The 121,896-nt window shown below is 39.7% G+C and overlaps 1 protein-coding gene across 4 annotated transcripts; it reads left to right on the top strand.

Moving 5' to 3' along the window:
- The first annotated feature begins 22,640 nt into the window (after positions 1-22,640).
- tafa5l (TAFA chemokine like family member 5, like) lies at positions 22,641-103,429 on the top strand. Of its 4 annotated transcripts, none has more exons than XM_088640183.1 (7): positions 22,641-22,766; positions 23,512-23,819; positions 24,990-25,824; positions 55,819-55,968; positions 62,484-62,611; positions 83,049-83,096; positions 100,280-103,429. In XM_088640183.1, the coding sequence occupies exons 3-6, from the start codon at positions 25,728-25,730 to the stop codon at positions 83,070-83,072; spliced, it is 399 nt and encodes a 132-aa protein (XP_088496309.1). In that variant the 5' UTR covers positions 22,641-22,766; positions 23,512-23,819; positions 24,990-25,727; the 3' UTR covers positions 83,073-83,096; positions 100,280-103,429. The 4 variants fall into 4 exon arrangements, with proteins under 4 accessions (XP_088496309.1, XP_088496310.1, XP_088496308.1 ...); XM_088640184.1 differs by having other exon boundaries at positions 22,728-22,746; XM_088640182.1 differs by lacking the exon at positions 22,641-22,766 and having other exon boundaries at positions 23,013-23,819.
- Positions 103,430-121,896: the final 18,467 nt, after the last annotated feature.

Here is a 121,896-nt window from a genome sequence, read left to right as displayed (position 1 = left end):
GTTGAATTCAAAGCCATTTAATAGAGAATAATCCCTATTCGTTTCTCAAAGCGTCAGTGTCAGTGACTGTGCAGAAACAGTTGAGGCGTAGCTCAGTGAGCCGTAAGTAAAACTGACAGTCCCTAATGGAGTAAGTCTGATGTTAAGAACACATTTTCTCTCTTTTTCTTCTTTTTCTCCCCCCAACATTGGTGCTATTTAGCTATGCTTTTTGTGTGGAGCATGTGTGTCAGAGAGTATGACAAGCTGTTGTGGAAGACGTGTGGAGAGTCATAGTCTTCACAGTGAGAAGAGGAGGACAGAGCAAAGGCAGAGAGGGAGTCTTGGGAACAGGGTGACAGGATTCCCACTGCGGAGGTCCTGACTTTGGTACCAGCACATCAAACATTCTGCGTCCCCCCACCCCAGGTAGTATAGTTCCAAGCGACAGAGAGTTTCACGTACAATAAATAAACCCCCGACATGGACCTACTGTATGAAGATCTTGAGATGTTCCCAGTCAGTTCACTCTTATTTGGGGTTTTATTTTTAATTTTAAATTGTAGAATCTCTTTGGATACATGCATTTACAGCCCCATATTTCAAATCCCTAATTCTGTATCACGTCAACTCACAGATTAAAATTTAATCCCATTGTAGGAGAGATGAAGACAACAAACAGCAAACATATCCCCATGAAACATACTCTGAGCAAGCTAGACCATCCATTTCTCTCTCACAGTGTGAGCCTCATAGGGTAATCACTAGAGGGAGGGTGTTATGGAGATGTTGCCCAATATGATATCTTGACTCCAACCCTGGTAATACTTGGTCAATAGTGAGCAACTTCTTAAGAAATCCAGGACACACCTCAGATTCAACCCAGAGAGATTGAGGTCACAGGGCTCAAACCGAACAACAAAAAAAGAGATAATACTGGTTGAAAAACACACCACACTTAAAGGAATAGATATAATCAACAGTCATGCAAATACTTTTTAATTGCTGTCATTGTGTAATTCAGTTTGGCAGCTTTTACAAAAACTTGATAAACTAGTCTTGGGCAAAATACTGTTTAAAACTGTTTCAGTGTTTGTGTTCCACACTTTTTACAGGATTACTTGGAATGACTGTAAAAGATAAACCTTGAAGACACATTATTTGGTAACACTTGAGTGTTGGGACTGCAAATGACAGCTTTAAGTGCATCACAAACTACATACTGTAACTAGCACTGAGTTGTCATTTAAGAGTTTTATGACAAGATCCATCCATTTTCTATCCAATAAAGGGTTACAGAGGAGTCGGATCTATCCCAGCAAGCAAGATGGGATACACCCTGGATGGGTCACCTGTCCATCTCAGGACAGACACACACACAGACACACACACACTCACAACAGGGTCAGTTTTCCTAAAAGTCAATGAATTTACCAGTCCATCTTTGAACTGTGGGAAAAAATAGGGCATCCAGAAGAAACCCACACAAACATAGGGAATCCAGGGCCCCAGTTCTCTGAGACAGCAATATTGACTGCTGCAGTACTGTGCCACCCTTTTAGGCAAATAGTCTGAGTAACGTGTTATTAATCATAAATTAAGATCAGTTACTACAAAGTTATTAACATTATATCAATACTACTGTATGTTACATTAATATGGGATTTAAAAAAATGATTTTTTTCTGTGAACATAGGACCTGACAACATCTCTACATTTAGTGTCAGGCGGTCTTCTTGTTTTCTTCCAGCTAAGGTTTTGATTTGCTGATCAGACTAATTATTCACTTAATTAAGGCTATTGAACTCTTCTACTAGGCCTTAAGCATGCAATCATTGAGCTGGATTTTGATCCCAGAAGTCCAGGCTGGAGGAGTGGTGCCTGAGAGAAAAAAAGATAATTCTGTTTCCTACGGTGGTGTTATTCTCAGATGAAGACCTTTCTGTCATACCAGAGAATCTTTGCTGTATTCAGTCACAATCAGCTTCACGATAAATTAATACTGACTGTAAATGCTTCTAAGAATAGCAGGCCCTCCTATTCATTTACCAATGAACTTGAATTCTGTGCTTAAACTCAATTATGAACACTCCCTCTGTTTACCATAAGGTAAATGTCTGCTAGTGAGTGCTAAGAATTCAATTTTCAGTGCACCGCCTGCTTATTTTGGGATAGTATAGGGCACTTTCCCCTACTTGGCCTAGTTCCTAAATTAAGGGCACCAATACACTCAAGTTCTGTACTGAAGAAGAGACAATTTAAAAACATAAGTAGGCCGACCAATAAGAGTTCATTTGACCCATCTTATTTATTTGCATGGCAGGAGTTTAGTCTGTCTATGAAAGATTCCATGGAATCTGCTTCAAGACCATGGCCAGGCAGTTTGTTTCAGACTCCAAAAAGCACCGCCTTTTGGCTTCCACTTGCTGTCTTTGGGATAAAAAAAACAACTTTTCAACAAGGCCTGGGTGTCTTCTGACACGGAGAGGTTTTTAAAAATCTTTCAGAGGCAGGCACGTTTCCCAAAGGTCAGACATTATAATTTCATTATTATGCTAAAAATGTTTTTTGTCCATTTGCACGGCACAGGGAGGGATCAGAACCAGTGAGGAAACGAGACAGGAGCTGTGTCAGTGTGTGAGACCTGGAAAGACACGAGTAGAGGTTAATTCTAAGGTATTTCACAACTTGGTGGCTGTGGTGTCTCCTTTGGGTGTGAGATTACTGAAGAATGCTACATAAAACCAAAACATTGAGTGAAAACTTGTCAGCCTGGTGTGACTCTCTACTTCTTCCTTAATAGAGAGTAAAACTTTTTACAATAGCAATCATTGCTGGAGTCTCAGTGGTGTGAATTCGGTCACACTCACTATATGATGTGAAAGTTTTTACAGCTCAGGATGCAATGTTCTGCTTTTAATCTTTCTATTGCCCCTAACATTCAGGCTGGTGTAGAAGCTATTAAATGATTAATTTTCCATGAATATTTAATTATTTGCATTTGTTCTGTAGCACCTACTTATATTCTGGATTTTCAGACTCCGGATGACTGGATGTTGTGTTGGAGTTTTTAATGGCAGGCTGAAACCCCACTCCCACCGCTTCCAAAAATGATATTTTTTCTTCAGAATTCTAATGAAAAAGCTGGTGTGAAAACGTGCATTTATCGGATAATAAGTGGAATCCTTGATTTACATTTTTATTCCCTTTTTTATGAAGTAGAGTACTGCATGCGGCGTGGGAAGAGATCTTTCGCTTTGTTTACGTGAAACAGTTTAGTCGCTTGTAAGGTGAAACATTTCTCTCTTCTCAAGTGTTTTATGAAACAATTGTGTTTGAAGCGGAGAGCAAAATTATTATACATTTATATGAACAGCATTCATGAATATCTAATAAGAGGATTAAAAAACAGTCTACATTAACTTTAATTTATTTGGAACAATTATGCATACAACTGCAAAGATGATTCCTGATGCTGGTGGGTTGTCAGTGAAAAAAGCAAAAAGAAATAATTATTATGATAAATATTTGCAGTCTTATTATTAAAATTACCTAATTGTTTGCAAGCATCCACTGAAAATTAAAGAGGACTGGACAAATGCTTGCCTACAAGCCTCTGAGCAACCTCGATGTGATGTTATAGAAAATTTGGAGTAAAAGGTATGGAGAAAGCGAGGGGTTTCTAACTTTTTGACTCGGCCTCAGTTTTAATATTTTTCATCTGTTAAAATTGCAATTTTTGTTGGCAATGCACATCTTGATAAATGTCCTCAAAGAACATCAGCTACAAGTACAATAGGCTGACATAGCATATAAAAAATGCAATGTTTCAAACCTGAGCTCAGCTTCAACTCATCTGTTGTCATGTGTTTCTGAGTCCTGGTCACCAAATTGTACAGTCCAGCTGACATATGACAAAGATTAGTTATCTTTAAAACCTTGACACCTGAAGACTCGTGAGTAGCAGGTTGTGTGTTTAACTTCACAGTGCAGACACTGCTGTTGTATCTTGAGTGAGGTACTTTAGCTCAGTTGCTCCAGTCCACCCAGCTGTTTAATGGGGTCCAGCATTGCTGGAGGAAATTCCTATGGTAGACCAGTACCTCATCCAGGGGAGTAGTCATGACTCAGTCCAAACTGCTCAGTGCTACAGAAAGCAGGATGAGCTCTGGCCTGATGAGCTGCTGTGGATCTGGCCTGAATTTCACCTTTTTTTATACAACTGTTGTCTTGTGGCACTACAAGGACAGGACAGCTGTTGGAGGCCCTTTTCGGTTAAGGTGAGTTTAATTAACAAAATTATTATTGTTTGTCTTTAGTTGTCGCCCATCTTGCTAAAGGACTAGGAATTGACCAAATGCCCTTGTCATTTAAATTAGATTCCCTTGTGAATGAAGCCAGCTGGCATAACTTAGTTTAAAGTAAGCAGCACTGTGCAATGTTATTAGCCCTCTGTTATTTTGAACAGTATTTCTAAGGCATTGCTGGTCCCATTCCTAGGGCTTATTTGTAAGAAATGTGGTTTTCCAACTTAGTAGTGCATCCAATTAGAAAGGACAAGCAAACAAACACTTACTTCATAGCATACTATAAAATATAAATATTAGACACATGGCATAGCATTGGTTATACAGTGCATTCAATTAGCCTTAGACGGAAAACGACATTTGCATCAACACATTTTTGGAACTTTGAAAGAATGATAAAAATGATTCAGGGGAGAGCAGCATCAGTGTGGATTTAGATTGAGGGCTATACTACATTTGGAAAGTTTCCCACTAGTGGTTCTGACGAAGGCATGGTTCTGCTTTCATGGGCTTTCTTGTGTTATTTTTCCACTGCTTCAGTGAGACCTTCACCACACTGGTGCTGAGCTCTGTGCATTAGAGCCACGCAGAATGTGGACATTGGCTGAGGATGGCTTGCAGTCCGAGGCTCTGAAACAGCCCCCTCGCTTTGCAAGGTGTCTGTCCTCTGGTGTGTGGTGCTGTCACTGTGTCACAGGCAGAGACGTGATTTCTGGATTTCTGCTGCAGCTTAAGGGTGATGGCTAATTAGAGGCTCCTATGCTTGTCACCATTTGAGTCTCTTATTCTTTTAATAGCGGAGAGAACAAAGGCAAAAAAAACTAAAGTGACAGTTGGAATAAAAAGAATAACAGCACAACATTAAAGAAAACAGTGACAACAGCTGAAAAACGTGGTAATTGACACAGTTGACAGAGTAAAGAGAAAAGAAGGCAGTGAAGGGCAGCGAGAGATAGGCCATACTAGGTTCATAAAATGCTTCCTTAAATCTGGATTAAGGCATGACTGCATGGATAATTAAATTTCTTGTTGACTCTTGAGTGGAAAACAAACCTTGCCTTCAAAACAGGCATTTCTTTCATCAAAAGCCTCATTATCCCCCTCCAGATTAGGCGCTGGCTTTAGGTAAACATATTTAGAACTTGCTCCCTCGAGCTGTTCCATCTTGTGCAAAGCTGGAGGAGCTGCGATTAGGAGGTTGATTAGTTAAGGCTGCAGTCGTCCTGATAACCAAGGAGCTTGAAAGGGCAAGGGAGCAGACATAATTTCTAAGCATTTGTTTTGAATGAGGAGATATACTTTTTTCTTACCATTTAAATCACTGATTATTCACACAAAGCAATTGAAAAAAAATGCTGAATTTCCATAACTTTCGCTTTTTAAAATCTGTGGACAGGTGACAAGCAAAAAAGCTGTATTAACTATTGTATTAGCAGCAATGTTATTCCATTGTAGGTTGTATTGTTAAGTCTCAGAAGCTAAGCAAGACTGGGCATGGTCAGTACTGAGATGGACAACCTCCAGAGAAAAAGAGCCCACTGAAGTAAGTGTTATTGGTGGACATGCAGGTGGTGCTCTTTCCTCTATACCAGAATTTCAACACCAGTGTCCAGATTGTGTTCACCAGGAACCCTGTGCTATAGAATGTGCCATTCTCTGAATGATATATAAAATTGAGCTTCTGACTTCTTGGTAAATAAAGATGTCATGAGATTTTCTCCAACGATTGTGGGTGTTAACTAAATTCCACTCTGGCTTTGTACAATCTGCCTTAATTTAATTAGTAAAGCAATTTCTCTGTTTTTTTTTTTACTGTACCTGCTGTGCAGCGGGGCTCTGTGTTTTCATAGATGCTAGGACCGGACACCTGGGTTCAGTAAAGAGCTTAAAAGGTGCTTCACAGGCAGAAAATGTTTCCAGGAAACTGTGTTCACTCTTCACTAACCTTCCTGTAACATTAAAGCTGGCGCTTCAAGCAGCAGACTGCATTAAAACAAAAAAAAAACATAAGAAAAGGCAAACAGATTGGAAGGAGGCACTTCACCCAGGCTTTGTTCACAGTGATTATTGGAGACGTATCTCAGAAGTATCCTGCTGGAGAACTCTCAACCCACACAGGTGCGGAAATGGAAATGAAGCCATTTATATACCTAGAGGATTATTTTCTCTTTTTATGTTTCTCTTTTTTATGTTTTCATCATATTATTTACACCAGCGGTAAAAGCAGCAGCAGCAACAGTAGCAGAGTCACTAGTGGTTTATGAAAGGTCTTGGGTTCATTGAAAATTCTAGCAATTCCTGTATCATAAAGTAAATTTCTTAGTAACAAATTCAGTAATTATGACATTTTAACTGCAGAGGTAAATTAGCCTTTTCCATTTATTTGATAGAGACTTCTGTACCACCACCAGGGAGTGTTAAGAGTGAACAAACACTGCTGCTGGTAGCCAGTTTGCAGCAGACTCCCTGGAAATGCAGGCAAACAGAAAAGAAGGGAAACAACAAGGTCTGAGCCCAAGGGCTCCTGTGTGCAAACGGCAGACCTTTTGGCTGACATTTGAAGACATTCTCACTGTATAAACAAGACAACATTCTAGCAGACTTGTTCGGTTCACATGGAGATGTTTATCTGAAGCTCAGGATACATCATCTCGGCTATATCCACTGAAGTCATCTCCAAATGTCAGCTGAAAGATGCAGCTCTTCCCAGCGCTCAGAGAGCACAGCTTTGTGACTATATCTGCAGAAAGCAATTCCAATTTTTTTTGTACCCCCCACAAACGCATATACTTTGCCTGCTAATATCTGAGAGATAAAAGAGAGATCCAGATGTCCCACCACAGGTCCATAATATTAATGTCAGATTACTGTACAAACGTGTGCGTCTGGCCCTGCATGATGCACAAGGCCAAGTGACTGATACTACTCTGTTTTGTTTCTGCTTGATTTTGTGTGTGTTTCTTTTACATCCACTTACTCAAGTATGTTCACTTTTTTCACTTACATACTGTGGTCCTATGTTCCGAACGCTTAGGCACTTACTGTAAATCCCCAAAGAACGCAATAAGGATTTCAGAGTTTTGAATAGAGGGTCCCGTGTATTTGAGGGTTCTGAACTTTATTTTCTAAATTAATTGTGTGTAATTTAAAATATAAGAATAACTTGTTTTAAGCATTTGAAACATAAAATATATACATTTTTAAAGCATACAATGCATATAATTGTGTGTAACACATACAGTACATACTGTACAGTCACTGACATACTGTAGGTATTTGCGTGCTGTACCTGGAACAAGGCTATTCAATTAACTCCTTGTAAGAAATATAGATTTTTTATATCTGCATTCCCTAATGATATATTGCCTATCCAAAGTGATATATTCTATAGTGAATAAGTTTATAGATTCTGAATAACAGCAACACATTCATGTGTTCATTAAAGGGTGGGTGCTCAGGGTTTCATGTGCAGTGCCCTCCTAATGTATTCATAGCCCCCATTAACTAGGAACAAAAAACATTATGTACCAGAAATATTTAAGATTGGAAAATGTACTGCTTATAAAAATACTAAAACTCTTGTACTGTAAACTTAAACATAATTCTACTGTAATTGTAGAAAGTTTTGCTCAAAACACAGTTATATTTGTTGTAATTACAATTTAGAAAACTCGAAGGTCATATTTATTCCCTGTAGATAGTATTTTGTAAATCCTCCCCTGGCAGGGATTACACCAGTATACCATGTGTTGCGTGCTATGAGGATATGGCACTACTTTTTTATACCATTCCTCTGGACAGAATTGTTCAATGTTTTTTTTTTATTTCCAACCACACACGTTCCATGGCCAATGAATGGTAGTTTTTTTTACACTTTGTATCCTGAAAATCCAGCTTGTGTTGGAGATCTCCAACTCTTGTCTTTCGATTTACATTTGGCTCCCAAACCATTTGTCTCACCGTCCATGGTGGTGATATACACTTGCGTTATCTTCCTTGGCTGTCTCTAGATCAGTAACTTCAGATTTCTTTGTAATGGACTTGGGGAGTAGTGTCTTTAGTGTGTATGTTACCATAGATTTGTTTTTGTTGCTTTTAATTTAGAGGTTTGAATAAATACGACCATCATTTTTTCTGGAATTAATTATTTCAGACAAAAATGACTGGTGTGTGCAGTTCTTTAATGATTACAGTATGATATTTTTAGAGTTTTTACGCAAGATACATTATCCAATCCATAATCCAATCTGTTATATTCTGTTTTTTGTTCTTATTTCATTTAGGGATGATTAAATCTGGAGGGCACTGTATAAGCGAGTCCTTGTGTGTGTACTCATTTATTCTTTGAAGATTATATTTTAGTAGATCATGTAAAATTTGTACTTTAAATTCCAGAGTTTTGTTAACACGATAGCAATGCTACAACACATATTTTTCTCACTTTCCTAAATAAAGTAAAGGAGACGATTGATTGCCTGAGGCTTCTAAAGCATCTAACAAGGTTAAACAAAAATTGTTCTATGAACCAGTAGTGTGATTAAAACAAGAAGAAGGAGAAAAACTAATCATGTAATTTATGGTGGCAACCCTACACAACAATTACTCAGGAGAGAAGAAGACCCCTACGCACACAAAATAGGTGCAGATTGCCGAAATTTTGATTACGCTTGGGGGGACTACAAAATTCTACAACCTCAATTGAAGCAATTAATCAGGGAAACATCTGTGAGGAAGCAATTATCACTTTTAACTTGATATTCCTTACTAGGGAATGAAATTACAAAATAAGCAAATGTTAGAAAAAAGGGAATTTTGCACAGAATGTAATTGACAAAATGAATCTGTTTCTGGTTTACACATCCGATTAAGCAAAACTAATTGCTTCCGAGCTTACTCAACAGGTAATGTGCATTACATGACAGCAAACAAAGCTACTCTTAAAGGTAGTTTCCACTTTATAGAGAAAGAGGAGCCCTACAATCTCCGTTATCATCAGCTGTTTGCAAATCTTAAGACAGAGAATGTTGAAACATTGTCAGTGATCCAGTTTGTGATGACATCACGGCTGTCTGAGCAACAAGGTTGCTATGGTAATTGTGGGTCACGGCGCACCCTCTTAAACTGACAATATGAAATGGTTTCCTACTTCCTGTCTCTACTTTTTTTGGTTGAATCAGTGACCAGGCCTGAGTGTCTTTGTTTTTGATTGGCCCAACTCTCCTCCAACCCTGTCCCCCACAAAATGAAAGGAGATGATTGTTCAGCAACCCAGAGATTAATAATAATAATAATTACTTACACTTATATAGCGCTTTTCTGGACACTCCACTCAAAGCACTTTACAGGTAATGGGGACTCCCCTGCACCACCACCAATGTGCAGCATCCACCTGGATGATGCGACGGCAGCCATAGTGCGCCAGAACGCTCACCACACATCAGCTATTAGTGGGGAGGAGAGCAGAGTAATGAAGCCAATTTATAGATGGGGATTATTAGGAGGCCATGATTGGTAAGGGCCAATGGGAAATTTGGCCAGGACACCGGGGTTTCACCCCTACACTTTTAGAGAAACACCCTGGGATTTTTTATGACCACAGAGAGTCAGGACCTCGGTTTTATGTCTCATTCGAAGGACAGTACCTGTTTACAGTATAGTGTCCCCGTCACTATACTGGAGCATTAGAACCCACATGGACCGCAGGGTGAGCGCCCCCTGCTGGCCCCACTAACACCTCTTCCAGCAGCAACCTTCCAGATTGTGAAGAGAAGTAATTTAATCAATACAGGAGTGAAGCATTGCATATCTTAACACAGGGGCAAGAGAAGACATCCTATTTATGACACTGCACAACAGCTACAGTACTAATTCACTGTTCCAGGGCCAGGGGTCCATTACGGCAGGTGCTCCATTTTCCTCCCAACTCCTAAAGACAATTCCAAGCAATGGAATGATGTTCCCTCCAGGGGGAGTGCTATTTCAGTCTCGCCTTGTATCTGGTGTGTCTATTATAGGCTCTGATTCTCTGTAAACCTTTCCAGGATAAACAGCTTCCTAATCCTGATTATGAATTCAGACTATACTGTTAATCCCATGTATAATACACATCTTCTTTCCAGACTGATGATGTCTTGTCAGAAGTCTTTCGTCTATGGCTGAAGATTGATGCTCTATTGATGTGTTTTGTTCCTATTAAAAGATATGGTATTTGTGAAATCATTTCTAGTCTGGCATTGATCACTTCCTACAGTTATCATGCAAACTAGAGGAGATGATTGCAGTGCAGTACAGTATGTGTCTTTTTAAATGGGACCGTCTCTGAGTTTCTATGTTGTCTTTAAAGATCTAGATTGAGATCACCCTCCATAGCTCAGAGACACCACACTCAAAATCTGTTTATTTGTTTACTGATACTAAGTTCACTGTCTGCCAAATGTTTTATTGATATACGGTAAATGCAAGAAGGTACTTTGCAGATCTCAGTTGCAGAAAGGTATTCAAATCACTGGTGTGTTGGAGGGGAGGCAGTACTGTGGTAGCTGTTTTTTTCAGCTTCATGCCAAATGTGTAATTACAATACATCCCAGCAGTTCATTTGCAGATCACCACCAGGGAGAGCTTAATTGCCAGAATTAGAAGACTGGTTCAGCACATAGAGGAAAAAGAGTTTCAGAAACACTGCACTGATTAGAGATTTAGTCCCACTTTGCCAAATCGTCATGTGTAATTCTCCTTGATGATCACAAACAAGACAGACAACTGACTAAAATAAAAAATAAGAAAATGGAACAGATTTTAAGCAGGCTGTGTTGACTTGTCTGACAATAGCACAGAATGCAGTTAATATTCTAAACTCCAAAAGATCATAGTGGTCAATTAAGTTAACCAAAATTGGATCATGTCAATCTACTATCCAGAGGTGGCTAGTTAAAATCCCATCAGTCAAATTATCCAGGAAGTCAGGTCTGATCATTTCGGCTGTCAGACAAAAATGTTTCTGTGGCCACACCATGACTGGGAAATCCAACCAGGAGATGATTCAATACTGGATTCTAAAACAAAAAAGGAGAGAAACATTATATGGAGGAGGGATGATGAATATGGAACAATTAACTTGAATTGATTCATTTTAAGGATGACAATGAAACAACAGTACAAAATAAGAAAAAGACTGGCATTACATTCTCCATGATGGTTGATCAACTTCAATGACACTTCCCAATTTTTTTTCTCAACATTACTTTCTCCAAGTAAGTTTCAGCAACCTCTTTTAATTAGCTTTCACCGGCAGTTCAACTCTTAACTGTAGAGGAAAGAAGGGAGAATTCTTTGATGATTATTTGGTTGTCAGCTCACCTTGACCCTGCTGAGGACGGGGAGTTGGAAAGCACTGGGGAAACCTGAAGATCTTTTCCTCTTCCGTGTGCTGCAGCGCCCCACTTGCTCAGGTAGACAGATGTTTGATTGGGATTCCGATCACACTGTCGTGCCATCCAGACTCCTGTTCCCATATCCAATTTGTTTTTCTCTTCTAAACAGATGATCAGACACATCCATGGCATCTTGTACTTCTTTCCTCCTGTTCTTGCCAGTGAGTACTGGAGAATTGCCACTTTTTTAATTGTGTTTTAAAATCATTCTGAGCTTTTGTCCTCACCTGAGCCCTCTCAGAGAGGGAGTTGTGTTTTAATGCCAGCAGCTATATCACCCTGCAACTCACAGCTGGGAACCAACTGAAACTAAGCAGGTGTGAACCTAGCCAGTACCTGGATGGGAGACCTCCGGGGAAAGCTAAGGTTGCAGCTGGAAGTGGTTTTAGTGGGACTAGTAGGGTGTGCTCACCCTGCAGGCTGTGAGGGTCCAAATGCTCCAGTGTACTGACGGGAACACTATATTGTAAAAAATGTGCTGTCCTTCAGATGAGACATATAACCAAGGTCCTGACTCTCCGTGGCCATTAAAAATCCCAGGTCATTTTTTTAAAAGAGTAAGGGTGTTACCCCCAGTCACGGCCTCCTAATAATCTCCATCTTTGACTTGGCTTCATTACTCTGTTCTGCTCCCCACCAATAGCTGAAGTGTGGTGAGTGTACTGGGGCACTTTGGCTGCTGTCATCCAGGTGGGGCTACATATTGGTGATGATGGAGGGGAGTCCCCATTACCTGTAAAGCAATTTGAGTGGAGTTTCCAGAAAAGCAAAGTAAGGGCAGTTATGATGTAATTATTATTATGGCCAGCAGCCATATCACCCTGCAACTCACAACTGGCAACCCACTGAAGCTAAGCAGGTGTGAGCCTGGTCAGTACCTGGATGGGAGACCTCCTGGGAAAAACTAGGTTGCTGCTGGAAGAGGTGTTAGTGGGGCCAGCAGGGGGTGCTCACCCTGCAGTCCATGTGGGTCCTAATGCCCCAGTATAGTGACGGGGACACTATACTGTAAACAGGCGCCGTCCTTCGGATGAGACGTAAAACCGAGGTCCTGACTCTCTGTGGTCATTAAAAATCCCAGGGCGCTTCTCGAAAAGAGTAGGGGTGTAACCCCGGTGTCCTGGCCAAATTTCCAATTGGCCCTTACTAATCATGGCCTCCTAATAATCCCCCTCTATGAATTGGCTACATTACTCTGTTCTCCTCCCCACTGATAGCTGATGTGTGGTGAGCGTTCTGGCGCACTATGGCTGCCGTCGCATCATCCAGGTGGATGCTGCACATTGGTGGTGGTGGAGGGGAGTCCCCATTACCTGTAAAGCGCTTTGAGTGGAGTGTCCAGAAAAGCGCTATATAAGTGTAAGCAATTATTATTATTATTATTAAAAGTAAGGATATTATTATGATGATGATGGAGCCAGTCATGTTGCAAGTCATCTCATTGAAAATGCTGTATGTCTTGAAAGGAGGCACTGTTTGAAGGACTGCAGATTCAGATTTATTGCCAGTTTCAGAGTTGTGTCAATCCTTCCCATTGATCTAGTCTTGTAAGCTTTTTTGGGCTTCAAGCTCTTCTTGTTCATCCTACCTCCAGTTGAAAAGACATGAGACAATACAAAAAGTGATGTATCCCTCACTTCACAGTTACCACCCTCGATCTTGGCATGCAATGCTTTTCATTCATGATTTCAATCAACCACGTACAGTATTCTCCTGTCATCTAACTGGAAGGGCTAGTGTTTCACTTGCCTTAAATGTCTGTTTCTTTTGAGGTTTCAACCATTAAATTAAGGAGGTCACTCGCAACGACAATAGTTACTGCATTCCACAATCTGTTGAGCCTAAGAGGCAAGCAGGCCTCAGGTTATTTATTACAGTATGTGCTTTACATAATGATCCTTTACATTGAACCAGGAAAAGCAGTTTTGCACTTTATTTCTGACCTCTACGGTTTTAAATCAGTGGACTGGATCTATAAGGGTTATAGAAGAACATTTCCCGAAAAGACTTTGTTTTTTACTCCCTTCCTGAATGCTTCTAAAGACTTAGGATATTTTGTATGCATAATGCTTTTGGTGTCCCAGATTGCATCTTTGTGTATCCCTGCTCTGATCTACTTATTCTTTTACACTTCAAACGAAAAAGAAAAAGGATTCCCAATGGTTAAATTCCAGTTGTTTTCATCTCCAGAGGTTTCCCTGATTCTCGGACTTTGCCACTAGAGTCCATATGTAGGTCTTCATCTGGAACCTGCAATACAATAAAAAGTTGTTCCCCTTCGTAAACAGGGGAAGTGAGCACTGTCCGTAGCTACAACTGGTCATCAAAGATTCAATAAAGTTTTGTAAATCAGTGTAATTTGGCTTCGATTTGCAGTCTCCTTGATGTAGAATGGTAAATTATATTTTTCACTGTCCCCTTTTTTAAAACAATCAGATAGCAATTCCCCTGAACTGTCAGCTATGGATTTTCATATTTAAAAGAATTAAATTACATTTTCTGTGCGCTTTCTCTTAATATTCACTTAAAAAGACCAATACGTTGACACATATTGACAACCAAAATATTTCAGTGTAATTTGTGTGCAAATAGGTGTGAATCCTTGTTAATTAAAACCTTCTCTTGCTTTGACTCCATTCCTTCACATCACAAGCAGAAATCAAAATTAAAGATAACAAAATTATATAGCAAATTGAAAATAAGAGGGCTGCTTTGTATGCTGTGTACTTGCTTTTTTTAGGCTGAGTGCCCAGATTAAGAACTAATTCCCGATGAAAGTCCTTGACAAAAGCAATTTTAAGTGTTTTGACAAACTCCACAGGCATAAAATTATGAGGAGATTTTTGTTTTGGAGCTGGTCTGTGCATTATGTGACAGATACAGTAAATGTATTGTATTCTAACTGCTAAATTCATGTGCATTTTGTAAAGATTACAAAACAACCTAAGAAAAAGTCAAGGAAATCAACATAAAGCAACCTTTTTTTGGTTGTGAGAGGGAACAGCTAGAAAAAGAGTTTGCTCAGGGACTATTTCACGATGTTGATGAACAACTCGACATACAAATGAAGACGAGGATTAAAACATTTGCTGTCTCTTGCAGCTAAAAGTGGTTTTTGCAATCTGTGCAGATAGATGTCTTTTTTAAAGCAGTATGCTTCATTAATTTAAAACCACCATTAATAAATGTTTTGTATGTAAAAACAGAGGCAGTAAACTTGCTGTCTGTGTGGGTCCTAATGCCCTGGTATAGTGGCGGGACACAATACTGTAGTGGGCGCCATCTTTTGGATGAGACGTTAAACCGAGCTCCTGACTCTCAGTGGTCATTAAAGATTGAGAAGAGTTGGGAGTTATCCCGGTGTCTGGGCCAAATTTCCCCCCTTGGGTTTTACTGTGGCCTCCAAATTGCCCCTATGTATTATTGGTTTGCACTTGCCTTGCGATGGACTGGCGCCCCGTCCAGAGTGTACCCTGCCATGCGCTTGTCGCTTGCTGGGTAGGCTCCGGCTTCCTGTGACACTGTATGTTATAAAGCAGTTTGGCAAATGACATGACATGACAACAGGGGCAGTATTGTGATTAGCACCTTCTTGACAAATGCAGGGCCTCATGGGTCCTGGGTTCAATTCCTGCCTGTTTGAAAACATCACTTTTTAAGTTCACATAAAAAAGTGAACATGTTTTTTAAGGAAACATAAGAAACACAGGTTTGCATCTTTTCCCTGAGTTCAGTCAGGTTTTCTCTAGAGTGTTCTGATTTCCAGCAGAAACTTTTCTCTCTCCCAGGATTAAATCCCTGGTTCACATGAGAAAGGTTACTCGGCATCACACCTCATTACTCTGCTCTGGTAAGTAAGCTCAGAACTTAGATACACCGTACACGTAGTCTAGATATTCAATAAAACCACACAAGAATTAGTTTTAGCTCTGCATGTTAAAGATAATGTACTGTGTAAAACAGGAAATGAATTAAACAGATGAATAAGATACATGCAGATGGCCAAGCATAATGAATCCTACTAAAAGAAATGTCCCTTCACTGACGACATTGGCCATGATCCACTGTGTTGGTCTGAGACATCTGGGAATCAAATGCTTTTTATCACAAGTGTCTGTATATAAAGAACAAATTACAGCCATTCGCTTAGTACATTGTATTGAGCACCGAGTAGATCTGGAAGTGTGGAGTAGTGTCTGGGTTGAAGCTTTCTGATGAGAAGGTGGAGATTTCAATCCTGCAGGGGACTTCTGTTGCTGGACCCCAATGGCTCCAGCAAATCTAACTGTATTAATGGGGACCATATTCTGTAAGAAAAAAGGGGGCATTGTTTATTTCACATTTTGCTTTTAAAACTTAATAACAGATTTAAGTAAACACATGTGCTGTAGATGTATATCAGAATCACTTTATTTGCCAAGTCCATTTGATGTGCAAGGAATTTATTTGACATATACTGTACCATACACAAAAAGACAACATATATTATTAAGCAAAAAGAGAGCCTTTGGAAAGAAGCTATTCAAATACTGGGTGGTTCTCATTTCAATAGAACAGCAGTGTCTTCCTGACACATGTTTATGAAACAGGTGGTTACCTGGGTGGGAGGGGTCATCAGCAATTTCTCCTGTGCCTTTCCTTGTTCTTGAACAATATCACACTGCAGTTTTTCTGCCAAACCAAACAATTATATAAACAGTCAGAATGCTCTCAATAATGGCTCTGTAAAACTGAATAGAATTGGTTGAGAGACACCAATGTTTTTGAGTTGGGGCAAAAAGTACATTGTCTGCTGTGCTTTCTTTGTGATACTGGCCATATTAATTTCCCATTTAAAGATATTAGAGATCATAATTCCCAAACACTTAAAGGACTTCTCCACACTCACAGCCTCATGATTGATTGCCAGGGAGAGTGGCAATCAATTTCCATTTCCACCATTTCCACTATTTTAAGGGTATGAAGCTCCGTGTGGATGTTAGCACACCATGACAGCAACCAACTCATCTACCTCCTGCACACGGTCTCATCATTATTAGTGATGACACTTACAAGGGTGATGTAATCTGCCAATTTAATTAATTTGATGGAAGAGTCACTGGAGGTGCGGTCGTTGGTGTACAAGGAATAGAGTAAATCGAGTGGGGAAAGCACAATTCCTTGAAACACACCAGGGCCTAGATGTCCTCATTGTTTTTCATCTCTGGGAGAGTTAAAAATCCACTTGGAGATGGGAAGTGGAACATTCAGCTGTAAAAAAAAAATATTGTGAAAGAGTTTTGAAATGATAATATTAAATGCTGAACTAAAATCCACAAAAATAATTCTTGCATACTCGCCTGAGGATTCTAGATGTTGCAAAATGTAGAGAAGGCTCATTTTAACAGCATCATCCACTGACCTGTTGGCCCTAAATGCAAGCCGTTGAAGATCGAGATGTGAATCTGTAATAGATTTGAGATAATGACGAATCAGACGTTCAAAACTCTTCATTATGAAAGAAGTAAGAGCAACTGGTAGAGGAAGAATAATGGAAGATTGAAAGCGGGTGGGGACCTTACACCAATCCAGAGACTGATTAAAATATATCAGTGAACACCAGGGCTAACTGCTCTGCACAACACTTCAATGCAGCAGGGGAGACCAGGGCGGGCCATGCAGCTTTCCTGCGGTTCTGCCTTGCAAAGAGCTTTTGAACTTCCCCTTCTGTGATAATTAGAGGAGGCTGAATAGGAGAGGCGCAAGCTGAGAACTCAATCTGTGCTAGTTGTGTCTGAAGGGAAGAGCAAAGTGATGAGGACGATGAGGTACGGGCGAAGAACTTGAAGAGGTCATCAGAATGCATGAGCTATGATCATTAAGGAGCTGTGTGTGCTTTGTATTTTGCCCCGTTGGCTTAGGCATTTTTTATTATTTTTTGTGTATGTTATATCTCTCAGTTTTTTTATTTAATGGACCTAGTGGGTTTTTTTTCCTGCCAAGAATTGTTTTAGCACTTTCTGAGTGCTGCAAAACAACAGCCAGCTTTTGCAAAGCCTGTTTCATTACTGTAGGGCTGCACGATGTCTCCCCTTGCCTCTCACTGCACCGCTGCCTGTACCCCAGCAGCTAGATGACTTCAGGAACATTTCTCAGGGGAGAGGGAAGCTTAGACTTGGTCCCACCAAGAGACCACAGCTGGAGAAGGCAGTGGGTTGGTAATTGCCACACTAGATCCACATTACCTGGCTGCTCTGAGACGCTGTGGGGTCTTCAAGTTGCATTGAAACCGAAATAAATTAACATGCAAATTGAGCATTGATTTTTTGCCAAATTAGAATCGTCCCTTCATAACCATGAGGCAGTTATCTAGAATATTTGTGTTTTTGTTATTTTTATTCTTTGTCTTTTTTTTTTGGAGCTTCCACCCGTTTAATAAGCTTGTCGTCGCCTTTTGTAAAGTAATGGATTACACTGATTTGCACTTTCTTTCACAGACGTAGGCAGCTTTAATGAGCTGTTCACATGGTCTGATTGGTAGAAGTGTTTGTCAAGATGAAGTAAAAAAAATAAATAGGCATGCACAATTTACATGTTAATTTATTTACACCTCAAGGCATTTTGTGAAATCGTTCATGTCTGAAAGTTTTAGGTCATTTTGCTGCTGGTTGACAGAGTCTGGAAGTCTGGAGCAAGTGTAAGACGAGTAAATCAATTGCAATACACAAACTTAGCTTTGGGAGTCACTGTCCCATAAGGTTCTCCATCTAGTCTTCCCCCATCTTTAAGCATTAATGATAGTTTGTTTAGGATTTGAGAGAGGAGATAACCAGTCTTCACTTAAATCTTTCTCTTTAAGAAATAGAGAAAAAAAACTCCTGCGGAAGGTTTCATTGTATTCAGTTCTTAAATAACCTTCAAGAAATGCAGGCTCACAATACCATTATTTTTTGGTTATTTCTTTACTAGTAACCTAAAGAGTTTAAGTAACCAACATTAGGTTAAAAGTAACACTCAGTGTAAGAGATGATACAATGCAATAGTTTGTATGCATGTTTAGTAGACCTACAGGATAACCTAGAGAAAGACGTAACACAATTGTTTTTAATGGATGATTTCTTTTTTTTAATAGAACATGAAAAGTTTCCAATTCAGTTGTCTCATATACCAGGCCTGACTCTGTTGCTCTTTGTAATTGGATTCCATTTGGTTTATTCTCCCTCCACAAAGACAGCCATTAACTCCTGTAAATCATGGGCACATTGGTACACATCTAAATAATATGGGAAAGATGGGATTATCAGATTCAAAATGCACACAGACAGCTCTCACGGATGCCTTCCCCTCCCCTTCAAATTGCCCATTCTGTCTGATTGGATATGTCAGAAAATAAAATGTGTCAGTGTTGCCCACAGAACCTGAAAATGAGACTCAACAGCTCATCATTCTGTGCTGTGGATTAGAAAAACAAAACAAATAATTGTGGGACCTCAGATATACTGTATAGTGCTCCTTTAGTGCTAAAGTATGAAAATACAACTGAACAGATTCACTGGATTCTATTGTGCTGTAAACACTAAGTCTGTTAAAAGTTCAGTCTTAAAATAGCATTATAAAAGTATATAATCGTGACATACATGTATATCACTGACTTGAGTATAAAGTTAATAATTAACTATAATAATTTCTTGAATTAACATAGCACTTTTCATCCCAAAGAACCCCGAAACACTTTATATACAGAAATACTCCACTATAGTGCAGTACTCACCTAGTTGATGCACACCAGGAGACCCACCACACAGCAGATTAAGGGGAGAAATGAGAAATGATGGTAGTTCATTGACTGAATTGATTGAATTGAGGGGGATAGTTTTTGGTAGGCATGATTTTGCAGCCCAGAGTGGAATTTAGTCACAAAACCAAGGTCGATATCCCTAGTCTGATGAGTGGTACCATATAATTTTAATGACTACATTCTTAAGACCTCATTGTAACGTTTCATTTGAAGAATGGAGTCTCCAGTGCCTCCTGTTTGCATACTAAGGCCCTGGATTTGGAATTCTGCTCCAGAAGAAAGAGGGCCACCTACTGGTCCCCCAACAGTACTTACATCTTCAAAGGTCTCAGATCACATTTCTGAACACACCCAAACATACACTATATACTGTATATCGCTGGCTTGGACCATGCAAACAGTACGTCATGATCAAGCCATCACTTTAAGCTGTGTCCAATGCTGTGTATTGCTAATATACAATACATTGGGAAGTATTCCATTTGAACCCATTTGTATGGAATCCAAATTTTATTGTGCAGTTTTAATTTTTTTTTGACTGACATTTTTTCCAACAGGCTAGCTAGCTTCGTGAGCACATTGCCATGCCAGCAACTTTCTACAGTAATCGAGAAATGCTACTATGGTACTGTATTTCTTGCTCTTAGTACGACAGAGGGCCAGGAACTAATCCATTTAAAATGACATGGACACAATGAGCTGTGGCTCACGTTGGCCAGAGCATTATACAGGTAAATAGAAAAGAGTGTGGATAAATTACTAATAAGAAATTCATTGAACAGCGAGTTGTTTATGTGCACCACTTAAGAGATTGAGGGGCTCCACTTGCCCTCTAAAGACACTTGTGACTGACACGCAGTGGCTTTACAGACCAGCTAGCTGAGACATACCAGTTTTTGAAGAGCATTTGTATCATTAATCACAGTGACATTGTGCACTATGTTTCTTGTGTGCGGTGTGATATACTGTAGTCGCACCAGGAACAGACTTGAAGATCAGATCCATTACTGTAACCCTTATTGATTACTTGACAGAGAACTGCAATGGCTTTGAACTCAAAGGCTATCTGCTATGTCATTGCACAGCTGTATTTCACGATGGATTGTCATCTCCATATCCAAATAGAATCTCCCATCAGTGGAACACGCAGGTTGGGTTTGGCTCTGTATATGCTGACGCACTGAATAGTACAGCAGAGGTTTTTCCTTATCAGCAGCTGCTGGCCAGTCAGCTGCTGTAGTCAAGGTTTTGATCATTTCTTTAGGGTAGAACACAGTAAGTCAATGACTGAGCTGGGGCTTGAACCCTGAACCTTTTGGTAACAACCCACTTTCAATCACCACCTGTTGCCCCTATATTTTGAAGCTGTGTCATAAATGCTTGGCTTCCTCAAAATGCTAGGGTGCCTCTTATACAATATACTGTGGAAGTGCATATTACTGCAAGACCGTATCACTCATATTCTTGAAACTGCAGTAGTTGCTCCAGTTTTCTGTGAAACCTAAAAATAATCAGGTGATGTAGCCCTGTTGAATTGCATTACACAGGGAAACAATTGAACAGTACCCTTCTCTGATAGCTGTTGCCTGCTTTGTTTACAACCTGAAAGGAACAAAAAGCTCTTATAATTGTTCGATTGTTTTCTTTGGACTCGTCGAGATTTAAAGATGTTGTTTTATCTCCTTTTGTTTTGTGCGTGCTGGTTTCTAAAGGGCTTGGGAAGAACATAAATTGCAATTAAATTATTCATTCAAATTAGTGTTTGGTATTTGGTATAGAAAGATTTATATCTGTATCACAGTTATTGATGAATATTTATGTTTAGGACAAGCTCAATGTGTGTAACAAAACAGGGAATGCCAATTACTGCTAATGAACAATGGACACAATTCTGTGGGTTTGTATGAAGTCTTACAGAACTCAGCACTCCGCATGCAGCACCAAAATGAGAATAAGACAGATGATGCCAGAAAATCTGAGAATGCACAGTAGGAGCAGATGGATTCTGTGGATGGAATATTATGTGTGGGGCAAACCTATGGATGTACCAGAGCATCATAGCAACACCACTCTGTCAGAAACAAAGAACAGAGACAAGTGGACTCAGAAATCCTGAAGGTCCTGTTTAAAAATACATACATGTTTATATATAAACAGCCACATATAGTACATCAAGTCGGGAGCTGCGTCAGCTGCAAAGGAGCAAGTAAAGGTTTATTCCATGCCTGAAAGAGAAGAAAGGAAACACAACGTTTCGGCTGTGGAGCCTTCCTCGGGTGTGTACATGTAAAAGCCTAGATTTAATTACAACCTGTGAGAATGAAATCATGCTCAGCAAACAAGGAGGTGGGTATCAATGACTGATATTTTGCAAACAATGCTCATTCCACTTTAGAAATTCGTGAATAACCTTGTGTAACACGCTACAAAGTAAGGTACTGTATTCTGAGGCAAATGTATACATGCTGTACCATAGACAGTAGCTCATCGAACATTTAATAAGACTGTAACAATATTCTATTTAAAATCCGTGTTTAGGTGGAAATGTGTCTTTATCTAGCGCCACGGGGTCTGCACAGCGTGCACACGGCTGTACAGTAGTTATGGCAGGCACAAAAAGGACATGTGCGTTTCCCATTTCATCTGCTAAACCGAGGTGCTGTAGCCCACCATGCAAAATACTATTTTAAAATACAGTAAGACTCTTGGGACATTCCTGACGCGGTACAATTGCGATGTTAACTCTCGTCCTTAAACACTTTGCTTTCGTAAAGAGTCCTCATCACACTTTTATGTAGTACAAAAATGTTATACCAATGACCGTTTCCGTACACTCTAGAGGTAAAATGTTGCACGGAGACTATAGGACTGGCACCTATTGAATTAAGCAGGCAGGCCTTCGGCAAAGGTTCCAGAGCATGTGCCGTGCGTGGTGTGCGATGGTGTATGTGTTGGTGTGTGTGTGTGAGAGAGAGAGAGAAATTGAGAGAGTCGTTTGATTAGATGCTCAGAAAGCAACATACACGGGCCTTTGGGTTTTGGCAGCAAGACGCGCTCGTGTGGGTGGCTTCGAGGAAATGGCTCGTGCTCGCCATCTAGTTTTCTTATTTGTTTCTGTTGATTCCCGATGTCGGAGCTTGTGATATTTTGGGAATTGCAGCAGCAGCACGAGTTAGCTCTACCGAGTACGCATCAGCGAGCACAGCGCCTCCTGTCACTTCAGCTGTTACCCTGAGGAGTCTTTATTGGATTGGTAACAAAAAAGCCCGGCCGGTAACACTAACTTCAAAAACATTGAATTTCTTCAAAAGGACAACAACATCATTATTTACATCATGAATATTCTATGCCAAATCTGTACCACCGTTATGTGTGGGATGAAATCAAACTAAGAATACAGTTGAACGACATGCCGCAAATTCGCCTTTCACTCTGTAAAGATGTTGTCAACGTCTTCTTGTTTTATAACTTGGGCGAACAAATCCGTGTTAATGGACTGGCATTTATGTGTGCCGTCAACAGCGGAGTACTGTCTGAATGCTTGCACGGCCCGCCTTTCTAGGAAATTATTATAATTATCTCGATGTTGTCCCTAAAATTATTTTGCAGCCCGTGTTTATTTGATTCAGGTTATCAGAAATAACCTGTTTGTAGACGCGAAAAGACTGGTAGCTAGGCAATTTGATTTTCTTTTCGGTTTACATACATGTAGCATCTGCAATGCCAGACATTTAAGCCACCGTCAGTAAAATGCGTAAACGGGATAATGTCATATATTGAAAGAGAAGGGGTTAACTTATTGCTAACTTATTAATATTTCGACATTTCCCCTTTAAAAAGTGGCTCATTCGTGTCATTGTTCCCTGCTTTATTTGGTTCCATAAGGTGTGTGTGTGAGGGGTGTGTGTGTGCTTGTGTGTGCGGTATTAACATGCGATTATTACACAGCGTTCTTCCTACTTGTTTGGTTAGAGACTGTCGGTTTTGCGCTTATGTCAGGACGTCTCTCCCCTTACAGCTTAACTGAACGGCGGCGCCGTCCGTCGCAGAAACAGCCTTGACACGGTTAATCGGACGCTTTCTTCAGGAGTGGATAATTACAGAAAGGGATCGATACAACTGGCTCCTACAAGGGACTATTCCTGACGCAGAAGAACTGGGGCACAATTCACTCCTCGCTTGTCTGTGTTGAGAGGCGAGGGGAGAGGAGCGTGAGAGAAGGTGCAACTTGGACAATAGCGAGGATACAGACGGGGAGTAGCTGGGAGAGTAGCCCTCCTCTCTGGAAGACTACTACCGGAGACCCAGTCGTATTATGGAATCGAGGTATAATATTTTTGCAGGCTTTGCAACCCTCCACACAGTACTAAATCATGAGAAATCATACTGTACTGCTTAGGCTACTGTTAAAGGTTAAATTGGAGTAGTGGCTGAAACGCACACGGCATATTATTTTAAGTGGGTGATGGAACATTTTTTTTAAAGGTTGAAGAGAGACACCCCTTTTTAAAGAAAATAACTTTGTATATAATACAGCACTATTTAATACCATGATATTTAAGCTACAGTAAATAATGTTAGTAGCGGTTCTATTCTGATTAATATATATGTGTATGTCTTTAATATATCTTACCTTGTACACAATTGTTCCCTGTACTTATACAAGGAACAAGGTCTCCCTGTATAAGGGCATTATTATTATTATTATTATTATTATTATTATTATTATTATTATTATTAATAATAATAATAATAACACTAACAATAATGATAGTAATAGTAATAATAATAACCCTGTTATTGAGATTTTTAGCATATTGAAATTCTCGTAAGCGAAACCATCTGAAGTTGGTCCCTGTTGCATTGCTCAGAGCTGTTCTTGAGCGACAAAGTTATCCAGAGGTTTTATTGCACCAGTGTGTATTTAAACGACCGGATACCTTAATCACAATTTTCCCCTAAAAATACACGCCTACCACAATATTGTATATGTCATGTATGAACTAAACCATGCAGAGAATGCACAGGCAAACACACACTGGGTATATGCTATAAACAACCGTTTGTTATAAAGAAGTATTTGATGTACAATACAATGTAGGCGTAGGTAGTCTGTGATCCTTGCTTGGAAAATTTCTGTGTCTATCATAAATTTTGTTTCACGTTTAGCCTAGAGAGAGAGAAAACCGTAAAATGTTCCCTTCTCCCTATCGGATTGTGTAGTTAACAGACAGACCCCAGTATGAAGTAGGATATGATTGCGGTGGTAACTAGTGCCCATTTTTGGAATACAGATAGACATGCATGCTATACACCGATAATGGAAACTGGCTTTCTGACTCACTGCAGATGAGGATGGAGCCGAGAAAAGCGCACACATTTTAATAGCCAGCGTCTGTGATGCTTCATGCGCGCATATACATTGACATCTTTAAGCAGCCTACAGTACTTAGAAATGTTCTAACACGCGCCTGTACGTGTTTTTCTTTTTTATAGGGAGTGGAAAGGGATGGGAAGAGGTGTCCGGAGCTGCCACCAGAAATCGTGATCTCCCTTTTCTCTTTTCTTTTTCTTTCTTTTTTTTTTTTCGCCGTGGGAAGGAATTGTGATATGAAATGTGCGGAGTCGGTATACCGCTGGAGCGCTGGAAAAGCCTGAGTCCAGGAGATGTATGCGGAGTGAACAGTGAAGACGCGCCTTTCCAGAGCCTCGCGGCGAGGGCGCTCGGACATGCTGCAGACTGTGTCAGAGGCTTCAATATCTGTACCCAGCGTCTCCCTGCAACAATGCCGGGGTTCAAGCAACCTGTTATCTGCATCTAGACTGGGATGTTACTGCACTTCTGACGAGGACGAATAATACAAACGATGGCGTTATTCTTTCAGTGAGACGAACACCTTTGACGGCTGCTGCTGATTTGCCGTTAAACTCGGTTCAAATAACATTAAAGAATACGCTATCTAGATAAAGCAAATTAACCCAAAAACTTGGACCGACGTCCACGTTTGGATTTTTACGTTTCTCCTACTTGTGTTTCTTATGCTTTTGACCAGGAGATGCAAATGAACGAAAGCTCTCCTTCATTTCAGCTGACCGGATTGCCTTCCTCCTTAGATAACTTTTTAGTTTCTGGTTGATTTTTCATTATTTCTGTTCTCGCTAGTCATTGTTCTCGGAGGGATTTTCCGGAGGATTAGGCGACCTTTGGAATTGCCCACCGGGGGACTCGGGAGAATGCAGGCCGGTGTGAGAGCGCTGTGTGCCGGCAGCGGAGCGTCTCTCTGCTGCCTTCTCCTTCTCTGGGTCATCTACTCGCATTTACTGAAAGAAGGCAAGTGTCCCTTGTCTTAACTTGCTCTTATTGATGGTGAACAAGGACGCTATTCTCTCCCTTTCCCCGTCTCGCCCTTTAAAGTATCGTATCGTACTTTAATATCGGGCACTTTTTATTATTTGCTGTCAGTAGCTTAAAAAGAATGAGCTGCTTTAGTTTCAAAGTTACAGTAAATGTAGTAAGAGACAGTGCCAACAGAAAATGTCCGGACTAGCTAAACCGCACTGGAGCACCAGAAGTGCCCAGCGTCTTTATGCGCCGACTTCGGATTCCAGCACCGCATTCTTTAAGAGGTACCCTGTACCAACAAACAACAGATGCTTGAGTTTACTTTAAAATGTAATTTGTGAGCGAAACAATGATAACAATTAGTAGTGAAGTCTGTAGCTGAATGTGCAGTTCCAAGAAAGAGAATGAAACGCTACACCCTTCTCATTGTAATGCCATATTAAAAACGAAACATAGCAGTCACTCCCTGTAGCAGACGGTAATAAGAAATGCGAGATTATATATATGGTGCGTGTACTAATTAAATCTAACATACAGATCTGTTTGTTTTAATTTTTTAAAATGCATTTTACTGGTTGAACGACATAGCCCTTGCAGTTAATTAAGATCAGTCATATCAGTCATATCTCCGGCAGTCATTAAAACAGTGCGTGAGCTTTAGTAATAAAGCTTATTACTAAACATTAGTTTACATTTTTACAATAGGCATTCTTTTCTTTTTGGCACGTCACGGTAGTAATTCATTAGCATCTCATAAGGTATATAGAATGTAAACAACGTGTATGCATATGTGTTTCTGTGTAGCGCAGAGCATGCTTTTATGAGTGTTTCTAAATCCAGGGTTTTGAGCAGTAGTCTGGGATGCGGGAATGTTCCTGCGGTGTAGCCTTCTGGCTGTCAAAACGCCACAGAATGAGGGCGCTAGTGATCCAGGGAGTCTCTGATTGCAGCGTGGTTGTACTCGTCCATTTAAAGGCGTCCTGTTGCAGAGAGCCGAGGAGGTATTTTCTGCTTGTTTGGAAAGCACAGTAAGACGTTTTGCAAGAGGCTGATTTCAGTTCAACAGAGAAACTACTCAGGCTTCATTAGGCTCAGGTGTGTACGCCTACCCGTCTGTATCTACTCCATTGTGTACTCCATCATCATTAGTATGTTTGTAGTGCAATTTGTTAAAAGCTTTAATTTTTTTACTAACCTACTTGCAATTATTTCAAGAGCATGAAACAATCCGAGCCTCTTTTACCTTTTTCTTCACTTTTGTTTTGTGTAGTATTTTATACAGAACGGTGCCAGTCTCAGCCTAGATCTTTCATCTTGGCGTTTTAACTTTGTACTGTATTTTACTTACCATGTTGAACACAAAAAGGAGGTGACTTACAGTACAGTATTTCTAATTCTGAAAAGTAGCGGCGTGGCGGAAACTTCTCATGTAAACACGGAGGTGTTGGGGCGGGACAAAAAACGAGTCACACTGACATTTTTGTGATATCAACCCTTGTTTCTCAATTTCGGCTGAAACTCACTCACCCCTGAAAAAGAAAGAACGAAAGTCAATATTTTAATATGGCAGGAGGGTGTGATGAGACTACAATAATAAAGTGCAGAAAGATTGTGAAAGGTTGTATCCAATGTTCTTCCATGTCTCCTCTGCGTGTAACAAGTAAACTGCCTGAATATCTGCCCTGTGCGATGCATGCGATCTATGCTCCTTTTACTATGGCAGTATACTGTAATAGAAGGGGTCTGAGCAGCAGTTGGTAGTGTGAACCTGTTAAAAGTTGGAGTGCCTTCTAACATGAGCATAGCAGCTGGAGTCTTGGCGCTTAGGAGCCTTTGCATTGGTGTAGAATCTGGGGGAAAAAAAAGTAACCAGGTTCCTTCTTGGAAAGACTGCAGAAGCCGAAGCTCTATATGGAGCCTGCAATCTCTCCCTTCAGGCAGTTCTTGGAACATGTTTGCGAGCCATTAACGATATATCATCACCTAAAGCATCTTTTATCTTGTCAATATGATGGAATTGCTCGTTCGTTTTCATGCTTGGTACAGTGTTTCAGACTCTACTTGATCCCTTCACATCACTTTCTGTCATCCCGGTTTATCTCCTGTGTTTTATGGTCATGCAGTGTTCAGAGAAGATGCGCAGCACCGGAGCAGCAAGAAACAGAAATAGTTTTATGAGAGATGTTGTGAACAGTGGTCACTTATGCCATGCAGCTCTCACAACACAACTGACAGCCTGTCAGATTTACCTTTGCCAGCTGGTGGCTTAGTTGCAAGACAGATTCTTACGGTTGCAGAGATAGAAACCTTTAAGGAACATGCTATAAAATTAGTTTCCAGCATTTGAAAAATGTATTTAAATGAGTAACAGTTGAACAGTAATGGTCGCGATAATGTAGAAGTCATTGCTATAATGAGGCAGTAGCAGGAACCATCCTTTGTTTTAAAACAAGGGCTTTACAAAGCAAATAGATGGGAAAAAAAGAAAATCCCTATTGATTGTAGTTTCCATGTGTGCTCAGTAGAAAGACTTGATTAGAAAGTTTAATATGTGAACCATCAAAGAGTTTTGCAAGGCAATAGGCTGGCTCGTTGATAGAATTCAGAAAGCTTTGCAGCTTGTCATTTTTTTTATTCTTGTTGCATATTTTTTTTTCCAAGGCTGTGTCTTTAGCATTTCAATTTGCATAGTGATTTTTCCTCCTCTTTGGTATTACGGCGAACACAAACGGAAAGCAAATCAGAGTACTGGGGTTCGCTCTTTTTTTCCCCAACTTAAAAATGCAATAAAACTGAAAACAAAAAAGCCACTCTTTGAAGAATTCATCCTGTCTTCTGCTCTTTGAAAAGCACAAGGTATCAGATTAGATTTGAACATTGGTAGTCTTTCACGGTTTGGCATATTAAAGGATTGTGGTCAATCAGGAGAATGAATACTCATTGGGTTTATGCATGTTAAAAAGCAGGGGAAGTTTGATTGAAGTGAATTTGCCAAGCACGATGGTTATTAGTGCTCACCTTGTAGACGAATATGATTACATTTAGGATCCTTATCCAATGATAAACTCCAGTGGTGATAAAGGAACAAAGCAAAGATCAAAAGTGAAGCAAAAAGTATTATGATGTTCAATAAAGCCCCTTGATAATAAAATGAACTTAAAATGATCAATTTTAAACAGTACTTCAAACTACTGTTTCCAACCTTAGGCATCCTGAAGAGAGCTAAAGTGATGCAAACAGAACGTCTACACTTAATGTTGATAAACATATGTACTGTATGAAAGCAGCAGTGTAGCACAGTGGATACAGCTCTGGACTGGGGGGTCATGGGTTCAAATCCCAAGTGGTGAGGCTGCTGCTGTGCCCTTGTTTTAAAGTACTTCACTCACAATTGCTTTAGTAAGTGACCTGCTGTACAGATGGGGTCCTCACAAGGTCGTCATTGTAAATGAGAATCTGTTATAAATTGCATTAACAGACTTGACAAAGAGCTCAATGTTTCATGATTTTGTACCAACAATTCCTAGTACTTACATACAATTCAAGCCATAGGAGAGAGAGAGGACAGGTGAGGTTGTACAGCTCTTTTCTTCAGAGGTACCAGGATTTAAATCCTGGTGGCAACCATTTAAAGTAGCCAATCAATCCTGTCTGTGGGAGGTGAAAGAAAACTGGAATACCCAGAGAAAACCCATGTAGAGAGGATTCCAAGACCAGAACTGAACACAAGAGCTGGTAGTGAAATTGCAGCATCACTACCAACCATTCTAACATGTACTGTCTGCATATAATGCTCAAAAGATGAGTCAGTCGTTCAGTATTTCATTTCATTGTTCATTTTGTTTGAATCTTTTGATGCATATTTTCTGTGCTTCTAATTGCTCCTTTGGGAGATGACACTGTGCTTTGCTGCTGTTGTCAGTTAGGTGGCTTTTCAGAGTGCGATGAATGGATGAATTGTGTGGAATCGCAGCGGAATTGAATTCCACTCCTACTAAAAATTTGGTCATGGCACGGAGAGAGGTCAAGTGTGTGCTTTGGCTCATTCTCTTCTTCAGACTCATTCGATACAAGATTTTATTTCTCACAATGCCAAGGCCACTCATGTTCGATCCCATTCCCCAAGACAGAATTTAGAATTGAAAGTATAGTTAAGGTAAACACAGATCTGGCTGGTTAGCACTTAAAGGCAACAAAACTGGCTGAAGGTGTTTACATAACTCAAGTGTGATTTTTGATTAGGAGCACTGTCATTGTCCAAGCACTTTTCCTGAAAACAAACTTGTTTCATTACATTACCCTGTGTTTCATTACATAATTGAAAAACCTGAGAGACATCGCTTAAAAGGTATTTTAATTTAAAAGGGAGATCTAAGTTTTTTATTTTGACATAGCAATGTAGCGTAAGAAACCCCATAGGTCTGACATGGAAAGTCTATGGCTGGGTTATTTCTGGGCAAGCTTAACCCAATTATCCTCAACTGGCCATCCAGGAGACAAGTACTGTATTGTGGGCTGATCAGTTAATTGGTTTGATCTTTTAAAACACCATTTAATGCTCTCTGCCATTTTCAAGGGTTACCCCCTCAGGGTGGAACTGACATTCTCTTAAAATGCAAATGGGCTGGTCACTATTGTTGCAAAGTCTTTAACTTAACAAGATGCAGAACTGACTTCTCAGGTGATATCGCTGTGCCGCTTTCTGACTGCAGACAGACCTGAACTGTGTTGGCCCAGATCAGAACATTGTCCCTGGTGTTTTGTGCAACAGGATAGAGAATCTAAAAGTATCTGTGTGTTTAGGAATGTACAGTATGTCACCTGCTGATTTAATTAAGAATCAATTCTGAAGTTCTGCAGAAGGCCCCTTGCACACTTTGTCGAGTTTTGATTTTGATTTCTGGACAGGTGGCACTGCACATCTGAACTTCAGATAAGCTTGAAACGCCAGGATGAAGGTAACCACAGTGCAGTCAAAGTGTCAGCTAAAAAGACAATGAATTCCTGCTGATGAGGGAATTGCATTTGTGAAAATAGATTGGGTTAAAAAGGTAATGTTGACATGAGCGCTGGGACCTCACTGTTGCTCAATGATGAATTCCCTCATCCTTGGCTAATGAAACAGTGCCAATGGCATCGTGATACATCTGGCTGGACTCTTTCTCAGCTGACTAACCCATCTGTGTGCTCAGTGCAAGTGTGTGTCCCGGTGTGTGTGCGTAAAATGTATGCTTTGCATTCTTACACTCTATCACAATATTGGCCAGGGCATCTTTTCTCTTTCAGCAGAATGTGGGCCACGAAACGCCCTTACTTATTGGGTGTATATTTGTCTGCATGCCCTTCCTGAAGGGCAGCTTCTGACAGGGGCATAGGTTCAGTGTATATTGTATGTTTAGATTAGAAGGTGCTTATTCAGCTCTTATGATAGCTGCAGGAATTGCATCTCTGCCTGTTGCTACTAGTTTTGCTATTATTTGTAAATTGACAGTCCATATAAAGCTCTTTATGTGTCTCCCAGCCTTGGGCAATTGGATAGCAATAATTAATGTGTGCTTAAGATAAGATGCTCAAGCCAGTTGTGGGAAATGCTAAGGTATTGCCTTTCATTAAGTGTCAGAAACAACAAATGCTGATCCTTTGATTTCTCTATTTAGAAACAAATTTTTTAATTTAAGATAAAATGTCAGAATTTCTGATTATTGCTTATTCTTAATTAAAAACTGTCCTTCTTTTATTATGGCAAAGCCCAGCATGACAGAGCATGCTGGTCTCGCAGAGTTGATGTCCTGAATTAATTACTGTATCTCTTCAGGGCTAGAAACTTCAGCTAAAGTCATTAGAACATCATTGCTATTGTAAACGTAGCCCTGATAAGATAAAGCGGCAGAATTGGGGGTTTTAATAAATCACAATAAAGACCAGCTAAAGCCGAAAATTACTAGATGAGATTCCTTTGCCAAAAATAACAAAGCACGTAAAGCCACTGTAATAATAAGTACACATTAAAGGTTAAGAAAACTGTCACTACTGATGAGACGGTTATCAGTGTTTCGGGTATTTGACAGATGTGATTAATTCTCATAGCAAAAGTATGACGTTCTGACATACTTTTCGCAGTGACGTCTTTTTCAGCAGCGCGGTAGTCATTAATTCACTGGAAAAGAGTAATCTCAATAAATTTAACTGCAAACATAGATAAATAATCAATTCTGCGCGGATTAAACGGAAAATCTTCCAATTGTAAGGATTAAGGGTGTCTGCTACAATCTTAGACATGTGTTTACCTGTTCGAAGCGGGTCGCAAATTTCGAGGTACCTGCAAAATCAATACAACTCCCGTGTTATAAGAAACATCATTCGAAAACGTTAGCACAACCTTTAGCTCCATTTAACCTAATTCGCTTTCAGGTTGTAACGAAAAAGCGATTAAATGGATGTTTAAAGAAATTTTAAATGTCATTTGAGCGCTGCACCATCTACGTGAAATCTGTTCATCTCATTTTACCATTAATTTCTGCAGTTCATTCCCACACTTGTAAAAAAAAAACGTTTTAGGTGTTTGTTATTTTTAAACACTTTGTTTAAGAAATGCAGTATGGAAGCCCGTTTCCGCCAGGGAGTAAAAAAACGCGCTATGGTATCTCAGAATTCCGACTTAGTAACTCAGAATTGCGACTTAGCAACTCAGAATTCCGACTTTATATCTCACATTTACGACTTCGAAATAGCCATATTTCATTGTCTGTCCTTTTGTTATTGTAACGGATTCGGGTTCTAGGGCATGTGCCCTCGCCGCTCCCACCCTAGTTCGTGCCTCACTGCATTGGCTCGAACCCAGGTCTTGCCAGCTGAGCTAAAGAACACTTTCTTTAACCCCGGCGGCCAGCATCCCTGTTATGCGCAGGGGAGGGCGGTGCCGTCACCACACTGCAACGAGATCATACAACCTGTATGTCGGCCGTTCCGTTACACTATTTTCATGAATTGTACAGGATCACAGGATCTATAAGCCTGAAGACTTGTCTTGTACAGTGCCCTGATAAAAATCAAATTAATTACAATAATTTTTATAGAATCCCATTTCCGCCAGTGAGGCTTCCATAGTACCCGGATGGAATAGTGCACGGTAGGCTTTTTAAAAATAGTTTTTATTTACGGAGATAGAATATGAAATAAGATACAGAAATAGGCACTTCACATCCAGAGGAATTCACAATTATAAAAGCTGAAACATACTTTTTACGTATTTCCATTGTATGTCCTTTTTTACTTAAAAAAGAAGGTCTTCTTTAGCTCAGCTGGCAAGACTCAGGTTCGAGCCAGTGCAGCGAGGCACGAACTAGGGTGGGAGCGGCGAGGGAACAAGCCCTAGAACCCGAATCCGTTACAATAACAAAATGACAGACGATGAAATATGGCTATTTCGAAGTCACAAATGTGAGATATAAAGTCGCAATTCTGAGATACTAGCGCGGTTGTTTTTTACTCCCTGGCGGAAACGGGCTTCCATAAATGCGGGTATTGACAAAAGGTAGATATTTTTCGGGATTCCCATGGAAGAACGGATGGTTTCTAGTAGCATTAGTTTTTAGCTGAACGTCTTTTTAATAGAATCAACAGAGCGCATATTATTACTACTCCAAAACGAGTCCTTTAAGTGTCGACACAGTGAGCAACGCAACTATTTTTAGCGATTTTTTACTGGACAACACCTCTACAGTCTTTGTGTGCGCCTTCTTACTTTATTTTTTTCTACTTTATTTTGAGCTCCTAAAACAACAAAGACAGAAGGTAAGAGGTTAGAACGAACGAGAAGGTTCGTTCGAATCTGTATGTGCGGGTATCCGTAATGAAGCTTATAGATGTGTAAATGTAGTGAAGTTAAGGCCCCGGCATTTTGGTGTTTGTGAAGAAATGTGATTGGTGAGCTTTCACGAGAGTCAGAAACAGGAAGGACGTCCCTGCCTTTCTGCCGTGCGACCTTACCTGGAGTTTGCAGTGTGTGTGTTACAATTACATTAATTAATTTATAATTGGAGGTTATAACCTGTTATAGCAGGTTTACTCTCCGCCTGTCTCTGAGCTGTCCATCTTCTCAGCCATCAAGACGGCAGTGAAAGCTGGATGGACTGCTTTTTCTTACCCCCCACCCTTTTTCTAATCACACAGATGACACAGATTCAATATCACAGTTGCATATTGCTTGGTTGTTGTAATTTCCATTTTAATGAAGATAGATATCTACAGTATTCCTGATGTACTGTATACATGATGTACATACGGTATAGGGCAGCATGGTGGCACAGAAGCATTGCTGCCTCACAGCACTGGAGCCCTGGGTTCAATTCTGGGCCTGGGGTGCTATCTGCTTGAAGTTTGTTTGTTCTCCCTGTTAATCTCTGTTTGTTGTCCAGTTTCCTCCTATAGTCTGAAGACACACTGTTTTCTGGGAAAATTAGCCCTAGGTGTGAGTGTACTGTATGCACATCTGTGTTTGTGTCTGTACAGTACAGTTTGTGCCCTGTGATAGACTGGTGTCCCATTCAGGGTACACCCTGCCTTGCAGCCATTGCTTGCTGGTGTAGGCACTGGCTCCCTCTTGACACTGTATTGGATAAAACAGAAAATGAATGGATGTATACGTGTTTAAGAAATCTCTTGTTACTGCCCATTTCAGAAAGGTGACTCTATATCTGCATGTGTGCACACACTAGGTGCCATTTTAACACTGAGCTGGAGTTATTCTCACTATTATCCAAATTGCTAGCAGTGTCCTTATGGTCTTAATGAAAAATTGAGGAAATATATTTGGCTAATTACTAGGGTGTCTTGATAGGCAACTGCGGTAAGGTTGTCTGAAAATCACATTTTTAAAATGTTTAAAATCACTTTAGAACTATAACATTTTAGAATATATTATGGTGCCTATGAAATTTCAGTATGCTATCAACTGTGCGTTGCACAGGTACTGATCAGTTCTGAGGAGTTCGATACAGTTTTAAATTGCGTTATACAAAGTGCTTTTTCATGCCAAGGCAATCCCAGGGTGCTTTTGAAATATATGTACCTTACCTAAGCAAGCGTTTACAAAGCCTTGTGGCAGTGCTAACCAGAATGTGTGAATTTCATTGATTGCTGTTTTGTCCTGTTGTTTGTAAATTCAGCCGGTGTTACTTTCAGTACTGTACAGTATGTGAGGGATGCACAGTGTGTAGGTCGGTGTGCATTATATCCACTTTCCAGCTCTCTTTTATTTTTTACAGTCCCTAACTAGGAAGCGTCCCTTCTCGCACACTGCTGTGAATTGTGCTCTGACAGGTCCCTAACAAAACGTTCAATTTGTCATCTGAACGACAGAAAATCAAAGCCCAGCCGCTTGTCCACAGCTTCGACTGGGCGCCTGCTATGGCAGATGGATGGGCTGTCAGGACAGAGAGGTGCTTGTTTATTTAACAATAAATTTAGAAATGGCTGTGGTTGCAGTATGGCCTCCCCCTCACTTCCCTTTGACATATCTGGGTTCAGAAAATGAGAAATACATTAAGGTCAAGCAGGTTAAGAGGTGTGCGAGACCCTGGAGTTTCAGCTTTCTCTGCTAGGCCTTGCTCAGGCAGGGGAATCTAAGAATATTTGCAATTGTGTCCCCTTGTGATAAATTTAAGTCTAAATCTGCAGCACTGCAGCAATAGGTAATAAAGCTGTAAAATAAAAAGGACATTTATATAAAAAGAAAAGGTTTAAAAAAATCAATTTCCTTGGATTTGAGAGCCCATATTTCAGAGCTCCCCAAAGAAGACATTCTCTTGCTCATGTCAGTGCCTCCTGTACTGTCTTCTACCATGCAAAGCTCTGTGATATTTCTGGGCTGTTTGCTTTTACTTTTCCAGGGATGGAGACCCTGAGAGTTGAAAGGCAGGCTATGATCTTTAGCTAAATGGATGCAGGAATAACTTCCAAATTCAAAAAAAAAAGAACAGAAGGGTGGTGAACATTTCTTTAAAAAGTGCAATAGTTGCAAAATTTCCTTCAAGAGACTGCTTTGCGATTTTCTAAGCAGTCTGGGCTTCAGCAACATTGTAACTTAAAAAATCAAATTATGCTAATTTGAAAAAGAATAGAGAGTTCTTGTATTTATGAAGGTTACATTAGAGGATAGGTTTTTGAAAAATTAACTTTTTGCTTGGTGTGCTTGCCAAGTTTTTCTGCCGGAGCTCACACTTTTATGATTGTTCTGTTACCAAAGTACCGTAGAGTGAAATATAAGTATTCGATCAAAGGTAAGTAAAATATAACATAAGGGAATATTTTTTATTCCAGATATTTTTATATTGTTTGGCATTAGTAAGAGGCCTCATTTGCTAAATTAATCACATATGTTACATATTGCATTTAAGGTGAATTATGTTAATTTTTATTTCTTAACAGAAATACACTGAGCAAAAATAAATCACTAGTTTTTAGAACCTCATCACTTTATGAGCAGGTAAAGCATTTTTCTGCATGTATTTATTCCCAGGAAAATTTTTTGAGAGAATGTATTAATTTAAGAATTTATTCTTTTTATCTCTTGAGAAGATCTGAGAGAGATGGACTGCAGTAAATTGCTTTGTGCTGATTATCATTCAAACATCAGACTGATGCACTTAATAAATATGTTTAGCCAGCCATCAAGGCAAGTATTGATTCCAGGAGTGGGAGATGAATTAATGAAGTGTGTCAGCACTTTGGATGTTTAAGTTTTCACTTCAGGGGGTCAGAGCTGTCCCGCTGAGAAATGCTTTGTGATAGTTTTCGGTGAGCTCTGTTCTGGCACCCCCGACCTTTGCCAGAGAGGCTAAGCAGGCAGCCGCAGTGTCCATGGGCCACAAACTCACGAGGAAGAGCCTCATGTCAATATTCTGTAATATTCTGTGCAGGAAAATGAGCTTAATTTCCTTAAGTAGGAAGTTAAAAGAAGTGGTTGCCCTAGCTGTCACCAGGAAAGACAGAGAACAGCAGCAGGGCAGAACAAATCAATCAATGGCTGATTTTCAGTGGTTAAGCCACTGAATAACAGGCTGGCATTTCTAATGATTATACACTCCCGTAGGGCGCAATGTTGGTGTGGCGGTTAGTGCTGCTTCCTTGGCGCTCTTGTATCCTGGGCTTGAATATAGTCCGGTTCTAGGGTGGGGTGTCTTCTGTGAGGCACCTGCGCATTCTTGTGGGTTTTCAGCAGGTGGTACGGTATCCTCCTGTGTTTCATAAACATGCTGGTCAGGTTCATTCGTGTTTTTAAATGGTCCCTTCCAGGGTGCAGCACCATCTTATTTCCTGTTCTTTCATGTTGGGCTTGCTAAGCTCTGGGCTGCCAGGACCCTTACAAAGGATTTTTATCTGGACTCCTACCTTTCTGATACTGCGTGATTACACTCCTGTAGACATGAGTCCAGTAAAAGATCTGACTGGTAGTAATAAAGAAATGGGAGCAAGTGCATGAAACACATACATTTGTTTTACTCCCATCAATCAAAGGCTATCCATAATATGCCTGTTTAGGCAGCAAGTCATCCATTCTCTACCTTCGGTTCAGTTCTGCAAATGACTTTAGGGTACTATATTGCAGTATGACAGGAGTTAGAGTAATCTGATCTTTATCGCTGGCATTTCTAAGCAAGTAGAATGACCAGAGAACCTGGCCTGAGATGTGTCTGAACAAGAGTTATGGGGATGAGACTAGTATCGGCCAGGGACTCCTGCTTGGACTGGGATCCCTCAGGAATTCATACTGAACCTCCTCAGACAATGTGAGTTGGCCAGAGTTGGATTTATTTTTCAAGCTGAGATAAAGACAAACATCCCACAAAACAAATAGCTGTCTCAAGTACATGTTTAGTGTTCCCACCCGGATTCCAACTAAAGAAGTATGTAATTTTCCCCTCTTTGTTGACAATGTGATTAACCTACAGAAAAAAAAGTACCCACCCTTCACAGCTGCATAGCTAAAAACAAGTCAATATCTCTCACCTCTCAGTGAGAGCTTGTTTAGCTGTTTATAAAGCAGTCAGGTTTCTGAAGTTCTCGGTGAAGTTAAGTCAGTGGCTGTCTGTAGGAGGCTGAGAGCGACAAGGAGTTCAGCGGGGGTCAGCTGTCTGACCTGCTGGATGAGGTGCTGACTCGTGCTCTGTCACAGTGCTCTGCTGTCAGTGTGAGTGTTTGAGCTGGAGAAGAACTCATTTCATCCCCACAGACAGCTCCCTCTCCTGCCCTAGTGTATGCATGGCTTCCCTTCATGTGAGTGAGAGGAGAGTAAGTGACCTGATCTTAAAAACAAAACTAGTAATATACACTTTAGCATTAGGATTTAATTACTGTGGAGGCTGTGTTATGATGTGGGCTGAGATGACCAATTTCTCTTGACCAATGACCTATAACCTTTCAATACAGGCTGCAGGCAACAAATATTACTACAACTACCTTTACTGCTTCTACTAATACTGCAACTACTGCTAATATTATTGCTACTACAGTAATACTAAATACTAGTAATACAGTGGCTACTGCTGCTATTAATACTCCTGCTATGACTACCAATACCAATAAGTGCTGTCGCTATTAATAGTTATGATACTAATATTGCTATATATGCTGCTAATAAAAATGTGCTTTTTAACAGGTCTCCTGTTTTTTACATCTGGATTGCTGTTTAATATATTTTAGATATTTTTTATTCTTTTCGCTTTTCTCCATAACTTTTTGAATTTGAATGCCACTGATTAATATTTCTTAAAAAGAGGAAAAATGAATGCATATTTTTACAAAATATGGCTGGATTCCAGTTGTCCTTATTTGAACTAGGACTGCATAGGCACTAAGGCTGCTGATCTGTCCAAACAGTGCCAGGTTCTGTGGTATTAAGATTTCTTCACCTGTGAAGATGGCTCTAAGCAATAACAGTCAATTCCATCCTGCCTGCTCCTTCTCTTACAGTGGTGCAGATGAGCATGTAAAAACTGTCATCATGTTTTGCTTTTATGACTTTTTTATTCTCGTTTTGTTCTAGTTTTTGATTTTTTTTTTATTTCTCACTGCGCAGTAATGAAGCTTACTAACCCAGGCAATTCGGTCATAATCTAGATTTCAGGTCAAAGAATAGTAAAAAAAAACTGTCAAGCAAATGAATGTCTCTGTTAAAGCGATCTATGAAACCTGTTACCTGTTACCTGTTACATGTAGAGTAACTCCAGCCTTTGTGTTTTGTGTCTGTGGTCAGTCAGCTTATACTGGAGGAGTAAGTGTTATTTTATACACTTAACAACAGTGTAATGTTGTTAAGAACAGTTACCAACAAGAGTAGGCCATTACTTCATTAATTAGTAGCTAGTAGCGATAGAATAGGTTATCAGCTTCAACAAACTATATGTTTGGTTAAAGAACTACCTCCTGCTCTTGTTTAAAAGCACTTCCATGCAGTTTGTCCTTGTTGCCAACCGTCTGTCGGGTCAGGCTAAACAAGCCTGAGCCTTTTCGGTACTGGAATGGGAGACCTGTTAGGAAATCCGGGTTGCTGGTGTAAGTGGTGTTGAGGAAGTAGTCCTCCCACTGGACTAAAATTTCCAAAACAATGCCCTGGTATGGCGACCAGGGAAACGGCACTATAGAAGATGACTTTGGCATTAAAGGTCCCATGCCGCTATTCGTAAGTGTAGGTATGCTATTCATGTTTCCCAGGCTAAATCCCACTCTGTGCTTGCACAATCTGACCTGCCTAAAGTTCCCCCTTAATGTGCTGTAATAGTTGATGCAATAACTGGTTTCTCTACCTTATCTGTTGTGTAATGGGAATGCTGGTGCACTACTTCAGTGGCGTGTTCCCTGTATTTGTATGACATTTTGGGATTCTTTAGGATTAACAGCTCTATACAAATGTGATTTAGTTAATTATAATTATTATTTCAATAAATGGCCCCTGTACTTTCATTTTAGGACAAGGAACTAGTCTGAATCCAGAGCCTATTGAAGCCCATGTTATATGGGCTTCAGTACACTCTTTCTATACTAACCCAAAACAGCTGTGTAAAACTATAGACAGCATTAAACCCATGGATCCCAAATAGGTTAAATGCATTATTTAGATTTATTGTGTTTTTCTGGCATTTGGAAAAAAAAACAAAATTTCCATTAGCCATCATCACAACCATTATCACTTTCAATAACCACACAGTGGCCCTGATCCTATCCTGGGAAGCACTGGATGCAAGGTGGGATACAACCTGAATGGGATGTCAGTCCATTGCAGGGCACACATAGACGCAACCACACACACACACAGCATGGTCAATTTTTAATAGAAACTAGCTAAACTGCCCCATGTCTATGGACTGTGGAAGAAACCGGAGCACCCGGAGGAAACCCACGTGAACATAGGGAGAACATACAAACTCCACACAGATAGGGCCCTGGGAATTGAACCCAAGGCCCCAGCACTAAGAGGCAGCAAAGCTAACCACTGTGCCACCAGCCGACCCCATATTCCCATCATTACCAAATACAAAATCTGTATAGTAACTGCTCTTAAAATTGCATCCTGAAAGATCTACGTTACACTGCACAGCACTGCTGCTTTGTTTATAGCAAAGGAATAGGTATAAACATCTGCCATTGCAACAAATACACGTTACATGAGGATACAGAAATTATTGGATGGGCGCAAGCTGTAACCATTATGCCAGTCGGTCGCGAGAGAAAAGCGCGCAGTCTTCATTAAACATAACAAACGTTTAGAAGGAAGTCAGCAAGCGTCGCCCATGGCTCTGAGCAGCGACCACGGTGTGGACAGATGATGGATGGTGATGGGACAGGTTTATGACCCAAACACGCAAGCACTGGGCGAAGTGAGTCAACTCCCTACGTGCTAAAAATAAATGGCATTCTGTAGGAAAGCAGGAATCAATGCTGATGGCGTAATGGAAAAGGAATTGCTGAAACAATAGAGCGGGGCTGTAAAGAACAATTTCCCTGCTAGGGCTGTATTCATGACGCATTTTTTGTCATGTTATTTTTACTGCATTGGTTTTGAAAATTATTGTCGAAAATAAAAAAAAAGAATTGTGTCAGCTGTCTGAAAGAATAGTGTGGTGGATAGTTTAAGAAAGGGCAAGCTGGTGAGGACTGGGAAAATGACCAGCGATGGTTTAGCACAGCACTCATTCAAGCTCCTTAGGATGAGAGGCTGAACATAAAACCTTGTCCTTCTAGTCACAGCCATACAGAAATGTAATTTCCTACCTGGGTGCCAGAGCTATGCAGTGTTACAAATATGGTGAGACTGGGAGGTTGTGGGCAGTGCCTTGATGGGATACTTCAAGTCGGATACATTTCCACATTTTCCAAAAATAATTTATGAATTGGTTTGGAATTATCTTAATATCAAGATGATAGTGAAGTGATATAAAACGAAAGAAAAGTTGGGGGAATATTGTAAATGTTTGTTTCTACTTTTTGGCAATTCACACATTCATTCCTATACAGTATGTGTATACAGCACTAAACAGTTGTAGACCTGCTCTACAGAAGGTCCGTCACCCTGCTGTTGTAACTCCCTCTTTAAAAAATAAAATGAAAGAGGTAACATTTTTGTGTTTTATCAAAATGTATATTTATTTTCACTGTTTTCATTTATGTTGGAATAGGTGGCTAGCTCATAAAATATATACTGTAGCACACACAAATTCATTAACACAGTCATATCAGATTCTATTGGTCACTAAAATGAAAAATTTCCTCTGTGTGTTTTGGTTTCCTCTCATAGTCCAAAGACATACTGTACTAGTAGGTTAATTTCCCTCTGGGATTGGCCCTACATGTCTGTGTTTGTGTCAGTGTGTCTGTCATGCAATACACGTGTGTCCCATCTAAGGTGTACCCTGCCTTGTGTCCATTGCTTATTGGGATAGGCTCCGACTCCCCCGCGACCCTATATTGGAAGAAACCTTTAGGAAATGGATGGATTGATATATCCTTGTTGTCAAATTCTTCTTTAGTTTGTACTTTCTTTCCATATCCCATTTTAATCCTTTCGACATGAGATCCCACTTCAATTCCAAAGTATTTGGATGCAGTTCTGGTTTACTTTTTTCGAAATCTTCTAATCACTAGTTCTGGACTACATTCAAATTAAGGTCTGAATCTTTGTAAACAGTCTTTAAATTTTTACTGTGCAAGTTCTTATTTGGATTCATGTTAAACTCTAGCCAGCTAAGTGAAGCTATGTTTACTTAATACACTATATTAATGCAGATTAAACTGGCTCTCCATCTTGTGTGTGGAGTGAACTACAGAACCACTAAAGAATTGCGTTGGCTTCAGGACTACATTACAAAACTGTCTATCGAAGTAGCAATTCATTAAAAAAACAAATACTTGCCAAAGAATTTTTCAGCGAGTTGAGAAACTGGTGTAAATCAGTAAAAACTTAAAAGCTAGTCATTTATAAATGTTAAACCAAAAATTCAGATCACTGTATGCAGAAGAGGAATTTTCCTTTCAAGAGGCAAGCTGCCCTATAGTAATTAAAACAAAAGAAATGGATTTTTCTGATATTGCCATTTATGTCTGCTGTTAACATACTGCTACCTTCTGAGACGCTTTGTTTTGTATCTTCACAGTATTCCAATTAGACCTATCTAAAGGAACACATGGGTGAAAATACATATATTGATGTTTGTTGTTTGCACCGTAGCATTAAGCATCCAAAGTTTGACAATAATATTGACTATTATAATGCAATATAGCCTGACAGTAATATCCACAGAGATACTCCAGGAGGTTAATCCAATGACCCCAGTTCTAGCTGATGGCATTCCATATCCTTGTGGGACTGCCCCTAGCAACCACACTGCTGTCAGAGCCAAGCCGAATCATCCAAACAGTTGCATGAGATTGAGGCTGTATGTCACAATTAAAGACCATTGTTTATATCTGCTAATTGTAATGAGCTCAATGAGAGTGCCAAGTAATAAAGTTAAAAATAACTCAAATGCTTCTTTGCTGATGTAAGGATATAAGAATGGTTACAAAGGAGAAGAGACCATTTGACCCATCTAGCCCATTTGGTAGCTCGTAGCTAATTGATCCAAGGATCTCATTCAGACAGGTTTTGAAAGAAACGAGAGTATCCACTTTAACAGCATGGCAGGGCAGCTTGTTCCATACTCACACAACCGTTTGGGTAAAAAAGTGTCTTCCTGATCTTGATTTTGCATTTACTTCCAGAAGATTTCCACTCTAGTTCACTTTTCAAGTGTTGATTCTGAAGAAGGCATTTGGGTTGATTTTATCCATACACTTAAATCCTGTATTGAGTCACCCTGTTGTTTTCTCTGTTAAAGACTAAAAAGGCTCTGTTCCTTCAGCCTTGCAGTCTTTAACTGTGTGTAGTACAGTGCATATAGGGTCTGTTACCTTTAATCAGTATGTTGACCACTATTTGTTGTATTACAATGGGCACCTCTGACATACAGATGGCACTAGAACTATGACAGAACACCAACAATTTATTAATATATTAATAAAAGGACGGTCTCTGAAAAAGTGTGCGAAATGGGTAGTTTTTAAGTTTACAGGGTTAGTGGGAACTCATATATTACAAACCTACAGTATATGTCAAAAACCTAGTGCTTTGAGATTCAATTTTATTCTTCTTTTGAACTCACAGAATGCAGTATAAAAGTTGGACCTTGTATTTGTTTAATAGAACGGCCCTGTTAATTCTTTTGCAGAATATCCTTTGTTGAGCACTTCCTTCTTGGATTTTTGAAATGAAGTGAATCATGCCAGTTAGAAGGGCTTTCTGTTTTTTTTCTGAGGTTCAAAATAAATTCTTTATGAAAACTTTGAATGTTAGGGGAAACACAACTATGCAGCATATCATCTACAGGTTGATACTGTTCTTCAAGAAGGCAAGAGGTAAAGAAGGTGATAAAGGCCTTACATCTTAGTGCTTGGAGCTGTAAGTCCACACTGCTCTGCAAGCACAGTGTTTTTGCAGACTGCAGCAACATTTGCCTTTGTGGCTGGCTGACCCCCAAAACAAGGACAAATCCGGAACACACTCCACCGTCCTCCAGGTTAGCCCTGAACAAAATTACATTGGGATATTCAAATGGAATTCACGGTCGGGTGGTCATGCCGATTCTGCTGCAGAATGCTGAGTAGCTAAGTGTATCCGAACATGATGGTTAGTGTGCCATTAAAGAAATTTATTACCTGCTCCTAAAAGCCACTGATCAGTGCCACTAACTACAAATGGACATTATTTGATATTTATTTATTTTTTGCTGGCTTTCATGGAAGGAGCCAGTGTTATCAGCAGGGTGTTTAAATTGATTTGCGAACTTGGTCATGCTGCCCACAGAGCTGCTTACTGTGGCACATGAACCTGCTGTATCCTGGCAGTCACAGGCTTAACAGAGCATGTCCAGCAGTATACTGTATCTATCCTTCTCTGCCATGGCATTGCTTTTAGATAATAATTAAAGATCTGGTGTACTTCCATTTGGATCTCTTTTAAATCTGCACTTCTATTCTGCCTTCTTTGACGGAACAGAAACATTTGCATTTGGTATCTTTGCTGTGCTTACAAAATGAAAGCACTTTCAAGCTATGTCTCCCTTGAATCTGAACCACGTTGTCACCTTTAACTCAGCCTGGGTTCAATTAAATCTTCATTATGTCTGCCAGTCACCAATCCCGGATGTGCCTCTTGAGACTTGACATGGATATGGCAAAGCCAGGTTAAGCATGTCAGGGTGTTCCAGGGCAGGATAATGAAATATTTATTTATGAGGTTTTTTTGGAGCCTGGAATGGGAATACTCCCGTTCTGTCCGTCCTGATATTTTTCCCGAAGATTGACGATTTGGATCATTGGAGAGGAAGAACTGGAGTGACTGTACAAGTGGAACCTCTGAGGAATGGACTGGCTGTGGGACTGTGCAAGGCTGCCCTGCAAGGGGACCACCTTTACATCACAGGCACCCAGAAGGGTCTGTGAATAACGAACCTACAGCGGTGAAGTGCTGTCTCTGGGTTACCTGTTGTGGCCCAGGGGTCACCTTCACCACAAGATGCGCTTACTAAAGGGGACAGCCACAGCATCTGGGGTAGAAATGTCTGACTTTCCGATGGGTGAATGCTTTGTTTTAATCAGGCCTCAGGGTGTTCCAATAATGAGTGACAACCTTATTAACAACAAAGTTATGAAAACACAAAAGAATGGATGTATTGCAAACTTTGCCATAGCTTCTAATTGTATAAAGACGTTAGCAGATCTGAAAAGGGCAGTGTGTCTGTGTAGCCCCTGAGAAGCAGATTAAAAATACTCTTCTTTCACTTCATGGCTTGCATCAGGCTTGTTGCTGAATTCCATTAGGTGGCACAGAGTCCCAACAGATTCCGCACAGGTGCACATACAGGATGTAGGTTTACGTTGCTGAATTATCCAGACGCATGTTTACGCCAAGCATACCGAATGCACAAAAACGTTCATGATCGCACCTTTGCAAATGCACAACACCCACCCACTCAAGCAGGCACAGTGTTGTGTTGTTTAAGAAATCTTCCCACACACAAAGCAAATGCAGAGAGAGGAGTAACTAAAGTTACTTTGCGTGTAGGTGTACAGGTGGTGGAGAATTTAAAATATGTCCAGTGCTCATAGGCATAGACAGTTTGCTTGAGCAGCCCAGGGCTTACTTCACTGAACAAGAGCACTCTGGCCTTTAGATGTCAGCTGTGATTGAAACCAAATGTCTCCGACCCTTGTCTCAGACGCTCTTCACACACGTATTTAGATTTGTAACTTGAAATGGAGATAAGGGCAATTGCCCTGCTGGAATTAGATGGCAGAGAACTCCTGTCATATCAATTAACTCTACCCTGCGTGATCGAATTGCTGTCTTAGCTAAGGGCACTTTAAAAAGTCTTATTTTCTTTTTCTTCCTCAACCCCTCCTCTCCAGCTTTCCTCAAACCTTATCACAAGAAACAGTTCATCTGTTGTGCTCCTTTAAGCATGTGGATGGGATTTTTATCACAAGGGGCACAACCACCCATGAAGGCTAAAAAATAATCGGGGCATGTACTGAGAGAAAGGCATCAGACGTTTATCTCTCCATTTAAATTACAATTACTCATGCCATTATCAAAAATATTCAGTATTATGAATAACTGATGGCCAGAAATTAGTAGTGACATAAATGCCTAGATCTAAACATAATACAGTCTAAGCAGATGTTAGATTTTGAAGATTAATGATGGGTAGGTGTGTTAATGGGAGTTGGGCAGAATAAAAAAAAATCCTTTCTGGAGGGCTCTGTGTAGGAGGGCTCTGTGTAGTTTTCTGAGTTGCGGTGAAGGGCAGTCTGTACAGTGCGGGGAAGAGGAAGAGAGGTGAGTTCATTTCCTCTGAGTTATGTCCTTTAGTTTAAATTGAAATATGTACTATTCCTGTATACTGTATGTGTACTGGAGCATTACTGGGTTCTGCGCCCATAAATGGGAGCAATGCCACTTTGGATTAAGGCGTTAGGCAAATAAATCTGTAATGTATATTTAACAGTTATTTTTAAATCACCCAATTATTGTTGGATTCAAAACTGAAAGCAGAAGGCACATCTTTATGTAAAGAATTGTTTTGAACAAGCTACCCAGTCGTGTTGTTGTAGCCAATACCCTGGCTTCTTTCAAGAAAGGCTGGATGAGATCCTTGGATCTATTAATTATGAACTACCTATCACTTGTAACTGTTCTTAAAAGAATGTGCTCAGGGCTTTTACTTTTCCCTGGCTCTTTATGATTTTTGTGATGGATGTCATGTCAAGTGAGGAGGTTCTTATGTCATGTCAGCCATGTGCTACCATTTGGTAAATCCTGGTGTTACAGTTATCTAGCAAAGTGACCCAAGTGCAGTTTCATGAAGTACATACCCCAACGCCCTTGCCATTTCTGCCATTTGGAAGCCTGGCAGACAAATTTTAAACTTTGAAATATCATTGCTTCCATAGCCCGATCATGACCCTAAGTCTGTTTTAAGACAGTGAAGATGCAAATGTTTTATACAAAAAAGATTAAACAAGTGCAAAAAGAAAAAAAAAACCCAAACCTCCCAGTTGCCTGCAGGACCCGAATTGCTTGGGATCAGAGCTAATGGCATAATCTGACTCATGCGGGAAGTTCTTTTGCTGACACTCCTGTAAGACACGTGTCTGTCTATATTTATAAATCACCCAGTGTTATGAATATGAGGAAATTCCCAGAAATTCACAACGACTGAGGCAGATAGAAAGAATGTTTCTACAACATGCCACACACATACTATACAGTGCTGTATATTTATTATATACTGTATGATGATACAATGATTAATAATTATATACTGGCACAGGAGACAGCATAAGGACTTAAAGTCACAAAGTATCTTTTCCATTCAATGCTTCCTGGGCCAGCAGTGTTCAGTCTGACATGACCCCATAACTTCTTTCATGTTCCTGCAGAGCTGAACAGCGAGCTGTCCTAGAATCCTCAGCTGTGGTCAGTTGCTGCATAACAAATTACACTGCACCTGAGCCTCCTGTCCTGCCTCCCAAGGAATAGCAGAAGCTCAGGGCTGGGCAGGCATGCTCATCCAGCCTAGTGATGATGGGAGCTCTGTATAGGGGCAAAGGTCATCTCCCACTCCATCTGCCATAATACGCTTGTGATGATGTCATCAGGTTGCAGAGTGGGAGATATACAGTAGTGCAAATGGCACTCCTGCTACACAGTATCTGAAGATTTCTGAGGAATATCTGAAAACTGCTAGTTGTGGCATTTTCTATATTTCTGTCACATGCTTATTGAGTTTATTGCCTGCCTTTAGGCAGCAGGAAATACTGTTGGTAGAAGGTTGCAGACTAGGACAGGTGGCCATGGATGTTGTTTTGTTCCTGTGATGATTCTCATTATATATACGTACAGTGTGATCTGTGTGTCTATCAGTCTGGTGCAAGCAGTTTAACCAAGGCAGACGAGAATTCAGAACATTTGGAAATGTTTCGGTAATACCTCTACTTAACAGCCTGTTATAAAATTATGCAGTGCAATTTCTCCTCCATGAATGTAGTAAGAACATTTCTATAATAAGCAATTAATAATTATTTTCATATGCATACTGTACATACCACTTTCCATCACAAGGGATCCTAGAGTGCTTCACATACAGTACATTATAGGAAGGGACCCACTTCAATCCTTCAGTCATCACTGGGTATAAATACAAAGTGAAAATTTTATTTCATCATTGAATTTGGAGGGTAATTGTTTTGGGATGCCTACAATAAACAAGACCCGGAGCAGTATTTAGTCAGAATACCAGGTTTGTTACCCCTGTTTCAACGGGTTCTGTGGCATTTATTTTAAAGTCTTATATCTGTTTAAGATTCTGATGATTGTAAACTAAAGATTGCTTCTGTACATGACAAGCTTGATTTCTTTGAAACTGTGTTACCAACCAGGTTTTTATAAGAGTAGAAACACCAGATGTGACTCGGAGTAAATTGTTAAAGATTGTAAAATTAATATAATAGCTCCTGATTTAGACTAAGGCTCTCACACAGCATTGAGCAGTATATCCAAAAACTTTTATAGAGGATTGGCTGGGACATTCTACTTCTAATGGGTGTTTCAAAAGGCCTGAGAGGACACTAGACAGGACCACAGCTGATATTACTGACATGGGTTTACACCAGTGAACCTACACTGTGCCCCAGCACAGACCTTTGATTTAGAGTAGTGGAGCGAACCATTGGACACCCATTATAGATTTACCCCATGTCAGGTGTTTCCTGACAGTTTTGACTGAAGGAGAGACCTGCACCTTATCTGGAGGTGACAGAGAGATGAGGCAAAGTGAGGGCTGTTTTGGCAATGGTACCGACGTTCTGAGAAATGTTTCAGAGTGTGGTTATTGGAATGTCAAGAGTAGGACTGATGGGTAGGCCTTTGTGCAATTAGAATTTCAGGAAAGCTGTTCTGAGGCAGCTGTCCTCAGGGATCTATCAGAAGGCACCCGTGAGGGAAGACAGATTATGTGACCAAAGTCCCTTTCCATCTGTCTGAAGTGTATGAGTCTTGAAATGACGGTGATAGAAGAGATTGGAAGGTCTCCCTTATATGAGGGAGGACTGTGCAGCACCTCAGTAAATACCTCCGCTTTATAAGAATGTTTAGCATCTAATAATTGGTTACTGATTTAGTGGATGGCTGTCCCATACATGTGAGAAATCACTGAGAAAGATGCTCTTAGCTGAGACCTCTGGTCTGATGACAAATCCAGTTTGCATGATGTACTGTACAGCATGCGTCTTCAACAATGGTCCTGAAGGGCCCCAATCCAGCTGGTTTTTAAAGATTGGTAGCACCGATAGATTATTGATGAATCAAACGTGATCTGTGCAGTTATGGGTTAATTCTGGTCCTTGAGCACTGAAGAGTACACCAAGTTTAGTCCTAAAAATCTTTACATTACACAATTTAACAAATCAATTGTCTAATTGATCACAGTGGAATTGTTCCATGTCTCTAGAAATTGGTCATTTAATTGTGACCTACAGCAATTGGGCTGTGCAGGACCAGATATCCTTGATGTAGAGAACAGGCAGATAGAATTCTGATTGCCCTGCTTTTCCAACAGTACTGTACCCTTGGTATGCACATCCTCCTTCTGTATGATTGTCTAGAAGAGGTCCTGTGTGAGTCTTGCTTTGTGATGCTGCTGTGTATATACTGCATATGTGCCATTTTTTGCTGTGTTCTGTCACATTGCAATTCCCGGTGCTGTTCACTTTAAAAAAGGCAGGGCTGAGTACATGTAAAATTTGTAATGCATTTTACCGTAGTTTGTGCTTTTAAGGTTCTGATTTTGGCAGGGAATTATTTTAAGGATTTTGTAATCAAGTGCCATTTAAAATATCGGGAAAATATGAATTAATCAAATGCTATTTAAAATATCTATCAGGAAAATATGAATTCACCATGACCAGTAACAATTTATTTGAAAGCCTTTGCATCCGTACAGCTTATATTTTTTCACATATTAATAAACAGAGGCATCAGTGGGGGAACACTAAACCATTTTTAATAATGACAGAAGGTTTTATATTAAAATACACTTCCTTTTGGTCTCAGTATGAGATGCAAAAAAGTGGTCATTTATGTGGAACTGCTGTGGTTGATTAATTGCTGTGTTAGCAGCATTTGACCAAAGCTTGTCAAAGAATGTTCATTAATTCAGTTAGTTCAGCTGAATCAGGACCAGTTGGGGACGCTAATTAAATAAAAATGGCTTTCTCGCTTAATAATAACCAGTGTTTTAAAAGTTCCATTTAATAAAAGCCAACCAATTCAGTGCCCATCTAACTGTGTCAGCTGGAGAGAGGAGTGCCACCTTATCAGCTTTTACAGTCAAATACTTTGTTAAGAAGATCCTTGCTAGGAAGAAGGAAGATTCTGTAGCACCCCTTGATTCAAAGTGTCCCCTTGATGTTTTGTAGAAAAGCAATTGTTGTGCCAGTTTTAATTAAGAACGAATTGTGGTTTGGTGCAGACACTAAAGTTTGCTGTTTCTCCTTCCAACCAGAATGTTGCTAGTTTTATACAAAGCATGGAAGAAATGTAATTTTACAAACAGCTCATTAAATATCCCCAACATTTGGATATATTTATATAACATATTTTGATAATATATTTTGATTTGTCTGGACAATAAAAGCAGAAAGTTGGAGTCATTCCATGTTGCTGAGAGAATTGTTGGTGAGAGTGTCTAATCTTTGTGTATAATTTTTACATTTGTGCCATTGAAGGCAGAGATATAAACTTATGCGAAATCAGAAATCATTTGAAGTTTTTGTACTGTCACTACGCAGGGTAATCCATTTATTTGTAAGTCATCAAAAACAGAAAATTGTATCTTTTCTGTTTTGTTTTGACCTTTTTGGAAGAAGCAATTGTTTTCAACCCCCAACCCCACACACTCAATAATTCATCACCACTTCTCAATCAATCCACATTTCATCTCTTGTCATGGCACAGCAGCGATGAAGTCATCATGCACACATTACCTGGCTATCACAAACCCATGTTTCCCAATGAGACGTTTAGTCGATTGTTTTGCACAACTTGGGGAAACCTATTCAACTAATGATATAACCAGGATTTCAACCAGCACTGTTTGGAAAAGGGAATGTTTTGTAAAACAAATTGTAGATTTCCCTATTTTTCTTCTTCATTTGCTCTGGGTATCAGTCTGAGCCCTCTCATCTTTGTAAGACTTTATCTGTCTCTGCAGTACATAGTATTTAAAGTGTTTGTTGAAGTTGTTGCAGTACTTTTGAGATTTCTTAATAAGTACCTTTGCAAATAAGAAGGATTTTATGCCTACGTTTTAGTTGTTGTAATAAGCTGGACTGACCTATTATGTATTTAGGTAGATTTCATTCTTTATATCTGTGGCGTGAAGTCTAGTTTACAGAGCTACAATTTTCTTTCACCCATCACTCAGGCTCGGCTGCAGTGCTCAATTAGCAGGACTTAGAGAGCTTTTTGAAATGGGTTTATTTAAGCAGCCATTGACACTATGAAAACACCACAATGGAGGGGTGTTGCTGAATTTCAATCAGAACAGATCAAACTGTGCAAAGCTCTTACATGCTCAGATCCCATAAGCATCCTTACAGACAATATAGAATTTTCCATATCTGCCTACAGAACTTTAAAGCCTGTATTCTGTTTTACATAAGCATGTGAATCAGGCTCTGAATGCAACACCTGCTTCATTTGTTCTTCGTCCTATATAACCACATACTGCATACGGTATTTTTGAAGTAACGTTTGTTTTGTTACTTAAAAAAAATGTCTGTGTCCAGGCTGCTCATTTTAAAATGTCAGGACTCAGGACTTTTGAGAAGAATGTTAATGTATTTAGTAGTGTGTATGGTATGTATCCATTTAGAAGTCCCAATAAACGGAATAAAGACATTTTCTGTAAAAATAGATCTTTCAATGACATCAATACTTGCATTTAAATATAAATATAGATAAACAATTTAAAAGCAGGGATTTATGATGGCAATAATTGTGCTTTGTGGGAAATGAGAATTCTTGGTGTCATTTTGGTTGCTCTGTTGCAATTTGAAGCTTGTATTGGAAAAGTTACAATGTTTTATTTTCACTTATGAAATACTGACTGGCAAAGATCCGCTTTGTCTGCATCGGGAGTTCACGTATATATATATATTTCCTCACATCTAAATCATTGCAATGCATTAACCGGCAAGAGTTTCTGGTAAAGTTTTAAATCAGCTCCAGTTTGTGAAGAAACCAGTAGCTTCAATCTTCAAAACATGTCCAGTCCTGAACAGAAGATTGCACCACTTCACAGTGAAATATAAGGATCATTATAAAAATTCTTTTTCTTACTTATCAGGCCATAAAGGCTTAAGGCCTTGATTAGCTGAAGTATTTACTGCATGAACACATTCCTGTTCACCATGTAAGATCCAGTGATGACATGTGTTTTATACTATGTAAAATGAGCCTTCACTGCAAGAGTGGCAGTTTTATAATGCCAACCATACTGTACATCCCAACTACAGTATATGCTTCCCAGAACAATTAAAGACCTTAGGACTGTGTGCATTTGTTAACCTTTTTTCAAAGTTACCCTTTTAAAATATGTAACTAATTAATTTAATCTTCTGAGGCTTTGTATTTTATCCATGTATGTTTTTTTTTGTCTTTGTGTTTTGTGTTTTAGAAATACAACATCTTTTTTATTATTCTCATAGTAAAGGCACATCAAAACCATAGGTAAGCCTTTCTCTAAACTACCTGTAGAAAGATTTAGACTAGGATTGTACAGAAGATGTTAAACATCTGAAGAAACTGTTCTTGCTGTTCATGCAGTGGGGGAGTTTGTGGGCGTCAGCTCAGCTCAGTGGTGTAAAACTGTGCTGAGGTGAGGGGAGGGGAGAGGCACCTCTGTTCACAGGCTGTGAGCTTCAAAACCAAAACACGACGATGCTCCACAGCCCGCCCAGGCCATTGGCGCTAATTAAACCCAACCAGCAGGGATTTCTGTTTCAGAGCATTCACAGTTTTGTTTTGTGGAACCAGTCAAGGCCTCTCACATCCAGCTTCTGCAACCTGCAAGAAAAAAAGAATAATCAATTTGTATCCTTTTAATGTTTTTTTTTTTCGTTGAGAGAGAATGAGTGAGAGAGAATGCACACTTTCCTTCGGTTGCTGCTTGAATATCCTCAGTGATTTAATGAGCTCTGTGCCTAGCACCAGTCCCGTTTATGTGGAGAAGGTGTGATTGCTTCGAAAGCAGTAAATCACAGCTGCAGTGTGTAGGGAGCCAGCACTACCACTCATGGTAGAAGTGGCCCTCGGTTTCTTTCTTGCCAGGGTTGTCAGTCTCTCTCCTTGTTTTACAATAAAATCCATCTGTGACATTTCATGAGGGAGAATAGCTAGACAGGGTAAACTTTTGCCTTTCCCATGACCTTTAGTATTTACAATTAATTAAATGTGCATATTAAAATTTCCACTGGCTCCTAATTGCTTCTAGGCGACTACACTGCTTTTCTGCATTAGAAGTGTTTTCTCCTGACCGACAGGATGGTTTTTCTTTCACTGTGGCTGACAGTATTCTGAGCTGTGCTCTCCGCTGGAGGAGCCTCAGTTTGCCTCAGAGCCGCAGTATGAGCTGACGGAGAGCAGCAGAGGCTGGAAGCTCACTCCGAGCATTTCCTGAGAGCAGGGCCAGCAGTCCTAGAAAGCCATGATGCTACAGGCTTCACGGGGAGATTTAATTGGTAATTAATTGGATGCTACCTTAATGTAGTCAAAGCTCAGCTTGAATAGTCAGAAAAAGAGTTTAGTGCTCCCCATGAGAGAGCATGTACATTGATAATCTCCTGAAGTAGCTTCTCATTCGTACGAGGAAGTATACATTACTGTAAACCCTTGTTTATTAGTATTGTTTTTACCTTTGTATCATTGACATTACTGATATTATTGAGAAAGCTTTGTTTTATTTTTCAGAATGCTCAAACATTAACATTGTTCATGTTCCAGTGCTGTATATGCAGTCCTTGTTGGGGTCAATGACATCCTGTAATCTTTTCAGAACCCATGGGCCCTGCCCTCACTACCCGAGCCTCATTGTAATCATGCGTTTAGTCAGGTTCAAAGAAAAATATTGTCAGCCCAGGTACGTGTGGGCACCGGGGATTTGGCCTCTCCTACACTGCATAATACATTTTTTTATCAAAGACTGAGTACAGCTTTCCAGGAGCTGCCTGCGGTGTCTGGTGTTTTTTTCGGAGAGGAAAGGGGTTTTACAAAGTTGTCACATTAGATTACACAGCTAGGGGAAAAATGATATGGAGAAAAACATTTCTAGCTAGTAAGTATAATGAGAGTCAGCTGAAAATGTGAGGACACTGGAGAATTAGGTCAGCATAAACCTGTAGGAGAGAAATTCCTTTTGGTTCCTGCACTGTACTGCATAGCCAGGCGAATGCTGGTGTGGGGATCACAGAATTTTCCTTCCACAAAACTTTACCTTCCTAGTGTATCTTTCAACACTAGGACTGTACAGTCCTACCCCTTTTACAGCTTTTCATTGAAGCAGAGCTCACTGTGATTTAATTAAACCCCTAATTGAAGTAATAACTAGCTTAATTGTATTGTTTTCAGCTTCTTAAGAAGTTTCTGATTTCTCGCAAAGGTTACTTGCAAGACTTTGTAGCCAAATTAGAACTCTTCAGTGGTGTGAGTGCTGTACACAATTGAAACGGTCTAATTAATTAAGGTAAGAGCTCAATTAAGGGTTCAGTGAAGTCAATGAGAGCTCAGCTGCAATGAAAACAGTGGGATCACAAGGACTGAAAAGGAGAAGAATGTTATAAAAATAATCCTTCGCAACATTTAATTGGCGGAATATATAATGGAACTGCACTGGGATTTGCAAAGTACTCTTCATGTAATTAGCTGTTATGTCAAGAAAGTTTTTTGTGTTTTTCAACTGAAATGAAGCAGTAGCACAAAATAACTCATTATTGCTGTGAAATGTGCTAACTCAACACACCATAATCCAAGGGTCTCCAACCCTAGTCCCAGAGTACTCCCGTTTAGCAGGTTGTACAGGTAGGAAACCCATCAATTTCTAAAGATTTCAAAATATCTGGACGTAATCAATTTAACAAGAGATTTGCTAAGTTAAGTAATTTAGAGGTCATCTGAAACTAAAATCTGAATACTCTTCACTGTAAAGGACCACAGTTTTCAGATTTCTTGCATGATTAATCAGTAACTTACAAGTGCTACCAGTCTTAAGTTGCCCTATAAGACTCCCTGGATGAGGGTGTTTTTTATGATGGAATCAAGTTTCCCCTTATGATGGTATCTCCTGTGCAGGAATGTGTCCCTCTTTATTGACACTGCGAGTGGAAAATAATAAAGAGCTTTTAAACAAGAAACAAGCTAAATGTTCGCATTTGATAAATGATTAAACCTTTCGCCATGCTGTAACACAAACTTCTTCCACATTCATCAGGAATTTCACAACCGGTGTTATTTTAAATCAAAACAATTCCCCCTTTGTGTCATCTCTAATATACCATAACTTGATCATTTCTTGAGTAGGTGAGAGACCAACAGCAGAAGTGATTGTGTGTGCACAGAGAGCAGAAGTGTGGAGCTTGCATTACTGCATCTGCTGATTAATCAGGTGCAACTGAGGATGTCATTGAGGTCTATAAGATGCACGTGCGGCTGACTAGAGGATGCAGAACTTGAGCAAATAGAAGTCCGTTTGACACCGGATTTCAGTTATGGATTACTGACTTTCAATGCTACATGGCTCACTCTGGCCTCTCCTCTCTCCTCCTCCTGTGTAGGCCAGCTGGCAGTGGGGACGTGTGAGATCGTGATGCTGAACCGGGACAGCAGCCAGCCGCGAAGAACCATTGCCCGGCAGACTGCGCGCTGTGCCTGCCGGAGGGGGCAGATTGCGGGCACCACTCGGGCCAGACCGGCGTGTGTAGACGGTACCTATCCCTTATTTTCTTTTACTCAAGAACAAAGCCATGCACACAATTAGGGAATACCTTGCCCTTTTCATATTCGAGTGAGTGGCCACGACAAAATACAACCAAAAATTTGACAAAATGCAAAGCACAAAAATGATAGACAATAAGACCTAGCGGCTCACCCCTGTGCACTTTGAGAATGGCAGCTTCAGTGCTGTGGCTGTTATCCTGCAATCACTGCTTGAATGATGGCAAGTGATTATAATAAGTAATATGGTTTTAGCCAGTGCCTGTATCTGAAGTTAGTGTGTTTACAGAGACTTGGGAAGACTTCTGATCCTTAGGCCCAGAATCCAGCAGATGTTCAGTATGGATTTAAATTGTCGACACGTTGTAAAGGTAATGGGGAGGGGATTTATTGGTCCAGTTAAGCCTCAGTTTAATCAATTTAAACATTTTCTTAGGTATATGGCTGATTAAAATTTAAAAGCATCAAAAGGTGCAGGATTCTGAATCCCTAGTTCTGGTGCTCAGAGTCCTAGGACTAAGATGTACTCTGCTGTATGCACCAACAATTGATGTGACAGCGTTACACAGTGCAGGACATTAGTTCACACCCTCATCAGAAGGATAAAGCATTTCTTCAATACTCTTGGAGTGGCACACTATGAGTCAGTGGCAGAGCTTAGACCTGAACTGGGAACCTCTTGCTAATAATCCATTGACCTTGTCACTGAACCCCTCAGCTTGCTAAAAATAAGCGACCATCTAATTTTTTTTATGTCAGTGTCGAACAAACTGCGTTCTCATGAAGCAACCAAGCATGTGTGTGTCCTGTTACAAAATGACCTGTGCTGATGAGGAGCACATTTTTGTCGCAATAACAAGACCCTTTGTTTAAATGAATAATATAATACACCCTCACTGGTGATTAAATAGTGTTAAGTGTCTGTTGAATGCCTTTCGTTCTTTTTCAGTGTGATCCACTGTAAGAGAGTATGACCTGCACCCTGCACAGCAGAGCCCCAGTACAATAATACATTTTGATTGGCAGACGTAGAAGGTTATGAACCCGGCTCAACAGGCCAGTGGGAATCAGACAGCATTTAAGCCCTGCTGGGCATGAAGCTAAAAAAAAATCTTGCAAGCTAATTAACAGGAGAGTCTGTAATTACATCTGTGGGGAATTATTTTATTGGCTTTCTCCTGCTGCTCTCGGTCCATTAATAGTGGGAGTTCATTAAAACTGAACTTCTGTGCTCAGAGGCAGAGAAAAGTGGGTCTCTTTATAAAAGCTGCTAAAAATACTCCCATCCTGAAATCGTTTTAAAAGTCCTCTGTTTTGTGTGTAGATCTCCAGTTCAAAAAAAGTGTGTAAACCAGCTCCCTGACTGCAGTTCTTTCATTCATCCATCTGTGATCAGAAAGGCCCCTTACTGTAGAGCCTATCCCAGAAGCACAGGGTGCAAGGTAGCACCACCCCGAGCAGGATGCCAGTCCATTGCAAGGCTCACACATACAGGAACTGTGACAATTTAGAGAGACCAATTAACCTGTTCAGTAAGTCTGTGGAAGGTAGGAGGCACCCATTTAAAACCAATAGGTGAATTCCAGGGGGCAGTGATTCCAGACAAGATGGAAATACTTGTCTGGAGTCACTGCATTCTCACACAAAGAGAACATGCAAATTCCATATAGAATGCACACTAGCCCATAATTTAGCCCAGGACTACAGAGGTATGAGGCAGCGGTTCTTACCACTATGTTTCCAAGCCACCTTCTCTCTTACATGCGAGACTGAGCTGTAACATAATTACTACAAGAAAGACCGTAACTGCCCCTAAGTCATACATCAGCTGATGGAGCATATAGCTGCGGTGCGTTTTCTGCTTGCACACTGCTGTGACATTGAACGTCATTAGCATGCATGGGCACCGCAGTACAGCGCAAGATGTAAAAGGAGGAAACTTGCTGGTTATTCTGCCTGTCGTTGGTGTCTCTTCCCAAACTTGTCACTCACTCTGTCAACGCTAATGATTGCACTATAATGAAGCCTAGCAGGCTGAAGAAAGGGAGACGGCCTTAGATCCAGTAGCTTGGAAGTCTGAGTGACATAAAGGAGAGAAGCAAGACAGGCTGCAGTTAAATCTGCGATGCAGATTAAACAATTTACCCAGCTGTGTTAGACTTCGCCATACAGGAGTAGTATATACAGCACAAGCTGTGAGTGTTCCTGTGATTTGTTGTTAATGTTGAATATCCTTTTCCCTGGTTCTCTGCTGCTGTTCCTGCTGTGTTGGTTACTGTATGTGCTGCATTCCATTCTGTCTTCTTCCTGGAGGCCAATACTCACGCAGCCAAAGACAGGGTTCTCTTTCTGAAGGGCTACCGAGTACCACACAGGAGCTGTATGCTTCCCCCTGCACGGTTCCTTGTGATTGAGATGAAATAAACATTTAGAAACTGGAATTGATTCCATATTTGACTTCATCGCTGCCTCAACAATAAATAAAGGAATAATTATTTATAAACAGCGTGCAGCATTAAGTGAGGTTTTAGGACAGCAGCGTTTAACACAGAAATGGTCTATTTTCATTGACGTTCTTTGCTTTGGTTTATCACAATTCATTCAGGAAATCTTTCTTTTTTTAAGTGTTAATGTGTGTGTCTGCTTCTCTCTGCAATGGAAAATCAAATTCTACATCGCTGAAGGGCGTGGACAGTTGGCAGAGGACTCCAAGTGAGGTCAAGCCAATAGTGACCGAGCCGTACCTGTGCTGGTCTCTCAGACTCCAGTGGAGGAGGTCAGTGGGTGGGGTGATTGCCCTGCAGAGTTTGTCCCAGATGTGTAATTCTCAGAATAGGCACCTGGAAGGAGCAGTGAGAGCACATGTAAACAGATCAGGCACCACAGTGCCTTCAGAGGGGTGTGCAGCAGGTGGCTGAACCTTTCTAGCCTGTTCCTAGCACACCTGATCACCTGTGGGACTGTCTGTCTTCCTTCTAAAGGAGTCTGACAGAGATGAAGTGGCACTGGCACTGCTTGGGCAGCGGTTTAATGAATGGCATAAACTGAAAGAAAAGGGCAAGCGTAGTTAACTACCTCAGCCACACATGCAAACTGTGGGCCATGGTGTGATTAAAAATGGTCTTCACACAAAAAATGGGGATCCTGGAGAAGACAATGACCTAGCAAAGGGGACCACCATCATGGGTGTCCATGTAATCCAACATTTACACAAACAGTGGTCACACTGAGTGTACTGTATGTTGCACCCCCTGTTTGTGCTGTCATTGTCCTTGGAAACACTTCTGTTATGGTCTCATGAGTATCTTTACTAAATCTTTTTGCTCCATTGAGCAGTTCTCATTATGCAGCATTATATATTCGAATAGGCCCTTAACTTTATTAAAACTCTGTATAATCTGTACAGAGCCCTGTTACATGAAAATCAACTCCCCCATTATATAATGCAGTTATTTTTTGTTTTCCTATCCCGTCAGTGTGTACCAAGATCTAGCTGACAGGCACCTGTTATGGTTGCAGTCTTCCTGATTTCTGCCTGATGTGACACACTGATTTTTCTCGTTGGCTAAGGCTGCTCATTTCAATATGGCAGGGATCTTTGTATAAACCTGCCAGAAGAAAAAAAACTCCTGACCCCATGGAGACAGTTGAACCTGCAAGCTTTGTATAGGAAAAAACAAATGGTAGAAAAAGTCATTTTCCAGTTTCTAAACCAATATGGAATAGCCGTTGTTATAAGGTGAGCATTTGTCTTCCTTCAGTCAGCCCCTCCTTGCATTATGAGACACCTGTTCTTCCTGGTGACAGACACTGCGTACCTGGAGCCTATCCTGTAAGCACAGGCAGGACTGAGAGTCCAGTCTGTGGGAGAAAACAGCCACTCAGAGAAGCCCCTGTATGAAGCTGGGGAGAACATGCAAACTCCACACGCACGGCACCCTGGCCAAAATCAGGACCCAGGAGCTGTGAGGCAGCAGTGCTAGCCAACACATCACTTCTTCATCTTCCTTCAAAGGGAATATTTAAGTTGAGATTGTGGTGGTGTTCTCTTGCATTTTTGTATGTTCCCAAGACACTTGTAGAAAAATGCAATCTCTTATAATGGACATGAACATTGATTTTTTTCTTGAAAACAAATGTGGTTTCTGGTCTACTGTTAATTGTACACACGGGGATACTGTATTTAAAGGAAATCAAAAAGGAATTTAATTTTATACCGTGGGACACAGACCTCTCCTTGGCTTCAAGAAATAACCCACTGGATATTTAATATATTTTAAGAACACAAGAAAGGTTACAAACGACAGGAGACCAATTCGACCAACCTTCTCATTTGTTAGTTAGAAGTTAATTGATCTGCAGATCTCATCCAACCATTTCTTGAAAGAAAGTATTGGCTTCAGCAACATGACTGTGTAGCTGGTTCCAGACTCCCACAGTTCTTTAGGTAAAAGGTGCCACGTTTTTTTTTTAAACGCACTTACAAATAATCACACCAGTCGTTTACCTGGAACAGCATTTTCTAAACCTTGAAAAACAGGTGGCATGTACTGTTCTTTAAAAGTAAAGGAGGCTATGACTGTGTTTTGTGTCTGAACAGGGTAGCTCTTCTGAATATTATTGCTTTGTAAAATTCCTGAAAGTTTATCACTTGCTGACACTGAGACCTCCCCGTCTTTCCTCAATTTACCAGGAGACCACTACAAAGGAGGTTCTTTCAGTTTTAGCGTGATTGTTCTATATGCTGAAATAAAGAAAAAGGGCAGAAGAAAATTAATTTGAGTTTTCAGATTCACTTTGAAGAGCTGATCAGGTGCGAGATCAAAGCCAGGCGTCAGAATGTCATTTTTAGAAGCAGCCCTGAGGTGGATGAAAAGGGAAAGGTGGAAAGATAGTTTGGACGGACCTGCTTTGCGCGGTTTCTATGAGGGCTTACCTTACATCTCCGAGCTCAGCGAGCATAAATAAAATTTGATTGTTATTATTTATCAAGCATTTGATCTTGGGTTTCAACAGTCTCAGTCATGACGCTTCACTTCGCCTTTACCGTGATATGACTGCAGAAAACGTCGATAAGTATCGACAGCATCTTTTTTTTCCCCCACCCGGTTTTTATAATGGCTCTTCATCTTTTCTGCTGCTCTGTTCTCCTCCCCCTCTCTGTTCGGCCTTGCCTCATACGCACCAGCTGTTGCCGCCACAGCTCTGCATCATTAAGCTGGGAGGCGCAAGGCCCAGGGTAGTGAGAGAAAATACTTCAGTTTATCGGCATGAACTTATTACCGGAGTCGGCCATAATCGCTCGCCGGCTGATGAATTCCGTGTTCCTGTCAGCGGCCCTGATGACTTATATTCAAGAGTTAGGCTAGAGTGAAGCCGAAAATGGAGATGTTAATGAAAAATCTAATTCGCCCGAGCTAAAGTCTAGCGTTCAGCCTATTTAAAGCTGGTGGTTATGTATTTGATTATGTGGTGGTTTGAAGACAATGCATACTGGCACTTTACGGCCTGCAGTTTCTGTTTGATTTTTTTAACAAGGCACATTACAAAAACATTATACATATACAATATCATTCTTATTTCCATCACACATACTGTGATATCTTCTTGCTCTTAAAAACATGTGACTGAAAAGAGTTCTTTGTAAGAATGTTATGCACAGTATGTTGCTGTTTGATCCTTCCATTCTGTAATAATTTTGTCGGTTGATTAAATCCTTCCATGATATTGTGATATTGGAACACAAAAAAGTGGTCCAGTCTGAAAGCGAAAAAATGCAGATGCACCTGATCCGAACCATTAGAGGAACACAGTTAAACACCTTTTACAGTACATTAAATTAGTAAGAAGCGTTAGCCATTATGTTTGTGGATTTAAGAGGTAAAATACAGAGCCTGACAGGCTAGATTAGCAGTTCACAGAGTTGGGAGCACATCTTAAGGCAGATGGTCTTGTGCAAGACATCTGCTTGTATCTGTACACTGCATGTTCTTTACATTCCCCTGCATATTTTACAAATTGTTCATCACCGTAACACTCGTTACTTCAGGTACTGTGTTTACTGAAACAATAACATTTTAGTGTGTTGAGTTTTAATTTGCCATATGGCTGAGCAATGCAATGCAATTAAGTGTATTTCCCCAGTGAAAGTAAGGAAGACGTCTGGGACCACACAGTGCTTGTTCCACTCTGCTAATGTAGACTTTGCTCTATGGTCTATGATGACGGGAGCCTTCCTCTGCACTTAGTGTAACAAGCATGTCTTGGCTACATGGCGAGACACAATCAACGGTCGAGTGGGTTTTCTGTGAACCATTCCATTGCCATGTCACGGTTTTTGGCTAATGTACTGTATGGATTTTGTTTACTGTAAATTATGTTGGCTGTGAAGAAATCAACAGCAGCCAATATTAAGCTGCAGAGGTGCTCAGTGGGTTTATGGCAAGGGATTGTCAGCACAAGGTTCCGGCCTCTAACCGGTGCCCTCTCTGCCCTCTGTCTGCAGCACGGATAGTGAAGAATAAGCAGTGGTGCGAGATGGCGCCATGCTCAGAGGGCGAGATCTGCGGGCTGCTGATAAACCGCTCTGGTTGGACGTGCACCAAGGGGGGTGGAAGGATAAAGACAGTCACGGTAAGGTGGATTCCTGCAGTGGGATCGTCAGGGTGGGAGAGAGCTTCCTGGGTGAACGTCCTTATATCCAACACAACAGTCAGCCCTACAACTATATTCAGTTCTATAGCACAGGAGCCCTCTTAAACTGAGAGGGTTTAGCACATGGTCGTGACAAAACACTAAGCACAAAACCAAGCTCACACAAACACCTCTTTATCTCATATTCATGCACGGGATTGGGGGGGGGGTAACCTGTTCCAGTTTGGCTGAGATAAATCACAGGATTGTACAAAGAACTGTGAGCTCCATGGATTCACAAAGATATACTCTTTTAATCATACACAGAGAGGCTCTTTATACTGCAGAGTAAAACTGTAGAAATGTAAAAAATGAAAACGAGAATTATTTTCTGCCACATTAAATTTACCGCACCTTGTATTTGTAAAAGGAAAAGCAGACTGTCAGTACTACACACACAAAAAGAAACATACTGTATACTGTACTGTGAAATTACTTCTAGGAATCTTAAATGAGTTTTGTGATGCCTGACAAGTTCAAAGTGTTGTTTTCCTCTTAGGATGAAAAAAAACAGGTGTACACTCAAAGCACACATAAATGTTTTATGAGCATGTCGGATAGATGCACAGAATGGGTTTATTTGAAATGAATTAAGATAAATTCTATTAACTTGTTTATATCATGCACTTACATTTTACCTTGACATGACTTGAATCATTCCTAGTGATACTTTATGCAATGTCGTTGTGCTTAAAAAAACTTCCATTGGTATACAACATCAGTTTTTATAAAGGTACTCGGCGTGTGGAAGCTAAGGCTCATGTACTGTATCTAATGTTTGGTCTCCTGGTGACTTGGCTGTATTTTGCCATATTTTAGCTCTAACTGAATGCATGTTATAGCTCTTGTCCGGAGGCTCTCTTGGTAAAGATAAATGACTTGTCTCAAGGGAAATCTTCACCATCTGAGTTGTTTAAAGATTATTTTTCAGAGTCTGTCTTTAGGAAAGCAATACACGATGACCTGCAGTATGCTGCCTTAGACTGGAAATACAGAGGTCTTGAAAGTCCAGAAGGCTTTTTTTTACAAAAAGAGAGGCTGTAAATATCTGGAGTGAAATTACTTTGAGCCAAATTGCTTACAATAAACATAAAAATAGATACCAAAATGTTTCACTGGATTCCTGGAATGGTTTGGGGTTAATGTGGTCAGCTGCTGTACTTACAGTAGGCAAATGTTTCTGAGATTTTGAAAAACCCTTTTTTAAAACTGTGTTTCCCAGTCCTGTTTAATAACATGATTTTGCATAATGGTTTTACAACATTATTTTTCTTCATTTTGGAGTCACTTGCCTTGCTTTCAACATGCTTCCTTGGGGTGTTTCTTACTGTCTTTTTTATTTTGAATTGGAACACTAAACTGCAACAATCCCATGATTTACCACGGGTAAACCCTTACCATAGTTAGTCTGTTGTAGTAACATGCAGTTGAAATGATGGTAAATGACTCACATTTTGAGTGGAGAAAAAGGCATGAGAAATATTGTTCAAACTCAATTGCTTTTCTAAGGAAACCCACCTTTCAGAGCATTTAAGCAACCACCACTCCATGCAATTATTTCATGATTTCAGGCCTAGCTCCAAGCCAGGCTTGCCCTAGCTATCTAATGTAACCTCTACTAAGTGTGCTGCATACCTGTTTATCAAACAAGAACATTTTTCGTATAATTTGTTTTCTTTTTTTTTTGCATTGAGATGCAGGGGAAGAACAACTCCTCTAATACATGAAGTTTTACCATGGACCGAAGAGGGTTTTACATCCTTTTCCTAAGCAAAACAGCAAAACAATATTACTAACGATGCAGTGTGACATGTTCCTGTGTCTTGGTCTCAGTTATTGAGCCTTATGCCGCACACACTGGATCAGAAGCTATGCCATGGTGTACAAAGAAAAAACTATCTTTACTGGAATATGAAAGAACTTTAAAATCCTTCCATTGAAACTCACTCATTTTGTTTCTAATAATAACAAAAATATATCATATCTGGGATAGGTTCCGGCTCCTCCCGATACTGTATTGGATATAGCAGTTAGAAAACGGATGGATGGATAAAAATATATCACTGCATAACTAGACAGGTGTTAGAACATTGTTCCTATTGTCTCATTCTTTTCAGAGCAAGGTTGTTCACTGGCAGGTTGTTCCAGATCTTGCTGCTTCCTCTAGCTCTGGTTGAAATTATTCAGCACCCTTCGAACGACCGGGGTCACAGTCTCCGTCTGCTTAGCTGAAGAGCTGGAAATATAACAGTGCAGGTTTTCAGATCTTCTGTCATGTTCCCTTTCTCCAGTATCTACTCTTGCTAATGAGCTTCCTTCCAAGGGATATCTCTTGGAGTGTGTCGACGTGCTGTATTATTCCTGGTCTGCACTGTTTGGGTGCAAGCACCCCAGGATGAAATGAGCTCTGACTTGCTCATTTCTTTTTTCAGTTTTTGAGCAGATTTTATATTTGTTTGACCTGTAGCTTTACACATCCAAAAAAGAAAAGCAAGAATAACCTCTGTACTTGTTATTTGACTATTTGTAAATGTAAGACTTTTTTTTTGTGGAAGGTTGTTATTATTACATAATTTTTGAACAATTAGAAAAGGAACTGAAGCCGACATCTGTCCTTAACGCTTCTTAATCACAGTCAGTCGACATTGAAATTCATGGGTAATAATTGTAATCATGTTTTATTTTAATTGAATTAATGAATAATGATTTTTCTTTGGGTTGGCGCTGTGATTCCCTGATTCAGAAATTCAAAAGCAGCATTATGGGTGGAAGGCGGGGGGGGGGGGGGGTCTTGAGTGTTATCAGATGTGTGTCTGGGACAGTAAAATACTGCTTTGTGCAGCTGTGGCCAAGTGTATGTGAGTATGAAAGTGAGGATGGGGGACTGTGTACTTGTGTTGTATACTGGCAGGCAGTGGGAGAGACTGGGCCAAGAATTTCAGCAATCCTCAGCTGCACGGTCGTAGCTGGCTCCTGAAAAGCCATGCACAGCAGATCAATAACCAGAAGACTCGTCTTTGTAGCATGCTGTCAGGCCCCTGAGACATGACAATTATAAATCCTGTTGTGCTAAGGCAGAGAGCAGGCAGCACCATACTGTCAGGGATATGGGAACACAGCATCCCTGATCACTGGGATCCTCTCCTCAGGGCCCTCTGCCCTTGTTGACAGGTGAACAGGTGGCTCCTGTACAGCTGTTTCCACACTGACAAATTGGAAGAAGCTGTGTACGGGAGATCATGCAGAAGACATGTGTGTCAAGTCATGCATCTGGCATTATCCATAGGAATTTAGCCCCATGCTCATCTTTAATTTATGTTTTTATATTTCAGCTAATGATAGTCTAACATTGTAAATGGTTTACAAAGTCCACCATGTGTCAAAATCACATAGCTGTCCAGTTAGGTTTTGTTAGTTTAATACTGTAAGTGACTTTTATATGTTTGTGTAAGAATATGGAACCAGGGATTTTGCAAAATCTCTAAATATTTTACTAAATGTCAAAGAGCTGATAAGATATTTCAGCTTTTATGTTTTCACTGATTCATACAGTACATATATTTCTCTAGAATAAAATTTGTTGTCAAGACAATGAGATACTGTATGTACAGGTATCTGGGGAACAACCGAGTAAAATAGAGAACAGACACACTAGTAGCAGTAGCTTGGATTTGAGTGTCATACAGGGCCTGTCACAGATGTTCATAGAAAATGTGGATGTTTATACTAGTTTGTGTAGGATCAATATATACAGAGGTTCAGCAAAGAATCTTGGGTGACTGTCTCTAGCCGGGATTAAACACATGCTGAAGATCATGATAATTATATAAATATACTGTATATAAATAAAATATAATATATATATATAAAATATATAAATAAAAATAGAGTGTATTGGAAAAGAAAGAGAAATTGGTAAGGGATATTATTGGCCTCAGAGGATGAAGGTATTGATTTTCTATATGCAGATATGGAGTTGGTTGTTTGTCTTTTTAAAAAATCAATGTCAGGGATTTAAAAAGGCTTTGGTGAATATTGTCTTAATCATGCAACATTCGTCTACCCCCTCACTCCCCTTTCCTTGCTTTTCTGCATTTATTGGACAGTAAGAGGTCCCAGTCCCAGACCCAGGGCTGAGCAATAGCAAGGGGGAACATCCTGAGTGGTGCGATCGATACTGCATCAGTCCAACACTAGAAAGAGGAGCGCAGCTGAAGTTCAGATTTCACCACTGCATGTTCGTCATCCTTGGCTACGAAAATGCTGGAACATAGCAGTAGTGATACAAAATGGGGGTTCTGGTAGAAAGTATCTGGAGAGTGCTCTGTAAGTATTACCATCCGAACGTAGAGGAGGGTGGGACTGTCCATTCAGTCTCTCTGTTTAAGGCACAAATTGTGTATCCGGCCCAGACATGCGTGGCATGCTCCGGCCTTTCCATGATATTTCAGTGCCTTTTTTATTTTTGAATGGATTTTATAACGAAAGTTGGGGATATATGACAAGAGCCAAGTTCAATCAGACTCAGCTGGCAGTAATTAGCCATCGCTCCTGACAATCCATTCCTCTCCCAAACGCTATAAATACCTACAAGATCCCTATCTCTCCCTCTTGCATGTCTCTTGCATCCCACCTCCACCCCATCTCCACCTCTGCAGCTGCCCCTTGGTCATCCTGCATGGGGGTCCTGGTCTCCTTGTCCTATGGCCGGGAGGCCAGCCCTCAGCCAAGCGGGTTAAGCCACAATTTCACTCCATTACGCTTTTGTCTTGGGTGTTGTCATTCCAAGTGAACTCAGTAAATTTTAACTCAGTGAATGGAAATGAAAGGGTATACAGACGTAGTTGTTTGAAAAAAGGCTCCATCTCATTCTCAGAAAGCAAAATTGCTCCTTTATCATCGAAGACATTGTTGAACACTTGCTGTGCATTTTTTTTCTTTTTTTATGTTTCTGTTTATGTGTTTTAATATTTTTCTTTTAAATTAGGCTTCTATTTTACAAGTTGGACTCACAGAAAATTGGAATCTGGCAGGTTTTACTAAACATGTTTTAAAGAACTAAGGCAATTTCATTTTGATCAGGGATGTTGTGAGCTCAGCTGTGTTATTAAATCCTGATCACCTGCAGCTCTTCTCTTAGATTGCAAGAAAGTAAGAAGGGTTACAGACAAGAACAGATGATCCTGATCATCTTGGTTGCTTGGTTACTGATAGGTAATTGATCATGGGATCTCAGCCATTTCATGAAAGATCTCTTGGTATAAGCTTAAGGAATCTGGCTGGCTTGTTCCAGATACCCATCACCCTTTGTGTAAAGAAGAGCCTCCTATTCTTAACCTTATGTGCTGTTGATCATTTCCATTTGTCACCCCTGAGAACCTGTTTCATTGCTGGTCATCAAAATGTTTTGTTGGTCCTTATAAACAATATTCACAATGGACACATTTAGAGAAGACAGGATTTTAAAATTGCTTTAAACAGAATGACGTAAGCTTTTAAAATATTACACTTTTATGGCGATGTACTGTAAATTGCTGAGCAATGAGCAGTATGTAATTTCTGCTTTAAACTCTTACTGAAATACAGTTGTTCAGTTTTCTTATCAGTAATTAAGAGTGAACAGCTGATCAGTGTTAGTGATTTGTTTAGGGGAGTCATTATGAAATAGGATTAATCTGTAATGTACATGTAATATAATTGTTACATCATTTACTGTACAAAAGCTGCTCACTTTATCGTATTAGCAAATGAAATAGCAACCAGCATCAAAAAGTAAATACAATATATGCTAACATTTACTATACAAAATATTTATTTTTTCTTTTATTGTACCTCTATAGGATAATTGTGTCTCAGATCTTAATTTAGCAAAACTGCGATGTTTTATTCAAAAGTTAGTATCTTTCTGCTGCTTTAAGGTGGCTTTTGTAGTTTCCCTCTACCTACACCTACAGCTCTCCCTTCAGCCTGTGAGGTCCTTCATTTCCATCCTGTAATCTAACTCAGAAGTGGACAACTCAGTTGCAGTTTCTGCAGTTCCTACTGCTTCTTTGCATACAAAGAAGATCTAAACATAATAAGTTCAGGGGAGCAATTAAGATCTGTGGCAGAATGAAAACCATAGACTGCTTCAGCCCTTGAGGATTGGAGTGATTCTGACTTGGGCTCTGTATGAGTCTTACTGTAATGGCCCCCATTTTGTTAGATTCTCAAGGTCAGAATAGATGATCAGATGATTTAAAAAAAGCTTCTTACCTGGAAAGGTTCCTGATTCGAACCCTGGCTCTGCCTCTGACATGTTGCATTGCTCTGCTTCCTGCTTTGCTGCTTGCATGAAACATTAAACTGAAGCCTTCCTCTAAGTGACTTTATAGCAGCTGCAGTTACTGTTCAACTCTGTAGTCCTTGTTAAGTGTGTTTGCATAAAACTATCAGCTAAGTGACTTATTTAATGATTATTATTATGAGCAGGCCAAATATTCCTTTTTTTCTGAGGGTATATGTCTGATGGGAGAGAGAAGAGCTCCAATGTTTATTTCCAGTACAGTGACAATTCAGTACACATTCTTGCACCTGCAACCCTTCTAAATAAAGAACTCCCGAATCTCGGCAGAGCACAGTGCCAGTGGATACATGGGGAGCTGACCTTGTTAATAGAGTTTACATATGCACAGTGTATTGAACATTCGCCAGCTATTAATATAGATCACTCACAGGAGCTGAAACACGGCCGCAATTTGTCTTCACTAGTGCACGGCTGAAAGGTTCAAAGCTTGTATTCTCTAGAGCTGATGCTCTGGCAGCTAATATGAAGTAGATGTAACTACAGACAAGTGCAAAGGTAATGGGATATAATATTAAGTAATGAAAAAGGTTGTTTGGGCTCTCTTGCTCCCCTTCCCTTCTGTGCATAATGACTTAAGATAATCGGCGTGGTGCCTCAGCACCCCTGCTCCTTTTCCTCTTCTGTTCTTGTCTTCTTTTCGTCTTCTTCGTGGCCTTCTTAATAAGAAGAGTGCTGGCCATCACAGAGCAAGCTGGGGGTGTAGGGGGTGTTGTGGGAAATAGAGATGCCTGCCATTTCCAAAATGAGTCCCATTAAGATTGAATCATTTTCATTTGCACTCTGCAACAGCAGCGCCAGGGACGAGCTGCCTTTATGACGAGTGACCTTTTCAAGTCCCTGCGAATCCGAAGCTCTTTGGATTGTGAGCCTCAACCCCCCTTTGAATCAATGGGAATGAATGTATCACTCCATACGTTGGCTGGTTGCTTACCTACTGTATTCTGTACTTGCTTGTTTTGTTCATTTCACAGTAAAGGAATCGCAACGTCTCACAGCCAAATAAATGTATATTTTTTAATCTTTATGTAAAAATCTAGGATGTCTTTTAGCATTATTAAATGCCTTATAGAGGACCCTGGTGGATCTAAAAGGGGTGACAGTTTGGAAATATGTAGAGTCAGTGATGTAGTCTTGTAGTACAGACAGTCTGTGTTTGTGGTCTGACAAATTTTAGTTTTAACTTAAAATGAGCTTATTGTGTCTTGAGTCAGTTGATCATGCATTTTTAAACTTTCAGAACTTGACAAAGGCAAAGTGTTTAAAGAAGGAACTGGAGACTTTAAAATCAGGAGGAATGTTTTATAATCTATTTTATAATCTTTAAATCTGCTGATTTAAATTTAAGGTCACATCCTGTTTGTACACCAGTGTTGGCTTTTCTCAAGGTTTTTTGCCAGTTCTGAATTTGCAAGGGAAGGAGGATTTAACTTGGATCTTGACATTATTTGCCATTTATTATGGATTTATTCATGGAGTTTTGCTTGATTTCAGCATCTTTTGGATACACAGATCTGTGACAGACAAAAGTGACACCTGTTTATCAGGAAAAGAGTGCCTAGCCTCGCACTTCACTCTAACTGTCCAGCCTGCCATTGATCGTTTATTAATTATCATTCCAATGTGCTAGGCAGACACTTAAGATACAATAGCTAAACACATTGAACTGTTGACACATCATCCACACTGTGTTTGTGGCACTTTATGGCAATAAAAACCTGGTTCGATAGGGAACGTTAGTGTCTCTCTGCAGGTCTATGAATCAGCAGAGATCAATACTTGATTACTTGTCACAAAACAACAGGGACTATACATTTTAAAAGCAGCTATTATCTGCACCAGTAATTATAAATATATAAATCTGTGCTCTTTCTTGGTTGCCTATTGTTACTTGCCTGCTATTTAAAATGTTCTGTTTCTAAGTCTTAGTTGCTGTATCTTTAATTTCACACAGTTTGGAAAAGTAAGGATGGAATATTTCTATTTCTGTTGTTGTTTTTTTCAGTTTCTTTCAGTAGCCCCAGCTCTGAGCAAGGTGCTACACCAATTGGTACATAACTGTTCATAGTGGGTGGGGGTCAGAATTAGTCAGAAGATGCTCAGTTTACTAACAGCAAAGTCCATGACATGCTGGGGACATCACTGTCACTGAAAGCTGTCACACTCCTTTGGCGAATTGAAGCTCTACTGAAGGACATCGTGGGCTTGTAGTGTATATCTGTCAACTGGCTCAATGTATTACAAATGAAGTAGATAAGAATGGAAATTACTTTGCATAAGTATATATATGCAAAGTATATGCATTTTTTTCATAAAACATAGAACTGTCGCAAAATAAAGTCAGCCAGTTCTGAATTAAAGCTCATTATTTTCCATTGAGCTTTGCTGGGAATCTTACAAGGTCACATCATCTAGTGTTGTAAAGGAACAAGTAAATGTTTTTTTCCATGCTGAAAACAAAAGAGACACCACATTTCACCTGAAGAAGGCTCCACAGCCACTGTGTCTCTTTTCTTTTCAGCATGTAGTTAACCTTTACTTGTTCCTTTGCAACCTACAGTTCGCATGCATCTGCAGCTACCTACTAGAACGTATTCAGTGTTGTATATTGATACTTAGGTGACAGTAGGAATAAAGAGAGCTGTCATAATTCTGCGAAATGACGACATCACTCCCATCCCACGGACATTGCAAAATTTTCATAGACAACTATTTCTTCTTCCTTTAAGGAAATCTTGACGGGAAGGCTTGCAGAAAACCAATGGGTCGAATACATTGGTTGATAATGTGGCTCCGGACCACAGTCAACTTATAAAGCGTAATTTTTAAAAAGGAGCCAAAACCTTTTTTCTTTGTGCATAACAACCTTTAAAAAAGAAAATAAAATCCAACAATTGGCTTAAAGTATATAATTATTATGTAATTATGTCATTATTAAGCCTCCACAGGCTTAACATTCATTAGTGCTGCTCTTTGTCCATTAGTGGGTCTCTGTGTGGTCTTTGTGCAGCTGCCCCTCGTTGAGAGCCAAAGTACCAGCAGAGACTATATTTGTGTTCCTTGTAACCAGGGACTCCTGGCTGTACTCCTCTCTGCGGTCATTGGTTCTCCAAGTTACCATCCCCATAAGTGGGTGATTTTAAATGTAGAGGGGTCATTTATTTTGCTACAATCGGATCTTTGCATTTATTCATTGTTTGACTGAAGTCATGGCTGTCCTTGATGTTGCCTCTTGTTTTTTTTAATCTTTTTTTTTTCTAGGTTAATTTATTTATGTGACAAGAGAATCCCAGGGCACCTCTCTGTGCTAAAAAATGCTCTCCCTCTTTGCTCTGCTCTTCTCTTCCCCACTTCTTTTCACCTTTTAGCAAATTTTCTGTCATCTTCTTGACAGGTCTGAATCATCAAAGGAGTCCTTGCTTGTCATTTAGGCAGTTTAGTCTGCTCTCACTTGATGTCATAGCATTTTCTCCCTTTGAACTGCCACTTTTTAAAGGTGTGTTTCAAGTTCTTTTAAACAGCCTGTCACCCAGTCTCCTAGGCTGTGCTCCAGCAGATCAGAGGGGTTGTTAACACAGTGTGCGTGTGTTGGGGGAGGCTCTTAGACTCTTCTATAGTCTTTCAGTGTGTTGTGAATTCAATGATCATAAGCAGGACATTGCTCTGCTCTCTGTGGGTTATTCCAGAATTCCACTGGTGGCAGTGCGCACTGTGGGTTATTCCAGATTTCTATTGGGGTATCGCTCATTGTGGGTCATTCTGGAATTCTACTGGGGGCACCGCTGACTGTGGGTTCAGAAACTTCAGCAAATAAGGTTGTTGTAAAATACATTTAATGTATGTACCAATGATACGTCTGCTAGTCTACATACAGTATAAATAGGTCTAATGGTTATTTGTTCAAATTTTAACAGAAAAGCTCTGTCTGCTAGAAAAGGAAGACCGGTGAATGCATGGAATGTGAATTCCAGGTGTGAGAGGCGCAAAGCCAAGAATGACATGTTCTCACTTTTGGCTTTAAGGGGGAAATCCAGTGAGAAACAAAAATCAAACATCTGCATGCTCCAGAACACCTCTGTGCTGACACAGTCCTGAGCAATGGAAAGATGCCTTGCATACAGTATGTACTGTACCAGCACTTGTACTGGGTTCATTGGTGTAAGCTGTGGATGCACTAAAGGATCTGTGCAGAAATAATTAAGTTAAATGCTAGTAAAGTTAGACAATGTGTTGTACAGAATAAATCTTGTTGGAATATACACAAATATGTTCAATTACACACCAAAGTATATAGATGTTGGATCTTGTTAATATTCCTTAATAAAGTTCAGTAACCAGACAGTAATATTAATCTTTACAATAAACATGAGCATTCATTCTTTCAGCTGCCAAGCAATTTGTTGCTCTCAGAGGTATCATCAGATCTGCATTTTTATCTCTGCAGCAATACACTAAGATTAATATTTTTATGTTTGACACTTTCCATTTTGTTGCTGGTATTGTTTATTAATAAGACTCGCATTTCTGAAATACAAATGAGAACAAAGAGCCTGCCCAAACACGCAGTAAATATTGTATTGTTAATATTAATTCAGTGCATTTGTACTGCGCTTTTCATCTTTTAGGATGAAAGGCTAACACATGACTACTACTATGCACCAGCAGCCCAACTATGCAGCAGATCAGGTGGAGAAATAAGAAATTACTTCATCAAACATTTTTGAGTCTTCAAGAGACTCACAAAAAAGCCTTGGGCAAGCCAGGCCTGTTATTCTTAACTTGTATGTCTATCATGTTTAATACTTTATTGCCATAACAACTAATTTTGTGGACTTTGGTTAAGTGGGACCATGCAATTAAAGACATACAGTATAATACAAATATACAACATAAAGCCGATAAAGGAATGCACCCACAAAACACGTTCACGCACCATCTTCAACGCACACCAGTAATAAAATAAATAACAGTGAGATAAATAACAATGAGCCATGCAAAATTAGAGTGCAAAGTTCATGCATCTCACAGCCTCCGGGTAGGTTCTGTTATAGAACCTAGTTCTTGTCTTGATAGACCTACACTGCTTACCAGAAGGGAGGGACATAAACAGAGGCTGGGCAGGATCACCAACCAGTTATGGTCATGCAATACTCAAGCATTTCAAGCAGCAGAAGGAATTAGGTGATTTTAATTTCCATTATCAATTTATTAAGGTGACTCTTTTATCCATTCTTACAATTATGCCAGTTTATGTGACAGGTATTTTACTGGGGCAATCTGAATGAAGTTCCTTGCTCGACAGTACAACAACTCACCACCTGCGATTCAAATCCACAACCTGTAGGTTTACAGTGCTAAGCACTCTCCCACACTGCTTATAAAATTGGCAACTTAATTATTTTGTGGAATCTCAGTACGAATACTCATAGGCATGAATAATCTATAAATTCTAAGTACAGTTACTAAATTGCCTGCTTGGGATTTTATGTATGTGATAACTGTGTAACAATGAAGGAACTGTTGTGGCAGCTACACAGCTTCATACGTAGCTCTTAGGACCCGGGTTTAAATGGGATCTGGGAGACTTCTGTGTGAAATTTTGGATTCTGAAACCTAATAGCCCTGGTCTTGGATGTTGTCTCCATGTTCACTTTGGTTTTCTCCAGGTGCTTCACTTTCTTCCCATTTCCCAAAGACATGCTGTGACTTGATGTATCCAGGTTGTCTCCAAAATGTGCTCGTACTGTATGAGTCTGTACTGTATGTGTTCCCTGTGATTTGGTGTTCCAGAATAGGCTTTGGGTTACTACTGTATAACCCTCACCATTCTGATAATGGATAAACAGATGGAACTTCATTTTAATGAAACAAATATTTAGAACACATCCTATACAAAATTTATGTTTTTGAATTTGGTCGTATTTTTCATTGCTTTTTCATTGTACTGTTTCATTGTACAATGTATTTTGATGCAACCATTTTTAATAGCAAAAGTAAATACAGTATATACACCTGCCCCCTTGCTACGTAACTTTACTATACAGTATATAGTTTTTTAGTGATCAAGGATGAAAGGCCTTAGATTACATTTCTGAATGCAGAGTATTACCACCTAGTGTTTACAGATTAGTGACTGGTGATTAATCACTTAGTGATTTAGTGATTTATGAATCTATGTTTGTCCTCTGTTGCTCATAGTCTCAGGCTGGTGCTACCACATTCACCTTTTAGTGTGTCAAAACATACCGTTGGTCTATGACATCAATACAAGTGATGGTTTATTGTGACCCAGGAGACTGCACTATACTGATGTGCACTACAGTTTGGTATACAGTAGTTTGCATTTTAGTTTAGTTTTGGACCAGATTTCCCCTTTAACATTACAGTTCAAGTTACAGCTATTACAGTGCCTCTGCACAGTGAGTTGCAGACCTGTGTAAACAGCACAATGCTATTTAAAAAACCCGTCTGTCATCTTAAGCACTTTCAGTGTGTTTGAGTGTTCACAGTGCTGTCTTCCTGAAATTCTCTTGGATTCTATTCCTCTTCTGAGGATAACGGCGTCTACCTGCCAAGCTATTCCTGTCTTCCATCCAAAGACACCTGCTGTCAAAAGACTCCACATCACTTTGGGGCTATCTGGCTTCTGTTGTGCTGACGTTGGGACCTGAGACTGTATGAAGATTCATGATTTTTTTTCTTTTTATAAAAAATGCAATTGCCAAACATTTAACTTACACCTTTCCAGTACTGTATAGAAGACCCTCATAATGTGTAACTGAGAAGAATGTGGAGGCAGATTCCTGGAATCCACCCACCCTGAATTAGATAAAACAGTTAGAAAATAGAATAATAATAATAATTATTATTATTATAATTACTATTATTATTAACATTTTAATGTTTCATTAAAATGGGAAAAATGAAAAACAAACAATGGCCACAATCTGAAAATGGATCCCTTGGTTTAATTATGGTCTCTAACACATCTTTTAAACACAGTGAAAAACGTAATCATTATTTTGGTTTTGTATGCCTCTCTGTTGTCTGCTTCTATGAAAGCCATATTACACATAGTATCCTGCTCAGGAAACTCACCTTAGCAAAGTTTATCTCTTCTTCAAATGTAAATTCCACAGAAAGCCCTCACAGGTGCTCTGGGGCTCAGTACCATCCTGCTTCTTCGCAGGGAGATGCAGTTGAATAGCTAAAACACCAAGATTGTCTTCAAAGTCAAGGGCTTGGTCCAGCTTACCAAGTCTCCTTGCACTGGGTGAACAGGATTTCCTGCTGACACATTGTTATTTGCTAGCTTGATTAATAACACAGTCGAGGATTCATACTGATATTTTTAATTGAAGATAATTACTTCAATGAGCCTCTCTTTTTCTAATGTATTAAACAATTTACATTCTTGGAATTCCAGTGAGTCAAAGCTGAAGATGTGGGTCTTTTATAAGGTTGCTTGCTGGTTTTAGATTAACTGATGAGCACAAATGTCTTTAGAGATGTATGAAACCTTTAAACAAGAAAATAATTAAAACAAGATCGTTCATGTGCCATATTTATGCTGCCATGCCACCATGTCTCTTTCACACAAATGTGTCTGTAAGGATCAAGAATCCCTTGGGCATCTGGTTATTGCCACGGCAACAGAAACCAAGGAAATAAATAAGATGGCACCCATTGTTTACTGAGGAGGAAGGTGTGGTAGCATTTTTAACATTTGTTTTATTTTTAGTTCTGTTAATTGCACAGTGTAACCCCTGAGTAGGCAGGAGATTGCAGGAGTTCCTAGTGGAATGTAAATCTCACATATTATTGAGGCAATGCATACTGTAGTCTTTAGAAGAAAGAGTGTGCTGTTCAAGTCCCAGCAGGGAACACAAATATATGAAGTAACTATGTGACTTAAGTGCTGTGCCCATCTGAGTTTTCAATTTCTTTAATTTTCTGAAAGGAAATGGATGTTGAATGTTCTGAACCAAATAAAATACAGTATGATGCTTCAGAGTTGGCACTGTGCTGTCATAATTTGGTTGAGTGAAAATGGCTTTTGAGACATTAACTTTTTTTTCCACTAGCCTAAAATATGAAATCAATTAATGCTTGAAATGGAATGTGATTAAATAATTTGGTCTATTAGCTTTCAGCCAAGGAAGGTTTCCACTGATAAGATTGTATGAACAGCTGATCCTTCAGGGAACTAATCTATGCAAATGATGGTGATATTTTAATTTGCTAAAGGTGACAGCAAATTACAAATAGGCAACCGTTAAAGAAATGTTTAAATACAAAACATGCAAGATCATTTTAACTATATATACCGTCATATTGGATTATTCTGAGACCATTTAATTGCAATTACACAACAATTTAAAGATTAAATATACATGTTGCATAGTAATTTATTTTAGTTCCAAAATTCAACTTTAAATAGTTTTCCTTTCTCACATTAAGAGCCAGCTGTTTACACCCAACCTTTGGCGGTCATACAGTGTTTGTGTTTGAATAGAAGCTGAATAATTTTACTCCTCTCCAGTGTGAAAATAACCTTAGAGAAGCAAACTGTACTCCCATTGTACAGGTATTTGATCTCTTGTAGGTTTTACATCAGCCAATCCGAGTTGCTGGATATATGGGGCATAAACGTATTTAGAGTAAATATTCCATAGTTCAACGTGGAGCCTTCAATATCATTAAATACAAACATATGCTTCATGGTACTGTTTACAAAAGAGTCTGCAAGCTCATAAATAAGGTGGTCCATGATAGGAACTTAAGTTGGATTCCTACAGCACTCTGAGTTGTTCATCTTCTCTGTCGTGCAAAAATGCAAATGTCTGGTACTGACAAGTCTATCAGATGGGTTTGTGAAATGATCACGCCCAGAATTGCGTTTCTATTGGAGAAATAGTGACTTGTAAGAGATCCAAATCTGAGCAGGAAAGCAAGAGATGAAAGGATAATCTTTGTGGTCTTTTTTTTTACTCCCTAAAAGAGGCGATTTAATTTCATCCCATCCTGGCTGTAATTACGAGCAATACAGGTTCCTACAAGAGCGCACTCTGTAATGAAAATTGCACTACAATCCATTTTAATACACCTACAATTGTTTCTTTGATGGTTTATTATTATTTGTCCCTTTCTTAATTTACATATTTCCATGTATTTAGTATATATGTTTCTAAAAAATGCATTTTGAAACCCATCACATTTTAAACTCTTCGAAATGAATCTGAAATGTACAGGTGGTCTTTGGCTGATGTTACTGCTGTAGACAGGTGACTGCAGCGATTTCCACCTCTGGAAGCAGTAATCCAGGAAGAACACAGTTCATTAGAGATAATGACATCCCACACACTGAACACCAGGGAGCTGTGCAATAATTTGGGCACTGATCCATGCATGTTTGCATTAAAACAAAGGCCCTCATGAGTCAGAGTGCCTATGCATTCAGCCAGAGAATGACACATAGAGTACAACCTGCTCTGTTCAAATTTGGGGAATTTGCACTCTCAATCATAAGGGTTTAGACTCCATGTCAGCTTCTCGTTTTGAGGTATGTTGATACTTCTGTGGAAACAAAAAAAAAACAACCAAAGCTTTTATATAATAACCAACTTTTAACCATTGCTTGAACTGCTACAGCACTTTGGTTGAAAACTGAACATACTACAGTATATGAGGGCTTTAATATTGGTAATAAAGTTTACCAATTGCCTTTCTCGTTTGTATAAGCCTTTCTTGAGTTTTTATTCATAGTGGAAGCAGTTCCAGTGGCAGCTTTAAGAGCATTTTGTTTTTTATTAAACCTCATTGGGCTTAAGCCTCTGGCACAAATGGTTATTCTATTATTATAGCGGTGCCTGTGTAGTCACATGCCTTTCGAAAAAGAAAGAAGTTAAAGTCGTCGCCCTTTTTTCAGAGACAATAGAAAAACGCATCTTGTAATTCTGCTCACACGGTGCTGAAGTGTTCAAAGAATATTGCATCTCAAAAATCAAATCAGATGCCAGTGCCTGTTAAGACTTTTATTGTTTGTTAATGTGGTTTTTAATACATTATACAACATGTGGCCTTTTTTTCCATTTTAACAATGCAGTGCAAGTTCTTAGCATTTAGATGACACACAAAAGAGCAAATGGAGAGCTGATCAGCATATTGTGAGTGTTTTGTAAAACATTATCTCACATAGGTTCAGTGTGGGATCAGAATGTGAATATTCTCTCCTCTATGGAGCTTAGGTACAGCATTTGTGAATTGAAATGTCACAGTCCCATTGGCTTCTTCACTCAAACATCGCAGTTATTTATTTTCCAAGTTGTTTTTTTAATGCTGCCCCACTCCCCTCCAACAAAAACGATTTATCCAAGGGTTTTCTGAATATTCCCTAAACCGAGTTTAAAAAAAAATCCCTCTCTGTCTGTCCTCACGGCGGGCAGAGTCTGTGCGAGGCTGTACGCTAATGGATCCCGCTCCCTCTGCGGAGTACATGCAAACGCAATATGCCTTTGTTGTGACCTGGCACAGAAGCCGCATCCCATTTATCAGCTGATGTCATCCGGGCCAAAACAGTTTCTTAGCTAATGGAGTATGAAGCCCTCCCTTGAAAAGAGTTTATCAGGCGCAGACAGGCGACAGGTCGTTCAAAAAGGGATAGCCTGGAAATCTAGCTGTGAGTCCAAAGCTGTTTTATACAAAGAAAGACCAGAGAGGGGCGTTGTTACTGATGCTACACTGAGACCACGGGTACTGCAGTGGTCTTGTTGAACTGAGGATAGCTATAGTCAAGGTAGAGGTGTTGAAATTACTAGAGAACTATGGTAACATCGGGTCTCTGATCCATCTGTCTTCTTAATTGTACAATTGTTCAGTTGCTTGGACACATTTAAAATCTCTCTCTGGGCCTCAGAATGTTTCTGTTATCTTGAATCAGGCATATGTTTTCTTTAATTGTATCATTCATATTTCTGCCCTGTGACGGACTGGTGTCTCATCAAGGGTGTATTCTGATAATCATTGTACTTCTGATTTGGAGGAGGAGCTCAGCATTTGCCCTGTAGAAAAGCCACAGACTTTAATTTTGTGGTCTCTTAATAAGACATAGCTCTCCTCATTTTAACTTGAGCATGGGAGCACATCAAGGCGTGATAAAAAGCCATTTTATAATCAGAACTGCAGTGCAATATAACAGCTTTAATGGTTTCATTTTTTAATATCGGGTGCACTGAGATATTATTAAACAGATATGGTATCAGTAAATTAATTTTGCTGATTAACATTTGTCATCAATAGGGAGTGTATAGTGAATGTCCCAGGCTAGTAGTGTGTGTGGGCACAGTTAGAAAAAAGTGCAAGCTGTACTTGTATATCACATGCGTTGCACCAGATTGCAGATGCAGTTTTGTGGGATTCTATGCTATTCCTCTCGCATAGCCTGGAAGAGTATGTGACTGCTCACTGGCCTGTGAGCTCTGGACCCCATGTTAACCCAACTCATCTCACAGACATTCATTGTGGCTATGGTCTTGGAAGTTGGACATCCATAGCATAATTGTGATATCCTCATCTGTCAAGAAAGCTGTTGTTATGTGAGCAGCAGGAGGGCATGTGTTGTTCTGGTGGAATGTAGTCATGCCAGGCCATCTCACAGGAAGGGAAGTGAGGTAAACGACTTGGATCAGTTTAGCACCGTGCAGCCAGGTTGCCATCAATCACTAAGTGAATTTGTCTAGTGACTAAATACTCTTGCATAGATCATCACACTTGGACCTCCCCATCAATCGTGGCCAGTCGACTAGTGGTCTTCCAGATTGTGAATTGTCATTAATAAGCGGTGTCTGTAAAGTCTTGCCAGTTGTGGCTGTGAACATCTCAGGTGATTTGTGACAGTTCTCCAACTTAGTCCAGCCTCCAACATACAGATAACAGAGTCATTGTTCTCTTGATAAAGGGGGCATATTAATTATTCTTAATTAATAAATTATTATTCAGTTAATTTATTATTATTCAATTAATCAAAACAAGGCAAAATACATCTATTAAATATTCAATATATCTATACTTTCTAAAAACATTTATAGTTAAAAGTTTAAATTACTGTATATAAACGTTTATATTATGCAATCACTTCATGCATACAGTTTAGAAAAGGTGTAAGCAGTACATATCTATATGTATACATAAAATTATAGATACGTGAACAAATATGTCTGTGGAAAATCCTCAGGAAGGCCTTCATTTCACTTTAAATGCAGCACTTTGTGTTTGTTTCCATTTGTGTTTAGAAGACAATTACATCTCTTACCTGTGTTCGTAGTTTTTAGTTTGTACATCTTATGTATCTAGTAAGCCAACGTGGCCAGCTTTGCTCTCATCAAATCATAATTAATTGAAGTTGTTGAACATTGAAAATGGGCATTGAAATGTGTTTAGGGAAACGGAGTGAGCTCTGAGACCATAGTGTACTACATTATGTGTACTTTGATAGTTACTGTATGTAACTGCACTGGCACCAAGTCTTCTTTTTTGTGCTATTACTGAAATATTTTAAAAAATGTGTTAAAATAAATACATTTTAAGTAATGTTGAGTACTGATACTAAAATGTCAGCTACCTGGCCATATTTTAGATTCTATTTCAATTCCTTAATCAGAGGTTTAGATGTGAATAAACATACAGTACAGACAGAACAGGTGTCGGCGCAAACAAAATTAACTACTGGCCCTGATCTGAAGTCCCCTGACATGTGATCACTTTGCCTTGTGGTTTTGGTCCTTGTTTTCTCCGAGCCGTGAGCAGTTCCAATTGCAGTTGGGTAGTTTATTTCACCACTGTGGACAAAGGCACGAGAATGAACATGCCTGGAGGTGTGGGAAAGGAGAGGAGGGACAGACACTCTGGGTATAGGAGTGTTGAGGGGCTGTAGGTGGACAGAGTGGTCAAGACAGCGGTAGGCCAGAATACAGTAGGTGTATTGAAAGAGATGTGTGCAGCTATAGGGAGCAAGGACTGGCACTAGAGCATCATATGAGAGCAAAAAGGTGGAGAGACAGCCAGGAAAGAGACAGAGTTGTAAATGATTAGCAGTATACTAGTATAGCACTTCTAACATTACAGTTTAACCCAATTACTGACAGCACTGGGTTAGTCTGGCATAAGAGGACTGTTAATGGTAATTGTTTCCAGCAGGTTTTTCTTTTTTAATTCATTTCCAATACACACAACAATAAAACCTTGTTGAATAAGCAGAAAGCTTATTAACTGAGAGCGCAGGGCTTCCCCAGTGTGCTGTTAAACATTTATAAGTCCTTCTGCAGAGGTGCTAAATCTCAGGCAGGAGGGAGTGAGCAGCAGTGAGCTCTCCTGCTCGTGCAGTGGGGTGCCCCAGGTGATGCTGTAATCACAGGATGCCCACCCCCACCCCCTCCTCAAGCCTCACACGGTGCACCAGCACTCTGGGGAAAAAAAGCGGCAGTGTTTCTGAGCGCAAAAACGAAAATATTTCCATCTTCGACGAAGGGCGTCATGAAACTTAATCAGCCCTGACAAGATTTATGTGGGCTGTTGGGCCAGATATAATTACGCTGCTTTTGATGGTATTGCTTTAAATGAACTCAACAATGATTTCACAATCTCTTTACTATTTCTTGTATATCTGTCTTATTTTGTGGGAAAAAAATACGAAGGACAGACACAAAAAGGCACCTCATGGATTGGTGAGCTATAACGTAATTAAGGTACATATTTCTTCAGCCACATCCACTGCCAGTCAGTGGGGAGAGAAAGACATTTTGATATCTTTTTTAGATAACTAGTGTTAACTTTGATTTGATAAATTAATTGTATGCCAAGTTCACCCAATATCTTCTCTATTAACTGTATTAAATTGTTCCAGGTTTATATGCTTTTTTTAACAGAAATGTAATTATTAATTTGCTCAGCTAGCCTCATAATTCAAGACTATTAGCATTCAGTAAACCGTACGATAACACCGGGACGTATGTCTAATGTTTTCTGTTTTGCCCTTAGCCTTTACCCAAGGAACCATCTTAAAGTGTTCACATATGCCAAGAGGAGGTGAGCCTTTTTCTGCTTTTCTACCTTCTTGTCCTGGTTTTGTTTCTGCTGTTCCAGTGTTTATTGACAGACCTCCAAGTTCTGTTGCACACATTCCGCTAGATTGAATGACAGATTAACTGAAAATCATAGCCACATAACAAACAAAGACAGTGAAATGATATATATGCAATAATGTGTATTTATAGATGTACACTACCAGACTGTGCAAAAGCCTTAGACATACTGTATTAGGAGTTAGAACAGATGCGTGCAGTGAGCATCAGCAATTTACTCAAACACTCCACTAGTGTTTTCTACTTTTAGAACAACTTTTGTTACCTATACAACTTAAAGTGAGTAAGAAGAAAAAGTTTGTCAATTAGGTATCTTTAATTCAAAGAGATCAGTATGTTCACAACCACGATCACAGCAACAGAAGGTGATCTATACTGTACATGAGCAGCCAATATGAGGTGTTGTAATAGCTGACCCATCACATTAACCAATCAGGCCTATTTCAGTCAGTCTCAGTAGTTCCTTCTCATTAACCTAATTGGCTGTGCACTGAAGAATACAGATCTAATAAGATTTCCATATAATTGTGTAAGGAAGAAGGGCACATGTATGGAGTGAAAAGAGTTGGAGCAGAATGACTAAGACTTTCACTCAGTGTACAGGTACACGTAGGTACAGGTGCCATAAGGGTTTTTTTAGCTGCATTTCTGAGCCTCTCAGGGAGAAGCAGCAGGCTACAGTATTATTTTAAGATGCCATAGTAACTGATTTAAAACATTTCATTTTTCAAATTGCATCCAAAGCAGACCTGCATTAATATCAATAATAATGAATTTATTCTAATTCCCAGGGCTGTGTATGGGCATTTAAGTGGCCAATAAATTTGATGAAGCATGAGAACTGAACAGTTCCACTCTGTGGGGTTGTGGATGCTTGTGCTGCCCAAAAGCTGTAGACCTGAGTGCTGTTAAGTGCCCTTTTATGAAATTCAGAAATGTGCATGATTAATGTAGAAGAACAATAGCTAGGAAATTATTAGTATGTATATCAGCCAGTGTTGACATGTTATCATTTCTAAAATATAGGTGTTTGTCTTTTTTATAGCAGTTTTAAAGTAGGGTATGTTATTAGCAGAAGCACTGTAAAAAGGAACATATTTGCCATGTTGCTGGGAATGAGTAAGGGCACTGTGGAGTTTGGAGTTAGCAGTTCACCCCCAGGTAAATGATGGACTGAATGATGGGGGCTGTGTCAGAAATACCCGATTATTTTGGAAAAGTCAGAATCTGGAGTTCCACAGGAAACCTGAACCTGAGTGTGCATCATTTCCTGTGCATGGAAATGTTCAGGTTAACATGTATTAAGCAATCCGGAATGCCACATGCTGTGTTTCTTATTTTTTTGCTCTGCAGTGCAGCAGAAGTGTCTCTTGCAGATGGGCACTGAAATAGCAGCTAACACTGCAGCTTAGACTTCTTGAGATTGGTTGATGGTGAGGAAGAGGACAGGGTGGGAAGTAATAAGATAAATGCGCATTTTGCGGTCATTTGTCACTGCCACTTAAACAGCCCCCCGTTACGGCAGAGAGTAAGCTTCTCTCTTGCGTTTGTGTGCGTGAGAGGAGACAAATATAGAAAGAGAGAGAGGAGATCTCTTTTGCTGTTCTCAATCAGAGAGTGCCTCCCATCTTTCCTGCTGGCTACAATGTGTCATTTTAATGTCTTTGCTGTGCCCGATTGCTGAGCTCTTGCAGTTGGAAAGGCTACTGAATTACTAATGATTGTGTAATTGTATTTTTATGATATATATCTGGAACAGTGAGGTCCTGCCGCCATAGAGCCTGTCATGACCAGGCCATCTGTCAGCTCTAGGTCTTTAAGCAGTCGTTAGCCAGCCGGGGTATATGAAGCAGGGGCAGGGCCAGACTAGAAAGAAGCCTTTAAACATCGAAGATTAAATTATTCAAGGCAGACCCAAATACATGCTGCCATGCATACACAACATGAGTAATGTACATGTACAATGTACAGCCATGCATGCACATACAAAGTAATACAGACCATAAGCATGAGTTTTAACTAGTATCTTTCCCTGCAGTTGTGGTCTTAAGTCTGAGGGGAGATACCACATCTTTATCGCACACTCTTGCTGTTATGAAAAAGAAACAAGAAATAAAAAAAAAAATGGTACCACTTATAATGCAAGGAGCATCCAAAATGTGCAGATAGTGAATATTAAATTATTATTCACAGGGCAAGCTGGGGTTAGGAGTGATTTATTAAGACCTACTAGGGCTGATGGATCCTTGGTTTTCAGGGCAAAAGTGTACAAGTTTTACATGGCTGAAGAAAAGGGCTTTCTTTTCCAATCTGGACCCGGACTATGCGTATTTACAGGGAAAATCCTAAGATTGATTTCTCCCGTATACAAAGCGAAACCAAATAAATCACCGGCAATTACTGGGAACAGGGAAAGCTGGGGAAAAAAAGGCTCATAAATATTTATTTGCAGAGCTTCAAATTTATGAAATTCTGTTCTGATTTGGAAAATCATATTTAAGTCTATTAAAGATTCATACAAGCAGTTTAGAATGTCAAATTTACAAATCTCTAGTATGAATCATTTATGTAAAAATTGGAGAAGATACATATTTCTGCCAAACTTATAAATTTTAAACATAAATATTCCTTAGTTTTATCATGAAACCCACAGATACTTCTTCATTTTGTGAACCCCAAACTAATCTTCACTGTATGAGTGAGCCTGACAATGCTGCCTGTATCTTTATTCCTGTCCAAGAGTACTCACATGTGTAAAAAAGCAATAATATATTGTAAGGGAACTATATTTCTTCTCTGGGCTCTTTAATAGTTCTTCATTTTATTAAATATACATTTCTGGCCAAATGCACGATTCATTTTTTCTTCTTTCTGGAACGATATCAATGCTCAGCAATCAAACATCTGCTAAACCTGTACAATTGCTCTGTTCATTTTTAATACAGTCATTTTCTTTGCCATGTTCAGCAGACAGCAAAAGAATTTGCAATAAAATACTGCTTTCCCTCCCATGTTCTGGCCTGCAGTATTTATAATGGTATAACCATACAGTAAGGCTAGTAAAAAATCTGTCACTGAAATGACCGCATATCTTTTGAAATTGTGGTCAGTCATGAGCTGTGAGGGCTGGTGGCTCTGCAGATTTTTATTGGTCTCCATAACAATAATTAGTAATTTAGCAGATGCTTTAGCATGAAATTACAGAGATTATCGGGTGAGCTATAGATCAACAACTGCTGCCGCAGAGTTACTGTACAATAGAGATTTTGCTCTGCATCTCATTCAGAATAAGATGTTGTACTGAATTTCTCAGGGTGACACTGCGACTCAGAGGCACACCCATGTGCACCTGGGACTTCCTGATAATTAATGTATTTTAGCTTTTATATCATCAGTTGTTATGCAAAGTTTGATTTAAAGGAACAAGTGAAGGTTAATTCCATGCTGAAAAGAGAAGAAAAGAAACACAGCGTTTCTGCTGTGGAGCCGTCTACGGGTGTCAAGACTGTACCTCATTCAAGTAGGTACAGCAGCTGTGTGAAACGTTTGATTTAGTCAGCTTTTGCAAAAAAAATTAGTTGCGTTAAATAACTGAGGAGCTCAGGTACAATCCCAGATGTATGGCCCTGATCCTGTGTGATGGACAGTAGCAACCCTCACTCCTTGATCTATGTGGGATATGTGTTGCCCAAAGCAAACAGCATGAGCACTCCACTGGCAGTGATGTCGTGTTCTACTTTGTTTTCTGGTGATGTTACGGAATACCTGTGACACTACTCTTTTCAGCATTGAGCAGCAGCAGAATGGCTCTGTCACTGCTGGAAATCCTGAGATCTGAGTGGTCCATGGAGCTTATGCTGGTAGCACACCTGTGAGAATTTCTGAGGCTGCTCTAAAGAAAGCAATGAAATGTCATGAAATTCTTTAAGTTTGTAATGATGGATTCTAAAAATAATCTTTTGTTTCTAGAATCCCCATTTGTTTCTAGAATCCCCTGGCAGTGTGGCACTGTTGGTAACATGGTTGACTGAGCTGAACCTCCTATCTAAGTAAGATGCACAACATCTTCTAAACCCATGTTGTAGACAAGGAAGTCTATTTCATGAGCATTTGGGCAGTGGAAATGCAGTATGATAAAGAAAGAACTGAAAATAATCACGTCTTCCTTTCACAACAGAGATTTGGTGGGTGGAATGGTAGTTTAGGGCACTGATTCACCAGGATCTTTTAAAACAGACCTTGATGTGGTCCTTGAGATAAGATGCCAAGGGCTAAAAAGTGAAATATGTGCCAAGCGCCTTCGTTTTCTCACACGTACAAATGAGTAGGAAAAAAAACACATTGAAAACACATGCCAAATCACTGAAATAAAAAAGAGGTGTGGTAGGGTATTGAAAACTCTCAGGAATCCCACTCAATGACTTCTGAGCTGTGGCCATGCACTGCAAACTGTAAAATTACTTTTCTAATCTACCATGCTGAAACAGCCTGAGGGCACAGCCTTAACGCTTTCGAGTGATGCTTCGTGCATAATTCTGTCTGACATCCTGTCTGTCTCTTAAACAGAGTTTCAAAACAGTAATAATTTCACAGCAGACCGTTAGGCACACATGGGCTAAATGAGCTGTGACGCTCTCACATTGTACAGCGATTAGACAGGCGGCATAACAGACAGGCGCCATGGGCATCTGTTCATGGGACAACCCACTAAAGATGCAGTGTTGGGCATCGCACAAGGAGGAAATGATTCATGCCTCTGAAGATCGCGAAAATCAATCATTTGCACTAGACCTGCTGTGCAAATGGGCTTTTTCAATTTTTCATCTTTGACTTTTTCCTGTTTGATCTAAAAAAATATTCTTGGATCCCCACTGCTTCTGCGCCTTCATGTCTACCATTGTGCCAAGTCATATGTACCCTTGCGCATTTAAAATATTGATCTTGTTTGCAGATCAGATGCTCTTCTAATCTATGTACCCAATGAGCCTTACACGGTGCCATCCGATTGGTTAGGAATATAGGAGAAAATGGACAGAGCAAGGTCGATTTTTTTTTTCAAGGTGTAAGAACACAGAGACACAAGGACAGTTACAAATGAGAAGAGGTTATTTGGCCCTTTTTGAGCGTTTAAATGTTAGTAGCTTATCGATCTAAGAATCACATTCAATCATTTCTTGAAGGATCCAACTGAGTCACGTGCAACAGTGGTGCTGCATGCTTTGTTCCAGACACCCATTGACACAACAAGAGTGTTGCCTGTTTTCACTGCTACTGTAAGTGCTTTGCTTAAACAAGTCAAGTTATGCCCCAAAAGTGACTAGGTTAGTGGTTAATTCTCAAGATCCTGTTTTTGATATTTGAAACTTGGTTTTGGTAAATATCCTGTCTTCTTTTGTATTATTAACAAAAAACAGAAATAATGGTTCTGAATACAATTAAGCATGTCATATAACTGCACTGAAAACTAATCTCAAACAGCTCAGCTCTGGGAGAGCAGTTTACTCCAGTGATAGTGAAGCATCCATTCTCTCTTTTTGTTCACTATTTATACATATAGTATAAATAAAAGTATTTTATGTTTGTATGTCTGCTTGTACTTATGCATATTCCAAATAATTACAAATGTATTAATATCCCTGATGAAACAAGAACAACAAATAATTATTTACAGAAAAAATAAATATATACAGTAATGTTAAGAATGTTATTGTATGAATGTTGTAGCATGAATAAAGCGCAATAGTGCAAAAGCAAAGTCATATTTTTCATAACTAATTTATAGTAAATGTAATTAACCTCATAGCACAGTACAGTATAATCCCTGCCAGAGGAGGATTTATGTAATGTTAACTACAGGGTTGTGAATAAATATGACCCTGAAATTTGTTTAATTGTGTTAAACTGTTTTGCATAAAGGTTATGTGGAATGCTATCATGATTAAAGTAAAAAAATCCTGTATCAATGGGGGTATGATTAAAGAGAAGACACTTACTGTATGTACAAGTACCTTAAATTTTTTGGTTACAGTCACTCAGGTGTTTACTGTGTGTGAACGTCTTTTCTCTGTGACAGTCTTGGAAAAAATACACAGTAGGTGTGTCTTAAGAATAGAGAAGCTGAAATCCCTATCTGTGGCTGTCATTTAGCTGTTGAAATTACAAAGTTGTTTCAGAACCACTCTTTCATCAACTTTCAGTTGAAAGAGCATCTTCTAAAGGTGCAAAAGGTGTTATAAACAAAGCCAGATTGGATTAGGTGCTTAGCTACAGCATGAAATTGATGGTTTAACCACTGGTCAAGAAAGAAAAACACAGTATTGTGTGCATAGTGTTACAGATTACTATATAACTTTACAGTGTAATTATCCTTCATGAGCACAGTGATGAGTATCATGGCAACTTACCTTATTTTTCAGACAAATCGTATAGAAGACAATTTAGATGGCGGAATCCATCCCAATATAACCTTACCAAGTATGGCAAACCACAGAGGACACACAGAACATAAAGAACAGGACTCACAGGGGCTCATCTGATTAAGGTCTCTTTGGAGCACAGAGTAGCTGCTAACTGAAGGTTTTCCACTGATCTCTAGGAATGGTATTTTTCAAACTCAAGAGCAGGGGTTATGTCCAGGGTGAATGTGCTTATTATAAAACATATGTTATTGGTTTGGCACTGGAGTATCCTTACTGGCCTGTTGGAGCATAGTCCAGAGACTGCTGGTTCAAATCGGTCGAAATTGTTAGCCGACTGTGCCATTCAAGGGCAGGCACACAATAAACTGGGACCTGTGAGCTCCCAGAGGCAAAAGAAGGTGACCTTCTTTGCAGTCTTCATCAGTTCTGTGCCACTTCAAGGGCTGATTAAGCCTTACAGATTACAAGTAGGAAATGAAAAAAATCTTGATTATAATTCTTTCACATCCTAAAGACAAAAAAAAACTCAGAAACGCATTTTATATATAAACCACTGTCCTTCTGTAGAGCGTTTTCTAAATCTCAGTGACATTATCGCTTACAGCTTGCAAAAGAGATAGATGGCAGATTGTGTGACAATAGCGTCTGTGAGTGCAGCATTCGGAAAGTACAGCAAATAGCTGTGTCTGCCATTTTAGTCACTAATTCTGCTTGTGTTAGAACAACATACTGTAGGTGTGGAAGAGTCTGCTTTCTGAAATCTAGAGCAAGATGGGATGAAAAGTGAAAAGTACTTTGCATGTAAAGAGCTGCACACAGACAACGTGTGATGAGGCCTAGGATGTCTTGCACGACAGTCATGCAGATCCATCACAGCCTGTGAGCATGAAGATTTGATCTCCTACCTGTCAGAATGAAGTCGGGTCCTCTGATGTTCCCTGTCCTTATTGTTGTTTCTCATTTTTCCTCTCGTTTGGCTGCACCTGTGATCTCATAACCATAATGCCTTCTGATCTGTGCTCATAAATGTTTACGGGTGCTGCCGAGTGGAGCATGTATTCCAGTAACTACTTGTATCTCTTTAAGAAGCCTGCAGCTGTATGAGGATTTACTTAAAGGACTAGAGAGGAGAGATTTGTTTGTATGCATGTTTTTTTATGATCTTGTTACAGCTGTGCCCAGTATTACATCTTCCAAAAGCAAATACAAGCTTGTGAGAATTTAGAAGCAAGAAAGAAACGCAAAAAGCTTATGTCTACAAGCGGTATTCTAGTTGCATTCAGAATACCATGTGTACTTAAAAGGCATTCCAAGCCAAGTAAAAGGAAATTCTGTATACCTCTGGCTATAGTCTGAATAGCTGTATCCTGAATAAGTGCTGTCAAATTTGACCCATGAATTTGATTTCGTCCTAGAATACCGATTCCTGTAGACTTTCTTCTTGTACTTCTGTGCATGCTGAACTCCTACTAATAACATTAAGATACAGTATTATACAAACGACACTGCATACTACAATGAAGTAGAATAAGTTTTAAGTAAAGTACTGTATTTCTAATTATAACTGCAAAAACACATTATAAAATAAATTATATTCAGAATTCAGAAAAAATATGAATCTACCTGGAATAGCTGTTTATAAAAAAGGTACTTAGAACACTGCAAGTGAAAATAGCGACTGAGAAGAAAGACATTCATTAATATTCTTGCCTATTTGATTTGTTTTTTGGAGAGACATCATTTTCCTTTTTAGCAGGAAGAATGTGAAAACTAACTGTGCGCTAAAGCCAACAACATGTAGCAAATTTCTAGGGCCATATCTAGAGCACTCAGAGAGACGACTATGATTTGGGATGTTACTGGGAGTAAAGAGCTCCTGCAATTGCTTGTGTCCTATTAATACAGAAACTAATATTTAACAGGCTTCTTCCAGTGTTCGTAATAGTCCTGGGTTGGAAATAAGAGACTAATTCCATTGCAGTTACAGACTTTTCACATTTCATGAATCGTACGTTATCGTGCATGGTTTGCCAGAGCTTCCCATACACAAAATCTGAAGAGGCCTGGCCTAGTTGTGGAGTGGGAGGTTTATGTCTATTCCTGCTGTGAGTTATCAGCATGCATCTCACACTGTCACTTGTCATTCTTAGGTACCTGTAAGTTTGTTGGCTGTGCAGTTGCAGTGTGCTAGCTGCTTATATGTTAGCGCATCACTGTAAATAAAAGTGGCTTTAACTGCTGAGAAGTATGGTTGAAAATTCACTCTTGATTTGTAGAATTTATTGTCTGGGACACAGATTTCAACAGAAGCTCTCAAGGGGATGCGATTTACAGTAGGACTCGCTTAGGCTTGTTCTTTCCTACAGAGATAAGACTCCAGGAGGGTGTCTGATACACACAGGAATGGTGGTCTGCTTCTGGGAAACCCTGCAAGAATTATTTCACGGTCTTACAATACTGCTGCTGATACATTTACTGTACGTCTACCAGCAATGATACCAATACCAAAGACAAACGCAATTACTATTACATAACAAGCTCAGTTATTAGAACTGAAGTGTCCACTATTTATATATGAGAACAATCTGATTTTTGTGAATGATCATGCAAGAAACCATCAATAAGGGTCATCAAGTTATCAAGAACTGTTCATGTTCTTTTAATCTATTACACATTATGAAGAATTTCTAAATGGAATTTGTAGCACATAAAGTGAAGTGTTATTGACTGTATACTGTACTTTTCAGTGTACCAGTGCAAGCTTGACAAAGAGATTGATGCCAACAGATCAGGCAAAATAAAAGTCCCAGAAACTGGTATATAAAAAACAGCTAAATTAACCATCTCAAAATATATGAAGACCCACATTGAAGTGAATGTGTTACAGCTCCCTTCTTCAAAAAGGTCTAACCAGTGACTTAGCACAGTGCATTGTCTGTGTATCCCACCATCCGGTCTGTATTGATGGCATCGCAGTCTGACAGCAGTGGTTAGTCACACCAGTACACCCTCTGTGAAGTGGAAAGCAAACTAAAGGACAAGGCGACTTTGGGACATGATTTGCTGTCATGAGTCGTCTTCGAGATTTCTTGATATTGGATGATCCTTGAAAGAAATGTAGCATTTTATGTTTTTTTGTATCTGGGTTCAAAGATTTTTTTAAAGAAAAGATAGGATCTATAATTGCTGTTGATTTTAGCAGTGGAGTTAATTTGTTCCAATATTAGATCTCAAACCTCATTTAAACACATATTTGTAAGAATAAAAACATTGCAAGAGGCACCCCTTGGATCGCTCAATTTCATGTGTGTCTTGATTGATGAGCACTGTCAAGAGACAGCCCTTGGCAGAAGTTTGTTGCTATTAGTGACTGTGAGACACTTAATATCTGAGCCATCAAATCCAGCACCCTGGCAATCTTTCAGACACCCAATGTACCTTACCAGTCTCCAAGGCTGTAAGCGTCTTTCTCTACCTCACACAGAGACAGTGATGCTGCAGGAAGCCAGTTTCTCTGGCTGTGCACCATCGAGAGTAGCAAAATCATTTACAGCTCACACCCTGCCCTGCTGTTTTATGCATTCCTCCATGGTTGTCTGCATTGCAATGTGAAGACTGCACCAAGTCAAGTTCCTGATTTTTTTCAGGCACTCTGGCCATTCCTTTCAACACTTTGTTACGGTTGTCTTGCCTAAATTCCTAGAATTTGTTTTTTTCTGGAGGTACTTGTGCAATTACTGTACAAACATTTCTAGCTTCTGTTCCACTCTGGTCTTAGCTAAATGACTTACTGTATACATCCTCTGTGCAGGACACAACTAAAGTACGTTTCAGTATAGTAAGGTTATACACATTTAATACAAATCTGAAAATTATGAACATTTTCCACAAGGTCAGAAGGCAGATTGAAGCCAAGGCACTCAAAGCTCATAATCCATCAGAAATGAATACAAATTCCTGTTTAATTATGATGGCAAAATATCAGCACTACAGGATATTTCTAAGAGTTACTGGGAAAAAGGAAGTATTATATTGTAATACTCATTTTGTTTGTGGTATTCTGTGACTGGCTGTTTATGGCATAATTAATAAATTGTTAATACACGCATAATAATAATAATAATAATAATAATAATAATAATAATAATAATAATAATTAATTGCTTACACTTATATAGCTTTTCTGGACACTTTAATGGGGACTCCACTCCACCACCACCACCACCACCAATGTGCAGCATCCACCTGGATGATGCGACGGCAGCCATAGTGCGCCAGAACGCTCACCACACACCAGCTATCAGTGGGGAGGAGAGCAGAGTAATGTAGCCAATTCATAGAGGGGGATTATTAGGAGGCCATGATTGGTAAGGGCCAATGGGGAAATTTGGCCAGGACGCCGGGGTTACACCCCTACTCTTTTCGAGAAACGCCCTGGGATTTTTAATGACCACAGAGAGTCAGGACCTCGGTTTTACGTCTCATCCGAAGGACGGCGCCTGTTTACAGTATAGTGTCCCCGTCACTATACTGGGGCATTAGGACCCACATGGACCGCAGGGTGAGTGCCCCCTGCTGTCACCCTGCTGCCCCCTGCTTTAGTGATAAACATAGTTAATCACTAAACCTGACCCCTTGAAAGGAATTAGGTATAAGTATGTGGCTTTTCCACAGTGTCTTGAAGTTATGATGCAGTGCAATCAAAGCCAATTCTTCTACTTTAAAGTCCAGATTTTTACCCTCCCCCAGCTTATTTAAACTACAACCATTCTGACTGTTTAGTGAAGCGCTCTGTGATGCTGGGTCTTTGTTGTCTTGCTTGTTTTTATATCCGTTATCTCCAGCTCTCACTGATAGCATCAGTATAATCGGATAACAGCCATGGTGACATTTAGTCTTTTACAGGAATCGTTTTCAAATCTAACTGGCTGAATGCAAATGTTTTTATAAAAAGCAATTTTGCCAATCCCACGATTATACAAATTCTTAAACACATGCATTGCAAATTTTAGAAGTACAACTTATTCATAACCTGCCATTGCTTTCTGGTATTAAAGCAGTGGTGGGCAACCTTAATCCTGAATGCCTGCAGTTATGTACAGTAGGGTTTGTAAGACTCTCCAGGTGTCCACCTGCTTCAAATCCAGAAAAAAATTGATTTGATTTTGTTTCTTCGACAGCTCAGGTGGAACTCGAACCAGTAGACCGAGCAGGCCTCAAGGGCCAGAGCTGTATAAACACAGCCGAGACCCACCTCCCCCCGCCGCTGCTAGCAGTGGTGTGTCCTCTGGGCTTTGCAGTGAGCAAAGGAGAGATGGTGGTGGCAGTAGTGGACTACGCCTGTTTATTGAAAGCAGCTCAGTGAGAAGGGTTGGAACGGCCGGTCCGCATGCTCTGCTTTGCATTCATGTATCATCCCGGAGACAGTTTCCCATAAAGGGTTTGGGGGAGGGGGCACTGATCTTTCCCTGCCAGCTAGGATGAAGCAATGCAAACAGAACTAGTTCTCCTGTACCGACTTGTACACCTGACCTCCGGATTGCCCTTAACGCTCCAGGCTTCACAACAAGTGGTAGGCCTAAGTGCAGTAATTAAATTCGGATTCAGTCAACTACAACAGGCAAACAACGTTCCACCCAAAACTCTCCAAAACATGTGGCCAAAACTCTCCCATGACCACACCAAAAGGAAAGTCCGCACAAACCAGTTGGGAATCACTGGCAAATGGAAACACAGTGGGGTCCTCAGATTTTCTTGCTCGACCGCAAAAAAGCAATCTTAGGCTGCATCTACCCTGGACCTTATGTTCTAAATGGGATGCAAGCACATTTAGAACATAAATAGGCATTTATGCTACATGCAGAATAAAACTATGCTCTGTCTTAATATGTTACTTTGCTCTAATTGTGTTGGAGCATCAAGCAAGATTTGGAAATACTAGCAGAGGAGTGCCTAGTTGTTTTTCCTAAATGCACAATGAATTCACCAAGTTACTCTTGAATAAAGATGAGAAATGCATTATTATGGAAATTATACTAGTTTATGTTACTGATCATAATAGTTCCAACTAGATAATTGGAAGTGACACTCCGTTATTGTGGATTCCATGTGGATTCCATGCCTGACTTAGCTTACAACTACCAGCTCACCAAATCTATACGTGCAAAAAACAAAATGGCAAATGTGGAGACACAACCTTTCATGGCCTTAGTGCAGAACATCTGGAGAAAAAATCTACAAGTATTGGAGATTGTTGTGGTCAGAGCTGGCAGTGTCAGTGGTACATCTGATAAGTATTCAAGACTCTAAACAAAGATAAAGAATGAAAACTCTTCCTGACTATGCTTTGCAGTTTTCTGCACTGGCTTAATTGTGTTGGCTCTTGCACTGCTTAAAGCTGTAGTCAGTGCAATCTTTTCTCTACCTTAGTACATCTCTGGGCGATTCTTACTTCACACTTTGAAAAACATGACAAAATCCTGACTTAGAGAAGTCTGCCACTCCATGGCCCGAAAGAGCAGATGTGAGTCAGACTTTGCAATGTGGCTGCAAAGCTGTTTAGGATGCTTCTGAATGAAATGGCTGACAATATTGGAAACCCTTTCAAGAAGCTTAAGGTCAGGCATGCTGGTAAAGCACTGCTATGGCCAAAATGGAAACTGCAGTTCTGAATACAGATGCTGAGAGTTAATTCTACTAGTAAATCTCTTCTAGCAAATACGGAGTGATTTGTGCTTCCTTCTCATTCTGTATGGCTCAATAGTGACCTGATTGAACAAGTCAGAATAACTTTGAAACTTTGCAAAGCAAGATGAAGACATTAACAGGTACAAAGCACTATAAAACAGTCCAGGAAGACTGGAAGAGAATTTTTGGGAATCACTATGTCCTAATGTTCAAGAGCACCTTTTAATTTTGAAGCCCATAATACCATTTCCAAGCCAGAGTCTTTATGTGCAATTGTAGAAATATAATCAAACCTAGTAAGAACTAGCCAAGAAATTAATATGCCTAACTACTTAATTTAATGGATATCCTTGAAGTACTGTGGAAAATCTTAAATATCGCCCACAGGACTTGGAAAAGAGGTTTCCTGGTTTCCATTTCTTTCAGTTTACCATACTGTTGCCGAGTCATTGAGATATCACCTGGAGCAATCCCAGATCTGTAGGCACTTCAGAGGGTTAGGAAAGATTTCCAGATATGCACATGTGATTGCTCCTGGATAGAAGAGATATTTTCCCTTTTTTTCTTGTGTGTCAAGAAACACCTATGAGTTGCAAGAAAGTGCAAGAAAAACAGAACTGCATCATTACTCTTTTGAGGACATTATTAAGGAGAAAATCTATTTTAATTCCAATACAAGACAATCTACTAGTGATTTTTAATCTATTACATTTTTGTAATAACTAATTTTCTGACTATTTTGCTATTTCCTAGGGATATTATTTCCAGGTATGTGATCCTCTTGTTTAGTTGTTACTATTGTTTCAATTACATAATAAGAGATAGGAGGCAGACATATTGGTTTATAATTACTTGGTTCAGTTTTCTCAACCTTTTTATGGCAGGGCTACTATGTTAGCAATTCCCCAGTCCCTGAATGACTGTTGGAAGAGTTGTATCAATAGCTTCTAAGTAACGTCTCTCATTTCCATCAGTGCGATTGGTACTGTACGATACCATCAGGCCCTGTTATTTTATTTAGCTTGACTGCTTTCTAGTACCTCTAACACTTCCCCACTTCTTCAACAATGCTCTGTATTTCTTGCATGATTGTGTATATGTGCAAGTATTCACATCTAACCTATGTATTATAGAAGTGTGGGCAGCTTTTTAATAACATAAATATAGGGGCCCTTTTGTGTAGGATCCTATTACCCAATGAGGCCTTGACTTGGCTCTTCTAGGAAGCTCATAGCACATGCTGTCAGATCTTGTACTTTGGGACCTGGGCACTGTTTCATGCATCCCTTCCCAGATCATGTTAGAACACAGACACTGCAGTTATACTGGAGTGGAGAGAATTAATCGATGAATTAAATAAATAACAAGGCATGCAAGCTAACTGATGGTGAAGTAATGACTTTATAGCCAGGATTAATTCAATGTGATTATAGACGTTTCATGTTAGCTGGAAGTGCAATATGGTTATTAGTGAAAAAAGAAACTTGTGAAAAAAACATTGAATGAAGTAGGTAGAACTGATGTGAAAATAAAATATCAGTTTGCATGACACATAGAAATAAAGCAGTGCTGCGCCTGTGAATGAGACACGTATATCTGGGGACTTTATAAGAAATATCTACTCTTTTGTGCGGTGTGTCCCTATAGACTAAGATCAATTTGGATTTTTCCACGGCTCCATGTAAATGTGACATGGACTGTCATTCATTGGCAGTAGGAAAAATCCCGAGATATAAATGCTTCTTCTCTAGGAGGCAGGGGATGTCTTCCCCAGTTGTTGGCTGTCAAGACTTTAACTGTCTACAAGTATGTTTGCAGGCCCAGACACTCCTGCTGAGTACAGCTGCATGCCTCTCTCTCCTCCACCCCAGCATTGACATTAAAAAAGAACACTCACTGCCTTTCTTCCTTCCTACTCTTACAGTGCTGTATTATAATGAGCAGCCTTGTCACAGAGGTAATGTGCATCTAGCTCTACAAAACCACTCTCTTCAAAGCCAATTCCGAAGCTTGTATTCCAAATGTCTTGACTTTATTATACTGTGTCTAAAAGACAATTGAAGGTCTCCTTTAACTTCTCTTTTGGAACTTGCCAGGAAGTTAAAAAGAAAGGAAACATCTAAATTCAGAACTGACCTTGAAGAACGCAGTTGTGTCAAAGAATGGGCTGTATACAACTTTGTTTCTGAAAACCTGACTTTGTTGGTTGTGCAGGGCCTGATGTAGACACTCATGCACATAAACCAACACTTGTACCAAATGAGTAGAAATTGTCGTGGGAGAAATAAACAGGATTTGTCGCAGGGCTCCTTTTGTGCCATGGTAGGGCTATGAGATGCAGTTCTTCAGCTGAGTATTTTTGTCCATGTTCCCCCAACAGAAAAGACATTACCAGCTGCACACCGTTATCACAGGACTGTTCTTGCACCTGTAAAAGCCAGGTGCCACCTACCAGTACAACTAAAGTCCATTTTATGTAATTAATCTAAATGAGCACACCTGCATCCAAGCGCAACTGTTCCAGCTCAGGCCTGAAGCTACTGTGGTTTTGGAGGTTTTGTCATCTCAGGTGTCAATTCTAACTGTTAAAAACATGGTCCATATTTTACATTACAGCAATAAGTGTACACAATTCATGTACTGTAGTTAACCAGACAAATATTTCTGTCATAGAGGAATGGTTAATCTGCTGCTGGATACTACATGTTGCATAAAGGTTAAGATAGCAGCTGTCCCGTAGCGTAGGCAAAAAAGTTATTGTATTTCTATAGATGGTGATGTGGCCAAATTTCAACATTTAAAGATTTCTCTTGAGACCAGATGCAGATCTGAAGTTTGCATTCAAATATAAAATACAACAATATGACTATGTTAATGATTTTTTTATTCCTCTGTGATGTCCTTTAATGAGTCTATAAGCTCTGTAATTTATATTGTTTTTCCAGGGAAACTGCTAAGGGGTTTTAAATATCCTTGTGTTCATTGTATAGATCTAAAAATATATACTACAGTAATGCCAAAAGGTAGAATAGCTAAAGGCAAAATTTACATCATAGTGTGAATTAACAGCATTTTTAAAGTATTAAACATATGCCTAAAGTGTGTACATGGTTTAGTTTTTCTGTGTTCAGTGATCTGGGATGTAAATAAGAATGCTGTTCACGATTAACAGATGAATCAGAGTTCATGTGAAGACATAGAACAAACAAAAACAGAATCTAGGAAGTATTAAGTATAAAATGCAACAGACTGAGTTGATTAAAGTGTTGTCCTTTAAGTTTCATTTCAGACATATTGTTCCATTTCTTTCAATAATTCAACTTATTTTGTGTTGATTTTTCACAAAGTTTCTAACAAAAAAGAAGCAATGTTGTATTGTAGTTGGATAAACAGGCTTCTGCATCAGGTAATGATCAAAGACAAATTTCAAGAGCACAGTCCAAATTCTTACACAAACCTCCTTGCAATCTTTATTATCTGGTTCAAATTGCACCATATAATTCACTGTGCATCACCGTCACAGGTTAATTAAAAATGGAAAGAACTTTTTACATGCTCAGCTTAATGGATGGCTCGGTGCTACTGATAGTCAAGACCTATAGCCTTCGGATGTGATATTTTGTTAAGGAACCACTGCAGGAGAACTATCCTGTTAAATTGAAAGTCGTTATACTTACTGTATTTATTATCCTATTCTGTCTGAATGAACTGTAGACACTTTATGGAGCTCTCTGAGTCATGGCTGTGGAGTTCTTTTAAACGTTTGCATGATTTTTAACAAACTCATCATTGAAGCATTTTGTAACGTGCAGTCTGATCATTGGAGAATTTGCCATTTGAGTAGTGTGCCATCCTTTTTGTTCAGTCACTTATAAACACTCAATAAGGTACTGCATTGCTGGCACTGTCTCTCTCTAGCTAGCAGTACCACAGTTAATGAAGGCATCTGTGTGGACAGGGGAGGTAGTGGCAAAGAAGCAATCTGATTTTTTCCCCCATGTTCTCTTTCTTCTTCCCACAGGTTTCCTGACAGGCTTGGGAAAGAGGAAAGAGATCATTATCCCGGCAGCATTGCGTCTCCACTTAAATGTACCTCAGCTCAATCCCACCCCTCTGTGGAGCTCATCGTCTGTCCTTGGCACCATTCACTCACCTCACATCCAGCCAGAGATGACCTCCCTCCCCCGTCCATCCTGCACTCTCAGCAGGCCAACACGCTGCACTTCTGTGGCCAGCGAGCCCAGGAACACTCCTTCAGCTCTTGTGGACTGAAATGCCTGTGGACTTAGAGGATCGGGAACCAGACTCTCCACGTTCCCTCTCACACTCCCTCTCTCCTCCTTGGCACCTGCTGGGAGCAGAAAGTTATCGTCAAAACCTTTAGGGAAGATCTTGGTGTTCATCTGTGCTATTTTGTTCCGAGAAGAGCATTTGTCCTCAGTCCACAGCTTTATATGTGATTGTTTTGTTTTTCAAGGAAAATGGGGGATAAAGAATATGTATAAAAAAGCTTATGTGACCAAGAGGAGGCTGTGAGGAAACACGGTCGTTTGTTGAGAGGAGAGACAGAAGCAGAATGAAAATGCTGACCCTGCCGATCTCCAGGAACTGAAAATCCCATGTAACCATGGCCTGGAGCTCCAGAGGTCTGGAGTTCACTGAGGAGAGAAGAGGACAGACTGGCAGCTATCCTGCTGATGGAGCACATTTTGTGGGGAGAGGGAAGGACACAGATGCTGAGCACTGGAACAGCTGTAATTATTCATAGAAGGTCACCCATACATGAACAGAGCCAGAGCCAAACTGCCACAGATGTAGACCTTACAGTGACCCCTGCCTCCCCTGCTCCACTCTCGTTCAGCCTTTCTTTGGGGTTAATTTTGGCCTTTTTTCTTTGGTTCATAAAAACATAAATCCAGTGGAGACAGAAATATGTGTTTATGTGTGTGTGTGTGATCACAAAGGTCCTAAACACTCTGTGAACAGAGAGATCACAACTGTGTTTCTGAATAGATACACTTGTCTTTTCCCCCGCAAAAGCCTTCCAACTCACAATCACACTCACTGGCACATACATCAATGCATCTTGATTTTTCTCTGCACTGCCTCTGCAGGGTGGTTAAGGCTGCAGACTGCTGGGAAAGCATGCTTGAGAGAAGATTTCTCTCCACTCCACAGTATCATATTTCTCTCATGTGAACAGGGTGGTTTTCGTAGCCATGGGTGCTATTGTAGCTGATGGGTCGATATCACACTGCATTAAAATAGCAGAACATTTCTGATATTTACTCTGTTCCAGCCTGGACTGAAACGAGAAAAGGGACCTCGTTTCCTGAGGAGCAAGGCTTGTAATAGTAATGTCCTTAGCATTGGTTGGTGGTGGCTGCAGCTTTGATAAAAATCAAAGGCTCTGCGATCCTGAAAGATCCTCCCCTGTGTCTTTTTATGAAGAATTTGCAAGGCTTCTATAGTTGGCTCTTGCTGCCCTCTCTACACTTGTGGAATAAAGCTCTAATAGAAATTGAGGTATCATGGAAGGGCCTTTAGGGGGAAAGAAGCTATGCACAAAGAGATTCATGGAGAAGCTCTGTGATTTCATTCTAAAGAGATATGTATTCCCATCTGATGGTGGTTCTGAGGATTTGTAATTTTCATTTTCATGCAATTGAAAGTTACCACATGTACATTGAGAAAACCAATGTATATGCCGTAGCCTCCCATGAGAGTAATGTGAGTAAATGTTTATCCCACTGTATCGTTGGCTTCAGTGGCCCCTTTTTAAGGACAATCTGTTGCCTATTTTTAACACTTGATAAGAAGAGGAAGCAGCAGCTTCTTAATCAGAGGCAGGCTTAAGATGCCCAACAGGTGTAAAGTGAGGCTGACCTTTTGTATATGGCATACCCCTTGATTATGAATCAATGACCAAAAAAATCATTCATTCATGAAACTTAATGTACATAGTCAGTGTTTGGAAGGTATTGCAGTATAACAAGGGTGATTTTTTTACATCTTTTTGGTGGTAATGGAAAAATACAGAACACCTGCTGTCAGATCCCAGAGTAAAATTGACCTAGAGGGAAAATGGTTGAGATTTCTACCATAATTTTAATACCATTCTTCTGAGTTTCATCTATCAGGGCATAAAGAGTAATCTTTTCCTGAAATTATTTGGTAACGCATAGGAATGTCAGTTTTTGCATTTTTGTTCAGATGAGTACATCATGAAGGCATGGGGGGAGTCAGGGTTCTGAACCTTCATTCTATTTTTATCCAGTGAGCACCTCTATGGAGGTGGACTCCCATTTCTCTTGAGGTTCAACCGGGTTGATGCTAGCTCATCTTGTAAGAGCAGTATTAAACACAGGAGGTGCTTCATAACATTGATACCAGTTACAGAGAAGCTATAAGTTTGTGGTGTGGTTATAGGGGTATGGAGCCACTTTCTGGGGACCGCAATGTGAAAATGGGTGCAGGATTCTTTCATTCTGTATTTGCCAATGTGTTAACCTCTTTGTAGGCAATGCTACCAGACACCAGCTATTAAAGCTGGGGTGCTGCCAAGGAATCTATTGTTCTCACATCTGGAGAAAAACACAGAGCCCTGACATATTAAAATGAGTAGTCTTAACATGATACAGCTGTGCTAAATGCCAAGCACAAAGAGGAGCAGGCTCAAACACTTAAGCATCTGTTAGTTTGGAACTGCTTATAATGCAGGGCTTGGCATAGATGGTTCAGAGTTAGATTATGTGCACAAATGTAATGTGAGGAAATTTAATGATATTGTGGAAGTGCTCATTTTATTAGTGCAGGGCTCTGTGTAGATATAAATATTCTGTAATCTCACATTTTCTGTTTATTTTTTACTATTTCAATAAAACACCCACCAAAGCTACCAATAGCACTCACAAAATAAATACCTACTCTTGGTTTCTGCACTTGGAAAATGCTTGTTCATGTACTTAAAGAAATATTCCAAACTTGTAAATAGATATAAAAACAGCGGTTTTCTATGTTGTACCGTTAGTGCCAACTGCAGTTACCTTCTCTATATTCATTCTATTTAACATGTTTCCAGAGCTGACAGCTGTGGTTTTAGTAGAGACAACTCATGCTGTTCCAGTTATAAAGTTATAACTTTATTAAATATACATTTACAAAAAGGTTATTAAGGGGAGACTGATTATTGGAATGGGAAGAGAAAGTGTGTGTGCAATGTCACAACATAACCACATTGCAAAATAACAAAATTAACATTACATCTGTAGTCTTTGTAAAATAAACACAGCATCCGATAGATTCTAACAGTATTTTTAGAAGAGTGTGTGATTAATTTACTTATTAACTATAAAAAAGGAATATCAAATGAAAATCTGGTCAAAACACCCACTGGCAATGCAAAAAGAAAAAACAAAGAACAAATGTGACCCGTTTTAGTCAAGGAATACTGAGAGCATCATGGCACACATTTTCTTGGCTTTACTGGCACAGCTTGGTAAAACTGTAATAACCAGACGACAAGCTCAAAACAAACGGATAGTTACACACAACTGTCATGGCTATATACAGATATTTACAATTCTGCAAGCACTAGAGCATTTTCTTCAATAGGCATGGAGAATACGGAATTCTATCCTGACATTGAGAAACAAAATGGCTTAAAAATGAAGGGCACATGCACCCTAACACACAGGCATCTGGCACAAAACTAACTCTCTAGAGTGGATGCTAAACAAGTGTGAACTTATTTCCCTTCACTTATGAGCCCAGTTTTTATCAGGTGCTCAAATTACCTGCACAAGTTTTGGTTTCATTGTCTGTACTGTGAGAGAGAAATTTCATAATCTGAAATAATTATTGTACTGTATGTGCAGTTTATCATGACTTTTGGCCTACTTTGTCCTATGCTGAAAAGAGAAGAAAAGAAACAACGTTTCGGCTGTGGAACCTTCTTCGGGTGTCCTTTAGGAATGATATTATACAGTAACTACGGCATCTGTAAAGGAATAGGGAGTGGTTACAGATCTCTGTGAAGAGATGAAATGTCACTTTGGTGAGATAAGGGCCAAGCAGCCCAGGGAGGAGGAGAAGGAATGATGACGAGATCTAGAAAACGATTTACCGGAAGGCATAGTGGGTCACAGCAGAAGTGGGCCGAAGTACTTCAGGTGAAGAAGGCTCCACAGCCTAAAACGTTTTTTCTTTTCTTCTCTTTTCAGCATGGAAAGAACCTTAACTTGTTTCTTTGCAGCCTACACATGCTGATGCAGCTACCTATTTGAACTACTTTGTCCTATGACCCCTGCCCAGTGAAGTTTGGTTTAATGACATCATTGTTACATTTTCACGTTCTAAGATTTCAGACTTAAGGGTTTAACAAAAGAGGTTTAGCTTGAGTTAAGGATTAGTACTAGTATTTGAGACCAGACTCTGGCTGCTGGGACTAGCTTTGGGTGAGCTGATCACATAAGTCTGTTTGAAATACTTAAACAATGCCAATTGTAACATCCTTTTAGAGTGGGGTGCTTTTCTTGGGTACTTCAAACATCCTTCTAACACCTAACATTCTGCTACAGTAGGAATATACTGTAGGTTATTTGTAAAGATGACTAATTAATTGGTTAATAATGTCAAATACAAGTGTATATACACATACACTTATACAATATATTTGTTATGTTATCCTTCCAGAAAAATTAAACAAACTGCACTATATTTGTCAAGAACAATAATTAACAAATTACTGAGAATGTAAGGTTGAATTAGGTATTCAGTACTTTGCATGAAATCCAAACAAAGCTAGTAATAAACTAGTCAATCCGGTAATTGTTAGACACTATAATAGTAATTTACTTAAAATTAATAGTGGATAGGACATGATAAATACACCAGGACCTAACTATGTAATTTATAAACATACTATAGCTCTCTTTGATTTAGAATATGTTGGCAAAAGACTTAACCAGGACACATCTATATTTGGCTCAACCTTCATGTTAGGGATGGATGATAATTTCATTACAATCACGATTATCAGTTAAGCAACTAAAATATGCAGTTTCTTTTGAGCATCAAATTTAAAGCTATTGCTACCTGAAGAGCATGAAAGTGACTTCTACAAGTCATTGAGTGCAGACGGAAAAAAAAAGTGAATTTCTGCACATTTCCAAGACTGTATGATTGCTACAGTATATGGTTTACAGTATGCACATGGAATGTGGATAACCAAAACAGCTCACAAATGCAGTTTTCTAACAACGCTCCAGAGTTAAAACTGAGTGTCCTTCTGTTATGCCCCAATATCAATAAACATTAATGAGTGCAGCGGCAGTTTCCATCTTTTTGATAACATTCCATAAGTACGATTGGAAATTTTTTTGCAATCCTCCCATGGACAAAAGAGATACTATACCTGTACATGCATTTGTCAGAAAAGGCTACCAGTACTTGAATATTTACCAACTGATCTACAAAACACCACCTTGTTCTCTTGACCCAGTGGACCAAAATCAATGATGGACGGTCGTCAGTAGGTGTATCTGTTTGGGTGACTGAAAGTAAAAATAGAAATAAAACTCCCCCACTTCAAAAAGCAAGGCTGTTTCATTGTAGATGTTTGTCCTCTTAAAATGGCAAGTGCATAGAAACATATTCAAGCCCAGACAAGCAGAACTGCTTGGCTCCCCACACCCATGAGTAATGCTCTTACTGGGCCAATTACCATGCAGTTGATCTGATAAGGTTCTGGAGAAATGAAAGGCAATTAACCCATCTGCACACTGAACCACAGGTCATGCTTGTGTTCCACTAACACATTTTAGCAGAGGAGAAAAATTTACTAAAAGAAAATCAATGAAGTACAGTAAGTGTTTTACTTTCAAAGGAAAATTTGCAAAGACCAAATTATCCTGCAGGCAAAAGAAAAATGGTCAGTTTCAAGGAACAATTTTTACTCTCCTGGCACTGAATCACTACAATGCTTTTAAGAGACTGAAAACGCAAAAGTTTGTTGGTTTTTCCTAATCAGTTTTGCTTTTTGGTACATTTGCCTACTGCTACCCTACTGTTCCCTCACCAAGTTCATAAACACTTAACACATGTGACATGTGACTTAAGACATGTGGAAAAATTATTTAAAACTCTAAGTTATTATAGCCCTGTATCCTCCAATCTGCAAGATCCAGCCACTAAACCACTAAACCATTTCCAGAGGATAGGACCAGACCAGCTTTCTAAAAATGCATGTCTAAAACCGGGATTAACAGGCAAGTTGAAATTTACCTTCTTCAAGTTTCACTGTTATGAGTCAAACACCTTAAGAAAAGTCATTTTCTTCAAGCATGAAATTAGGTTAGCATAATGGCTCAACAGTAGAATGCTACATATTAAAGCTTTTTATACAGATGCTAATCAATCAAGGGTGATTCTGCCTTTTCAGCTGAAAAGGAGGTTTATGGTAATGTGATAAATACAAGAAACAAAATTCAAGGCGCCTTCTTTCACCCGCCATTCCTGAAGGTCAGGTGTGTCCCCCTCCAGAGCGACAGGTGAGGGTAGGTGTTATTTCTCAGCTCCAGTGGTTCTGTGGCCAATAGCTGCTGAAAGAACACTAATTGCTAACATGCATATTTGCTGCCTGGCCGCCTGCTCTATTTCCCCCAATTAAAATGTGCACTGTAGTGCCACCCAGCTCCTGTCAGTGCAGATACGCAGATCACACATTACCATTTCTCCTAAGGGGAGTGCCATCTCAATTACTGGCTTTAATTGACAGCCACTCTAACCTTTTGGGGCTTACATTCGCATTGATGTCCTTGTCCCAAGGGTATAGGCTGACACATAGGATGATTGGTTGAGTTTTTGTCTTACAGAGAAGACAGAGACCGTTTTCACCACTTAAAGTGAATTCTCAAATGAACCACTCAATCCTTCAGACTGGCATATTTGTATTTTTACCTTTTTAATTGTTTAATTTATTTGAAGTCAGACTATTTCCTTTCACTGGGGTTTTGAAGGTGGATGAGTGGTACAATTCCAGTCCTTTATTTTTTTAACAAGTTGAACTTTTCCCTCAAACAAAAAATACAAAGAAATGAAATGAGAATTCTCATACCAAAATGGGGCAGTAGCTTTACAACCTGATCTTATCAGATTGCAGAAGCAAAGCAAGATTGAGAATGGGGAGTACTGGTGTTGGTGGTTGGGTAGGCAGAGCTGTTTTGTCTAGACCAGTTTCCGAACTAACAATCCAGGATGGTGATCGGATGACACTTTAAAAAAAGCAGTTCCCAGCTCCTCAAGGGCAGCTATCAAGCTGATTTTATAGGTTTCTAAATCTCCAGCTTCCCAAGAAAAAGGAAAAGCTTCAACTTGTCCAATTAAGCAAACAAGTTCAATTAAGTAATTAAAGTACTTGGATAAAAAGCCAGAAACCTGCAGGCCCTTCAGGACATGACTTGTGCACCACTGCTTTAAAATGGGTTCCTGACTTTCTGACTAAAGATCCCGTGACACTGTTTGGAAGAGCAGAGATATTAACCTCCGTGTCCTGGTTAGATTTAAATTTGTGTTTGTTCATCTGCCCTACCTAAAGTATCCTCTTAAAGGGAGAAGCAATTTCTCACTACACCACTAGATCTGTTATGTCCTTAAGGGTCACAACCTAATGTTTTCTAAGAATTTAAATCAGCAGCTCAAGAACTTTGAGAAAGGAAATATTGGTCCATGTAATTACATGTAGTTTAAATACATTAAGAGATGTACAGTAATGCAAACTCAAAGCCCTGATTCATTAGAGTACCACAATGCAAGTTAAGCATATTATACCAACAACAGTTAGTATAAATAGCTGTACAGCAATTGCCATCACACCAATCCCCTTAATAGCACCCGTTGAACCCAAATTTCAGCAGGTCTGCATGGGACACTCCATGGGAGTTTGATTAGGGATTTGCAATCCTGCAGTTGCCAGTTTGCTTCATAGCACCAACACCTACAAGCAACCACAAAGCTGAGAAATTTGTTAAATTTAGAGTTGATTTAAAAATGATATAAATTGACTCTTTTTAAAAAAAAATAGAGTTGATTTACTGTAGCTCATAAAAACCACGTTAGGAAACCTGCAGACATACCAGACCCCCAGGACTAGTGATTACCCACCCTTGGTTAGATTCATGTCCACTGCTACTACAACAAATAATAGATCTATTGAAAACGATAATGAGATGCTCTAAGCATCCACTATCTTCCCCCATTCAGAGTCTCATGCTTTTCATCTTTTTCTGAATTGAAGTAATTTTAATTCAATGAACACCATTCATCTACTCTCAAGAACTGGAAAATGTGAACAACAGCATCGTATTGACTAAGAACAATCAGACCGTGGTCTACATGTCAGGCAGTTGTACATAAACACTAGAACCGCAAGTAAAATGAGGGGACCTGACTGGTCTCAAAGTAAAAGGTGTTCATCCACTATTCAGCTTACTGATAAAATATCACTATGAGACACCTCAAGGTGCTGGCCTTAACAGCTGGTAATCAAAACTAAAGGGCATACGCAAAACATCACCCGATTTCCAGCACAGGTAACCACGCGGCTACAGTATACTGTGGCATATACATTATTATTATCTATCAAATGTTTAGAGCTGTGAGACCTGATAACTGCAAAACATAGCACAAATACCTTATGTTTACCATCATACCTTGTCCTTATAATTCTAGTTTATGAACATATGTTGTGGGATTTCTCTGTTTCATAGTATTGGAAAATGCATTTAGCGCTGGAAAAAGGAGGCCTGTACTTTACAAAAAGAGTTGTGATTAAATTACCCAGTCATGCTGTCGAAGGTGAATTCTTTGGATACTTCAAGAAATATACAGTGTTTGTAGGATCGTGTCCGTACTCAGCTACAGACATTCAAATGATGGGATAAATGACCTTAACATTTCTTATGCTCATTTGTTAGCTGACATGCATTCAAATTTATCTGCAAACATGGTTTCTTCATTTAAACAGAAATGTGAGCCTTACATTCATGCTTAGGTCTGAATGCAGTCGTAAAAGCAGTTTCAAGATTGTCTTCATCCCTCTTCATCAAGGAAGATCCGACAATCTCATCCCCTCTAGTCACCATCCATTCAACTCACCAGGTCACCTTTACTTCAAAAGCTTGAGAAGTTTGATCATTTTGATTAAAGTGTATACATTAAAATCTAAGATATTTAATTAACTATAAACTGATCTTCTTTAGAACATTAATAAAACCTTTAGAGACATTAAGTCACCAAAGAGTTACTTTTGGGACTAGTATGACAACTACAGTATATTGCCAGTAAGGATGCTTCAAAACAATCATACAGTACCTTAATTTGTAATAAATTGATTGCTTTCCAAAACATCTATTAAGTCCCTATTTATGCAACTTAATCTACAGTATTGTTGTATATTTCACCCAGCCATACAGTGAATATAAAAGGAATCCTAAATCACTGCTGAGAAGATGGAAGGTTAAAAAAGGACTAAACCAGAACATATTAAGAAAAAAATGACTCATAGAGGAATAATCATAAATACACCCTGTCAAGCCTTTCAGCTCTGGCAGGCAACATTTTTCTCAGGTCTGAAGTGTTTACTATTTCCAGACAGGTTAAAAGAACTGAATCTATTCATCCTTGAAGTAGATGAGACTAGAAGAAGGGGAGGCATTTAAACTATACAAAGTCAATGCCATTAACTACTTCAGACCTCTCTGTGGAATCAGGACTAGAGGACACAAGTTGGAAACCAGTACAAAAGAGGCTCAGCAGTGAGTAGATTTTATGGAAGATTCTTTGATTCTATGGACGAATGTGCCAAGACACATACAGATTGTAACTCAGCAGGACTGCTGATTTAAGAGACTGAAGAAACTCAGTTTAGTGCTACAAGACCGTCTTACCACAATGCAAGGATTGAATGGTGCAGGAAAAGTTGACTACAACCTAAGAGTTAACAGGTCATTTTCAAAAACTCTTTACCATTGTGTTACACGTCACTAACAACTGCTTTTTATACTACTTGTGAGACAATAAGACAAAAAACTTGGCAGGTGTAGCACAAATCTTCTCTGAATTTAATTTGCCAGTTCCTAAAAGACGTTTAAATATTCTGTTCTAATTCTGCAGCACCAGGGGTTTATTCTCCCATTTTACAAAGAAGTGGTGAACATGATATTAAGGTCCTGTGAATGTGGCTCTACATATTTTGGGACATTACAAATTTTGTTATGGGTGAATTGGGTGCACAAACAAAACCTGGAATTGTGATCATTCGAGAGGAATCCATTTTTTTTATTTCCCTGCCACAGAGCACTTATCGGTACAAACCCTAGCAGCTGTTCCTCCATTTCATGTGTTAGACACCCCAGTGAGGATGATAGGAACTCTATCCCAGAAAGTGCAATCCAAATCCCTTTCCTGCAGCTATAAATCCAATCTGGATCTGTGTGTATCTAGTAGGCTTTGGTGAGCCTTATCTCTGCGAGTTTGTCCAGAGAGTTATGTTGCTGCCCTGGGTGTGTTCATGAAATGAGCCCCTGCACTCCCCCTCACTACACATACAAATGATTGGTGACAACTCATCTCTTAGGAGAATTTTTGAGTATCCTGGCCTGTGTGATCAAATCCCCCCAAAATACAGTTGTGTGACTGAAGAGTTAATCAGTTGATGGAACAGGGAATGTTTTTAGCACCATGATAGATGCAGTAATAATTAATGTACTGCAGTCACTAAACACCCACAGCAGAGTGGGAGAAAGCTGTCTGTGCTGATATTATCAGTTTTGAATTTTAAGGCTGAGGTTACCGATATTAGATGTGATGCAAAGGGAAGATCCACCAAGGTACTGTAACTCCGCATCCTGTATTTTCCGGAATCAATTAATATTTCAGAGCGAGTTACAGAGAGCAGCTCTGGCATTTCACTAAAAATTAGTGAGGTCTCTTTTGAAGCTGATTCCTAGCATCTGCTTGTGCTTTTTCTGTATCGTCCCTTGTAACTGGTTGCACACATCTGGTCATGAATAATTGGCATGTGGAAATAACATACTTTTAAGGGGATGGCTTATATGTTAGTGCTCCATCTTTATATTATAAATTCATAAGGGGCTGTTACGTTACTTTAAGTGCACTGAGGGGAATACATTATCTTTAGTTTCATATCTGTCAAAGTTAATTCGCTCACTAATATTGTGCAAAACCATAAGACACAAATGTGAACTGCTGCTGTTGTTCCTCTCCATCTGGATTTTAAATCTCCTGACTGGTATGTTTCAAAAGTGGAGTTTTTTTCTTGTGTTGTGATAGAAATTGAGGTTTTACAGACAGAGCTGAGGGTCTCCACAATCAATTTGCTGTGACAGACAAGTTTGTTTCAGGAGATGTTAATTAAGTAAGTTCCCTCTACCGGCAATCTTGACATTGCCTTGTTGTGAATTGCAATAGGAAAACAACACAGTCAGAGGAGAAACCTAAAATGTTGCTTTTTTCCCCCCTCAATCTGAAATCACTACCTGCCAAAAAAACAAACCACTGGATTGCTATGTAGTCACAGCTCTCTTTCAGGTGCCAGGGAAAGTACACTTACAAAAAACAAATAAAGAAAATACAAAATTTCTTATAAATGTTTTTTTTTGCATGCACAATTTGTTGCCAGTGTTAGCTTTTGTAGACTTCCTACCTTTCACATAAAGTTTACGTAGATTTCATACAGCAATTTTGCTAATACTGGGAAAGAAATCTAGTCAAAAAGGACACAACTGGCAGTTTGTGAAATCAAGGTATGGTGATTTGATCAAAGGGCTGCCGATGAATGTTAGGCTGCTCACTGAAAAAGTGTCATGGCACTGACAGCATGCAGGAACTGCAGCTGACTACGTCCTCTTACCATTTTCCCCAACAGCCACAAGTGTATGCACAGACCAGCACAAGACAGGTAGATTAAATACTAGAAATGTTACTCTGCAATTAAACTCACAATTATGAGAGCACAGACAACTTAAACAGTATAATATTATAGCACATCAAGGTCTTTACTGTTCAAAGCACAGTAACTGGCCTTTGCTATCTAACTTGGTCTACTAGATAGAAGATTAGGCAGCCTGAGTAAAACAATCGCAGCAAGTTCACCTTTCAGTCCATCTTTTACACTGCATGCAATGTCAGAGATACTGTTTCGTGTTCTGTTCAACAGAATTCACTTTTAGTCTCTGTAACTTGAATTTGTAATTGTGTAATTCTTCACCTTTACACTACATTTCATGATTTGTGGCCTCCTGTTACTGTACACCGGGTGGAACTATTTATACTATAGCTACAAGGAGTCTTATATGTTCAGTAGGAGGTCAACACCTAATCTTGCCCACCTAGCTATGTAAGAATATAACCCTTCTTGCCTGCTCTCGTGGGTTTCATTTTTATATTTTTACTGGCCCAATGAACCATAAGGCTTGAATACAGAGGCTATGTTGTCCCTCTATTGCTCTAAATTATCTGCCACCAATTACCAATTACTGAGACAATTACAGTATTTAGGAATTGAATAGACGTAAAAAGACACATTTCTTGAGTTATATGGGACAAGAACTAGCTATCCTGAAACTACATCACCCTTGTGCTTGGCTGTATGCTTTTTAATTCAGAGCAAATGATGCCTGTCCAAATTCAGGGACAGTCTTTTCTCCAGGATTTCATGTGCACTGTACTGTCATACGTCATAATGTTGTGCTTTTGTTTCATCCTCTTGGGGGTCCCTTTTCACAAACTCCACAATTTACTTTGTCTGCGGCTTTTGTGACAAGCTTCAAAACACCAATTGAAAAATGAGGCACCATTAATTTAGGTTGGCTGAAATGCCCAGCTGGCTGTTATTGTGAACGGGGTCTGTTATTACAGTGGCTTTCAGAAAAGAAAAATGTCAGGAGAATTAATTGAGCTTGGTTTGTAGTGGGAGTCTGCTTGATAGGATGTGAGTCAAGGATAATGTGAACCAAGGAACAAAAGGTCACACCTAGCAAAACATTGGGCCCATAACCTTAGCCCGTTGGTGCTCTTAAGATGGAAAATGAAACAAGTCTACTTCTATCTCCTGCTGCATCATTGTACTGTTATTATAATAGTGTATGGTCACTGGTTCACCTCCATGTCATGTGTGAATTAACCCTCTATCTTCTGAAAAGGGAAAAACAGAAAATCAAAGGATGACTCAGTGTGCATAACAATAACAATTTGATCTCCTTGGTGTAAATACTGCTTCACTCTGCATTGCACAAGCTCATAGCACTCCAGAAATTCATTTCATCTTCCTAATCCTCTTCTGGAAAGCATAGCACTCAGCGTGAGATCAGTTTAATATTTTGTAGCATTATTTCTTTTCTCTACTAACACCTTGTGCAGTAATATGTAACCAAACATCATGAAGGTGATCAGAATTTCTTTAGTATTATAACACAGGCACCGGATGCTATTAATTCATGGCCAGTCTTAAACAATGACCTTTTTAAAGGCCAAGTGATGCCATTGTGTTTTTGGATTGGATGTTTCCAGAGGCAATTTATTTAAATGTCCAATGAAATCTATATTTAATGTTTAATAGGTGTTACCGAAACTTTATGATGCTTGGTTCCTGGTCACTACTGAAAAGGTAGGTGGAGAAATTCACAGCTCAAGCAGGCAAATAAAGTTGCTTTCACTGACTTGATCACAGGTATGAAAATTGGTTTGAGAGATGCCCTGTGGATCGAGATTTTTGGTTAAGCTGCTGGAGAAAAATCAGTGACCCGTCAACTTGTTTCTAGTTCTTTCTACATGATGCTCTAAAATATGCAGGTGTTGCAAAAAAGACAAGGCTGTTCAAAGTAATAACCACACCTGGCACATACTGTACAACTCCTACCACAGAGATAAAGTGCTAAGTGGTTTGGAAAATGTGTTTGTAGGAGGACTGATTATGCATTGAAGGCATTTTCAAATAGACTTTTTTCCCCCTGAAATCTCCCAGCAACAATACAAGTATGTGCTTCACCTGACAGAGCTGCAGGAACAGGTGGGTGTCTTTACATTTCCGACAGCACAATGTCGTAGCAGAGCTTGAGAATGCTGTACACAACAGAAAGACTAAAGGCTGACTTTCCTCCAGATGTTTTCAGATGCTCTTTACCTGCAGCTAAACCGACAGGGGCTGTCACTTTCGTGGGTGGTGCAAATCCTGGAAACATGAGCTGCGTTGTTCCCTGCCTTGTTATAATCTGAAATAGATTTTGATTTTTTTAATGAGCCAACACGTTTGGAATCCCAGAATTTTTAATTAACTGAGCTCACTACTGCATCTCTCATGCTTGGACAGGAGAGAGGAAGGCGGTGTATATGCTCTGCAAACTCTATTGGGCCAGATAGTCCCCAGAATCCAAAGGAAGGCCAGGGCAGTGGAGAAAGGGTGTGCTTAGCTCTTGTGAGCAGGTACCTGCGACAGGGGTTGCTTCTTAATAGCAAGTGTTGCTACTAGCAGATGAAGCAAATAAACAACAAAGCCTGATCACACAAAGTACAGAATTGCTTTTACTTGAGATCACAAATACTGGTTAGAAATGCTATCCTAAACACTCAAGGCAGAATAATAATAAGAGCATAATATGCTGTGCAGTATACTGTATGCCTTCCTTTTCACCTGGCTGTTACCAAAGGAACCACTTTGCAGGTATCAGTCATTCTTCTTCACATGAGTTGTTATTCACTCCTGTTATGTCTCTTCCTCCTCTTCCTGTTTTTGTGTTTTCTCACTGCAGCGTTTCAAGAGCAGTACTCTATACTTAGAATACTGCCATATACTGGAGGTTCACTTCAATGGTGGGAAAAGTGGGTCCCTTCTTAATACCCTCTTTCTTAGGGAGGAACACTACTACATAAATAGAATAATTTGTTCTAATAATTACATTAATTCAAAGTAGTAGTTTCTGGATTGTGAAGCCTAACTCTGAACCGATTCCTCCATTATAGTGCTTGGGAGTCCTCCACAATTTTATACAATGTGCTTTTTAACAAATATATCCCCATTCTCCATGACAATACACAATAGAGATAGTGGAAATACCATAATTCTTTTCACTTACAGTACACATATCAATGTAATTCATGATATCTGTCAAGATCAGGGAGCACATTTCCTTTATGGAATGGTGCCTATAGTGTATGGGGCAGAAAAGCTTAGGTTTAATATATGTTTCTGAATATTGAACAATTCCAATTATTCACACTCCAGTATTTTTAGTAAATACTAAAAAAAAAGTTTGTTTTCTACTTGCTCCTCTGCTCTCATTTGAAATGACACAAAGGGCTTTAGAAACCCTCCACCACTAATCGCTGAGTGTTAGATGCTGTGTCCAATTACATCATGAAAGCGTGTGCCCCTGTTAACAGCTGATAGACTTCATTACCGCAAGAGAGTGAGAGAGCATGCAACCGGCCAATGAAGGAAATGATGAGCCTTAGTGAGGAGGAATAATGCAAAGGGCCAGCCAGCATTGTGTGCCAGGGAGATAGTGAGGCTGTCACAGACCAGGGGCAGGAGCAGAAATACAGTTGCTATTAAAATAATAAACTGCGTCTGACAGACAGGAAGATGAAGTGGGTCTTATTCAAATATTGTAGTGACCTGGAAGAGCTTACAGCTGTATTTACAACATTGGATCTTTGTATCCTCTTAAGAAAGTCTGTAGTTTTGGAGATTAGCTGACTCTGACCAGGATTAACTGAAGCAGTGCCCCATGACTGGCTGAGCAACTCCAGAACTGAATGGGTTTGAGTCAGTCAAACATTCCTCAGCCTGCTGTTTAGAACAACTTACACTTACACTTACTTACTGTGAGAAGCCTGCAAGCTCCTGGTTGTGTACTGTAGGTCAGAGAGATGCAATGCTGCTCTGGTGCTGAGTCTCAGGGCTGTAGTGCTGTGGAAATAATGAAGGGTTCCGACAAGTGGGGAACTACCTCTGGAAAAAGGGGAAAATCTCTAGGTTTCATTCACTTTATCATGGGTTTAGAAAATGTTTTCAGTGTTCACTGTGCTTTAATATACTTTATGTAATATACAGTATCTGATATTATGATTCACCATGATAAACATTTCTAAAGCAAATGTACTGTACTATGACCTACTGCAGTAAAATGTAATCAAAGCATATTAACGTCATGGAAAACCACAGCAAAACCATTGCATAAGTATCATAAAATCCTAAATTTGCCACTGGAGACATTTGTAAGGCTATGTAGAAGTGCATGTGCTTGTTTTCATTCTCCCCATGCAGCACAGAAGTGCTTTTATTATTTGATCCACAGCAAGAGCAGATGTATGTAGATCAGCAAAATCAATTACCAAAGTCAGTTAGTTTCTGGGTTCATGCAACTCATTTTCAGTGTAACAGCAGGGTCCATTTCCATCAAGGACTGTAAAGGCGGATGTAAATTTGGAATTGTTTTTTTCATACTTGTTGAATGTTTGTCAGTGGGGCTTGTGCTGTTCTCGGGAAGTGCTTTGGATGACCTTGGTCATGGTCTCAGATGGAGCAGATTCAATTCCTGGCTGATATGTTTGGCTGCTTCTATTCAAACACAGCGAGAGTCCTGTTTTCATTTCCATGTTTTTTTAGAAAATGGAGTGCTGCAAATGCTGTTAATGTGGGACAGAGCCTACCTCTTGTGTGCTGTTTGCCAGCCATGGGGGGTCATGCTGAGAAAAGCAATATTCCATTTTCGCAAATACAGTGCGAGTCATGTTAGAGTCACTCTGTCTGAGCCATGGACACATTGAGGACAACCATAAATATGCATACGGTGTTCAGCTGTGTCCATTAAAAACATTGCTGTTGATCTCAAAGAATTTAGGCAGTGAATGCATTTAATACCCTGGTTTGCCAAGCCTCATTGTATGTGGAAGTCTAGCTCAAAGGTGGCTTAGGGAAACAGTGAGAAGAACTTGCATGAGTGTGTCTAACTTTCCAAAGTTTTTGGTGCACAATTTAAAAGAAGGGCAGACATTTTCTGGTTTTGCTCAAAGTAGGTTTAGTAGGAAGTGAAGCTGACTCTGGTGACTGTGACAGCAGCTACTGGCAACCTGACTAAAAATTGATTTACTCTACAGAGCACAGTAACACGTCTAAATGATAAGCAGTAAATAGCTAAGATAGTAGAGGGGATGTGCTGTTGATGGTGGTTTTGAGATGTTGTCACCCTACTTCTGGATGATGCAGTGTTTGTAACCACAGACTGTAAGGCAGGTTTTGCATTCGTCTGCTTTTTTGCATTTGTGTTTTCTGCAGTTTACAAACGCTACCTGCAGATATAGTTTTTAGTTTGTCTTGTCTTTCACCTGTACCAAAGAAGAACTGGAGTAGCAGATGACATCTTATGAAGAAAAGGAGCAGAGAAAAGATGTGTAATTACATTTGTTTTTCACATTTAAAACATACCCAAACGTATTCCTTGAGTAAGCTTAAATGCAATTTTACATTACTGTATAGAGGTTTTAGTCATACAGTAAGACCTATTTATCTCAAAGTATTTATACATCTAACACCTTCATGACACACATGGACTTTAAAAATTCCATACTTACGGTGCTTGTGATTGCAGGGGACAAATTACACTACCTCATAATGCCAGTCGTCATTTTTGCTTTTGTATAAATCTTTATGATAAAAGCAAATTAGCACTGAATGGGTGTTTTTACCCCACCAAATACACAGATTCACACACTGTGTCTCATCTCAAAAATAAGGCTCAGTTTACAAGGAATAGCAGGAATGTTAACTGAGAAATTAGGTATAAGAAGCTTTGGTTTAACCCACCTGGCACAGGTGGAGATGAGGTGGAGGAGGGATTCAAAAAGACAAATGTGACTAAGAGAGAGGGACTCACTGTGGTATTTACAGATTTGTGGGAAGGGACATCATACAGTACATGATTATGAGTTACAGTGGCAGAAGTGAAGGAGAATGTACATTCACATTTTACCTCAAGGTACTAAAGAAGGAAGTTACATAAAAAGAGGATCTACCACCTATTGTTTTCAGTCATACTCTTAGGGTGTTTAAAAGTCCAGAGTCCTATGAGCAGTGATTGACCATGATTCCCTGTTATTAAGGTTAAGGACGCCATTTCTGTCACTGTTATTTCACCTCTCTCTCAGCAGGCACTGTATATACCTTTAACTTTCAAGACCTGGCTTATTTTACTGACACTGGATTTGGTCATTGACACCCATTAATAATATGAAGGCTAATATGCTGACTTGTAACATAAGGAAAAAAAAAACAAATATTACCATGATTTCATTTGAAACAACAAGATTTTTAGAACAACTTATTGGCACATTATTATACAAGTAGGTAGGCTACTGGGCTGCAGAAAACAAACCCAAAAGATGTCTTATTTTTATTATGAAGGAATGTTTGGAATCTCTATTGTGGTCAGTGGGGGTGGTAAGCCAGTGAGACTCTTTTTTCAAAACTAGTTTTTCAGGTACAAATACCCTGGTTTTAGTTTATACTCCAATGACTTTCAATCCTGAATTGTTTTAATCTCCTGGCCAAATCCCTGCCGGAACTCATTGAGTATGCTGTGAGTGGGGCGCTCCATCATTCATAGCAAGGTGGTTGACACAGAGTAGAGGCTCTTTCCATGCCACTGCATAGTTCCTGCATAGCCATAGTTCCTCTTTTGTTGGGAAAACCGTCCGACAAAGGAGGCAGCACTTGCTGTCACAAGATTGTGTGACACTCTTGGACAATTGGCCATCAGAATTTAGGTATTTAAATCTATTCTTATACCATGTCCTTTTATATTCTGTGCTATGTCCTTGTCCTAAATGCACATTTATGGCAACACAAGAGGTTGGTTTCGAAAATGCCCTGTAAAGAGCTGGTATATCATAGCCGACTAGCCAGCTTTACTCTTCGAGGTCCTTCAGAAATTAAACTTGTTTCTAAACTGCACTGGACTGCAGTGTAATTCATTGCATCCCTATAAGGCTCTGTGGGAGGTTTCTATGTGGTTCTCGGATCTGAACCAGAGCCATTCAGCTCTCATAGTCTCTACTGCAAGCTTAAGATAGTGTTTATGTCCTTCTGCTGTCATCAACAATCACATTGCCGTGAAGATGATAGCCAAGCTCTCCCTTCCGCTCAAAGCATGCATATTTCATCATCGCCTGTTGTTTGGTTTTCTGCTTCACCAAAGTCTATTTTAGGAAAGGCTAATATAGTTTTTCTATAGGTCTTTGAGAGTCTGACAAAGCATGTGGTTCCAGAATCTTCTTCCCATTTCAAATACATCATATTTCTTGCAATCTACAAAGTGCACCGGTGTTTTTTACTGTGCATTGCCAAAAGAAGCAGAAACCCTTTTAACACTTATTGATTACGACCAGTTACTTGGTTTTCCTTTCTTGAGTTGAAGTCAATTTTTCTTACATTACACTGAATAACATCTCTACAGATCACCATACAAACCATGCAAAAGCTTTAGTTTCAGGCACATTTCACAAACATAATCTCAGTAGAGTTGTCAAACACCTCTTAGGTAATTCATTGATCTTTTTTATTTCTTGTAGATTTTGCAAAGTGACATAAGCCTTTCTTTTCTTTAATTACCCACTGCTTAGCTCTGGAAAATGTGTTCAGAAACTACAGTATATAAACTGGTCTAGCTATCTTTGCACGCTGCAGCCAACAAACACAGAAATTCCAAAAGCAACACATACTGTAGCACAATTGAACACGTCATAGAGAAGAAATGGAAGGAGTAGACAATGTACATGATTGTAAATGCTTTAAAATTATTTAAAAGCCAATGCCTTTCACAGGACAAACTACAGAAAATCAAATGCTTACTGTGCTAAATGCATGGAACAAAAGACTTCCTATTGATTTCTCTGTTATTTCCTTTACAGCGCTTTCAGTTTCCTAAAGTGTGTGATCAAAAGCACAGGAGTTGTTTTCACAATCTTGCCTATTGTCACATTTACAGTATGTAAAGAAAACCTTATTGAAAAGCCATTTCCCAGCTTTACTTAGTGCCCTGTATTGAGGGTACAGTACATTAACAAGTTCAGTACCTGGAATGAAATAAACTCTCCTCACAGCAGGTGCTGTTTTTGGTGCTGCTGCTTCAGAGATGCTGGGTTCAGTTCTGGATTAGGGTGCTGTAACACACCCGGAAATAGAGTGCATTATATATGAACTTTTATAGGCAGGCCCAGACATACGAAACATTAGTAAGGCAGAGTTAGTATTCTTTTATGTACAGAAAAAGGCAAAAATATAAATACCAGCAAAAACCTAAGATCCTCTTTGTGCTTCTCACTAGGCTTCTTCAGTTCCTTCTCTAGACAACTGGTCAGCTAAGCAGCCCACTGAAGCTAAGCAGGTGTCAGCCTAGTCAGTAACTGGATGGGAGACCTCCTGGGAAAAACTAAGGTTGCTGCTGGAAGAGGAGTTAGTGGGGCCAGCAGGGGGCGCTCACCCTGCGGTCCATGTGGGTCCTAATGCTTTACTATACTGTACACTGGACACTATACTGTAAACAGGTGCCGTCCTTCGGATGACACGTAAAACTGAGGTCCTGACTCTCTGTGGTCATTAAAAATCCCAGGGCGTTTCTCAAAAAGAGTAGGGGTGTAACCCCGGCGTCCTGGCCAAATTTCCCATTGGCCCTTACCAATCATGGCCTCCTAATAATCCCTATCTATGAATTGGCTTCATTACTATGCTCTCCTTCCCTCTGATACCTGATGTGCAGTGAGCGTTCTGGCGCACTATGGTTGCCATCGCATCATCCAGGTGGGGCTGCACATTGGTGGTGGTGGAGGGGAGTCACCATTACCTGTAAAGCGCTTTGAGTGGAGTTGTCCAGAAAAGCGCTATATAAGTGTAAGCAATTATTATTATTACTGACTCCAAGAAAAGTCTCTATCTGAGACTGCTCAAAACTAACATGTCAAAACTGAAAACTTCTTACACTTCTTCAGTCAGTCAGTTTCATAGTTCTCTCCCGCTAGCATATCAAAGAGTCCATCCTTTGATTTCAGACAGCAGATAATGGCCATCCCTGGAAGCCTCAGCTTCCAGGATCTTAAACTGTCACTTCACCAATTGTCTTCCGTTAATTGATCAGGTGACTAAGTATGGCAGGTCAATCCCCAAAGCTTTCTGGGAAATGTAGTTCAGACAAAGGACTCCATCTTGTTTGAACCTATCACCCTTTCCCAGATACCTCCAGTGGGAGATTTGCATGTTCTCTGATTTGCATGTTTTTCTGGGGGTTCTTGTTGACAAACTGGTTAGCTAAACTGGTTTCTCTAAATCGACCCTATGTGAATGTGTGTGTTTTCTACAAGGGACTGGCATCCCATCCAAGGTAAGCAATGTTTCCAGGGTAGACTCTGGATTGCCGCCATCCTTACCAGGACTAAGAATCTTTCTAATAATGGATTATAATAATAACATAAATATACAGTACATGCTGCACTGTTCTTCACCCTGAATCTCCAGAAAATGTCTCAAGCTCTTCCCCTATCGGAACTGTCACTTACCAGGACAGAGAT

Source organism: Lepisosteus platostomus, chromosome 7 (genome assembly GCF_059453375.1).
Source record: "Lepisosteus platostomus isolate fLepPlt1 chromosome 7, fLepPlt1.hap1, whole genome shotgun sequence".
In the NCBI taxonomy this organism is placed as follows: Eukaryota; Metazoa; Chordata; class Actinopteri; order Semionotiformes; family Lepisosteidae; genus Lepisosteus; species Lepisosteus platostomus.
This window is presented reverse-complemented; position numbering and strand designations above follow the sequence as displayed.

Coding starts and splice junctions, on each gene's coding strand:
- tafa5l (XM_088640183.1), top strand. CDS start 25,728: ATGCAGGCCGGTGTGAGAGCGCTGTGTGCCGGCAGCGGAGCGTCTCTC. Junction 25,825..55,818: donor CTCGCATTTACTGAAAGAAG/GCAAGTGTCCCT, acceptor CCTCCTGTGTAG/GCCAGCTGGCAGTGGGGACG. Junction 55,969..62,483: donor CAGACCGGCGTGTGTAGACG/GTACCTATCCCT, acceptor CTCTGTCTGCAG/CACGGATAGTGAAGAATAAG.